At 44.0% G+C, this 144,179-nt stretch overlaps 2 long non-coding RNA genes across 4 annotated transcripts; both read right to left on the reverse strand.

The window, feature by feature from the left end:
• Positions 1 to 7,430: 7,430 nt before the first annotated feature.
• On the reverse strand, positions 7,431 to 83,893 carry LOC132244230 (uncharacterized). 3 transcript variants are annotated; one of them, XR_009455812.1, is made up of 6 exons: positions 83,844 to 83,893; positions 82,049 to 82,232; positions 43,699 to 43,809; positions 36,584 to 36,721; positions 35,655 to 35,791; positions 7,431 to 7,548 (listed from the first exon to the last, which is right to left on the reverse strand). It is a non-coding gene; the product is annotated as an uncharacterized LOC132244230 (long non-coding RNA). The 3 variants fall into 3 exon arrangements; XR_009455811.1 differs by lacking the exon at positions 7,431 to 7,548 and adding an exon at positions 20,459 to 22,996; XR_009455813.1 differs by lacking the exon at positions 7,431 to 7,548 and adding an exon at positions 20,462 to 20,738.
• A 180-nt stretch (positions 83,894 to 84,073) lies between these two features.
• On the reverse strand, positions 84,074 to 99,503 carry LOC132243940 (uncharacterized). The gene is made up of 3 exons (XR_009455494.1): positions 99,411 to 99,503; positions 98,582 to 98,792; positions 84,074 to 84,105 (listed from the first exon to the last, which is right to left on the reverse strand). It is a non-coding gene; the product is annotated as an uncharacterized LOC132243940 (long non-coding RNA).
• Positions 99,504 to 144,179: the final 44,676 nt, after the last annotated feature.

Consider the following 144,179-nt stretch of genomic DNA (forward strand, 5'->3'; position numbering starts at 1 on the left):
CCAGTCAGTATTTTTTGAGGCTACTTGATGTAAGACCCTTAACTGATTTTGGATTTTGCGAATGTCAGTTTCGATTCGCATGTCCTGACTGACATAGACACAACAGGTGGAGTTTATTAAGGCACATATTCCTCCCTGGGATATCAATAGGTAATCTAGGGCTATGCGGTGTTGTATAGTTATTTGTGAGATCTGGGAGATCTCTTTTTGTACAGCCTGAATTGTATCCGCAGTGGCATTTTCCATAGCTTCCATTGTGGCTGAAATGTTAATTTTGGCTAGTTCCAATTTTTTTATTCCAAGCCACAGTATGAAGGTTCTCACAAATCGATGGAACCCTGTGTTTCTGGTAGCTAAGGGGTTATGTGACGGTTGAAATTTTTTATTTGTTCTAGATATATTGTACTATACATTTCAAAACCAGGGATAACACGTCCAAGAGTGCATGCCCCCACCCAATTTTAGGGCAAGATTTTATGAGCCCTGTTTCCGCAGAGCCAGTAAAGGGCTGGGGCAGAAAAGGTATTCAAATCTCGACAGGTGTTGTGCCATATCCGGCACTTTTGATTGATATGCATCGTATAGGATGGACCATGTTTAGCTGCTATCCTGTTGGACCGAGATATATTATAAGAAGTAAAATTGGAGTCAATGTAAAATTCCAAACTGTTTGCAATGAGAGCAACATGAGGTTTCTTAGAAAAGTTGTAGACCATGAATCCTGTACAATTGAGAGAGGGTACATTACCCAACAGGATTCCACTGGTGCTACTAGGGCTATAATCTAGAGTAGTTAGGCAATGAGGGTAGTGTCCTACAGGTGTGGCTTTATTATAAGCTCCGGTGTTGTTGGATCTGTAACAGAAAGGCGCCTCTACTCTTGGGGAGATTATCCAGTTAGCAGGGGCGGCCCTCCATTCTTTAGGAGCAGACCGATGGGCAGCTAACGAGTAGTGTCTAACGAAGCCGCCGTTTATTGTTCCCCATTGTTGGAGGAATATTGGTACTCCAATCATTGGGATTTCTTGGTGTAGGTGTGCTAGGCTGTGAGAGCATATCCAACAGTAATTTTTATTTTCAGCTTGAGCCACCGTATGGAAGATCTGCAAATACAATTTTTTTTTCACCCCCCTTGGGTGATATTGAGATACCCAAGTGTGATATATAAGGATATCAGTGCCATTTTTAGATACAGGAGGGACAAAGAATCTTAACAACAAACATAACCAGCACCAGAAAGAAAAAGAACACTACCAGTCAAACCCAGGATGGCAGCCAAAGTCTTTCTTCGTCCTCTGGGCTCAAGTTACCTAAAGGACTGATAATGTCGGCTCTTGGTCTTGATCGAGGTGGTGATCTTCCGAATGGGAGCATTCACTTTCTTTGAGGTCGAAGATGATATCTTCATTCTTCAACTGATGAATCCGGCTGGGCTGAGGTGTTGGACTTAGGGGAGAGGTTACTAGCACTTGCACCCTGATGTTACTCACTTGCCTGAGTGAGGTTCTGAGGGTTTTTGTCCTTGGCCTCAGGGAAAGATCCCAACCTTGGTTGGAATACAGCTGCTTCGGGGTCCAATGGAGGTGATACCTTCTTGCAGTGCGAGGCGTGAGTCCACATTTGGTGACCTTGGCAATGAACAGCAGAATTAGTGGTCAGAAGTATCTGGAAAGGTTCTTTCCATCTGGGTTGAAGTGCATTTTTTTGTTGATAGATCTTTATGTAGATCCAATCCCCTGGTTTGAGGTTGTGACAGGGAACATCCGGTGGTTGAGGTAAGGCTTCTTTGACCTGTGAATGAACAGACCTGGCATACTTTATTAATGCCTTGCAATAATTTAGTACAGTTTTATCAGTTAATTGTAGGTCTGTTTGGTGAGGGGCAACAGGTGGTGTAGCTGGCATCCTCATGGGTCGTGCCATGAGTATTTTATAAGGGGTTAGGCCATGTTTTCTGTTAACAGTGTTTCTAATGTGTATAAGAGCAATGGGCAGTGCATCAGGCCATTTGAGGCCTATTTCAGCACAAGTCTTTGAAATGCGCGTTTTTAAATCAGAGTTTTTACGTTCTATAGCACCACTTGATTGTGGATGATAACTACAGTGTAGGTGTTGCTGTATGTTGAGTGCTTGGCAGATGTTTTTTATTATCTGTCCTGTGAAATGGGTGCCACGGTCACTATCTATTGTGAGGGGCAATCCAAATCTAGGGCTGAATTCTTTGAGCATTTTTTTTTGCTACAGTGATGGAATCAGCATGTACACATGGGTAGGCTTTCACCCATCCAGAGAACACATCAATAATAACAAGAATGTACTCATAAGAACAGCACTTAGGTAGCTGCACAAAATTAATTTGCAGATTTATAAACAGTCCCATGGAGGGGGATGGGCTGCGGGTGTCATTTTTACCCGTTGCCCAATGTTGTGAGCTAAGCAGATGGGACAGGAGCTACAGTACTGTTGTGCCATGGAAGGAAAATTGGGGGCAAACCAATTTTTTTGTACTGTAGCAATCATTTCTCCTTTGCTCGTATGGGCCACAGAGTGGGTTAAACGAGCAAGATGTGGTAAAAGCTCTCTAGGCGCCACCAGGCGGCCATCCGGGGAGCGCCAGAGAGAGTCAGGGTGCAGTGAACATCCTGTACGCAGCCAGTCATTTATTTTCTTTTTTGGGGCCTGATTTTGAAGAAGGACCAGACTTGAAAGGCTAGCCAAAGGAGACTGGTCTGCTGAAAAACAAACAAAAACAGAGTTAGGAGCCTGTGGTCCAGAAAGGGCTGCATTTCTGGCAGAACGGTCTGCCAGATCATTTTCTCGTGTGACATCATCAAAGGGTTTCTCATGAGCTTTATATTTAACAATAGCAATAGCAAGAGGCAATTGAACAGCTTTTAAGAGCACTTTTATATAACAGCCATGACTGATTTGGGTCCCTGATGAAGTGAGGAACCCTCTTTGTTTTCAGATTTGTCCAAAATCATGAACAACACCAAAAGCATACTTAGAGTCAGTATAAATGGTTGTGGTTTGATTTTTTTGCAAGAATGCAAGCACATGTTAAAGCAATGAGTTCAGCAACATGAGCAGAACGAGTTTGGGGTAAAGAATAGGCTTTCAAAACAGCATACTGAGTGCATACTGCATATCCCACAATTAATTTCCCTGCATCATTTCTAAGACAGGAATCATCAACAAACAAAACAAGGTCAGAGTTCGGGATAGGAATGTCTTTGAGGTCAGTTCGAGGGGTTAACAATTGAGTTGTGATAGACAGGCAATCATGAGGCTCACCATCAGAGGCAATAGGCAGAAGTGACGCAGGATTCAGAATTGAACAGCAATTTAAGGTTATATTTGCAGCTGACAGTAGAAGTTTCTCATATTTAGTAAGAAGGGAATTGGAAATGTGCTGAGTTTTGCCCTTGAGCAGAAGGGCCATCACAGCATGTGGAACTGCAACGGTTAAAGAGTGTCCCAAAACTAGAGACTCTGCCTTTTCAACCAACAAGGCAGCAGCTGCAACTGAACGGAGGCAAGGAGGAAGTCCCGCAGCTACGGGATCAAGGGCAGTGCTGTAATATGTAATTGGGCGATGTTTTTTACCATGCAGCTGAGTGAATACTCCTAAAGCGATTTCTTCCTGTTCATGACAAAACAAGGTAAAGAGTTTTTTTTTTTTTTATAATTAGGAAGTCCAAGAGCGGGAGCAAGAGTGAGGGCTTGCTTAAGGGCCACAAATGTTTGTTTGGCTTTAGGAGTCCAAGGGAGGGGTTCCGGGGTGGTATCATGAGTGAATGCTTGCAAGGGTTTTGTAAAAGCAGCATAACCCAGGATCCACTGTCTATAATAACCCGTTGCACCTAAGAATCCCCTCATCTGTTTTTTAGTCATAGGTTTGGGAATGTTAAGGATAGCTTCAACTCTATTAGGGGAAAGGTGTCGTTCTCCTGCTGAGATATCATGCCCTAAATAATGTATCTTAGACTTGCAGAGTTGCAATTTAGATTTTGAGGCCTTGTGGCCTTTCTGAGCTAAAGCTGTGAGGAGTGTCAAAGTATCTTGCTTACAGGCCTCCAAAGTGGGTGAGGCTAACAATAGATCATCAACGTACTGAACAAGGGTGGACCCCTCTTTGAACATGATAGGATCCAAATCTTTTTTTTTAGGATCTGGGAAAACAGGGTTGGGGACACTGTATATCCCTGAGGGAGTTTTGTCCAGGTATATTGAAATCCCTGATAAGTAAATGCAAACAGATACTGGCTATCCTTATGAACGGGGATAGAGAAAAAAGCAGAACAAAGATCCACTACTGTGGAATATGTAGCATCTGAAGGGATACAGGAAAGAATAGTGGCAGGGTTAGGGACCACGGGGAAAGCGGGTAAAACAGCGGCATTTACAGCTCGAAAAACTTGCATAAAGCGATACGTATTTTTACCAGGTTTTTTGACAGGTAGGATAGGTGTGTTGCAAGGGGAGCATATTGGGACAATAATCCCTTACTCAAGGAGTGAGGAAACGACAGGCTTGATCCCTTCCTCAGCTTCCTTTGAGATGGGGTACTGTGGGACACGAGGAAGTGGCTTGGCAGGGTTTAGGATAATACGCACTGGTTTAGCACTCAGCATGTGCCCCACCTCATTTGCATGGGTGGACCACAGCTGTGGAGGTACTCGTGCCAACAGTTCCTCTTGCAAGTAGGAAGTGTCAGGATCAGAGTACTCCTGGGTTAGCAAAGCCACAAGCTCGGTTTCCCTATGTTCCGGTACCTCAAGGTAAACACCATCTGGGCTATAATAAATCATGCATCCCATTTTACACAGCAAATCATTACCAAGAAGGTTGACAGGTGCACAGGGGCTAAGAAGAAAGGCATGATTTTTAGACAAAGGGCCAATAGAGATGGAGACAGGTTCAGAGACGGGATGTGGGATAGGTTGTCCGCCTATACCGACAGCATTTACAGTTTCAGGAGAATAAGGTAGAAAAGGAAACTCAGCAGCCTTTAGCGTGGAGCGGGACGCTCCGGTGTCGAGAAGACAGGAGACAGGTTTACCAGAAATAAGGCATTCAACAAACGGACCAGATTGGTCAGTAGCAAGCAAAGGAGCAATGATGTCACTGTTCCTCAGGCTGTCCTATTTAACACTGGGAAAATTGACAGGAAGTGGAGGTGGGGGCTGGGGTCTGGGTCCTTGGCCGGGGCGGTTGGGGCATTCTGATTTCCAATGTCCTTCTTGCTTGCAATAATGACATTGGTTCCCATAGCCTGGGTTTTGTGGGCTCAAGGATCTATCTCTTCCCCTGAATCTACCCGGGCCTCCCCTTCCCCGTCCTCGTCCCCTTCCTCTACCTGGACCCTGCAACTGAGAAATCTGTAAGGCCATTAACTTAAACTCGGCACTGTCTTTAGACCGTTCCAATTTGTTATGAAAATGGTTAGCCGCAGCAAGGACTTCGGTCAAATCTTTAGTTTTCCAGCCAATAATTACTGTTTGAATTTTCTCAGCAATTTTAGGGTTAAGTCCCTGGACGAATGCTGCCACTATTGCTAGTTTAGCATTTCCGACTGGGTTATCCATTCCTGAGTATCGTTCAAATGCCTGTTTGAGGCGTTCTAAATAGTCACTGGGGTGTTTATTTTTGTTTTGTTTACAGGTATTTATTTTGGTCCAGTCTGCCTTTTTTGGGCAAATTGTGAGAACTGCCTGAACCAAAGCATTTCTCTTGTTAATAAAGTCTTGGCCAATCCCTGGGTTTTGATCTGGCCAAGTACAGGCAGCGTACAGACGTAGCATAGTTTCCTTGGGCAAAATGGATCGCATGAGCTGATTAATGTCAGCCCATGTTGGATTATAACAATTTATAACAGTCTGCAATTCTTCCTGAAATTTTTTTGGGTCTTTCCTGATTTTTGGGAACTTTTGAGTTAAATTGTAGAGATCACCTGGAGTCCAGGGTGCATGCACAGTTACTATATTTTGTCCTTCGGTGCCAATGCCTGGCATTTGTCTTAGGGGGTAAACTTGTGCAGCTTGGGAACTCAGATTGATGGGAGATCTTTTCATGCTTATTCCCATTCTTTTAAATACACCTGTGGTGGGTTGTGACCCAGGAGTAAATTGTCACACTGGTGATGATTGAGTGGATGAGTCCGGGCTATTAAGCTCCGTGGATGGATTTATTGAAGGAGCTTCAGCTAATGGGTCACTAGCCTGGGCTGCAGCCTGATGTTGAACCGGTCGTTGCTGATGTGGGAGTCCCAGGAGAGCAGGGTTTGAACAAAGGTCAAGGATATCCTCTGCTGGCTCTGGTGGTGGGGGCGCCCTGGGCAATACTGGATACATCGGAGTGGTGGCCAGCGTGTAATTTGGGGGAGCAGCCAATTTCTCCTGAACAGCTTTTAACTGCTGTTTTAATTTTTTTTTTTTTTTTTTTGGAGAGTCTTTTAGGCTCCTAGTTTGAGATTCTGTCCGCCTTTTGGACATTTTATCATACCAATAAAAGAATGCATCCCGCTGATTTTGTGGTATTTTGGATCCACGGGACTCTAACGCCCCTCTCAAGTGCACTACTTTATCCTGATCAAATGTTCCTTCCTGTGGAAAATGCTTCACAGGATCATCCCTAGTATACCAGTTCCACTTATCCAGGTACTTGCAAGTCTCGGGAGAATAGTGTGTGTACATAAAGTACGCCGGAGTCCCCTTAGAGGGGACAGGAACTTGTTTAGACTGACTTGTTCCCATTTTTAGTCACACAGGGAGACGTAGGAGAGGCTTATTTAGGATGTCCGGGCCGCTTAGTGCCTTGCCCCGCAGTTTTTCCACTGCCCAGACAAAAGGTTTCTGACCTGACACTGGCTCATAAAATGGAAATGGGGAGGGAAACACTAAAGGGATCCTTTCACTCCTGCTTTTGGCAGAAGCTACTGGGACAAGGGGTTTGGAAAAGACAAAATCACTCAGACGCCCTGTCCACTGGGTCACGAGGTTCCAGTTGGGCCCCCTTGCTTTCAAAACTGCCCTGTTAGGCAGAATTGGGGCAGCTGAGCCCAACCGTAGTCTCAGTCCTGGTCAGTGGCTCATATTTGTAAATACACACACACATGCACATTTATTCAGTCAGCCAGACCTCCTCCCCCACATCGCCTTAGTTAATTAACTACAAGCCTGATGTGCTGTTGGATGAAGGTGCCTCAAACAGTTTCTCCCTAAATAAAACATACGTTATCAGAAACAAAATGAGATCCTTTACCAGACAGAAAATTTTAGCCAGCAGTAAGGTTCAGACTGACCTGTTTTAACAAGGTTCAGATCCAGTTACCACGGCCAAGTTGGAAGCCTACAGGCAGTCCTCCTCCGAAACCCCAATAGAGATTTTGAATTAGGTCTCTTACCTCTCAAGTTTGGCGGTTCGGGGGGGGGGGGGGGCGGCAGCCTGCGGTCCTCCTTCCTCAGCCTGTGTTCTGGATCCGAGTCATGGCACCAGGAATTGTCGTGGAAATACACGCAGCATACTTTTGGGTCAGGTCAGCGGAAACTTTTATTTAAAAGAAACTACAGCTGTAGGGGGAGTTCCAAAGTGACATGGATTTTCCAAGCACTTGGAAGGGGTCCCCCCCCCCCCCCCCGAGCAAAATCAGAAGGCTTATATACTTTTTAACAGTTGCTTACAACTCACATGATCATATAGTGAAATTAGCATGAAAAGCAGCTATAATATTACTTCATTATTTCTTTGATGTAATCAGGATGGGAACTAATGGGGGAGGTGAGGTTAGTTTACAAGCCTCCTTGCACCTGGAAATTAACTTTGTATATACTTTTTTTTTGCTACCTTCAAGGCCACGGTGAGCAAAGCAGTTGCAGAGGAGTTATAAAGAACAAACACTTGCCCTTATCTGTTCTACTGTACAGAGCCAGCAATTCTATACAGAGCGGTTATGTCACCTTATAACTAAAATAATCAAAGTTTAAGGCATTTTTTTTTTTTTTATTTCACAGGAGGGTGAGCTTGACAATAGCCTAATAACAGACTAGCTTTACTATCTTGAGGTTTTTCTATTTTTCTAAACTGTTCTTTCTCTGAGGGTACAAAACATGATGAAACCAGTCATAAAATATTCCTTTGTCCATCCATGCATTACTTTGGATTTTGTAAACAATAGGGAAATGTGTAATACCCTTAAAAGCTCTAGGACAATTACAATTTCCAACCACCAACAGCTTCACTTTTGTGTGTACCTCCTGCATTAGGACACGTAAGCACAGTTATTCAGTCTTTATTCTGCTGGAAACCAGCAGCACTAGATTCACCAGCACCAGCAAAGGTAGAATTCAGGAAACATAGGCCATCTTCATCTGTGTTGTAGATTTGGTCAAGGGATAGATCACGCTTTGCAACTCATTTGTTAAAAAAAGCCACAATATCTTTCAGCAGCTTCACGGGCAGCCAATTTTCTTTCACCAGACACATCGAGCCTTCCAATGCCATGACAAAGTTTAAAAACATATAAGCCATCCAGCCAAAAATGCATAGGGTTCAATCAAATCCATTTGCTTCTAGAAATCTTTTGCGTTTTCAACAAGCATTGGACCAGAGAAAGGGGCACCCTCTGATCATTTTAATGAAAGCCATTCATATAAAACACTATCAAGTTTCTCTAATTTAGGCTTATGTAGAGTACCACCCTTATTCAACAGCTTTATTTGTCTCAGAGTTAGAGACGAATTGGAGCAATTGTTCCTTTTGAGCCTCAATATCATATATCATTGATGATCTAACATTGAACTCTTTCATGAGAACATTATGGAAGAGCCCCATGCAGCCCTGGCCCCGATCCGCCCCACCCAGATCCAGGGGCACACGCCCCATACCCCATGCGCTCTGGGGGCACCCCCCCTGGGAAAGTGCGGCACAGCAGGGGGCAAACCACCACAGCATGGCACCATGTGCATCCCGCTGATTTCAGTGGCAGAGCAGGGGGCAAAGTGGCGTGGCATGGTGCAGCAGGGGGCAAAGCATTGTGGCTCTGTGCATGTCCCCCCGCTTTCAGCAGCACAAGAAGAGGCAATGTGTCGCAGTGTGGAATGGCAGGAGCAAAGCGGCGTGGCATAGCACCATGTGCGTTCCCACCACTTTCAGCAGCACGGCAGGGGGCAAAGCAGCATGGTGCATCGCTGTGTGTGTCCTGCCACTTCCAGCAGCATGGCAGGGGCATGGCACTGAAATTCTGGTTAATAAGGTATTGCGGTTGGTAAAGTACCAGATAACAGAGATTTTACTGTATTACAATAGGTATTTTATTATCACAAGACTTTGGTGTATAGAACTGCTATTGATTTCTTCAATGCTGCCCATTAAGTCACTTTCAGATACATTGCTAGGTTTACAAAGGTTTCTTTCAATAGAAAAACAGGAATTGCTGAGCTACATCACACCTATGGACCACATTCTAATAAACTGGGACTTTACAATGTGACACACCGAGACACCCAGTGAAGTTTCTAATGAAGTAATTACTTTCAGTAATCACTAACACGACAAAAGGTGTGGTAAATACACACACACACACACTTGGCACTATATAAAAATATATATACACATTTGGACACCTATCTTGCTTGGATCCTTTGACCCCAGCTGACTTCCTGCCCCTTGCACACAGGGCTGGACTCAATGATCTTCCAAGGCCCCTTCCAGCCCTAATTTCTATGAAATCTATGAAAAACCTCCACATTAAAATAAACATTCCTGATCAACCAGCAAAAGCCTCAAATAAGTAGAATATTTCCTTCTATAATACATTGTCTCCTGTGCAAAAAAAACTAACATGCTATTTATTGCTATTCTGGTAACATTGCTTTAGGAAAGTAGAAGGGATATCCCAAGATAAATTACATGATGTCAGAGTAATAATGTAATGAGTCTGCAAAATGTTCCTATCCGTTGACACAGCTTAAACCTAAACCATCCAAGATGAGGATTTACTGAAATTAATACCTTAAATTTACCAAAGAGCTAAATTTGTTTAGGCTTCTGATAGAATGGTCTCTGTGAGGACTCATTTATAAGGGTTTCAGCACCAACACAATTTAACCAAAAGAATGGAGATAAAAATGACTAGAAGTCAAAGCATTCCTCAACAGGCACCATCACATTTTCACAACTGGGAGGTGTATTGAACCTCACTGTTCTGGTTGTTCTGCTTGGTTTGGACAAGCAGATACCTGCTTGGGTGCCTTTATGAATGCTCTCAACCTATAGGGTTTGCATGACTACTAACTTTCTCCATCATGACGGGATTGAACTGGGACCTCCAGAGCTGAAGGCACAAGCCCCTGCAGCTTAAACTAAAGGCTTAAAGTACCATACAGCGGGAGCTATAAAGAAGTCCCATCCTGCATTGCCCAGGCAGGAAAGGAGAAGCTAATTCAATGAACAGTAAATAATATTGATATAATTTGGTCCTCTGAAGATTATCAATACTTCAGGAACTGCCCATGCAGCCAATGTACTGTGCGACTAGCAGCTTTACTCTGTTTCAACATTCATACTTTTATTTCCACCTACAAATTTGAAGCCCAAGTTTGTCGTTTGGTTAAAAGGTAGAAACGTCTCAAGTTAATGATAATTTAAAACATTGCCTGGAGAACGAGTCTTTACGAAAACTTCTCTGAAGATAAAACCCATACACTATGGAATGGAGAAATGGGAAGGGGAAGGAGGTTGATTTATGATTTATTGTTACACCTATTTTTAAGCTTTCTTCTTTAAGGGACAGAAACTTAATTTTTAGTAGCAGTGCAACTTTTCAAATAACTGAAAGGCCACCGGCCAAGACTTAAGACAACCTCTACAACACATACAAGGGTTGACAATGCTGGGAACATGCAGGAAGGTTTAAATTCTGCCTTGCAGGACCCTTTGCCTAAGGTAGAATGTTGTTCAGTAGTTTCCTACTGTTACTTTAAATTGCCAATTGCTCAAATCAAGAGTAAGACCTCATTAAGGGGGATAAGGCAAAATGCCATGTTTATCGATCACATGAAGCAGATTCATAAACTTGGACACACCAGTCATACAAACAGACATAGACAGACATACAGACAAAATCACTCCAGTAAGATGTTATAGTTACCAGCAGAAGTTACTCAATGTTAGCACTGGATGGCCATCACTCCATCACTAATTGCTAGAGATGCTTTCTACTGTTATCTTCTCCCAGAACATACCACAAGTAATCAAGATGCATTTAAAGCCACTGCAAAGCCTTCTGAAAATACAGATTTTATACTGGGGAGGGACCCCAAACCAAAACAAACCCTTCACTTAATAGGCAGATAGTTGAGATGATAAAGAACGCCATAGGATGTAGCAGACATAACCCCGAGTCTGATAACTTGTAGGGCATGCATGCCGGGCCTATCTGAACAGACTAAGTAGCTGAGTAATTTTCTGGGGCAAACACCAAAAGGTGAGCTTTCAAGAGCTGCCAACTGAATTAGTGTAACAAGTCCTATTGGCTTTCAATCTGAGTTTGAAAAGACCCCATTTTTCTTCAGTCATTATTTTTAAAAACCCGTGTTATATTATTTACATGATGAGAGGAGAGATTTCAGGTTTTATTGGGAAATAAAGACCTCAAACATAAAACACATCTTTGTAAAAAAATACCCACAATCCTGTCCACAACTTTTAGAAATATTGTTATTACTAAAATGTCAACCCAGTCCAGGGATTAGGCTACAGGATGGGGGCATTAAAGATCTGCACCACCACTGACTTGCTGGGTGACACTGGGCAAGTCATCTCACCTCTCTTCATGCTTTACCCTTCTGTACAACTGTTACAATGATACCGATTTTCTGATGAAAAACATTAGGTACTATTCTTTAAATTAATATTCATTAATACTCATACCTATACAGACATTCTAGAAATGCAGGCACCTGCCTGCAGTGGCTCAGGCTAGAAGCTGGGGGGCATTAGAGCAGCCCTTCCTTTCCTTGCACAGTGATGAGGTGAGACGGGGCATGGCCAGTCCCTGGCAGGATGCTCCGATTATGAAGGGGTTCCCCCCCGCCCCCTTGATAACATAGCATTTATTAGCTCTGTTATCAACATTTATCACCCCACTCCAATCAAAAAACAACAGCCTCTGTCATTAGTTCAGGCTCTTCTAATGGAGAGACATTACCAGCTGACCTGTTGATTAGCTCCAAAACTCCTTAAGCAGCACTGTGCTGTCTACCTCATCTTCCACAGCATGGACTGTAGCCAGCATATGGTCTGCTAGCTAAGATTGAGAGGCATCTGTGTAAGGCAGAGGGGAATGGGAAATCCCTGCTTAGCAGGGAGTGGGGAGGAGAGGGTGGGGGCAGGGGGAAGCCAGGCAGATGCCTGCAGTCTCTGCTGAGCTCCAGCCAGGGAGCAGAGGGGAGGGGCCAGCACTGCTGTGAGGCAGAGAGCCCCGCCCAGCTGAGAGAGTATACCGGGATGCTGGGGGAGTCTGGTTTAACTTAAACCAGGACAAGATCTTGGACAGACATTGCATAAACCGATTCGAGCCAAATCAGTTAAGTCTGATACGACATTCAACCAGGTTTCTCTCAGACTGGTTTCAGCCATTTTCAAACTGGCTTATGTGCACTGAACATCTGTTCTGTTACAGGTTTAAACCAGTTTCTGATCACTTAAACTGTTTTATGTCTAATATATCTGTCCCTATCCCTGTAGTTCCCAGTAGGTGCCTAGTTTTCTTTTTAGGCATCCAAAGAGCTTTGCTCAGCTGGCCACTAAATGCTTAGACTCACTTGAAAATTCTTGCCTCCATCATTAATTAGACATTTGCTATGCTTTACATGTCTTGGTGCCTGATCTGTGTCAGATCTGGGTTATGGAAACTTTCAGGAGCAACAGTTTATTCCCAGTATGCACCACAGCACATGCCCATTGGAATGAACAGAAGAGAAATAATACACCCCATTTATATCCATATCTTCACAGTCACCATCCCAGTCAAAACTTTATTTTAAATTCACCCTCAATTAAAATTTCAGCCAACCAAAACCATAAAACAATAGTTCTAAAATTAACTGAAATTAACCTGATGCTTTTATGACTTGCTGTCTGCTATTTCATAGATGTCAGCAGCATCATTAGGCTACAATTTATGAGCAATACACTGGAACACAATTAATTGACTAAATGTTAAGAGACCAAGACCATTAAATTTGTCCACATGCTGAACAGAAATACAATATCGAAGTCCCAACTTTGATATAAATAAAAGCTCAGATTACATTAAAAACTTATTCTCCTCATTGAAGCATGTGCATAGTTTCCACTGAGCTTAAGTAAACACACATATGGCTTTTTATGCTATTATGACTTATCAGTCTGATAAATGGTTATTAGGGCTGTGCAAAACTTCGGGTGCTGATTTGATTCAGAGGAGATTCAACCCAATTCGGTAGCCAAATCTCCAAATGTGAATTGAAACAGGAGACCAAAAAAATGTTTGAATCAGTTTGAAGTTCTACAAATTGATTTGGAAAAGATTCAGAGATTTGGGCAGTCCCCGCTTACTGCTGCAGGGAGCTGGACCTGGACTTTGTGCAGGTAAGTAGGGGGCACGGAAGGGGAGGCTAGATGAGGGGGGCCTAGAGAAGGGGGAAGGGGACCAGTGGGGGGATCCCCGCCAAACCTCATCCCATGCCTGCTCCCTCAGGTCCCCTGAATGCCCCCAGTCTCCATCCACTGTCCCAGCCCCGCCCCATGGCTGCCCCATCCAGCCCCAGCTCCAAGCTCTTTAAAAGAAAAAAAAAAAGCCCCCACTCACTGGCTGCTGCAGCAGCCTCGGGGCTTCTGGGGGCTGGTGGCAGAGCACCCCTCCCACGCAATGTGGGGCAGAGGTGGGCAGCAGGGATCACCCCTCCCCTCACTTGGCAGGGGCCAGTGAGGCTGGGGCTTTAAAAAAAAAAAAAAAAGAAGCAGGAGCTGGGGCAGGTGGAGCAGCCATTGTCAGGGCTAGAAGAGTGGGTGGGGGATGGGGCCTGTCCCATTTGGAGATTTGGCCAATTCGGCAGCAGCTGACTCTCCGAATCTGATCTGGCCGAATCAATTCAGGACAGTGATTTGAATCACTGAATCACTGAAACTAACCGCTATCCCCCAAATCGGCCAAATCTGAATCCGAAGTGAATAATAGCCATTTTGCACAGGCCTAACAGTTATGCACTTCTCTATCTGAACTCATGGAGATATTTCATAGATTTTATAGACATTAGGGCTGGAAGGGACCTCGGAAGATCATCGAGTCCAGCCCCCCGCCCAAAGGGCAGGAAGTCAACTGGGGTCATAGGATCCCAGCAAGATAAGCATCCAGTTTCATCTTGAAGGTGTTCAATGAAGGCACTTGAACAACCTTCGGTGGCAGGCTGTTCCAGACCTTGGGGGCTCAGACAGTAAATACATCTTCCTTATGTCCAGCCTGAAACGATCTTGTAGTAGTTTGTGACCATTCGCCCTCGTCATACCTTGGGGTGCTCTGGTGAACAAACGTTCCCCCAGATACTGTTGGTCACCCCTGATAAACTTGTAGGTGGCCATCAGATCACCCCTGAGCCTGCGCTTTTCCAGGCTAAAGAGCACCAGGGCTCTCAGCCTGTCATCGTAGGGTCTGCTTCCCTGACCTCTGATCATGTGCGTGGCTCTTCTCTGGACTCTCTCAAGCTTCTCCACATCCTTTTTGAATTGTGGAGCCCAAAACTGGACGCAGTACTCCAGCTGCGGCCTCACTAAGGCCGAGTACAGGGGGAGAATGACGTCCCGGGATTTGCTTGAGAAGCATCTATGGATGCAAGCCAGCGTTTTGGTCGCTTTACTAGCCACAGAATCGCATTGCAGGCTCATGTTCATCTTGTGGTCAATGATGACCCCCAAGTCTCTTTCTTCCATAGTGCTAGCCAACATACCACTGCCAAGCCTATAAGGATGCTGCAGGTTTGTTTTTTTTTCCCCCAAGGTGGAGAACCTTGCATTTATCGGTGTTGAACACCATCAGATTCTCATCCGCCCACTTGCTGAGCCTGTCCAGGTCAGCCTGGATCATCCGCCTGTCTTCTGGTGTGGATGCTTTGCCCCAAAGTTTGGTGTCATCGGCGAACTTGGCCAGTCTGCTTCTGACTCCAGTGTCCACATCATTAATGAAGATGTTGAACAGTATGGGTCCAAGGACAGAGCCCTGGGGGACCCCACTGGTCACAGGACACCACGATGAGTGACTTCCATCAATTACTACCCTCTGGGTCCGACCCCGGAGCCAATTTTCCAGCCAGTGGATCGTGGAGGACCCAAGGAGAAAATTGGCCAGTTTCCCCAAGAGGCGATTATGGGACACCAGATCGAAGGCTTTTTTGAAGTCAAGATATATGACATCAATCTCATCTCCCTTATCCAGGTGATAGGTCACCTGGTCGTAGAAGGAAATGAGATTGGTCAAGCAAGACCTACCCGCAACAAACCCGTGCTGGCTATCCCTTAAGATGTTGGCGTCGGCCAGTCCATTAAGGATGGCCTCCTTAATAAACTTTTCTAAGATCTTCCCCGGGATAGAAGTCAGGCAGATGGGCCTATAGTTAGCCGGATCCACTTTCCTCCCTTTCTTGAAGATAGGCACCACATTGGCCTTCTTCCAGTCTTCGGGCACTACACCAGAGTGCGAAGAGTTTTCAAAGATCTGCGCTAGAGGCTGGGCTATGATACACACCAGCTCCTTGAGTACCCTGGGGTGAAGATTGTCAGGGCCGGCTGACTTGTAGGTATCCAGCTTCTCAAGATGTTCCTTTATGAAGTCAGCATTAATGGAGGGCAGGGGATCACCCTCACCCAGACTTCCCCGCTCTGTAGCGGGCATGGGCGTCCATGGGGCTGATGAAAGACCGACGCAAAGTACCTATTTAATAGGTTGGCTTTTACCTGGGCGTCAGTTGTCAGTTGCCCCATCTGGTTCACCACGGGTCCAACGTTGCCCCTGCTTTTCCTCCAGCTCCCCACATATCTGAAAAAGGACTTTTTATTGTCCTTGATGCTCAAAGCTAGCTGGAGTTCAGTTGCAGCCTTGGCTTTCCTGGTCTGCTCCCTACAGGACCGGACCAGTGCAGAATAATCCTCCTTGGAGGTGACTCCCATCCTCCATCCTTTGTAGGCCTTCCTTTTTAGCCTCAGGAGGTCTGCTAGGTCCCTGAAGAGCCAGGGGGGCTGTTGTGCCCTCTTGCTGCCTTTCCTCCAAGATGGAATAGACTTAGTTTGGGCATTGAGGATCGCTCCCTTGAGGAGCAACCACTCTTCTTGAACTCCCCTCTCCCTGTGGTCACAGTCCCTTAGGGCCTCACTGACAAGCCTCCTGAGCTTGTCAAAGTCGGCTTTCCTGAAGTCAAGGACTTGCGTGTTGCTGACCGACTTGCCAGCTTTTCGGCGGATGGTGAAGGTGATCCGCTCGTGGTCGCTGTCACCCAGATTCCCATCGATCACTAGGTCACCGACTAGGTCATCCCCAGTAGCCAGTACCAGGTCGAGCAGCGCTTTGCCTCTCGTTGGCCCATAGACTTCTTAGGTCAGGTAGAGGTCATCCACGCACAAGAGGAAGCTCTGCGACCCCTCAGATTTTGCTGAGCAATCTTCCCATGAGATGTCTGGGTAATTGAAGTCACCCATGACAACCATGGTCCTGGAGCAAGCTGCCTCAGCCAGTTCCTGGGCAAACTCCTGGTCAAGCTCAGGACTTTGGGTGGGAGGTCTGTAATAGACTCCCACCATTGTGTCCCCTGTGCCGTGTTCCCCACGGATTTTAACCCAGAGGGTCTCCAGCCATCCACCCTGGTCTCCAATATCGGCTTGCAGGGACGCATAGCTTTCCTTAAAATAGAAAGCTACACCCCCGCCCCTTTTCTCTACACAATCCCTCCTGTACAGGGTATAGCCATCTATCCCTGTGGTCCAGTCATGGGTGGAGTCCCACCAGGTCTCCATGATCCCTGTGACATCGTAATTGTTTGCACTGAGCAGGAGAATGAGTTCCTCCTGCTTATTCCCCAGGCTCCTGGCATTAGTGTACAGGCAGGCAAGTGCCCCCTGGGGGGCTCCTTCCTTGTCCACAGATTTTACCAGGGCTGGGGCTGGGGTGGGCTCCCTTGAGTGCCGTGATCCGCTGGCTTTGCAAGGATTGCTCAGCAGGCCAGCAGTGGCAGTAGTCCCCTCGTCCCCCAACAGGCTTATTTTAAAGCCCGGTGGAGCAGGTCAGCCAGTCTGGCTGAGAAGAGCCTCCTCCCTAGGGGAGAGAGGTGGAGACCATCTCTTCCCAGCAGCTCGCCGCCTCTCTCGCCAAAGAGCGGGCTGTGGTCATGAAAGGCAAAGCCTTCCTGACGACACCAGCGCCGCAGTCTTTGTTTGACCACATAGATCCTCCTGTCCCTTCTCAGCCCATAGCCTGAGACTGGTAGGATTGATGAGAACACCACCTGTGTCCCCAGACCCTTAAGCCCCGCTCCCAAATCCCTGCAGCGCCTCATGACCTGGCTGGGAGCACTCCGAGCCGTGTCATTGGTGCCCACATGAATAAGGAGCATGGGATAGTGGTCTGTGGGTTTGAGGAGCTTGGGGATCCTCTCCACAATGTCCCGGATGCAGGCCCCTGGGAAGCAGCAGACTTTCTAAGGATTATAATGAAGCTCAGAAAAATATTTCTGATAATTTTTTAAGCCCCTGAATACCTGTTTGCAAAAACTATTTTTGAAATCAAGTCAAATTTGTTTTCACCAAAAAAGGAAGCAAACTCATAGAAAATAAAACATCAAATGAAACTGGTCAAAATGTTTCATTTGAGTCAAAGTCCTTCTCCTTCTCTGCCAATCTTCCACTTAAGCCAGGAAACAGAAAAAGAAGGGGGAAAAGAAAGAAACCAGTGCCCCTTCAGTCTTTTATGCCCTATCAGTCTTAAGCACCTGTTCTTAAAGTTTACAGAAGACTAACACTATACTTTTATCCATCATTCCTGATTAATGAAAAAAAAAAAATCTGCAATTAATCCACAGAATTTGCTGCCACAGAAAAGCACTGAGGCACGAATCTTAAGAAAGGGTCTATTTACATACAGTTACCATAATTAATGATGACCTATTTGGAAAAGATTAAACCTTGTACTTCTGGCCTTAAAGTAGTCCCAGTATCAGAAACCAGTGTAGCCTGGGTACATCCAGGGGTGTGCCCTGTCTGCAAGTGGAAGGGATGGGATGGTCAAACAAGGGTGCTGTGGGGGCTCTGCCACTGGTGAGAAGTTCCCTCCTGTCTCTATGGAGCCGGGCTGGGACAAAGCACTTAACTATATACACATTTATTACTGTTTACCAAAATCCTTAAAAAAAAAAAAAAAAGCTATTAATATACAACTAATATCAATATTTACACATTTATAAAAACACAGCTAAATATGTACAATAACCACAGGCAAATATAGCTAGGCAAATAAACACAGGTATCCACAGATAAGTTCAAGCAAGAACAATAACACAATCAAACCTCAACCTGCTGACATAACACAGGCCACATTAAAATAATGATAACATATCTATCTATCTATCTAGCAATAAAAAAAAATATAACTATTTACAAAATGGGAGATGCAATCTTCCCACCCCCGCCTTGTGATACAGACTATTGACTGTTCCCCTAGGGTGGCAACTCTGGCACCTGCTTTGGGGGAGGAGGGTCCCAGTACCTCCTCAGTCCAAGATGGGTCTACCTGGCCCCTGATCCTGCCAGATTCCCCTTTCAGGGCCTCCCCTCCTGGGGAGAAGAACCCATTCCTCAAGTACTCATGGATCTGGGTAGCAGGCTGGGAGCAATTCCCAGAGCCATGGGTGCCTTGTTGGGGCCGCTTGGGGCCCTGCCTTCTGTCCTCCACTGCAGCTCAGGCCTCTACGTGCGGGTCCCAATGCCCAGGCCTTGCCTCCTGCCTTGTGCGGGGGCTTGGGCCATCTCATGCAGGTCCTGAAATCTGGACCGCCAGACCTCCACTGCACCCCACTGGTGCCTTCTGTGTGCCTGACCTCATGCTGGGGAAGGGGGTGCAAACCCAAGTGGCATGGCACCACTCCCATGGCTTAGGGTGCCATGAACCACTGTGTGCACCAAGTCCTTGGCCACATGCTGAGGGTAGCAGACCTGAACCACCACCTGCAAATCCCAGGGTCTGGTGACCTCCATGCACCTCCAGGTGCACTGGGGTTCTCACCCACATGCCGAGGGTAGCAGACCCGAGCCGCTATGTGCAGTTCCCGGGGTCTGGTGTCCCCATGCACTGCTATGTGCACTAAGTATCCCGGGACCCAAGCTGCCTCCTGCAGCAACCAGGGTTGGCCCCATGCACCGGGCTGTGCATCATGTGGGGGGCCCCAGCAGGCTCTCCCTGCTCCCAGGGTCGAGGCTCTGGTGGTGACTCCTCCAGTAATGTCTTCAGGAGCCCAGGGCTATCACCCGCTAGGGCAGCTTTCCCCAGCTTTTCTTGGCTCCGCTGTTCTTGAGCCCCATGCTGCATCTGCCCTGCATGCTGAACATGCTCTCCTTTTGTACACTTCAGGGGCTCTGCCCCTCAAGTCCAGCAGACCTGCCGCACTGCAGTCTGCAATTAGGTCTGAGAGCTCCTCTCCCCCTCCCTTTGGGAAAAGGGAGGAGCCCGCTTTCCTCAACTTATTCCTGATTGGTGGACTGGCTTCACCAATCGGAAGTAAGCATTCTTGAGCCCCAGGACACACACAAGCTCAGTTGGGTAAGTCCATCACACCAGTATGAGAACTAAGGGGAGACATATTATTCTTTGTTTACAGCATCATGAGTATATCTACCAATGAAACCCTGGTAGAGAGTCGGGATGCTGGACTCAATTTTGAGTCCAAATCAATCAGGAATCTCCTAGGTCCCTATGATCATTTCAGACAGGTAGTGAAACTCAGAATCCAATTGCAATCAAGCTTTTAACAGGAAATGCTTTCTGGTTATAGTGATATATTAGTCTGCCAACCATGGAGAACAGTCACGAAACATTTCTCGTTTGATATTCACAAAGCAGCTGCAGTGAGGTGTTCTTCATCTGTGCAGCTCTTCCTCAGGTTGGGTACCAGAAACAGAATGAGGCAAGCAAGCACAAGAGCCTGGCCTCCGTCAGCTCCCCATGAACCATTTAGGGCCATGGTTTCAGAAGAGCTCAGCAACTATTGGCAGGTCTTTGAAGAAACTAACTGCTTATTTAAGTGTGTAAGTGGAACCTGTGATCCTTTGAAGATCTGGCCCTACATGCCAATTTACTGGATCAGCACCTAGTACAGATACCAAAAACACTCTCTAAACCCATTTACAAGTTGGGATCCATTCAGACCTCGGTTGGCTGGCAATAAGTAAAGACAGAAACAAGATATATTCCACATTTAAAGCAGAAAATGGGCCAAGCAGAAATCCTCTCTGGCTGAGGTTACTGTTCAAGGTCAGGTTCATGGCTACTTCAGAGATTAAAGACCAGGTCTGTGGAAAATCCATGCAAATAGGTTTATTGAATATAGTGAAACCAAGAAGATCACAACTGCATGAGCCGGTTTAAGGGGCATCCGTAAAGAAAGCTCTGTATACAGACACACACATCCATCCATCTAACTCCAGCAGTGCTCTGTTTCTACCTGTGGATAGTTAGGCAGAAGGCAGGTCAAGGCAGCACCTTATAGGCTCACCAATTAAAAATACAAAGCTAACTACCTCTTTTTCCTATTGGTAGGTAGATATGAAATAAAGTATCTGTGGATGGTGCTCAGGGAAATGTAGCCTAATTCCTGGGGTTTGTAGGATCACTAAAACTTGTACTGGACTGGAAAGCACAACCCTCAGGAAGTTTTCAACTGCTCCTACCCTGCCCTGGCTAAAAAGGAATGGAATTTTTCAGATTTGGTCCAGCTCTACTACAAATTAATACAAACATATGCAAAATGTTGTAAAAATAAAACTCCAAAGTAGTGATTGCTCCAGGTTCTCTTTTGTCCTCTTAGTTCTTGGGCTACTGGATTAAAGAAAGCATATACACTTTACTGTTAAGAAGGGTGTCTTCTGCAGTATATAAGCAATTGGAAATATAAACATAGCCTTCCAATCCACCCATTCATCTTTTTAATGATTCTGAACCACAACCACCCTGAGATAACATCTCGTTCTCTCTGCGTTTGAGCCACAGAAGCTCAGCAGGATCCTGAATCCTCTGGCCTTTTATTAAACTGAAGCCTGGATAGACGTGAGCACTAAAGGAAAAGGATTATAGGGGTTTATTCAGTGCTGTAAGAGAAAGAAAATCTCTGTCTCTCTGCCAGATGCATTAAACTATTGATCTCACAATTGCGTAGAATTATCATTGGCATTAAATCTATGCTAATTCAATCCCGTCCAAGGAACAGTGATTCAACCCAGAATCCTTTCCCAATGTCATTCAACAGCTCTAATTAGTTAGAGAGGTGTTCCTATTCCCCACTCATGCTATATTATGATAGGTATTATTTAAAATGTATTATTAATATTCATTCAACAAAATGAGAATAACAAGGGGGTATTTATGACATAGCTGACATGGGCTGTTTAGACATATCTGGTTACAGTTTTCTTTTTCTTACAGAAACATTAATTTCTCATGTACATCTGTTCACATTTAGCACTACTAATGGAAACAGTGCAAAAGCTAATTGGATGTTTTAATGCGAATGCTAACTGTAAACACACAATTTCACCCATCAGTTGAAATGCAAAGCTGCCTCTCTACCCCGTGTCACCTTCAATCCCTAAGATTTCTGGAAAGTAACAGTTCACTTTCACCGATTACAAACAAAAAATTATTCTTACATAGTATACAATTAGACCATGGAACATAGAGCCACAATACATCACTGGGGCAAGAGATGTTCAGCATTACCAAAGAACTGGACATTTAGATGGATGGCGTGAACATCTACAGTTAAAGCATATTTTAATTCTTAATATTGTAAATCCAATACTGTCTAGATCTTAAATTGTATATTTGATTTGTAGGTCCTCAAGGCTTTAACCTAAGGTCAGGATAATAACAGAACAGGAAATCAAGGAACAGAAAGGTGAAATGATTTGCCTGAGGAAAGTCAAGAAAGGCGGCAGGACCTAGACTAGAACCGATATCTCCAATGAGGGAAAGGAAGGGGAGAATTAAACAACTGTATCTTCATTTTTTTGGGAAGGCTATAAATCTTCATGCTACAGGGCACACGCTAAACTAAAACTGAAGCAGGCTAGGAAGAATCTCTCCCAGTGAACAGACATTTCTGTAACACGTAGCATCATATTTTACATTTTCCTCTTACGAGTCTAAGAAACAGGCAGACTAATTTAAAAAAAAAAAAAAAGTGTAGACATGCTAGTGTAGACATGCACCACAAAACTGTAAGCAAAAACAAATAAGCTAAAATGTCTTCTTTGCCTCGCCAAAGAATGTGGATGAAATCAACGAAAGTTTTCATCCATCAAATAGGATGCATCATTGTAATTTGTTTGTTTTGTTTTTGTTTTTATTTTATTAACAGGAATTCAGAATGACCAACCTTTTTTTTTTTTTTTTAAATGTGTTTTAGTTCTTCACTTTCTTTCATTGTAAAATAAGGGAAGATTGTGTTAAAAAATAATGGTATTCTAATGGAAAGCCATAACAGCAGCACAGAACGTAGGCAGGATCACAAGATCTGGATTTGTGATCTGCATTTATTGTTGTATGACTTTGGCCAAGTCACTTTTCCTTTCAAGGACCTTTCCTCTCCTGGGCTTGTTTGCCCTTATGTATACTCCATTGAGAAGGAACTTTCTATTACTATACAGTTGGACGGGATCCAGCGCAATGGGGCCTTCCTTCTCTTCCTCCTCCTTCAAGGTGCCACTGTAATATAAATAAGAATAAGGACTGGGTACTAGGTCACCACTGTGATCTGTTGTGCTGGTCAGAAAGATACCAAGTGGCCTGAAAAATCCTCCAAATGTAGTAGCTGAGGTTTCCATATCATCTTCCTTGGGTACTTTGTGGGAAGGATGCTACAGGGAGAGGGGAGCACTTATCTAACAGAACAATTCCCTTGGGGTAACTCTGACTGATAGTAGTTAGAGAAGACTGGTGACCAATCAATCCCAGGCCAGGAAAAGTGTCTGTGTGGTCATTTTGCCTCCCTCCCATTTAGTTACCCAAAGCACGATCATATTCTGGGTCACTGCTCGTATGCAAACAGCCAATAGAAAAAAAATTCTAATAGGCAGCGCTTAAGAATGTAGAGAATACCTGCCAGTTTTATTGGACCCAAAAAAGATGTTGTGCCCTCCAAAAGGCTTCCTCTGCCAGCTCTTAACAGACACAGATGAGAAAGGAGCCGCAGGACAGTTAGAAAAGTGTGCTATTTGTAACATAGCCTGAATTTTGATGCCAAAGATGAGACTTTATATTCAACTTCTACTGCTAGACAGGATGAAATGGAGCAATGGAAGATATGTTCTGTTTGTGCACGACAAATGAACAGTGACTCAAAACAACTGACATCAATGTCACATTCTCTTCGTGGCTTGTGCAGATTTCCAACAGTATACCGGGCTTCTGCATTTCTTCTACTGCATTGAATACAAGGGTCTACCACAGCTTCCCCTTTAGGAATGAACAAATACTTCCCACAAAACTCAGTTGATTTACTCAATACTGATTTAATAGAAATCAGTAGACTGAGGTACAGAGAGCCATTCAGATATTTCCGATTGGAGCTATCAAAGTTATTTCTATTAAAGAGGTTCAGCTTCCAGAGATATCTCACTTCAGGCATATGTGATTTAGGATTTTCCAGGGTAAAACTGACAGTAGGGGGGATGCCAGCAGTATACCCATGAACCATTTAGGCTCCAATTGTTAGTACTTTTAGTTAATCCGGTGGTGCTGTACTTTACCCATAGACCTTGTTTTACTCAGAGGGGGGTGAGGGTTTTACTATATACCAGTACAAATCACAGCTTTCCAAGGACAGGTTCATCCATGCAAAGAGTGCCCAGCTGAACTATAGAGGTAGAGAGAGAAAGGCAGCTCTCAGGTCTAACTCATGGCACTTCACAGCAAGTGCCATGAGTTAGACTGATCCTCGTGGTGCAAGACATTAACCCACCCTCCTGTTGGGTCAGGAGGGTGTGCAAATTGAGTTTCAAGATACAGGAAGAGAGGCTGCATCTCTGCAGCCTCTTCCCCTAGCTCTGGCTCCCCCAACCCCCACAACACCCCCAGATCCCTCTCTGTCTCAAAATCAGAGGAGAAGGCAGGGGAGGGAGGTCTGTTCTTGGGTTTTGCAAGCCATTCTAGAATGGGGGGAGGGGCTCCAATCCAGCCCCCACCCTCCAGCACCAACTGGAAAACCCCCAGAATGAGCTCCCTCACCTGACTTCCATTCTGAAAACAGCACCGAGGCTTGGGCTGGGCTGTGTCAGCTGAGCCCTGCTCCCAGTGTGCACAGACAGAAGTTAATGAATGTGCTCCACTTTGGAGCACCTTCATCTGAACCCTCACATAATGAGGGTTCAGATTGTCACAGAATCAGTCCCTTTTAAAGCTCGCTGCAGTCATGCACTTGTGTTTGGTTATGGCTGTCGAAATTTTTTTGGGGCCAGATCAGGTGAAAGTGGTCACTTCTGTCTGTGCCATAGAAGTCCTTTGCCTCAATGATGAAACAAAGCATTTTTCTCCTTAGAATGATCTTCCCCCGTGTATCCAGCAGACCTCAAGTACTGTGCCACTGTTTGGTTACACCTCAGCATTATAAAATGGTTAAACTGTTACCAAGCTTCTTATTTGTATCCCTGGTAAATGAGATGAGTCAGTGTGGAGAGACAGCAGCAAACAGCACTTCAGCATTAGAGACAACAGCATTGCTATCCTTGCAAAATTGCCCACACCATCCATACCAAGGAATGCGATTGATTTGTTAACAACAGAAACAAAGAAACACTCCCAAAGATAAAGAAGGCTGGTATCCAAAGGACTGTGCATGCTATACCAGTTATCCCAAAGAAACTGTAACCATGCTGTCAGCTTATTATGGGACACTTCTATACTCGGACAATGACAAAGCATTCACATTTCTAAATGCTGACCAGCATAAGCCATTCTGCAAAAACAACTTGTTTTGTCAGTTCAAAATGAAAACACCCAGGTCTTGTGTACACTCCACTGTCAAGATGGAGAAGTGGTCTAGCCTAGGAGAAGACAGAATTAGTATAGGGAGAAGGTTATATACACATCTTTCTGGCTCCAATATTAAAAAGACAATACGATACCACCTGTCCAATTTCCAATTTATATTCCAAATCAGAGAGAAAGAAGTTATGTATTTATGTACAGTAGCAATGGGCTCAATCTCAGTCCCTGCTGCCCAAATAGTTTTTACAGAATAGCTTGATGTATTCTGAAGACCAAAAGAAAAGTAGACTTTTTCAGAGGATGGGGTTAATCTGTGTTAGATAGGAGAGTCCTAAGTGCCTTATTTTAAGGTTTGGAAGAGGGTTTTTTTTGTAATTTAAAGAAATTTTGTAATTTCCTTTTGCTTTTGAAATTCATCCCTATGCAAGAGGCCAGAAAAGAACAAGGCACCATTTAAGCCCTCAAATTAATCCATAAACTGACCCTTAGCAGAGACGAGCAACTTCCTATGTGAAATATCCACAGCTGCATACAAATACAAGCGTTGGTGATAGCCAAGACCTTTATGCCACTATTGTGAAAAGCCATTCAATTAGAAAGGAAAAGCCATACCATTAGGATTTACTGGACTGAACTAAATACCAGAATAATGGATCACAATTACTAACAGCCAAAACAAGCCAAGACCTACCACTAACCTGATGTACGTGGATATAGGATGAAATGCATCTATACTCAAAGGGAAATCCCAAGGTCAGGTACAAATCCCGTATCATCCACAAAACACTGCCTAGGTAATTCTGCCCTTGGATCTCACACGGAACAGGACTCTGAAAGCATTTTCTCTCAACATATTCAGAAGCTATTCTACGCCCAAACACTTCACCCAGAACCTCTCCATTGCTCCTTCTCAGCCTGCTGCATATGATTAGTGTGGCCCCATCCTCCAAAAGGTGGAACTGGACCTGGTTGTCCCCTGCGCCTCATCTGCCTATACATTTTTGGAGGATCCCAGGACTCATGAATACTTAATTACAATCAGGATTAGGGGCTAATTAGCAGATGGCTCCTTTGTGTAGGGGGGCATCTGGAGTACACACACAACAAGCAGTGCTGAGCAGTGGGGTCACCATGGCTTGAAATGCTGTTGGCTCTGTGTGGCCCAGCCCAATGAGCTATATGGCAAATCATGAGCCTTTTGGCTTTGGACTACTATCAGGCATAGCTTGGGCTCTATATAAGTAGGTACAAAAGTGCTGCTTAAAGTGTGTTTATGGAGTATCTGTGCTAAAACTTGCAGCAGTTTAAAAAAAAAAAAAAAGATAAAATGCACCAATTCTGGATGAATTAAGTCTATACTGATATCAAGATCAGTTTTTCAAATTTGCTGTTCACATGGTCAGGGAGAGCAGGGTCTGACAGTAAGGAGCGGGTAAGAGGATGCAGGGGGAAGAAGTTGGAGGGGCGGGGGGGGGGGGGAGGGGGGAGGCAGAGGGCAAGAGAGCTACCTAACCCTACAGATTTATTTTTCCTGCTGTAGCAGTGGGAGGGGGACAAATTCAAAGCAAACCTTCAATAATTAGAGTCTCTACTTGGAAAATTATAACAAATTTGTACATTTTCCACATATAGACTAAGTATTGGGAGGTCATTCCATATTTGTGTAAATACAGTAAATCCAAACACACGTGGACACAAGCCAGCCTTCAGGTGATAGCAAATGGGAATAAACCCTCTCTAGGGCAAATCTGCCAAATACATTTTCCATCATAAGCTTCCCTGACTCTCTCTCTGAAACACGGCAGTGGCTAAAGTAAAACACAGCCCAGGTGACATTATTCATAAATCTGCATCAGGCTACTGTATTTTCAAGTCATGTCTGTTCGTCACCCAGAAGTTTGCAGGGAGAAGGCATCAGAGGGAAGCCTCATTGAGCACTGAGGGTCCTGCCTCTCTCAGCCCACAAGAAGATTAAAAGCACAATGTAAAACAACTGTGAATAGAGCTTCTTGTGTTCACCTTTAAAATGAATTACTAGTGCTTTTTCCTCCATCTGTGAAGCAGACCACAAGTTCTCTCAGAGGTGTTGGTCATAGTCATGTTGGTCTAAGGACACAGGCAACAAGGTTCTTTAGTTAACTCTGATATCTTTTATTAGATCAACTCAAACAGTTGGAAAACTTCTTCCTAGCAAGCTTTTGGGTTTAAATACCCCTTGTGATATCTGCACTACTAAAACCTCTCCATAAACAAGTCCTATTTTTATATAACATGGATGTACATGCATGTGTGCAGCAAAGGAGCATGACTTTGGAAACCTTTGAGCTGGTGTACACACATGGAAATACTTGCAAGTAACCCTGGGATAGTGAGGCATACTATATTTGTTCTGGCAAAGCTGCACTTGTGTGCCTTGGCAGACTTGAATAATAATTTTGCTTTGGGATCAACTCATTTTTGTATAAAAGGGCCCCATTTGCATTAAAAGTAATTTCTTATCGCACTTTAAAAAAGCCTACTCTATCCATTCATTTGAGGTTAAATTTGCAGTAAGCTGGACGACTGGAGGAGATTGCAAAACAAGAACTGGGGAATGTTGGAATTTAAAATAATCTTTTTTAAGCATTTCATATAAACATTCATTTATGGAAGTCAATGACCCGAACTGTAAGCAGTTAGAGGATAAGATCCTCTTTTTACACGTGTTATATTTACTAGGATGAGGAGAGGAGATCACAGCATTAGCAGCCAAGTGAAGGACCCTCAAACTCACCTGCTTGTATAGGATGTTTGATAGTAGTATATTATTCTACAACTAGATGTCTCTGCCTGCTGCAAATAGTTCTAGACAAAGTATGATGCCTTTTTTTTTAAAAAAAAAAAAGGCAAATAAAATACAAATTCGGGCCCGTTTTCATCACCGTTTGCAACATGTTAATAAATGCATCCTTTTTAAGAAAAGCCATGAGTTTTTAAGTTATGGCAGACAGGACAGGTCGAGGTGGCTGAAGTGCAACATTCCCTGGCATAAACCTTAATAGGTTGCTGATCTCCAAAATACAAAAGTGCCTTTCTGCAAAAGGTGCTCAGTTATTAAAGTGATATTCCAGAATAGAAACCCCCCAAGATACAGAGAATGAGGGGGGGTGGGGAAACTATTATAGATGCAGAGGTAGGGATGAACTGAAATACCAGATGCAAACATATTTGGGCTTTGGGGAACTTGAAAATCCAACTCCAAACTTTGTGGTTCTTTAATTAGAGGCAAAAGTAAGAAAACCTGCAAGAGACTGAAAGGCTTGATTTGAATTTTAGCATTCAACTTGCAGGTTCAGAGTCCGCTGAGGAGCCAAAATAAAGATGTTTTAGAAAAGCATTGCATTTCCCTCACACACTAAAATTTGCTTGTTTTTAGTGCGGACTAAAAGTGATCTCCTCCACACAACACAAGCTGAGCCCACATTACAGAGATAGGCCTGAACAGCAAACTTCAGATTTAGTCAAGAGCAGTCTTAGCAGGCTTTTAGAAAGGTCTGGATCACAATTTTTTGTTCATATCCCTCTCTACTAGTAGATTAGGAGGGATGGATTTGTAGACACACAATAGGATAGAATTAATGGTGCTAACAGGAACGTGAAGCAATGAGTTAAATGAGCTAAAACGATGCTGGAATTATTTCATTCACCACTACTAATGCTTACAAAATCATAATGCAGGAGTCTTTTGACCTTTAAAACAAATGACACAGTATTTTGCAAGCCAAGCAAAGCAGCCTCCCTAAAAATCCAGGGAAGGGAACGGCAAGTCAAGTGCTATCATTAACTGCATCTTTGTTTTCCAAAATAAACGTGCAACCTTCACCTCCGTAGCAGTGAATGGCATCACTGGGGCTGCTCATATTAAGCTGCCATCACTGCACTATCATTATGGGGCTGATAAGGAAAAAGAAACACTTTGGGATACACTAGAGGATGTGTTTATTTCCCAGTGTCTCCAAGCTGAATTATGCATGTATGGATTTTTGAGTAGGATAAGGATGGTTGGTGATACTGGAAACAACAGGGATAATAAGTGCATTGCTCTCAAGAAACCTGTTTGACACCCTAGCAGGCATCATGGATGAAATCCTCCTGGCCACTCTGAACTCAAAGCTCCCATTGATTTTTTAACTAGGCCAGACATTCAGATGCCAAAATAAGAGAAACAGCATGGAATCGATCCCGGAAAAGGAGAGGGGGGAAATTGTGAAATCTTTTCTTCTCGGGAAAGACACTTGTGGACTCTGCTGAGCTTTTTGCCCAAATGAGGAGTTCAATACTAGGACCTGCATAAAGTACAGACCAAAGTTGATCAACCAGAGTTTGGAAACAAATGCCTTAAGTCAAGAAGCAATGTTTTAGGAGTAAGGAGAGTAGCTTAATTATTCTTGCCCCAGAGGGCAAGAATCTCTACACACTGAAAATGAGCTCCAGCCCTAGATAGCTGAAAAAGAAATGGCTATGCTAAAGAATTTGGAGAAATTATATGACCATTGTTGAGAATAAATTCCCACTTAAGGTGTGCACAAATGTACACACACACACTTCACTTTTGCCAAACCTAACTGAAGTTGAATGTGGAAGAACTGAAGCTGATTCCAGCCCAATGAAACATGCAGGGAAAACAGAGTACTCAGAGTAGAACATTTTAGACTTAGGGAATAGGTGACAGTCATTTTTGTGCAGGGACTATTAGAAGCAGCAGCAGCAATGTCACCAATCCAATTTACAACCACCAATGAAGAACGCTCAGCTGAACCTACAAGATTAAAAAGATTTTTTTATTATTCTGAGCAAAAAAAGTAACAAAAAACAAAAACAAACAAAAAACACCCAGGAGTCTCCCTGCAATTGAAGTATCTGATGGAATTTAAATACAGGGAATGTTTAATGTTGCATTTAAGGAATATTGATGCTTACATAATGCATGGCAAAGTATTTAGTAATGCACCATGGTATAAACAAGCTGGGATAATGGGAACCAGTCATCCCATGCTCATTAAACTGTGTTGATCCCCAATTACTTGGGAAATGCTAGTTTAGTGCTGTGACCTTTGGTAGACATTACTGCAGCCCAAACATCTCATAGCCACAGGTGCAGGTGTGAGACGGGAGATGCATGTACAGACAGACTGAGTCTAAACTATGTACTGTGTGCATTGTTACTTATTTCCAGGACCTATCATGTGTTTTTCTCTACATGAATGCAACAAAAGCTTATATTGTATCAAAGTGCCGCAAACTAGAACGGCTGTTCCCAGTCTGGCATGCATACCACCAGTGGTACGCAAACAACCTGACTTATTATAATTATATGACAAAAATTTGCTGGTGGTACTTAAGGGTGAACTGAGAAATTTGCTGGTCATACTTAAGGTCATATCATTTTAAATTGGTGGTGCGCAATCTGTCAGAGTTTGGGAACCGCTGGACTAAAGCAGGTAGTCCTGGAGTTAGGACTTTGGAGACTTGCACTTCTATTCCAGACTGTGCCACCAACTGAGTGGCCTTAGTTGTGTTGCCTCCCTTCTCTGTGCCTCAGTTAAGAATGCAAGAGCTGCCATTTACTGGGTCATAGGTCCATCTTACCCAGTATACTCTCCCAGTCAGTGGCAGAGCGCATGCTGAAAGGGACAGTGAACAGGGTATGACCAGGGTTTTTCCCATTGTTCTTCTCTCACTTGCAGCCTCCAGCATTTAAGGTCTAGCAAGTTCTGATTCGGAGGCTGTACAAAGACATCGTAATCATTACAAATCAGCGACCACAGCGCGGTGTATTTACTATCTACAGCCAAAAATTAGGAGAGCTCCCCCAAGACAGGGCTTCAGGTCAAGGCAAAGAAACTTATGGCAAGACACAATGGCAGGAAGCATGCCCCTTATTCTCAAGGATGGATAGTTAATACAGCATGAAACTAAACAGATCAATACAAGTCAATGGAAAGACTCTTCAGTTTGAGGTGCAACCCAGAACAGTCTTCCAACGTGGTACGAACCTTCCACAGGTCCCCACACAATTCTGCCCCAAGCAATTTTGCAAAGGAGGACAGCTTACTTGGGTTAATCCCTTGTTCAACTGGACATGGTGGGCTTCATATCTTCACACACATGGCTCACATGACCATTTATCAACTGTTGTTACTTGTATTGTGGAAAGACCTAGAGACTCAAGCCCTTTTGTGCTAGGCACAAATGCCAAACAAAACAAAGATTGATTTTTCAGTGGAGAGCTTCAAAGATAACAGGTAACTGATCTGTTCGGATCAGAAATGAACTCAATCTTGTCTCTACTAATAAACAGAGCACACAGAGCTCAAGCTGCAATTAAATCCATCTCTAGTGAAATCAATGGCAATCTTCAGAGGCACAAGGACCCACATTTATGGATCTACAATTGCAGGATTGAGACCTATGTAGGCTTTATGGGACCCAAAGCATTGTAACAAAGCAGATGGATCTGTTTCTTAACTAACCCCCTACAGAATCCACGTGACTTGAAATGCTACTGCTAACTATTCTTATCACAGAATAGTGGGTACCTTGGGAAGATCTGAAGGAAGAGAGAGCTCTCGTATTATTGAAGTGTGAATTATCAGTGGGGAAAAAGCCACTGAAGGAATAAGAGGCTGTAAGACCAATAAACTATGGGCAAAAAGTTAGTGGAGTTCTCACTCCAGGCCATGAGACAAAGAGAAAGTCCAAGACGAAGTAACTGCTAAGAAATGGAATGCAGGAAAAACATTCATGGGGTTTTTTGTTTGTTTTATTTTTCCCCTTTATGAAGATGAAAAGTTTTAATTCAAAAAACAAAACAAAACAGAACGGAACTGAAGAAGCCTATGCCAGTTAAAGTAACTGATAGAAATCCGTGGTTGTTCTGAAATATTTAATACCCAGTGTTGAGTATTTTATGCAAGAAATATTTGTGCTTGTACTGGTGCTTCATTTTACTGTACAGAAACATCTTGGACCAGATTTGTCTACTGCCAGTAGAGGCCTCTTAAATGAGGCCTTGATGATCATGCTCCATAGAAGTTAGTGGGATTTTCACTACCTTCCTGGGTAAGTGCAGATGTCACACTTAAATCAACCTAGCCCTCGTTAGGTCAATCTAACTGTTGATCTTTACAGACATTCAGGGAGGTTAGTTCTGGCAAAAAATGGCCAGACAGATCTTAATTAGTTCACCCAAGGCAGCAAATTATGTCAGATCAGGAATGGTTTAAGCCCAATTTGCTGAACATCTGCACAAGTTCAGAGCACAGCCCTGAGGCTGGGAAAGCCCAGCCACTAGCCCCAGATCTGAGGCCATACTCCTTTGATCCTCATAACCCTGACTGGGCTATTTTCACCCCCAGATTCCCCCACTCCTAGATGGGCAACAGCAAACCCACCAAACCCTACTCCATACAGATCCACCAGCACCTCCAATGATCCCACCAACCCCAAATTACTTACGTTGGGGTTCCCAACATATCTCCCAGCACTGGTGAACATGTGCACAAGCTACACCTGAACTACAGTCATGCAGCTTCAATTAAGTCACATTATCATGGATCAGGTATGGCTAATATCTGCACGTACTATATGTGACTAGCTTTTTAAAAGAGATTCGCTCGTTAGCAAATCTGTCTATCATTGTCACAATGAGTGGTTGGGTGCTGACTGCTTGGGAAAGTAGATTCCCAAATGTGGGCTCTGGGAAACTGAGAAGATGACTGTAGGATCCCTTAAAAATCTGGGCCACAAAAGGCAAGAGGTAACAGGTAAGGCATGACATCTGGATCTAGTTCTAAAGTCCTTTACACCTTTAGGAAGCTTGGATAAAAGGTATGGTTCAAGACGCACTTGGAACAATGGCCGAAACGCAGTGTTACATTTTCCTGTCCTATCTTTTGTTGAAGAAGGAAACGTTAAGTTACAGAAATGGGATTGGGACAACCAATGAGCTCTGCTTTAGCATATTTTTACAGCAAGTTGTAGCTTGTAATGGTCTATCAACATTAAGCAAGATTGCATCATTTCTGGATTGGGGCTCCCATGTTCAGACCAGGCATTTACTCTGCCACAGGGTCATTGCATGCCCTTGCACATTCTGCACCTCCCATTTCCAATCCCACCTAGCCCCAGTCCAGCTCCTACTGGAGTAAATGGGAAATAACCAAAATTGTCAGTGCAGTCCATACCCGGTCCTAACACCGGACTTGGAGTAGGACTAACAGGCTTCATTACCAAAACTAATGATGAGTGTGGAAGAGGGGCGCGATGAAGAAACCTCTGGAGGCCTCTTCCAGTGACACTTTTCCATGATCCTATTGGAAATTCTCAAGCAAAACCTGCCTGTAAATACAGAAACATTCTTCATCAACAGTAGAGCCCTTGGATGGATAAACAGGGATGGCCTTGTACCAGATAGCTCGAATGGCAAGATAGATGTGTTATTTTGCCTTGGTAGTGCTGGGAGTGATTCTTCAGTGACCTGATGAAAAATGTTTTGCATTGAAAAACGTGTCTAACTTTACTGGACCAACTGCATGGCTGGGATAAAGATCACTCTAAAAACCCTTGCCTCTTGCATTATTCTGCCTTCTAATTTGTACGCTGCATACTTTTGCTGTACTTGCTGTCCGAGCATGTAATAGGGTTTTATCTAACCTCGAAATCACTATACAACCAAACTGTCTAAGAACCAAGATGCAAATCACAAACTGAAATCTCTAATTGTTCATATCCAAGCAGTACAAAGCCCAGCTGGCTCCCATGCCACAGTTAGCTTGTATTTGTAGCTAGTATTGAAGTACTCTTCTTCAACTTCTTGTTTTCCAGTATATAAAAAAAAAAATCCTTACACCACTGTTCTCCCCTCCCTTGCCAACCTCATCACCAGAAGCAAACTTCCTCAAGCCCAAAACACACCAAAAGGATCCAGACCGTGCCAGGACAAAAAAATGCAAAACCTGCCAACATAACTCCACCACCCCCACTATTACTACACCCCACAACAGACCCATCAGCATCGCAGGATCTTACAACTGCGCCTCCAGAAATGTAATATACCTCATCCAATGCACCAAATGCCCTGATGGAAGGTATGTAGGAGAGACCAGACAACAACTGCACACCAGAATGAATGCACACCGGAAATCTATCAAAGACAGAAATACCCAATTACCGGTGGGGGCACATTTCTTACAGGACGGCCACTCTCTCAGTCCTGATCCTCAAGGGAAACTTACACAACACTGCCCAGAGATCAGCCTATGAGCTCCATTTCATCAACCTCCTGGATACTAGAGATCATGGACTAAACATAGACATTGGATTTTTGATACTTTATAATCTGCCTGGCAACTGACTCCCCAGCCCCTGGCTTCTTTAGTTTTCTTTCCATCCAGGAAGAGCACACACCGACTGCTTCAGCTTCCTTAGCCTGATGAAGGGTTTTTGAACCCGAAAGCTTGCTTAATAACTATTCTCCAACTATTTGGGTTGGTCTAATTAAAAGATATCAAATTCACCCAAGGAACCTTGTCTCCCCTTTTTAAGGCACTTGTCGAAATGCTTCCTAAATTCCTCTAGCTTAATTTTAATTTCCACTTCAAGAATTACCTTTTGGGGCAAGTACTTTGCACATCCTCCAAGTTGAAAGTTTTCCCTCCTCTTAAACTTTAACCATGCATAAAATGTGCAGCAGCACACAACACAGAAACAGCTGCTTTGCTGCTCTGCTTATCAAGTTGCATTGCTTTTGCTGCTTGTTGGCACAAGGGACTCGGCACGGTCAGTTGACACTAGGGTAAGCACCACACCACCTCGTTTAGTCACAATTTCTAGTCCAGGATGACAAGATAAATCTTTGTTACAGTGAAACAAGAGATCAAAGCAGTAAAAGGCAGCAGTGAAAGTTTGCTATTCTTATCAACACTAACTATAAAAGGTGGAAGGCCAATTCCTTCTTACATCTGTGTAAATCCATAATAATTCCAGGGTACTGGTCTCAAGCTGGAGTTACACCTAATTTAACAGGAGTACAGATGAGGACAGATGTGGCCCAACAGGCAGCCTTCAGAACAGGAGATCTTTTCAGAAGCAGTGTTGCATTAACATGCAGGATTACCATGCATACACATACACATAAACAACATATTCACAAAACCCAACACCTTAATTCTATACAAAACATAAAGAGCTTTGGTTGTCAGGCCCAAACATTCATCTTTTGTGTTGCAAAGCACATTTCTTTTACATTAGAAATTTCATTCAGCTCTAACTATTTCACTTTGGGGAGGTGTGCAAAGGGATATTTGTCCCAGGAAACAGCCAATTGGTTTCTGCTTACCTGATATTGGAGCACCATTTCTAATCCCTTTCTGGATCACAAGTTCTGTCCCACTCTGGCTTGCAACACCGAGCTGAATATCCAAATTCAAAGTCAGTCTGGCGTTTACAGCCTTTGCGCTTCCAGTTGCAGTAAGTCTGGAAACACACAAACCACAACTTCCCTATTAATTTGCATTAAGATATCCAGCACTCAGGATCTCTCTGTTCTGTGGAAATGCTTTTCCTTCTCTTGACCAGTCACCTTTACCCAGGATCAGTTATTAGATTTTTCCTTTTTCCAGACATTTCCTCAGGCATGAATCAGGGGATCGGATGAGTTTGCAAGCATGCATTACATCGCCATTCTAATAGTGGAGTAAGAGTTTGCTACTAAAATTGGGAATTACTTTCTTGAAATGGTTTGTGCTAAGAGTGTCTCACTATTCTCTGCAACATTGGGCTTGACCCTGAACTGACTTCCATGCATAGAGATGTTTGCAGCATTGCTAGCATGGATGGTTCAAACTTATAAGATTTACAAATTACTTGTTTTTGTTTTTTTTCATTGGCCTCCAGTTTTTTTCAGCTGATAGGGTACATGTGGGTCATATTGTCAGCTTTTCTTAACAAAACCCAGGAAGGGTGTTCTCCCATACAAACATGATTCCAGGCATCCTGGCTTTAAAGGAACATGACAGTTCACCAGGGATCCTAGTTTTCTGTTTAGTGCAGAAAAATGCAGATTTTCTCATTTTAAGGGCAGGACCTGGCAAAGCAGGGTGAGGAAGCCCAGTGAGCCCCATGCCACCATGGTGAGGCACCCCCTGCCTGCCTGGCAGCAGCAGGGGTGGCACCACGGAGTTTTGTCCCCCACTGCTGCCAGGTGGGCAGGGAGCACCTTGCCAGAACCTTGCAAATATTCAGTGTTATTCATGTGTACGCACATACCTTTCCTGCAGCAACACTCAAAGGAAGATGGTCTTCTGGAAGAAGCAGAAGAGAACTGAATTCCATGTATTTGGGGATCTGTTAATCTCCTAAATCAAGAATTGCCCAAATGGAGGCCTCTTGTGTAGAATCAGCATCCTGTCATTAGAGAAGGAAAAGAAAAAAAACAACATCAGTATTCCATCTCTCTCTCTCCCTCTCTCTGTGAAGAATTACATGGCAATAAATTCTTCTCCTATTGTGTCTGCACACTGAAGAGGAAGAAACAAACTGCAGCTCATGTCAGAAAACAACAGTCTCAGTTTAAAATATACCAATCCTAGCACCATATAGGCAGGTAAAATATTTTTATTTGTCAGTAAGTTATTTTCTTTAAAACAGATGCATGGGAAAATGTGCTTTGGGGAGAGAATTGGCAAAAAGTGAAGAAGGTCCAAAAATCAATAGAAAACAATAAGATAGCGTGGCATTTAGTATTAAGTGCAAAGAAAAGTACACTTTATCCAGTGTGCCACTGTCAAACTGAAAGGTAGAAAAGGATAGCAAAAGGAGCAAGAAAGACAAATTTGACTTTCATTAGATTAAAAATTTAGCTATATTAGTCTAAACCTGGAGTACTGACTGTATCCATTTACAGACCAGGTAGTTACGTACTATGTATGTTTAAATACCCAAGTAGGTGTGGTTGCTTAATCTCAAAACATGCAATCTTGTGACAACAGACTTTCAAAATTGGCTAATTAGAAAGGTAACTGAAAAGGCTGCAGAGTTAGCATCATCAGTGGTATTTCTGCTTCCAATCAAGGGGGTGAGAATAAGAGGAAAAAGTAAGACATCACTCCTTACTAATAAACATCAAAACACAGGAAAATATTTTTGGTGAATACTTTGCCAAAAACAGGCAGTTTTGGGATAGAGCAAAACTTTTTGTGAATTGGGGTCATATCAGGTTACTAGTTTTGGACACAAAAAAGGAGCGTGTGGGTGGGGGGGATTTTGAAAATGTAAAAATAATGTTTCACTGTTGTTGCAACACAATGTTTCAACTTCCCTTTTGAAATGTATTTTTTTTTTGTCTCAAAGTAAAAAAGAAACCTTGAGTCAACTCAAAACAAAGCTCTATTATTTAGACATCTCTGTTGATCATCTGCAGCTCCATTGCCTTCAAAGGAAGTAGAGGCCATAAGTCCAACCAAATTGAGTTTAAGAAAAGTTATTAGCCAAAACTCATGCCCAATCAGGGACTCCTCATTTATAAAAAGCTAACCTTTCTGTACGTGGCTTGGAGTCACTGAGAGGCTAGTAAGAAACAGTTTACAATCCAATTCTTTTATGTGGCCAGAAACATTTATATAGTAGGATTAAAATGAATGTTTTAAACTGATGAAACATCTTCAGAAAGAAGTGTAAATGACAAGAGAGAAATTAAACCTCAAGCCTAGAAATCTCCTGTATACTCCCCCCCCCCCTCCCCCCTCACTGTATCCTATTAATTTTTTAAACTAGAGTAAAGGTGAACTTACTCTGTTTTGGCAATGCTGATTTGCAAACTCTTCTGAGAGAACAGTCTAAGGAGACAAGTAGGAAAGAAAAAAATCCCTGCCATATGGGATTTGGGGCGATGGGATGCTGTCTGATATTTAATATAAATCCATAACAAATGCAACTCCATTCACTCACCAGTTGCAATGGTTTCAACATTGTCAATGGTATTTTCAAGATCTCTTAACAAATGGGCTATACATTCTGAACTGTCACACGCTGGTATTAACATGTTCTGAACACTATCAGTAGGAAAGTTTCCTTCAATATTATTAAATCCACCAGATTGACCAATTAATATTTTTTTACAGCCCTTAAGGTCTTGACTCCACATAGAAACGGAATTGGTTTAATTTAAATCATTTTGGCTAGGGACAGACATTACACATAAACCAATTTAAGTGATCACAAACTGGTTTAAACCTCTAACAGAACAGATGTTTAATGCACATAAACCAGTTTCAAAATGGCCAAAACCAGTTTGAGATAAACCTTGGTGAATGTAGTGTCAGACTAAACTGATTTGGCTCAAACCGGGTTCATGCAATGTCTGTCTCAGATCCCTTGCTGGAATGGGTAAAATGACAGAGGCTAGCTGCTCTGGAAGTGTCAGTCAGCAGAGTTCTAAGTTGAGCCAGGAAGAAAAATTTCCTCAGAACCATTTTTGATTGAAAATGTCCTATGATTATGAGAAAACAGATTGGTTTCATGAAGTTTTATCAAATGTGACAAAACTCCTCTTTGAAAAATATGTTGATATATTTTATAACATCTCCTTTAAATATTTTTAGACAAAATATTTGTTCACATGAGAACTCTTTGAAATGTTTCTATTAAAAATGTTGAAACTAAAATGAAATGCATATACTGTAATAAAATGATGCATTTTAATTGAACCCTTATTTTTTTGGAATTTTGTCACGAGAAACCGTTCATAAAAGCTTTTTATTTACCCTGACTTAGGATAAAAGATCTGTTTTCTGAACATCTCATTTGTTGAGTTTACCAACTTGATTGATAATAATAGAAAATCAGATCTGCACTTGTATTTTTAATCTTAATTAAAATGTGGACAGAAAGTTAGCATTCCTTTCAGCATTCCAGTAAGTATGGTTAATAGGCAACATTTAAATCTTGTTTGGCAGTGTCTGTGGTCTTTGATAATGAAGGACCGCTTTAGAGAAGTGCCCAGCCAGGAATTGATAACAGTGTTCATCTCCTCTAACTCAGTGTTCACCAGCTCATTAAGGAAACAACACAGGGACACTACCAGCTACCTGTTGATTCTCCCTTTGTCCGGTCTGCCACAGCATGCACCACAGCCAGCATGTGGTCTGCAAACTAATGCTGTGTGCTTGTGTAAGCAATGGCAGAATCCCTGCTTAGCAGGAAGTGGAAAAGGGGAAGCCAGACAGATGCCTGTAGTCTGTGCCAAGGTCCAATCAGGAAGCAGAGGGGAAGGGCCCCAACCTCTGCAGCAGAGAGCCCCGCCTAGCCCAGAGAGCATGGCAGGATGCTGGGGGTGTCTGATTTACCTTAAACCAGCAAGGAGTCTGGGACAGACATTCCATGAACCAGTTTGATCCAAATCTGTTAAGTCTGGTGTAATGTCTGTCCCTAGCCTTACAGCCTTGAATATAACATGAATGCCTGGACAAAATTGTTTAAAACAAATGACAACATACACAGGACATTTATTCTCCTCTCTCCCCATCCATTTACTTGAAGGGAATGTGGCCTTGTTCTTGGCGTTTTGATGTTGTAGTGGAAATGGAATTTGTGGCAAATCTGCTTAACAGCAATAAATAGAGATTGTTTTTCTTCCCTTTGTGTAAGCATATATGCTGGCTCTGTGACATCAGTGTAGCAGGCTGTGAATGAAGCATGACATAAAAAAAATCCTTGCCCATAGCACAGAGAGAATACAGAGAGTGTCCTTTCATTTATTATATTGCAACATAATGTTATGTGCTATATAGAGACAAAGAAGCCATTAGGACTTTGAAACCTTCCACATCACATACACCTTCCCCTTTGTATGATTTCCTTCACTACATCTACCCCTTTATCCATCACTAGTTTGAAGTATTAGAAGGTAAACTTGAGCCATTTTCAAGTAATCTACTCCCTCCCTTTAAACACAAGGGGGGCCCTATTCAGGGTTTACACTGATGTAAACCCTTTATTTCTGTTGAGTTATTCTCATTTCTTTCCCCCTGCCACACCCCCGCCCCCCAGTATAAACAACAGGAGAATCAAGTCCAAGCCCAAAGATTTATATGAAACCTTATATATGAGTCTATATAGAGAGGCAGGTGTGTAATATATAATACATACACAAAAGGCGCAAGTGTTTAGCCTTTGCATATTTTTTGTTCCTTTTTCTACTTCACTTTCTGAGACTTGATACTGTGCCTTGAAACTGTTGCATCTCAACTCAAGATAGAACCAAGTAAAATGAGTAAAAAAAAAAAAAAAAAAAAAATCTCTCTAATCACTCTCCAAGTGTTCCAAGCATGGAAAAAAAAGTTCTAGTCACAGCATTTTTTAAACCAAATAAAATCTATGGTTGTCTTTTTTAACAGAAGAACCTAAATAAAGATGAAGTCTGTTTCCTGTTTCAAAAGAGCTCTTCCTAAACACCTACATAAAGTAGGAATAATACAATACAATGGCCTTTCTTTGTTCAAACTTCAACCAAGGTTCACAGTGGGAAAAAGAGTTTGCTTAGCAAGAGCGCAGATGATGGAGAGGATTGCTACTCCCCCTTAGTTATTCCTTACTCTCCCTGCTCCTGGAGACTAGGTTCGAGTTGTCAATCATGAGTAGTTACCTAACTGAGCTCCCAAGTCACAGGTGGCTGCTCTCCTCTCCAGTCCCAGCAGCAGCAAAGGTCATTTCTAGCTGCCCAAAACTGTTTCAACAGAAGCTTCACACCTTCACTGCACCAGGCAGAAAGCAAGATCCTGCCAGCGTGATACCGGCAAGGAAATGTGCAACGGAGGACTACAAATAACCCGGTATTACTCATGCAATAGCCTGATTGCATTATGATGGCAGACAGTACTACCTGCAGCTGTCAACACAACGCTGGGTGGTGGGAAATAACTTAGCAACCTCTATGGTGCCAACAGCTTTGGAGACAAAGCAACTTTGGGGGGAGGTACGAGTCTTTATCCCTGGTGGAGGAAACGCTACCGAATGGCAGATGCCATGGCAGAATGGACTGGGCTCTCCAGCATTCATTGGCAACCAGTCCAAGAGTGCAGCCCCAAAAGGCAGATGGAGCTAAGAACTCCTTCGCACCAGCAGCTCCTGCAGTCAAGCTGGCTCCAAATGTACTAGTCTCTACCTTTCCTTTGGGATTAGCCAGCCAGCCTGAGAGGGGGTCATTGATTGGGCAGTTCAAGCGCCTCCATATAAACTGCCCAGGGACACAAGAGCCATAACTGAGTGTACATTCAGCAGGACAATGCAAAGACTAAATGCCTTGGATGCCCCTGCCCCATTAGTGGTGAAATCAACTTATCCCAGAATTCTGTGCAGTGATGAGCATCTCTTACAAATTCAGGATTCAGACTGCTGCGCTGATGCAACGAGCTATAAAGGAGCACGCCTGGTTTTAAATATTAATTGCTTTGATAAACAGAGAGCAAACTGACCACGAGATGAAGGATGAATATGCAACAAAACAAACCAAGGCCTAACAAAACAAGGAATCAAGCATATGGGCTCCCCACTCTGCCTAGAAGACATTGTTCAGCCTTTTTAACATAATTCAATTTATTGGTGCCCTAAAGCATATCCATCTGAACAACGAGCTTTATGCCCATTACTGGAGATGTGCAGTAACTGGGATATTTCTGCTTAGGGGGTATTTTTTTTAAAAGAGGTTTCTATTCTGAACTGGAATTAAAACAAAGCATCTTTTGAACTGAACGTTTTCATTCGGAGTCAACTGAAATGTTCCTTCACAATTCAAGTTTGTTTTCCATTACAGCTTACATTTAAAAAAAAAAAAAAAAAATTCTACATGAAGAGTTGAAAAGGTTGGATCCAAATGTTTCAATATTAAATGCCTTGTTCTGGGTTCTTTTAGATAAAGTTTCACTGAGAGGGAAAATTTTTATTTCTACAAAACGTTTTTCAAAGGAAAAAGCATTGCATCCGATCATTTTAAAGTACCCTTACTTCTAACGTGCTTCTTACACGGTGTTCTAATGCTTAATTCATGTAGAGTTTTAAGGCCTTTTAACACGATAGGGTTTTTCCATTGTCATTCAATATTATCAAAGTCTTGTCTGGAATAATGTTTGAACATGTCCCGCAGTGAAAGAATTCTTTTTTCAAGTTAGGGCTCTTGACTTCGACTTTCTTTCACCAAAGGAATGTGCAACTCAGTGCTGCCTTAACTTGCTTTCCTATGTATAAAAGCTTTAACTTCTTGCAACCTAAAGAAGAAGAGAAAAAGGCAAGGAAAAGAAAGGGGAAATGTTGGACCCTGGTCCTGGAAGAAATTTCAACCCATAGGACATGAGTGTGAGTGTGAAGGGAGATTTACAAGTTCCATCCCAACACAAGTAGGATTCTGTTTGCCAAGGTTAGCTGACAAGCACAAAAATGGAGCAGCAATCAATTTTTCTCTAAGATGGTTGACTGTGCCTTTGAGATGATAGAACTTGTTTTATCATCCAACTTTTAAAATATCTACACAGAGCAAGACATGCTCTTAACCTATAAAATAATACTGAGTTTGAAATTTTAAGATACACACAGACTATAATATATATAAATAAAATTGAAATGAAAATAAAGCAAGTGTTTGGCTAAACATTTTTTTCCAAAGAGGCCATGCTGCCTAGAAGAAGTTAGATTGAAATATTCCAAGCCTCTTTACTCTTGCAAATAAACATTGAAAAATGGAGACCACTGCTTGCACGACTAGTCTAACTAATGTGATAACCATTGATTGAAATCAGAGGAATAGTGCCCAGACATATTTTATATCAGGTGACTGACTGGTGCTATCTCTGTATAGGGCAGGGGTCTCTGTGTGTATAAAATTGAGATTCGGACCAATTGGCAGCCTGATGAAACAAGCCTGGGAATTTTTCCACTGGTTTCAATTATTTCTACCTGAAATCTTGGCCTCATAGAAGACAAAGTCAAAACTAGCATGGATTTGACTGCAACCAGGATTTCATCCTTTGGATAAGTTTCCTAGAAGTAAAATGACAGCCTTAAAATATCCTCAAAGCTTTCAGCAGAGGTTTTTCTTCAAAATATACCACTTGACAACTTTTTGGTAGCCATGGGTATAGTTTTGTGGTATAATTTTATTCCCATTAACCATAAGAAAAAAAATACAACAAATAAAACTATACCAAAGAGCAGGGGTGTGCGAAGCAGGCAATATTTGATTCGGATTCAGCTGGATTTAGGGGACAGTGATTTTGTGTTTCAGATCACTGTCCCGATTTGATTCGGCTGAAGCTAAATCTGAAGATTCAATTCTGATTCAGAGAATCATCGATTTGGACATAGACACAGCTTTATATGCTTTTTCTACATACCTTGAGGTCCCAGGCACAACTCGTGAACGCTGAGCTGGTGGGGTGGATGGGGCGTCTCACAGGAGCATGGGGGGGCTCTCCAGTGTGCTCGGTGGCAGACCCAGAAGTGGACTGCAAAAAGTATAACAAAATGCATAGTATCTTCAATGCCTTGTTTCTCTATTATTGTTCAAAATATTCACTAGCACAAGAAATTTACCCTGTGGGCAGGCAAGAGTTCAAGAAGGCACCACTTAAGAGAAGTAACAGAAACTAAGGGAAAAATTACAGGACTACAGAGGCCTCATGTATATTCTCAGCTCTGCTACTGACCCACCGGGTCAACTGAGCCAAGTTATTTCATTTCTCTCGGCTTCAGTTTCCCCAGCTATAACAAAGAAAAAGATTGCGACTCCCTTTGTAAAATGGAAAAGTGCTATATAAAAAGGTAGGGATCATGATAAAGCGCTACTTATTCTAAGACCTATCATCATGGCCTTCTGCACATAAGTGAACCAAGCCCTGATGAGTTCACCACCTGCATTCCCTCTGGTTTGTTCTTCATTTTTCATATTTCCCAAAGAATAACAGTCCAGTGAAAATAATGGATGAGAGGAAAGTGTCACATTCCTTAGCAGTCCTAGAGTCTATATTCTCCTCTCTATATTTTAGCTGTTCATTTTTATTAACACTGTCCAAATACAGCTTTCCTTTTTTCCTCCAAATACAGTTTTGGGATATGTGAACTATTTTGTCACTACTAAGTATATAGTACAAGGACCAACCTACTCCCTGTTGCTTCTCATGTTCAGTGACCTAAAAGCAATGAAAAACTGTTTCTGATTATTTTAACTGTAGCAACATAGCTAAAATTGGATTATACTGGCTCCCAAAAAAGTGATACCTGGTATCGGCCTCCAGTGAAGCTATTCATAAGTTTTTGTACTTTCAGGAACAGGGCTTAAAACCAAATATATGCACATATAATTTAAATAGACTGCAATCATAACCTCATGTACAAATGGTATGTTAGGAGCAACCAACAGATCACACCAAGGTGGGGGGAGCAGTAGATATGCTGGAGGGTAGGGCTAGGATTAAGAGAAACCTCAGCAAACTGGAGGATTGGACCAAAAGAAATCTCATGAGGTTCAACAAGGACAAGTGCAAAGTCCTGCACTTAGGACAGAACAGTCCCATGCTCCGGAACAGGTTGGGGACTGACTGGCTGGGCAGCAGCTCTGCAGAAAAGGACCTGGGGGTTACAACGGACAAGAAGCTGAATATGAGCCAGAAAGTGTGCCTTAGTTGCCAAGAAGGCTAATGGCACACACAGATGCATTGGTAGAAGTGCTGCCAGCAGATTGAGGGAAGTGATTCTTCCCTCTATTCAGCACTGGTGAGGTCACATCTGGAGTAGCGGGTCCAGTTTTGCTCCCATCCCCCAGCTACAGAAAGGATGTGGAACAACTGGAGAGCGCCCCACAGAGGGTAATGAAAAGAGTTAGGGGGCTGGGGCACATCACTTATAGGGAGAGGCTCAGGGAACTGGTCTTATTTCATCTGGAGAAGGGCAGAGTGAGAGGAGATTGGATAGCAGCCTTCAACTCCCAGAAGGGCGGTTGCAAAGAGGATGGAGCTGGATTGTACTCAGCAGGGGCAGATGACAGAACAAGGAGCAATGGTTTCAAGTTGCGACAAGGGAATTTGAGGTCATATATTAGGAAAAACTCTTTCCCAAGGAGGGTAGTAAAGCACTGGAACAGGCTACCCAGAGATGTTGTGAACTCTGCATCCTGGGAGGTTTTTAAGACAGGGCTAGAAAAAAAGATGGGTAGGATGATTTAGTTGGGGCTAAATAAATAAGTTTTGAGTAAGGGGTTGAACTAAATGACCTCTTGAGGTCCCTCTCAACCCTAATTTTCTATCATTCTATCAAAAGGCTGGGAAAGAAGCTAACTGGGTCATGCATTCAACGCAAACAGATAGACAATGTGCACAGTACATCTACTCCATGTATGCCTGTGTATGTGATGTATTCACATCAGTGTTTCAAAATTAGGCACCTCCTACACTCCATACTTTGGTACAGATCTTCTAAAATTTCACAGCATTCTCATTTAAGCATCAAGCAGCTCTACTTTGGGCAACTAAATAAGATGCATTTGCTTTGCAAAAAAAACCAACAAAAAACAAACACTCAGCATATAAGCTTCCTTAAAAAACAAAAGGGTCTACTGGAAGGGGACACAGATCTGACGGTCTGTTTTTTCCCATTATTTTGTTGTCAACTCATGGATTTTGGAGTGATGTGCTGATACTCTTTATATCACTGGCCTTCAGACCTCACCAGACAGAAATCATTAAGCAAACACTGCATTTAGCAACCAAATCATTCTGTACCCAATTAAATACTTACTCAAGCTGTAAGTTGAATAAGCATCTCCTTTATAGAAAAGCTCCACTGAATTGCATAAGCTTATAATCTAAATGTCCTGTGAAGTGAGATCTTCATTCCCTGACTTTTCTTCACCCCTTAAAAAGGATGGCATGGGTTCATCCTAAGAGAGGTGCATGGATGTCCTCCAAGCGTCTACCTCAAATGCTCCAGCATAAACCTCAGGAGAGGAGTCTTCAGCGGGCCAGACAGCAGAGATTTCAGGCAGCCATGAGGACTGAAGGGCAGCTCATGGAGACAACTCTTAGATGGGCTCTGTCATCTGCACTGGTGTCTCTCTTGGCCCATAAGGAAGCCCAAGATCAGAAAAGCACAGCGATTGCTCTACATCACCACAGACCCTGGTTTGCCCTTGGTTATGTGCTTTATGCTACCTTTCTAAGTGGTACAGCACTGAATCAAACTCCTGGGCTCAGAGGGAACAAAGTTGGTGAATGGCTTTGTAGGCTTCAAGAACAGAATACACCATATGCTATTACAATCTACAGGGTGGCTCCAAAACCCATTTAAAAAGGTGGGAGTAAGGAAAAGATTATATTCTAGAGGGTATTCCCAATTAGGGTTGAATCTGAAAGTTGAACACATGAGCGCCATGCAGTTTGGACAACCATGATCATACTAGAATTTTATTTGGTCTTTTAAAATGATCTCTAACAGGAAAGCAATTTTGGCTAGTTCCACCAGTAGTCAATAAAGAAAGGTTTTACTGTGCTATTGAAGGAGAACAATAGAAACTTTCATCACCATTATGTATAAGCAAACAGACCACGTATGCTGCATAAGCTATCAGAAAGTGAAGGACATAACTTGAAACAGTAAGGCTAGCGCAAACTAGAATAAACTGGCTTTTATCAGCTCTAAGTTACTGAGTAAGCAAAATTTAAATTAGCAGCAAGTGGCGATTGTTGATTGGTGAAGCTGTTGCTGTGATCATATCGTCATGTTTCCCATATAATGCTTTGTGTAATTCAAGAAGTGCAACAGGCAATCTCCCTGCGGGGCAGTTTGTTCAGAATGCATTCTTTAATAAATCAAGTCTTTAGACTTATGTTGTGGTTCGTCTGAGCCACCACCCAACAAACCTGGGGACTTAGATTTTCCCCCAACACTATAAACAATGCTGAAAAAACATTTCTACTTAAAATCAGCCACTGCCCACACTGCGATTCCTGGACTATTTGCTGGGACAAAAGCCATCACAAGCAACAAAGAACGATAAGGAATTGAACTTGATCGATTGTGCACATTATAAGAATGAGAGGATGATTTGGTAGCTGAAGCTGTGCATTTGGGCCCACAATAGCTGGGCTCATTTCCTAATCCAGCCACTGACCTCCTGTTTTACTGAACCAATCTATTTCACCCCAGATGCAAATTATCTTACCAACATACCTCACCTTTGGTGCACTGTTAGCCTCAAATACGATTACTAATAAGCTTAATGTTAAACACATGCTTAAACAACTTTCTAAATTGAGGTCCTTAAGTGCTCCATGCCTCAGTTTCCCATGGTTGATGCAAAAAGCCACCCTGCTGTGTGCGCACTCTGTATGAACTAACTGCTTCCCTGCAATGCTAAGTGAACACCCTGAGCTGCTCTCTCTCATGGACATGCTCATTACCCCATGCTCAGGGCCACTCAGAAGAGGCTTAGCTGCCTCATTTCCAGCACTTGGCATGTGTGGGTGGGGGGCTTCATGCTTTCCATGCATGCTCCTCAAAAACTAACAGCATGGAAATAAATCAGGCATATCCTGTGCCTATTGTGGCCCCAGTCAGGAAAGCTCAAATGCACACATGATTTCACTGGTGCTACTTATCCCATTGATCCCGATACTACTCACAACCAAGCATATGCATAATTCATTGGAGGATCTGTGCAAGAAAAGACCTGTGTCTAAGACTCTTAGATGTTAACGCTACACCTCCAAGATAATAGAGACCAAAGATTTTTTACACAATCATTTTGGCCTCAGCCCCATGACTTACAGTTGAAATACAGGGCCAAAGGTCTGCTTCTTTCCAAGACCTGAAGAAGGGTGATTTGTGCCCAAAAGGTTGTCACATCTCTCTGCCAGCTACACAGATGGCTTAATAAAAGATACCACAATTCAGACATTTCCTGGACCGTAATAGCTACACTAAGACTCCAGCCCTATTAGTTGTACTATAGAATTTATTTCCCCAAGGTGTGCAGTCTTGATTTGAAAACAGCAACTGGTGAAGAACACACTGCACCTCCAGGTGAATGGCAACCTAGCAACTTCAATAAAAACCCATTATTTCTCATCTTGAACCTATATTTCTTGCTCAGTAAAAAGCAATCTGTTTTCAGGAAACCCACAAAGACACTTATGGAACACAGTCAATTCACCTCTTAAGGTTTTCTCCAGAAAACTAAACAGACTGAACTTCTTCTGTCAGTCATTAGTTTGGAAGATTTCCCAGATCTCAAATCACTCTTAATTTTTTCTTCTGTCTTTTCCAGCATTTCAATATAGACAACAGAACTGGACATTTTATTCTAGCAGTGGGCTTGCCTAAATTGTATACTATGTCCATGCACCTGCTTATCTTCTTAGGAAAATATCTGGAGAACAGGAAGCATCTCTTACTATAGGTTTGGACAATGTGTCTTGACCTCACCCGGGTCCTCCAGATGCTAGTGTGCTAAGTCACATAATATGAGGAGTCACCCAAGGTAGCTGATCACCTGAATTAAGACAGAGGTCATTTCTGCATAGCTCTTGAGGAAGCAGAATTTGAATTAAAATTTTGAACTGAGATGAATAAATTGCAACTTTGAGAGAAAGCACCAGGTATAAAACACTCCTGAAGGATACGAAGATCCCACAGGCATTCAGAAACCAAGCCTATTTGCAGCATTCTATCATCTTAAAATAATGTCAAATACCAGTTCCAGCTACAAAAAGGGCTTAAAATAGATGGGACGTTTTGTATTTCCCTGGTGCTGAAAAAGAAGATGAAAGTAAAGGTCTGAACTCATGGAAACTGGATGCCAAAGTTTTTAATGGGTCGTCTTATTATTATTGCAAACAGCAACTTCAATGATCAAGCTAGGAAAAAATAAGAGCAGGTATTTCTGCAAAGTGAGAGTGAGTAACTAGCACTTTGAATAGAATTGTAAATAGTTTCTACAATGCATTTATAACCATGTCAACAATAAACCCACACACTCAGAAAGATCTAGGCTTCAATTTGGGATTCCTATCTGCAAAATCTTAATGCAACAAATATCTAAAACAAGTGCATATGTTGCATTGTCTTTTCCTGAGTTGAAAGGGAACCTCTCTAGCTGTACTCACTATTATTATCTGCATAAGTAACATTTCCAGAGTCATTTAAACCAGCCGTGAACAGACACATTTAGACCCCTAATATGCTTGTCTGCTTATTTTGAGGTCTGATATGAAGATTTGGAATGGCAATACTGAAAATAACAGTGAACATCATAACAAGCCCCTGGAAAGAAATGGCCTTCCGAATGATTTTTTCTTAGCCACACAGCATAGAATATTTCCCAGTGGTAGTGGATATTCAGAGACAAGAATAGGACTTGATTGGTTCTTTCCTTCAGCATAAGAACTTATGCAGCACATAGAACAGGAGTCTAAAACAAGGAATTACCAAGAGCATTTTGCTTTCCTTGGACCTCAACAACAGCTCAATGCCTTTGAAAATGAAAGCACTGTAAGAACCGGTTCTAAAGCTCATTAAAGTCAGTGACAAGACTCCGTCCAGTGACTTAAGTAGGCTTTGAATACACCCCTTTTCTAGGACTACACCTACTGTAGAATGTGGAGTATGATCCAGATGTACACGATAAGCAGAGTCAGTGGTACAGCATTTGGAAGGGAGTCCTGGTGTTATTTGAAAGTCTGGATCTACAGTATGCACATAACAGGCACTACAGAAGCTGGGACGAACAGAAACCTGGGCACAGAACCACATATCTGCAAGTGCAAAAACATGCCAGACAAACTGGAAACCATTCCAGAAAGTCAGTCCCTGTACATCATATTTCTAACCCCACTTGGTAGCATTATGCATAGTGTCATTAAGACAGCAGGCAGTAAAGCAGACTTCCTGCTATACTGAAGCAGTGCTAACAGCTGCCAACTTAAGTAAGTCCTAGGGACACTTTCTCTAATGGAGGAATCAGAAGCAGGACTCCAATGAGCCCCTGGAGGGGCTGGAAGTGTGTCTGAGGCTGCCAATTCAGACTTGAAAAATCAATTGTAGAAGACCTTTCCTGGCACCTGCTCAATTTTTCCTCTCTTTTTTACTGGTGAAAATAAGGAACAACGTTTTCAACTAGAGAAGCAAGATTGAGGAACACAGAATGCATCATAAATGTATTTGGAACAAAGACACCTTAACCAAACACCCAAATACATTTTCTCTGCATGTTGGAAATTAATGGTCCACCAGCTGGGGAGTAGACAGGACATAGGCAGAGCCCTGACTTGACACAGTCGGGTTTTTGGAAGTCAGTTCTTGGAAGGACATTCCAGTTGGACTTCCCTCTACTTCCCCAGGAAGGGATGGAAACAGGTACATCTTTGAGAACCTATTCCTGAGGCACTTTTGTCTCACCCTAGCACAGAGCATGGATATGTATATCAAAACAATTTTAAGGCTTTATGTGAGGAAGATGTTTTTTGTTTTTTTTTCAAATGTTATTTTTTCTGAAAATGGTAGGTCCACTGCCAATGAAACTGGAAGTCTTCCATTTACCATCCACTGGCTTCCAAATCTCCCTCTCTCGCCAGCAAAAAGACTTGGAACTGATCTTCAGCAGCCTAACTGGGTGAGGTCCAGTTTTAGCTTCAGCATTTCTGTTCCCAACCAAAAGTGTTCACATCAGACCCTCTGAAGTCAAAAGAGTTATGTACCTGTTCGTCTGAACTAAGAACCTGACAGGTCATCTTTGACTCCTCCTGGAATGGTTAGGACATAGAGCTGCATGTAATGACTATAACAACAAGCTGGAAGCCATTTAAACATTATAGGTAAAGTCCTAGGCCGCTCAAGTCAGTAAGGCTGAAATTTTACCCCATATGACAGCATCTGCAGAAACAAAAATGAACCCAGTGGAAGCATCTCTGGGATATGCTTGTAAACCCCTCAGACCAGTTTTACTTCAGGTGACACCTGAATCAACAGCTACAGATGAGTAACACCAGTAACACCACCAGTAAATTGAAATGCCAGAAACCAACAACAAACTTCCATCTACTTCTACTTCCCAGACAACAACATTTTCCTCACCTATTGCTTAGTTTTATTTTATGACCATTTGGGGTATGAATGTGTTTACCACAACTAGGTCCCCAAAATCCACAGCCTATAAATGCAATTGCTCTCTGTAATTCTCTCTATATAAAAGCCTTCATCTGTCTGTCTGTCCATCTCTCCATAATGCTTTATTCGCACTCAGATTGGTTGTCTGAAACAACCAATCAGAGAGCTCCAAGAGTGTTCTGGACAGGAGGTGGCGATGGCAGCATGCTGCCATGATAGCGGTGACAAAGCAGACAGAGCTGGGGGTGAGGCCAGTGGTACTGGCCTTGTCCCTCCCCCAGCCCTGCTCCTTGGAGATGGTGGGGTAATGAGGTGCTGGCAGTGCAGTGCTCCCCCACTCTGGCCTTGCCGCCACCACCACCGAGCCCCGACAAAAGCTGGCAGACAAAGGGGGAGGTGGTGGGGAGGGTAGAAGGGAAGCAGGAAGCAGGGGGCACAGTGGCAGCGCCCCACAACACACTGCTGCTGCAGGAGGTTGCAAATTATGCTGGAGAGATCCCAGGAAGACAGCTACACCCCCTGCTACAGAAGAAGCCAAAAATCCCCACAGTTCATCCCAGTCTCACCATGGGGTGAAATTCCATCCTGATCCCAAATATAGTAGTTGGTCTGACCCCGAGTAAAGAGGCAAGACCCTCTATCCAGGAACCTCTTGGTTTAAGTCCTGCTAGAAGCCTTGCCACACCCCAGTACAAATCCCCTGCCTTGGTTGCAGCCAACAACCAGTGAGATGGGGACTGCTGCCTCGAGTTGGGGGAGGGAGGGGCACCAGTCAGCGACAGTAGGGGGGGTGTCCCGGCATCTGATTGCACTGGTGGGGGCTGACTGCACTGATTGGAGGGAGTGGGGGGGCGTGTTCCCCTGAAGCCAATCTCACTCACCACGGTCCTGCAGACACTTCCAGAAGCAATGGAGCCACTTTTGCTGCCAGCCCTATTCCCCCTGGCTGGTGCTCACAGGGGGTGCACAAGCTCTCCCACCTGCCCCCCCCCCCACCCATTGCCTAAACAAGGACTGTGGCCCAACACCTTGCATCAGCGTTGTGAGGGGGTACAGTCTAGACAAGCCTAATATTATTTGACCTGTTTACTTCTAAAAGTAATAGACTAAATAAATCTCATTTATGTCACGTCAGCAATTCCCAACAGGGTGTTAGCAGCCTTGGACACTCGATTTGTGCACCAGGTAGAATAAAGCACAACAGCATGGGAGCCCATCCACTCACAAGGAGATGACTATTTCACTTTAAATCCAAAAGCAAGGAAATCTGATCAAAACAAAAGTGGTTGCTCTGAATACCAAGGAAACCATGAAATATGAAGATGCAATAGGTTAGTGATGGAAGAACAGGTATGGACTGATTTCTAGGATGTATGATATTCCTGCAATTAAACTAAGCTATAGCCTAACTTTGTAGGAACAGCACTGGTACCTTTGGCAGGTTATACACAATGTATAGCATCAACCTGTTCTTCGAGAAGCTCATTGAAAGCATCTCATTGCTACATGGGAGCTGAAAGGTCCTCCTCAACAGGTCCCTGCAGGCCACTGTTCCAGTGAAAGCCACCGTCAGCCCATTGGAAGTGATTTGTACTGGTGTATGGAGGAAGCCAACACATTCTCTCTAAGTCAGCTCTACCTAAGAGAAACATTGGATAAATTGGCCATTATGGGGAATGGAAAATAATGACAGTTTTTAATAGCATGATCCTGAAGCAATTGCACAGGTTAGGTTTTAGGAACATAGGACTGGAAATGACCTGCTGGATCACTGGGCTGTATGCCCTACTATCGCAAGCAACCCCATCACGTAATCCTGTTAATTAAATGACTAAGCTCTATCTTTAAATCATTACTTTTTTTGCCCTCATGTATGTAACCCGACTTGGCAAGAATCATAGGCTCTTAGGAAATGAGGGTTGGAAGGGACCTCAGGAGGTCACATCTAGTCCAACCTCCAGCTCAGAGCAGGACCAGCCCCAACTACATCATCCCAGCCAGGGCTTTGTCTGGCTGGGTTTCAAAAACCTCCCAGGATGGAGATCCCATCACCTCTCTGCGTGACCTGTTCCAGTGTTTTACTACCCTCCTAGTGAGACAATTCTTCCCAATATCCAACCTAAACTTCCCTTGCTACAACTGGAGCCCATTGCTCCTTGTTCCCTCATCTGCCACCACTGAGAACAGTCCAGCTCCATCCCATTTTGAACCTCCCTTCAGGTAGTTGAAGGCTGCTATTAAACCCCCCTCAGTCTTCTCTTCTCCAGACTGAATAAGCCCAGGTCCCTCAGCCTCTCCTCACAAGTCATGTCCCCCAGCCCCTGAACCATTTTTGTTGCCTAAGGTGCCCACATTGTTTCTACAGTGGAGGGCCCAAAACAGAACACACTACTCCAAATGTGGCCTCACCAGTGCTGAATAGAGGGGAATAATCACTTCCCTTGACCTACTGGCAATGGTCCTACCAATGCAGCCCGGTATGCCATTCCCTTTCTTAGCAACAAGAGCACACTGCTGGCTCATATTCAGCTTATTGTCCACTGTAACCCCCAGGTCTTTTTCTGCAGACCTGCAGCCCCCAGTGCTGGTGCATGGGATTATTCCATCCTAAATGCAAGACTTTGCACTTGTCCTTGTTGAACCTCATGAGATTTCTTTTGGCCCAGCCCTCCAATTTGTCTAGATGCCTTAACCAGCCATTAAATGCCCTATGTGACATTGAAACAGTCAATTTGTCTTTGCCCCAGCTCCCCATCTGCAAAAAGATGATCATACTTCCATTATGCCCTTCTTTATTCTCTTCAGATTATTACTCACCATCAAGGGACACAGAATGAAGCGTGAGCTCCCATCTCAGCTGGAGTTTGAGTACTACTGTAAAATAAATACCTAGATTGAGTGTGCTTTGGGGCACAATCTGACTTTGGACAGCATTTAACACACAGGATGCACATTTCCACAGGGGTGTGCATGGAGTGGATTGTGATTCTGCCCCAGGCCCCAACCCCATGCTTTTGCCACTCCACAATCCTAGGGTCTCCGCGGAGATTGGCTGGGACCCAACGTGAGCACAGTGCATGGACAAGCGGACAGGATGGGGACACACAGGGAGTTTTGTTGAACTGCTGTGCGGCGGGAACAGGGTGAAGGGGGTGGGGTGCTGACCCACCTCACACCAGCTCAACAAAACTGCTTATACGGCCCACAAGGCCAAATAATTGCCTCCCCCTGAGATAGAGAAAGGGGGAAGAGGCTCATTTCCATAGACCCCAATACTGCAAAAATTTTATCACGTGCTTAACTTATTGCATTCTGGCTATCTCCACTAATGCAAAATCTAGACAGAACTTCCTTTATGTACCCTCAGTCCAGGGGGCATCTTTCACCATGCAAACTTCCCGCACACCTTTGGCCCTTAACAGCAACAAGAAAAGTCTACTAGAAGTATGAGCCCAAGCTCTCAACATTTCATAGATTTCATAGACATTAGGGCTGGAAGGGACCTCGGAAGATCATCAAGTCCAGCCCCCTGCCCAAAGGGCAGGAAGTCAGCTGGGGTCACAGGATCCCAGCAAGATAAGAATCCAGTTTGGTCTTGAAGGTGTTCAATGTAGGTGCTTGAACCACCTCCGGTGGCAGGCTGTTCCAGACCTTGGGGGCTCGCACAGTAAAGAAATTCTTCCTTATGTCCAGCCTGAAACGGTCTTGTAGTAGTTTATGACCATTCGACCTAGTCGTCATCCCTTGGGGTGCTCTGGTGAACAAACGTTCCCCCAGATACTGGTGGTTACCCCTGATAAACTTGTAGGTGGCCATCAGATCACCCCTGAGCCTGCGTTTTTCCAGGCTAAAGAGCCCCAGGACTCTCAGCCTGTCATAATAGAGTCTGCTTCCCTGACCTCTGATCATGTGCGTGGCTCTTCTCTGCACTCTCTCAAGCTTCTCCGCATCCTTTTTGAATTGTGCAGCCCAAAACAACGCAGTACTCCAGCTGCGGCCTCACCAAAGCCGAGTACAAGGGGAGAATGATGTCCCAGGATTTGCTTGAGAAGCATCTATGGATGCAAGCCAGTGTTTTCGTCACTTTACTAGCCACAGCATCGCATTGCAGGCTCATGTTCATCTTGTGGTCAATGATGACCCCCAAGTCTTTCTTACATAGGGCTAGCCAGCGTAGAACTGCCGAGCCTATAAGGATGCTGCAGGTTTTTCTTCCCAAGGTGGAGAACCTTGCATTTATGGGCATTGAACACCATCAGATTCTCATCCGCCCACTTGCTGAGCCTGTCCAGGTCAGCCTGGATCATCCGCCTGTCTTCTGGTGTGGATGCTTTGCCCCAACGTTTGGTGTCATCGGCGAACTTGGCCAGTCCGCTTCTGACTCCAGTGTCCACATCATTAATGAAGATGTTGAACAGTATGGGTCCAAGGACAGAGCCCTGGGGGGACTCCGCTGGTCACAGGACACCACGATGAGCGACTTCCGTCAATTACTACCCTCTGGGTCCGACCATGGAGACAATTTTCCAGCCAGTAAAACATTGTAAAATGTGGTACAGCTTTTAAATCCTCAGAAGGTTTTTTGTGCGTTTTACCACAGAACACAGCTTTAACTCATGGAGACGACAGCAAAATTGCTTTTGCTTTTTAAAAAATTGGGGCCTCGTACACTACAGAGTTGAGGGCAAGAGATCATTTTTGCAGCAGCAGGGCTTGCAAGACAACTGTAGACATGCAGGAGACAATAAACACAGTTAACTCTCCCAGCTCCCAGTTCCTGAAGATCATAGGCTTGGAAAGGAAATATTATTAAAACAAACAAACAAACAAACAAACAAACAAACAAACAAAAGACCTTGGTCTGGGAGTGTGTTTTACTAAATATCCCACACATTTTATTTTAAGCTTCTGTAAATACAGAGGAAAATGGTACATTATATATAGGAAGCAGGAGAGATATTAAAAAGTGTCAGTGCTCCCAACTTTAGCTTTAGCCACAATAGAAGAAATACAGACTTGCTGACCAACAGGTTTAGAAGTGAACAAATCCTTTATATGACTGGTACAGATCGGTGTGACCTAGCTGCTGGCTGGTAGAACAGATTTCATGGTCCAGGATTCATAACAATGCTTTCACCAGAGAGTTTCCCCTCCAAAAAACATTTTTATACTTGATATTTAGGCAGCACATTTTCTGACAAGGCATCCCAACTGGCCAGATCCCAAAGCTAGCCTAACTCCCTGCTAGTGATACCAGTTTTCACCAGATGAGGACCTGACCCACAAGTGTACACCAATGCACAGCTCACCCCATAAATACAGGCGGTGCATAAGTGGTGTCTCTTTCTACCTATATAACATACTATTTCCTCATCCTCTGGCAGAATATTAATTGTCTATATGCCAACTTACATCTATATATATCCCTTGCATTACTGACACTTGCAGAATGAACATAAAATATCGGGTGTTCTCATTCACTTTGCACCAGTATAAATGACAATACGAGGTAAATGAGAGTCTGGTAGCCCATGAAAGACATTAGGAAAAAATCTCTCACTAGGAAGGTAGTAAAGCATTGGAACAAGTTAACTTGGAGAAGTTGTGGCATCTCCATCCTTGGAGGTTTTGAAGCCCCAGGCAGACAAAGCCCTGCCTGAGATGATCTAATTGGGGATGGTCCTGCTTTAAGCAGGGGATTGGACAAGGTCCCTTCCAACTCTAATTTTCTATGCTTCAGAGGAAACTCCTACGTGGAAAAACGTTATTGGAAATGCAAGGTTCATCCCTGAGCCAGGAACTTAGTTGTTATGATTATAGTATTATTTTTATTATTATTATTACAGCTATGACTAAGAAGGAGGCAGCTTTGTGCCAGATACTATACAAATAACATAATATGCAACAGTTGGTAGAAAATTTACAGGCCAAATAGACACAGCTGACACAACACAAGTGGGGAATGAGAGGGGAAGTGAGTTTCCCAACACCATCATGAAACTAAACAGCAGGGCTCAAGTAAGAACCGAGTCTCCAGACCTGCAGCCCCATGTGCTGTTCACCGCACTATGCTGCTCTCTCAACACCAACAGAGTAGGAATCCATTTAGCTGAGGGTGCCCATTTTGTTGGCTAGCTCCATCTGCCTAGGCATTTATATCATGCTCACCACCCCGGTTACCTATGCGTCTGTTCCAGGAAATCATTCTGAGCACTGCTGTATCCACCTAGTCAATTATTTTAGGAGTGGTTAGAGATTTTCACTCTTACAGAAGTAGTTTCTTGGCAACTAATAGAGCTCAGAGGAGACAACCCTTCTGATTAGAGCACAGATCTTCTTACCTACACCTCTGAACCTTTTTATGTTTGGTTGGATGTTCTGCAGACTTTCTGGGGGGGGGGGGGGGGGAAAATCCCAACTTTAATCAACTGGAAAGCTAATGTTGAGTCCAACTGCCACCTTGCTTCACAAAAAGAAACTGGGAAACATGCATTAGGCAGCATGATTGCGATGTTCCCTTGTCCTGCATATGCAGCCTCCATGCAGAGTGTTTGTAAAGGTTTATCAGCCCTTTTTATGCACTTGGCACTGCCCACTGTGGAAGGCCAAGGCTCCTCAGGACTTTCTCTTTTGGGGGAACTAAGAAACTTCAGCTCTATACAGCTTCCAGGGACTAAGCATTCCTCAGCTTGTAAGAGGCACTCAGCACTTGCTATGATAGATCCCATACACCTCAACTTCATATCGCGCAGAAGTGCCACGTGAGAACCAGCACATTGCTGCCATGGTTCCAGGAATAGAGAAACATTCAGCTTGTTGCATAGCAATTGTTTTAAGGCTCCCCTCAGACCCCGATCAAAACTGTGACGCAAATCAGGCAACTTCACCCATCTGCAGATTAAAGGGCAAAAGGAACCACTGAATCAATCATCACCATGATCTCCATGTAATACAGAGATGACATTTTATTTAGTTTATTTACCCCTGAACTGTGTCCAAGTACTCATCTTTGGCTTGAATGCTCTAACAAGTTAACTGCATTCCCCACTCTTTGACTGGAGCTCCCAGGAAACCTGTGCACCAGCTCTCAGAATTGCTGGCGTGGATCAGTACATGCAGCTCCCCGAGACCTAAATTCAAGACTTGAAGGCTGAAATTGCCAAGGTTGGGCCATCAACTTACTACAAAGGAAAGGTTAACTGTGTTTCTAAAATCACATAGGCAACTCTGATGATTACAGCCAAGACACACTCAATAGTATCGCACATAAGGAACCATTTATGAAAATAAATATGAAAAATAAGACTCCGAGATGCGTCTCTCTCTGTTATTCTGGAAATATTTAGCACCTCATTGACAAACAGAATCAGACACTTATGCTGTTTAAAGAAATGTTGCAAACAAGCTCACAACACAGGTTATTGCAGTAAACTCACAGAGGAATGATGGTTCAAAGGTTACGAGGCCTTTCCAGGAGAAGCAGGTCAATTCCTCAAGGAGCTGCAAACAGGACAAGAACTGCTTACAGACTTGAAATTATACGTGGTAGGCAGCAAACACCAGGTGCCAGGTGAGTCCCTGAAATCAGGAGCTGCATATGCAGGTGTTCCCCATGCTGCTACTTTGCAGCACAGGGGTTTTTTTAACCCCAGGAGATCCCTGGGTCAAAAAAACCCATGCTAAAAAAAAAGCCAGGTGGCACATGTGGCAGCAGTCAATAATGATACACCAACTCAAGAAGGATGGAAAGCCCATAATGACTGAATGTGGTGGTGACTATTAAGGTATGAGAAAGGCAAAGGCAATCACTGCAGCTCATACTGAGAATACCAGGAGATCAAGGCACTGATCCAGCAAAGCATATCAGCATGTTGCCATGCTTCTTTGTGAAAACAGCCCTTTGCTTGCTCCAATGCTAGTAGCAAGTAGGACAGACTGATAACATCATTCAAATGAGAAGTATCTGGTGGTAGATTAGAGACACACTAAGGTGATTAAAACCATTGAATTGGCCTTTACAACCCTGCATGAGTTAATGAGGGCCTGTCTGCACTGGCCCCATGCCATGTCTACAAGTGCTGCCAAGAATCATATGCCACCACCTGGCTCCTGCTTTGTATGTGCCAAATCACAGAAAGGAGGCAACGGAGTGACCTTAGAATAGTGCTCGGCACCGCTCTTGATTTCTCTGCCATGGACATGCTTATTGGCACTCTCTAATCGTGATGCTAGCTACTACTTTAGTTCAGTTCTGGAATTACGTGAAAGTTGAGCACATACAAAAGTGGGAAGGGCAAGCTTCACAGCAGTGGTACTAAATGAAGAATGGAAATAATGTACACATGCCTTAAGGGCCTGAACCCACATTTAAAGCTTCCTAGACTACAGAAAAAAACATAAGTTGTGAGAAAAAAAGATCTAAATTTTAACCTAAATTTAATGTGGGTTATTCTCATATATTTGCTTTTGGTTAGGATCCCTTATGATTTAAGTTTTCAATGTTTTTATTGCCATAATGAGGATCAGAAACTTATGCTATTTTAAAGTAAAAGATTAACGCTCACTTCAATCACAAAAGAACCATAAAATAACACGACACAGTTAAATAAATAAATGGAAAGACAAATAAAGAAATTATGCAGCCAGATCTCACCTCCTCTTGTTTCCTTTCAACCGTTAAAATACTTGTCTTTTTAAACAATGGGTTCTTCAAAATACCAAAGGACTTCCACACAGAGACAATACTAAACACTAAAATTCAGCAATACTAAACAGTGCAATACTGCAACACTGCAATACTAAACACTAACATTCTGCGATATTAAATTCAAAATAAGACAGATACTCAAAAATCAATTAGAAAGAAGAGCTATGACACTGGGCCAAAGCAGAAGAAATTCATGTTTTGGAAACAAAACAAGTGTTTACAGATGTAGGTAAGAGATTCACATGAAACTGGTAGGCTATCACAGTTTGCCGGCACCAGCCACTTCATAATTGCTACTAGATGTTTAATCAGTGTTCCACTGCCATTGGCAGAGGGTAACTTTATCTATGTCCTTGTCAAACTGAGGATAGAAAAGAGAGATGTACATCATATAGACTTTATTTTCTCCTTCAAGAATTTATGTACCATTACTTTCCATTATATTTTTTTCAGCTTAACATTTAAATGATGTGGAATCAGTGATCACTAAATAAGCCCACTTTTTATAGATTCATAGATGTTAGGGTCAGAAGGGACCTCAATAGATCATCGAGTCCGACCCCTTGCATAGGCAGGAAAGAGTGCTGGGTCTAGATGACCCCAGCTAGATGCTCATCTAACCTCCTCTTGAAGACAACATTATCTAACCTCCTCTTATGCTACAAGGCTAAGGTCTTTGACATACAGGTGCTGTTAAATATATGCCAAATCATTGATAAATGATTACATTTATGCCCTGACTTCTAATTAAACATTTGAAGTCGGCAGCTGCTGAACCGCATTTCCAAACCAGTAACAGATTCTAATGTCAGTACATGTCATTAGATACAATGAGACTAGATCTTCAAAACACAAGGAGTCAAATATGCCAGTATTCAGATAGATACTTAGTGCGATCAGACCTTTGCATACACATAATGACATTCTTGGAAAATGTATGGGATGATAAATGAAAAGAAACGTCTCTCAGTAAATGCTTCTTATCCATCCCTGACACATGACTGAAGCTCTTCAAGCCTGAAAGGTAGCAAATTCAAACTCGCCAGGAAATTCTTTTTTATCCTCTCTCATTTGTCCCATTGAACTCATGGTGACAACAGCTCTCAAAGGTGGAGGGCCAGATTTTTAAACAATTAAGTTGCTAAAAATGCAGACAGGCACTGAAATACCATTTTCAAAGAAAAAAAAATGTGGAAGGAATATAAAGCTCTCACGCATCAGGATATAATTCTAAAACATTTGAGGTGGGATTAAGAGAAAACTTTTATAGAAAGAGGAGACCAGCGTACTTCGTAGAAAGGGAGTCTACAGATGGGCTGCAGGACACAGACCGACCCTAGGAATGATCTGGATAGCCAGTGTCAGTGTGTGTGACTTAGTGTCACCATACAGGCCAATTCTTGGCCTAGGAATGGAGAAATGAAGGCATCACAGGGAACTGAAAGCATGGAAAAGGGGAAAAAATAATATCATAACTAGATATGGCAGAAAGGACTCTTTCCAAGAAGAAGAAATATTTTCTAGGGAAGCCTTCCAGAGCCCCTCATCTAGCTGATGAAAACTTTCACAAGAATGCAACTGTTCAGTTAAACGAAGGCTTAAATGTCTTTCTGAATCAGAGCCTCACATGATCCCAATGCTCCTTTATCTGATGAGAAATTTAAATCTCACAACATCCTGTAAGGTAACAACGTGTGATAATCATCCTCTGTTGATGGGAAACTAACACCACTCTGCATGTTATTCAAGGCAGAAGGCACAGCAGAAGGGCTCCTTATAGCTTAAGTCATTCAGAGAGGCACAAGCTATTGTAGGCTAGTCTGCTTCCTGTGAATGGACTTGCAGAGAGGGTGGGGACTACTAAACAGAAAAAGATAAGGTCATTTGTAGACCACCACTGATCCTCTGGATCACGGTGTATGCCCAAGAGGTCATCAGGTGACAGATGAATCCACTTGCACCCAGTCTTGCAACCATCTCACCAAGACATTTCTAAGGGAGGTGGTGCTGTCCCCTTCCATGGAGGTATTTAAAAGGAGATTGGACAGACACCTGTCTGGAGTCATGTGACCCCAGCACTCAATCCTTCCCAGGGCAGGGGGTCGGACTCAATGATCAAACACGTCCCTTCCAAACTTAACAACTATGAAACTATGAACTATGAGACCTAAGGCATACACCTAGATCAGAGTATGGAGGAGTGGAGGCTGCTCAAAATCTACCACCTCTGCGTTAGACCACTGAGATGGAATCCAAAGGCCAGACCAAGTCCAGGCATTCAGTGCCGATGGCTGTAGCTTCTGCCAGGGAGCAACAGATCAGACCTGCTGCTGACTGCCTAACCCCTCAGCAAGGTTATGTTTTTGTTAGGGTGAGGTCCTGTAGCCTTTCTCCAACCAAGGAGTACCCACAAGGCCTCAGGGGCTAGGGTTTTGAGATGCCCTATATTTGCCTTCCTCTGGAGGTTGGAACATTGTGGTATTTTATAGGAGCTACCCCACCACACGTGATCCCATCATGTTGCCATCAGGCCCTCCACTTGGATGTAGATTATCATCACACCCAAGATGGGGAAAGAGGGGAGGAAAGCAGGGGCTCTGTTGAGAGATGACGGTGAGTTGAAAGGATCAAAGGATAAACAAAGGAGTTAACCCTGTTGGGGAAAACTTGTCCCCGGGTTCTTTAGGCGGAGGCTCAGACGAACAACAACATAAGTTTAAAGACTTGATTTATTAAAGAATGCATTCTGAACAGACAACTGCCCCGAGAGGAAACACTCTGTTGTTCTACTTCGCACAGCTTGATTATATAGCAAGTATGATAAAGGAAGTATGACATCATATGCATAGTAACAGATACATCAATCTATTTAATAGCCACACTCTTTCTATACTAGTATCCTGTTTTTACTAAACTAGAATTGTTCCAATTTGTGCTTAGCCTAGTAGTTTGGGGTCATGCCCTTTGACGTCCTCATAGCTTAAGTTGTGTATGTGACCTGCTCGTTTACACATAATGGTGATTGACTCCGTTCTGTTCCCCTTCATTCCCCCCTTTGAGCCTTCAAAAGAAGGATCACTCTATTTCTATCTGGCACAGGTCTGTCCATAGTTTCTCCTGTTCTATCTCATTTTCCTTAAATTCTACCATCATTTGTTTTACTCTTTCTTTTGATATTGTTGAGATAATTTGCTCAGTCTTCTTTACACATAATTTTATGCAACATAAAATTAGTTGTGCTATTACATATAAACTTAAACCTAAAATTAAAATCATGCATATTGCAGACATCATCTTCCCTAGCAGCCCTTTAAACAATCCTGTAGGATCTAACCAAGCAAACCAATCTGCCGAAGAATCTTTAGGAACAAAGGCTACTTCAGCAGCCTTGACAGCGTGAGCCAAGGCATCATTCACTTGCTCTTCTACTAAGTTAAAAGTACTATTTACATAGGTACAACATTCCTGCCCTATTACAGCACAGGCACCCCCTTCAGATGCTAATTTGTAATCAACAGCCAATCAGTTTTGTATAACCATCTTTTGTAGATTGTCCTGGTTTTGTGCTACAGTCTTTATGGCATTTCCTAAACTGGTTATGGCAGTTTCAGTTTCTAGGGCTAATACTTCAACCACCGCTTGTAATCGCAGGGTGTATCTTCCCAAACAGGAAATGGCGGGGCCAGTTATAAGCGGAATTATCCCCACTACTGAAAATCCGATCAGCTTTCCTACTGTTAAGGGATTCTTATATGTCTCTAAAGTAGCTCAAGCAGTTTGTTCTTGACTTGACTGGTTAGGGATTTCCCTCTGATTTCTGAGGCGACCTTAGGGTAAGTACTTGGTTATTCTTACTGCTAGAGTTAACCAAGCTAAATAGCAAGACCGAAACCAGCCAGGTGGTAGCTGGTGGTAAGCTTTTGTACCACATACCCAATAGGTTCCCTTTGAGGCCATCCAGCTGGATGAGGTTTTTTTTGTTTTTTTTTTTTTTTTTATTTTCATTATACTCGTCATTGCAAAGAAAGTTAGACATGTGATGACTCCAGCCCCCCACAGGACTAGATCTACCCCAAACATTTGTTGTTGGTATGGGTGTGCCATTTTTATGACAATGTCCTCCTATTAGAGAGCAATCCCACACAGTAATATTTGGTAGCTGTATTTATTTACAGGTTATTGAGCCACCAGTGGTTGATTGATCATATGGGTTATACCAACTTTTGAAACTTTTGTACCATGTTCGGTCTTTGATGCGATTATTCATCCATACTCCATTACCCATATCATAATGGTTACAGTTACTATGCCCCACAGAATAATTTCACTGTTGGGAGTAGTTGCATACCCAACACATTTCTCCCTGTTGAGGTGTCACCTTAAGGTACTTGGCATCACTCCAGGTGGCATTGTTTGGGTCTGCCCACCGCACAGTTAAATTTAGAAGGGTTAAAGGTTGCGGTATCATTAGAAATCCTTCGTCATTCGTTCTGGGGATAAGTCCACAGACCCAACAGTCAGAAACATTTAAGGCCAAAGTAACCCTTTTCAGGAACTGTAAATACACATTTGCATTTGCCATAGCTAGTACCACTAACATTAACATCAAAAGCTTCATTATGTTGAATTCTTGTTGGCAAGTATTGTTTGGTTTGCCTCTGCAGGCAATTATTCTGGATTACATTGTCACTTGCTTCACAGTATGGAAGATTTCTTTTACTGAAAGCATTGTATTTGTTTTTGTTTTTTTTTTCCCCGGACAGAGGTTGTAGGTATGAGGGGGCTCAACCCAGTGAGCTGCTTCAGCGCTTACATCGGGGAGACCTTCTTCCTCATCAAATCCAGTTCCTGTTGGAGTGGGATTTAAATCCAGCTGGGTCAATTTGTTCTACTTCTTTTGGCAGAAGGTTCTTCTGGTTCTTTTGGTTAAGGTTCTTCTGCAATGAAATGCATGAATCCAGGCAGACTTTCCAGCTATACTAACCTTTACAGCCGTATTGGTGGTTAGTAAGACTTGATAAGGTCCATTCCATCTAGGCTGCAAACAGTTTATTTATTTTTTTTCTGGTGAAATCCTTTTACAAGGATCCAGTCTCCAGGAGTTAGAGAATGGCAAGGAACATCAGTAGGCATGGGTAAGGCTGCACTGACCTGTGGGAACAAAGCCTTAGCAGTTTTCATGAGTCCTCTGCAATAATTTAACACATTCTCATGGCCTTCCAACAGGCTTGCTGCTTTTTGTTCATTGATAGGGTTTAGGCCTACATTCATCGGTCTACCAAACAAAATTTCATACGGCATCAACCCATGTTTTCTATTTGGCATGTTGCTGAGGTGCATCAGTGTAATTGGCAGAATGTCAGGCCAAGAAAGTCCAGTTTCCTTACTAAGTTTAGGTAATTTGGATTTAATATCTCGGTTAAGATATTATACCTTTCCTGAGCTTGCTGGGTGATAAGGTGTATGGAATTTCCATGTAAACCCCAATGCCTTACTTAATACTTTCTGAATTTGCAAGATAAAATGTGGCCCTTGATCTGAGTCTACCATGAGGGGTATGCCAAATCTTGGAATTAGTTCAGTCATTGATTTCTTTGCTACAGAGACTGCGTCTGCCCTTCTGGTAGGGTAGGCTTCTATCCATCCACTGAAATGGAATATTACAACCAGGACATGCTTAAACCCTTTGCTAGGTGGGATATCAATGAAATCTATCTGCAAGTTCTGAAATGGTCCATAGGACCATGGAGTAGCACTGGCCTGGGCATGTGTTGGTTTACTAATTGCATGTTGTAGGCATATAGCACAGGTTTCTGATACCATTCATTCAGAAACAAAAAAGGTGAGTTCTCAACTACCCCCCTTTTCCACGCATGTCCCATTTCATGGGACAGATGGGCAAGCTGAGGGACAAGGGTTTTTGGGGCAATAATCCGCCCATCTGGAGACTTCCATAGGGTATCAGAATGTAAAGTACAGCCTGCCGCAAGCCACGCATGCTTTTTGGGTTCTGGAGCTGCATCTTGGAGGAGAGAGATATTAGATAGTGAAAGATTAAGAGTTGCACATAAGGAGATAACAAGTGGGGTGCCTTCGAGGGTGACACACTGTGAGTGCTGATCCTCACAAGCATTTCCTTGGCTTATTGGATCAAAGCCTTTTGTATGAGCTTTGCAGTATATAACAGAAATCTGTTTAGGGAGTAAAATAGCATCTAACAAGGCGTTAATTAATGGAGCATGAGAAATTGAAGACCCTGCAGAGGGAAGGAATCCATGATGCTTCCAAATCTAACCTGTGGAATGGCACACTTTAAAGGCATAGTGAGAATTAGTGTAAATATTAGCAGACTTACTTTTAGCTAGAATACAAGCACGGGTTAAGGCTATTAGTTCAGCAGGTTGTGCACTACGGATACCAGGGAGACTGTGAGCTTCAATGACTGCATGTGGTGAACATATGGTGAATCCCACATGAAGTTGCCCAGTCGCGTCTCTTTTGCATGAGCCGTCGATGAAAAAAATACAAATCAGGGTTAACTAGAGGTGTGAGATCTGGATGTGGGGTAGATAAAAGAGAAGCAGGATTTAAAACATTACAACGAACAATAGTAACATTATCGGTAGCTAAAATAGCACACTCATAAGAAGATAACCTTTGAGAGGACAAGTGTTGAGTTTTTCCATGGTTTAACAAGGCAGATACAGCATGGGGAACACCAAAGGTAAGGGGAGATCCTAACACTATAGCTGCTGACCTGTCTAAAAGCCATGCAGTGGCAGCTACAGCATGCAGGCAGGGTGGAAATCCTTGTGCAACAGGTTCAAGCAAGGAAGAAAAATAAGCATTTGGTTTGTGAAAAGAACCAAAAGTTTGAGTCAGAACTCTAGAAGCAACACTTTCTCTTTCATGACAGTACAAAGTAAAGGGCTCATCATAGTCAGGGCGTCCCAATGCTGGTGCAGAGGCTAGGGCTGCCTTTAAAATCAACAAAAGCTTGTTCGTGGTGTTCGGTCCACAGGAGAGGGTTATCAGCAGAATCTTCTCTAGTAAGCTCGTTTAAGGGTTTTGCCAGTAAGGAAAAGTTGTGTATCCATTGTTGACAATATGAAGCAGAGCCTAGAACCCTCTGAGTTGTTTCTTGGTAGTAGGTTTGGGGAGAGAAATAACGGCAGAAATGCGATCTGTGGTTAAATGTCTATGCCCCTTGGAGATTTTGTGCCCCAAATATATAACTTTTGGCTGGCAAAACTGAAACTTAGCTTTGTAAGCTTTATGACCTTGTTGCGCTAAACGTTTTAGAAGGTGAATTGTATCTGTAAGACAGGCAATTTCAGTTTCTGAAGCAATCATAAGATCATCTATATACTGAATGAGTACTGAGTTACAAGGTAACGTGATAGTATCTAAATCTTTCTTTAGCATTTGAGAAAATATGGAAGAGCTTTCAGTAAACCCTTGAGGCAATCGTGTCCATGTATATTGCCTTCCTTTGTAAGTAAACGCAAACAGAAGTTGGGATTTAGGGTGTATTGGGATAGAGAATAAAGCAGAACATAAATCAACAACAGATAGGAAAGCAGCAGAGACAGGAATCATACTGAGGATAGTAGAAGGGAAGAGAAGGAATAACAAATCAATTAATTTTTCTTAAATCTTGTACAAAGCGATAAACAGGTTTTCCGTGCTTGTCTAATTTTCCGGGTTTCTTTACAGGTAGGATAGGGGTGTTACAGGGAGAGTGAATTGGAATTAAAACACCCTGTTGCAACAGTGAATCTAGGACCAGGAGGGGCAATGCCTTCCTCAGCTTCTTGGAAAAGGGAATACTGATCTACAGCAGGAAAAGGTTTCAATGTATTATAAGTCGATTGAATTGGCTCAATGTTCAAGAGCTTCCCCATTTCATTGAGGTGGGAAGCCCACAAAGACTCTGGGACATCCGAAAGAGATGGAAAGTTGGAAGAGTCACCGTGTATTTGGTTATTCTCAGGGTCTGTAGAGAACAAGAGCATTAAATTTTGGGTCTGATCAGAGGGCAGATCTAAATACACACCCTCAGGGGAACAGTAGATTGTGGCACCCAATTTACACAAGAAATCTCTTCCTAATAGATTTACTGGAGCAGTAGGACTTAACAAGAAAGCATGGTCAGCAGACAATGGCCCAATTTTGACTGTAGCTGGACTAGCATATTTATGTGGAATGATTTGTGCCCTACTCCAATTGCATTGACTGTTTCATTGGTGGGTATTAGTCTTCCAGCTTTTTCAGATTTTATAGTAGACATAGAGGCCCCTGTATCTATGAGGAAACTATGAGATTTGTCATTAACAGTCACAGTTATACTGGCATCTTTAGAGGTTTTGATGAGAGAATGTAATGCAGCACATTCCGGAGACACAGAGGCCATGCTGAATCATCATTGGGTTGGGCTTGAGGGGCAGGAAACAGTTGGGCAGTTGTGCTGAGGCCAGTTTGGGCAATTCGTTTTCCAGTGTCCCTTTAGTTTACAGTAATTACAAACATCATCAGGACGCAGTCCACATTGGAAACGCAGCTGAAAAGGAGGTACATTTGGTCTTGAGTTAACTTGTGAATGAGGGTTTTGATTGGACGCTGGGGCCCCAGGATAAAAGTTTTTGCGAGGTTAGAAGTATGTGCGAGGACCAGTATGCTGTTTTTGTTCTAAGTCTTGGATTTGCAAAGCCATAAGGCTAGTTTTAAGTTCTTTTCTTTTGTCCTTTTCTGCCTGCTGTTGTTCCCATAAATCTACACAAGCCTGAACAATGTCAGCCATGGGTTTACCCTTCCAGCCCAGGACTAATTGCTGTAGTTTATCTTGTAGCTTTGGCTGTAAATTCTTTACGTAAGTGGTAACTATTAACCCTCACATATTGTCTGCACCAGGATCGATGCCAGTATGTCTTTGAATTGCTGCACAAAGTCGATTTTGAAAATCGACTGGATGCTTGTCAGGATTTTGTTTGCAATTTTCTACCTTTGTCCAATCTACATGATTCTGAGCTACTCTGGTAATGGCGTTTAACAGAGTGGCCCTTGCATTTTGCAAATCTTGCAATCCCCGATTGTTCTCATAGTTGTAATCATTTCGTGGCCATGGAGTGCCGTTCAGTACGTTTCAGGTTTCAGCAATAAGAAGCCGCTTTTGCTCTGGGTTTAAGAGACTGTTTAGGAGCCAATCAACATCTGACAGTGAGATTATAGACATTAAAAACCTGTTGCAACTTTTCTCTAAAGTCTGAGGGACTTTTTTCTCAGTTTTGGAAAGGTATTACAAAAGGTGGTGATATCATTAGTAGTCCAAGGAACATGAACAATAATCCTTTGGCCACCGTGCATTTGAGGTGGGTATTGTCGCAATGAGCAGAGAACAGTTGATTTAAAATATTGAGGGTCTCTGAAGGTGGTTACAATCAACCTTCCTCCCTCTTGGGCATATAGGATTATTACAGTCTGCCCATTTGGACCCCTTTCGATATTTTTTATGTCATATAATGGTCTTAATTCAGACTTTAAATTTTTCTTAACATCATGGACAGCGGGCAGGTCATCCTCATCTGAACTTGAGTCAGTAGAAGGCGGGGGAGAGAGGGGAGCGGTTGGTGTTTTAGCAGAAATTTTGTCTGGCGCTGCTTTCAGAGGTAATGGACCCCTCTGCAGGAACTGGAGGTGGAGGAGCTTGACTGGGTACCCAGGAGTCTAGCTAATCTTCTGTGTCTTCCTGAGTGGTGGTAGCATTGGGTGCCAGAATACTGGGGTACAGTTTTTTTTTTTAATAGGTAGGAGGATCAGGTGGGGGAGCACTAGGGCTGGATTTCACCTCTTTTAAAGTAGCCAATTGTTTTTTCAATTTTTCGTTTGAATCTCTGAGACTAGCCTCAATTGAGTTTTGTTTTCTTTTAGAAGCTTCATTATCCCATAGGTACCAATACTCCATTTGCTTTGGCTTGGGTATTTCTAAGAATCCCCTCAGGTAATCTAATTTGTCAGGGTCAAAGCTTCCTTCATCAAGGAACTGTAACTCGGGGTTTTCATAGGTATACCCATTCCAAGCATGTGCCAACTTAACTAAGTGCTTTTGCTTCTTCGAACCCAATTGAGTTCCATAAGTCTTACACATATAACCCAAGGGTGTTTTTGGGTTTGGGCAAGAGGATCCCTGACCCATTTCTTTTGTCTTCAGTTAAGGAAGAGAATGGGAACTTAAATATAATAGTTCTAACCAAGGGTAGTACACAAAGCGGCATTTTACGTTTACCCACTGATTAGTCAGACAGCCCATTCGTGAATGAGAAGAAAGGAAAGGGAGGGGAACCTGTCTGCTGGATCACAAGGTTTGAGCTGAGCCCCCTTGCTTTCAAGTCTGCTTTGCGGGCAGCCTTGGGGCAACTAGACTCAGCCTTAGTCTCAGATCTGGTCAGCGGCTCATTATTATTTTAAGGGATAGCTCTGAGTCACGGGGTTCAAGAAAATTTTCTTTAGTCCCAGCCTTGGTCAGCGAGGGTATGGATAATGTTCATAGTACTTTCAAGGTTTCAATATCCCTTAGTCTATAGTAATCTAATATAAACCCAGTTCCCCACTACACTTGTAGAAAGTTAACAAGTTTGTCAAATCAAATTTTAGCCTCAGGCCAGGGATGGCTAAAGCCAGTAGGCAAAGGGATAGGCAGAGAAGAATCTGGGTGTCCCCAGACCAAGTCAGAGCAGTCTACCTGTCAGGGATCCCATATATTCAGTTTCAGATAAAGTATCCTGTTACAAATTTCAGTCAGTCAGATAAAGCAAGTCTTAAACTCTACATTAATAACGTAGGGAGCACTTACCTCTGAGAGACATAACTCATCCAGGCTAGGGAGCACTGAGACCCGTTAAGTGAGATTTTTCAATTAGGATCTCTTACCTCTGTGTCTGGCAGCACGGGTGTCAGCTGTGTCCCCAGACTGTTCAAGCCGTCAGCTCGGTGTTCCGCTGCTTCCCACTGCTCACACCAGAAAACTGTTGGGGAAAACTTGTCCCCGGGTTCGTTAGGCGGAGGCTCAGACGAACAACAACATAAGTTTAAAGACTTGATTTATTAAAGAATGCATTCTGAACAGACAACTGCCCCGAGAGGAAACTCTCTGTTGTTCTACTTTGCACAGCTTGATTATATAGCAAGTGTGATACAGGAAGTATGACATCATATGCATAGTAACAGATACATCAATCTATTTAATAGCCACACTCTTTCTATACTAGTATCCTGTTTTTACTAAACTAGAATTGTTCCAATTTGTGCTTAGCCTAGCAGTTTGGGGTCATGCCCTTTGACGTCCTCATAGCTTAAGCTGTGTACATGACCTGCTCACTTACACATAATGGCGATTGACTCCGTTCTGTTCCCCTTCAACCCATTGAGAGATAATAGGGGTTATAAAAGCAATGCCAGTTAATGGGATAAGAATCCATAACCTCTGTTGAGACTATACTTATCACTATTCAGTTTGATTTGTTGTTCCACAATTTCATAGATTGGTTGCTTTTTAAAGTGTTGTTGTTGAAGAGCAGCTACTCTAATGTCACTAACTGAATTTCCAGAAATGTTTTCTGCCATAGGCTTTTGTGTCTTTCTAAAAGTGATGTCAGCTTGGTGTTCATTCAGTCTTTCATACAGAAACTGCCCCTTGCCTTCTGTCTGATCCCAAGAGATTACTGTTGTATCCAAAAATCACAAAGAGAGTAAGTGTATACAGAATTTTTTAATTGTGATCATCAACAAATGGTACTCTCTTTCCTACACTAAGATTTCAACTTTTGCCAATAAATTCTAACATCTGAAAAATGTAAGGCCAAAAAAAAAAAAAAAAAAAAAATGAAAAAATGACTTCTAGGTATTTTCTTCTCTTGCCAATGAACAAAAAGCATTTTTGAATAATGAAAAGACTCTCCATGAGAATTTTAGTTTAATCCAAAGCCTAGCTTTCTCTTTGAAAGGCTTTTTTTAGAGTATTTTCAGCTAGCCTGATCCATGATCAGCTGCTTTAACTACAAGTTTATTTTTCCATGCTTGAACCTTGGATAACTATGCCTGAATGCTTTCACATGGCAATAAATTCTGCTAGCAGAACGCAGAACATTATAACAATCAAAAGATGGATCAAAGATACCACAGAGACCTTCTGAAAAGATATATGCATGCATTCCAATTAAAACTTAGGTTTTGCTATACTAATTGTTCTCATTATGTTAACATAATTGCTGCCATTTTTACATAATCTTGCAGTTCTTATCAAAAAGAGGAACAAAACTTAGCTTACATACGATAGGCTACGTTTTCAAGGCAGAAAGCAGGAGATACAGTTCATTTGTGAACAAGTTGTGCTATAAATATATGCGGTAATGCCATTCATTAAATCCTCACTAAGTTTGGGAAGCCAGCCTTTTAAATCATAATTAGACAATACCAAAAAAACAACCCCTGCCCTGGTCTGTCAAGTATGTGACTTCTGTTGAGACATGATCAATTTTGTACTATACAATTGCTAGTGCATTAATAATCGGATAGTTTGCTTAATAGGATGTTGTTTATTATTGATAGAATTACTAACAGTTACAAGGCTTGGAGAGAAAGTAGTAGTTAATGATCCCTTGCTTTTTAAAAATTAATATACATAAAATCATGCAATTTATCAACTTCCTTATTGCACCCCTTTTTTGTCCTCTCTCCCCATCTCCTTTAGTTTACTGTGTTCTTTCTCTACCTGCCTTCTTTGTCATATCATTGATGGTAATGTTACTTGTACCCATAGTGGAGTTATGTGGGTTTTTGAAATAGCACTACTACTACATATTTTTGTCCTACTAAACTGTCTATAGATTAGGGCCAGATTTATGAAGGCATTTAGATGCAGATAACGTCCTACTGGGATTTGCAAAAATGCCTGAGCAGGACAGGAAGCTCCCCCATTGAAATTATGTGCACTTGTAAATGCCACTGGATGTCTATCAGCATCTGGAGACACCTATTTGAAGGTCTGGCCTCTGGCTTTTCAATAGCATTTTTCATCCATAGATCTTGATGTGCTTTATAATGGAAAATAAGCATTGGCCTCTCCATTTTAGATATGGATGCAGGTATAGAGAGGGGAAATTTTGTGTCCAAATTCACACACACGGGTTGGTGGGCACAGCTGGGAACATAAACCAAATATCCTGACTCTTCTCTTATGGCATAGACAGGTGTAATGTTTGTAGCACTTCGTGTTTTAGAAGTAATCTAAGAAGGGAGAGACGGGCTATACACAATAGGACAGTGATAGAAATAAGCCAGAAGTGTGGCAATTATCATCTTGGAGTAAGTAAAAATAATTCTTACATGCTTCATTGTGAAGTGCTGCATTCACCGCATTAGTACTGACTCCTAGAATATGCTTACACTAATACTACGTAGTGTCTGTCTGTGACATACTAATAAAACAACCCCAACAGAGCACTATGCCTCAGAGCACCAACAGGTTCACAGTTTCTGTCCAGTTCTCAGGACGCAGGCATCCACTACAAAATTTACTATGATCATCCACTACAACATTCACTACCAAACTCACTACCCATGGTGAGCACTTACTGGGAAACTTTCATTCCTCCCCTACTCCACAGGACAGAAGTACCATAGATGGAGATCTGTGGATCCTTGTGGCCCCTTTTCTGGTTCCAGCACAGTCAAGACTTTGAGACAGAGGATTAGACATTCTTAGACAAAACCTACGTGGACAAAGTTACTCTTGGAGTATGCACAGAGTTAATGCCATACTTTAGAAAGCAGGTGAGGGTAGGGGGTGGCAGGATGCATTTTTGTGGGATTTTTTCAGCGAGTACATTTCATCTCTGAGAAATAGGCAGCGGCTCAAGCACAATACATTCTTGTAGAAAGTCTGAATCTGTTTCAGCTGAGACCTTCCTAGTCACCTCAGTGGGAATCTCCTACTTTGGGGAGCTGGACTCAGGAATATGGAATCTGTTTGCACACTGATATAAATACGATTGATATAAGCTATGAATTTCAGGGGTGGGCAAAAATATGACGCATGCACCATATCCAGCCTGCCAATTGATTTTATCCAGCCTACAAGCAGGAATCCAGGTGGTGGCATCACACGGCAGGTCCTGGGCAAGCTGTGCTTGGGCCCCGTACTGTGCTGGCAGGCAGTGCCCAGGGCCTGCAAGACTGGATTTCATCTCCCAGAAGTAGCCCTGCAAACCCACACAGCACCAGCAGGGGCTGGAGCCCAAGAACACAAGAACAGCTTCTCCAGGGATTGCTTTTACCCAAAACCCACCATGGCCCCAACAGAGTCTGGAGTTGGAGCCTAAGCCTGAAGATGGTTCATCCAGCTTCTACCTGGGGTGAAGTCTGGCTGTGGGCCTCCACGCTGTCCCATCCCACCCTGCCACACAGCCACGGGGTTGGGATGTGTGTGCATGTGCATGCACTCCAAGGACCCTTATGTCAAGGTAGAGGCCTGTGACCAGACTCCATCCCCTGTGGGCAGAGGCTGAATGAACTGTGATTAGGCTTGGGCTCCAGCTTTGGTCTCTCTTCAACAACATGGGGATGCTGGGTGGAAGCAGTCCCACCTGCCCACCTGGCTCTGGCTTTATATCGCAGCCCATGTTGTGAAGTCACGTAGCACCTCTCCCCCAATGCTGGCAGCCACCTGGGCCATCTACCAGGGGTAGCAGGTAACTGCCAGGTGCCCCAATTGGTGCAGGGGAGCAGATATCCCTGAACCACAGCCGGTGCCAGGGGAAGAGGCCCCACACTCACTTGCCTGGCCCGGCCCGGCCTGACTCGGCTCGGTTGTACATTTGTGCTGTGGATGCAGCCAGCAAGTGCTGGCTCCCAGCTCTGGGATAGGGGCTTGGGGGTCCTACAGCCCTGAGTGGGCTCCTGCTCCCGCTCCCACTAGCCCTGGCTCAGCTGCAGGGAATTCTTGTGTGCATGGGTGCATAGGCTTTTGCACATGCATACATGTGCAAATGTGTGTGACCCTCAACAGCTCATCAAAACTGGTTAAGTAGCCCTCCAGTACAAATAATTGTGTCCCCGCCCAGATTTGACATACTCCTTCCTCACAGGTACCCTGAAGGTTGCTCCTTGAATCAGACTGCTGGTCTCAGTGCTAAAAACAACTGCTTGTAAAGCATGCAATAATATGTGACCTAGCGTTAGGGAGCTAGGGTCACTTGGGTGCTAAGGCACACAGTGAATAGCCCAGAGGTTACAAGTTTGAAGACATAGCAAAAGTACTTCTGGGGCAGCTTGTCAGATTCCCATGAATTTGCAAATTCTACTAAATATCTTGTCGCAAGGACATGAAAAAAAGAATGGATTAGGGCAAGTTATGTGAATTTGTATCACCACAACAATACCAGTGCATTGCATTAACCCAGGAGATGCACACTCCCATCAGAGGAAATGCCCTGTTGGACCTGGTCCTGGCCACAGGCACTGATCTGGTAAGGGGGCTCCAGGTCCTGGACCACCTGGGTGATAGCGATCATCGCTTGCTAGAATTCATCATCCAGCACAGGGTGTCAAGGGCCTGCAGCAAGGCGGTAGCCCTAGACTTCAAGAGGGCCAACTTCAATGAGTTGAGGAGATTGGTGGGAGAGGCGCTAGGGTTCTCAAGGGCAGAGGAACTCAGTGCCCAAGATGAGTGGTCGTTCCTTAAGGAGATGATACTCAGGGCCCAAGGGGTGACAATCCCAACAAGAAGCAAGGGGGGGTAAGAGTGCCCAAAAGCCTCCCTGGCTCACTAAGGACATCTGGGAGTGCCTGGTTGCCAAAAAGGCAGCATACACCCAGTGGAAGGGGGGGGCTATCTCCAAAGAAGAGTATACCTCCACTGCTTGGGCCTGTAGGGGGGGCTGTTACGAAAGCCAAGGCAGACATAGAGCTAGGACTAGTGTCCAAGATCAAAGATAATAAAAAGTCCTTTTTCAAATATATAGGGAGAATGAAGAAGGCACCGGGAAATGTGGGGCCCCTGCAAGATACGCTGAGCAATCTGGTGGTTGCGCCAGAGGAGAAGACAGACCTCTTTAACAAATTATTCACCTCTGTTTTCTTGGGCAGGGACCAGGACTCCCCCCACCGTCTTTCAAGATGGACTCGAGGGGAACGCATCAAGACCTAAGGTTGAGGAGGACTGGGTTAGAGTGTTTCTGGAGGGGTTGGACATGTTCAAATCAGCAGGTCCAGATGCTCTTCACCCCAGGGTCTTGAGGGAGCTAGCAGGGGATATTGCTGGGCCCTTGGCACAGCTTTACGAGCACTCATGGTGCTCAGGTCAGGTACCAGATGATTGGAAGATAGCCAATGTGGTCCCCATTTTTAAAAAGGGGAGGAGGGAGGACCCGGGCAACTACAGGTCTGTCAGTCTTACCTCAATGGGGGGGAAACTCTTTGAGAAGATCATCAAGGAGCACAACTGTGATGGGCTGGCATCAGGGATGATGCTCAGGGGCAACCAGCACAGTTTCATTAGGGTAAGGTCATGCCAGACCAACCTGATTGCCTTTCATGATCAGGTCACAAAAGCATTGGATGCAGGTGTCGCTGTGGATGTAGTCTTTCTGGACTTCAGCAAGGCCTTTGACACTGTCTCCCACCCCATCCTCATTAAAAAAAAAAAAAAATAAAAAACTAAGCAACTGTGGCATCAATGCCTACACAGTCAGCCAGGAGTAATCATCACAAACTCCTAGAAGACTGTTTCAGGTCAACATTAGGAAAATCTTCTTCACAGCTAGTGTCCAGACTGTGGCGTAAGCTCCCTCCAGAGGTGGTGCAATCACCTTCCCTGGAAATCTTCAAGAGGAAACTAGACGGTCACCTAGCTGGGGTCACCTGGCCTTAGTTATCTTTCCTGCCTTGTGCAGGGGGGCTGGAAACAATGATCCTTTCCAGCCTGACAATCTGTGAATATTTATCTTTTGCTTCCTCGTATTGTTGCTGGGGCTCATGAAACATCAATAAGGCAACCAATGATATATTGGGTCTATCAGTGAGAAAAAAAGGACAGCAGTGCTATCCTTTTTTTTTTTTTTTTTTCCCCCCCCCCTCACTAATATATTTACTCTATTCTTTACTTGTACTACTACTGCTAGTGTCAATTGTGGGGTCAGCACAAGTGAAGAATGGCTGTATGGGTAAGAAGCCAGATTCACACCAATATTTTGGGCCCTACAAATGCAGACATGTGCTACGTGACATTCACAAAACCTACTAAGCATGCCTGGTGCACAGCTCTTATGGATTTTCTTGATGCTCTACAAATCCCATTGGGTACCTTCCTTGCCAGTCTTCATGCTACCTGCTATTTATCAAGAGATCAGCTGCTCACTCTTCTCGGCCCATGATACCAGCCTCCATTGCATACTTGCTATTTTTTCAAATAAGAATCTTCTTGCTTTGGCCCATGTCCCTTAGGCAGACAAGGGGCTTTCCATAAACACCTACAACACTGGACCTGTTCTTTTCCTTTAAATCTCTCCTTTGGTATAACTCCCACTCACACAGCTAGGCCAAAGGTAGGAAGAGACAGCTGTTTACTATGGTCACCAATTTGTTGGTAATGTTTCGTCGTTTCCTTCTCCTATTATGTAGAGTGAAAGCACATCTAACCATCTCATACAGCCATTTTACAGGCATTCCCAGTGAAATGGGCATGACTGCATGCAGCAGATTTATTAGGTTTCTTTAAGAAAGCACCTTGAAGTCTCTGTGGACAAATGTTTGGGAAAGATTAAATGACAGTGGCCAGATCTTTAGCTGGTGTAAATCAGCACAAGAGCATGGAAGTCCAAGACAATCTAACACCAACTGAGCTTCTTGTGCAGTGACAGAAATATTTGGTAGCATGGGCCATGTATTTCTACTAAGCAGGAAGGCAGAACTTGTGACTATTTTAATGGGGGAATGGTTAGACAGGGAACTGTGGGCCCTCTGAGCAGCTTGCTTTCAGTAAGGCAAGTATCTTGATTCCCTAGTTGCACTCCTATATTGCCTCGAAAATGCAAAGACAGCAAAAAAGAGAGAGAGGGTCACATATTTAGCAAATTACAGTAATTCCCCAATGATAAGAAAGCAGCTTGTCTGTCACTGGGCTCTTTTGGTGTTAGATTTTGAGATGCATTATCTTTGCAGAAAATAAAATGCAAATAAAAACTGAGGGGAAAGAGAGGCCCTGGAAACAACAGAAAGTAAATCTCACAGGGTGACAAAATTATCCAAAATAGAAAAAAAAGTGGAGTGCCTGGTATTCTCTTGACAATGAAGTCATTCATGTGCCTCCAGTACAAAGCACAGGGGGATGGATACCCTTTCAAAGGGACAGAGGAAACATTTGATTGCATTCATCCTTAGAAAGCTCTGAAATCGCTTCTCCCCACTTTGTTTCCTTCCCAGATAGATGCCCCAAGTGCCAGAACCCATGGTCACAAAGCCCTGACAGAAGAGTAACTTGCTGTGTAGACTGTTTGTGAGTGAATGAAAGTTTTTGGAGAGTATATTGTGAATTGTAACAAACAAGATATTGCAAGTGGGTTGCACAGAACTGCTAACATGGCACCAGATCCAGATCCCTACCTATCACAGGGTTTCAATCTAATTCAGTGGAATTGACCCTGTGACCAATTCTCTGCTCTCTCTGGGACAGAGAGAGGAAAAAAAAATCCAGGGAAAGAGAAATGCTAAGGCTTTGGCATCCTTGGTTAACACAGCACTTCAGCACACCAGGTAGATTGGTTTTCTACTGACACTCTCTTAGATATTTGCAATAGATTCCTTTGAACTTATTTCAGTATAATAAGGGGGAAGGAATACATTTAAACCCAATCATACCATATACCACATAGGGAACAGGAGAATGTTTCTCCTTTTTCTCTAAGCCCAGATCCAACAAAGCACATTTTTAACTTAAAGCCCAGGAGCCATCCCACTGAACTCAAGGGGACTATACTCAAATATTTCAAAGTTAAGCTTGTGCTTATGTGTTTGCTAGAGTGTGCAAACCCCTCTCTTTCTCTCTGCCTTCCCATTTTATCTTCTAAAAGGACCCATACACACAGGAAGCTGCAGGGAATTCAATTAATCTCTTTTGTGATTAATGAAGAGACAATTCTTCCTGCAGTCCTAGCAAAAATGACTCCCTTACTTTGATTGTAAGCTTTTTGGGGCATTGTGTTGTTTTGTGTTTGCATAGCAAAAACAACAACAAAAATAATAGAATGAATTTCTGGTGCAAAATTGTGCATCCAAGGTGCTCTGTGGATACAAGTATGTGATTAAAACCAAGGTTTGATTACCCAACCAACCCTGTCAAGTCCAATCAACTTGAACTAGCAGTAATTGTAAGTCTTGAACACCCAGGTAAAAGGTTTTATTGGACTTAGGCAAGCAATTCCAACAGACATTCAGAACCAGCTCTAGACTTTTTAATATGCTCCACTCATTGTAAAAAGGTTATTCATCCTGGAGATTTTATCACTTGAGACCTGCTCCCCGAGGTTGTGCAACACAGTGCACATCCTACAGGTCTCTCTCATCTATTTCTTTCAGGGCATAAAGAAGACAAATGTATAGGATGAAAGGACAAGAAAGAGCCAAAAGAATACCTGTAAAATGAGCCTTGTGCTAAAAGGTAAAAAGTCTTTTCTATTGTACTGACAAAAATAAGACTTATCTTAAAAAAAAAAAAAAGTGTATGGCATGTGCCACGTTGATTTAGACTTGAGGAATGTCATGAACTCACTAAATGTGGTGCTGTGCAAGACAAGAATTGCCAGGTTGTGGGCATCTATTAGCTTTCCCACATTGCACTATCATGATGAAGATCAGCAGCTGTGGTAGGGTAGCATGTGTACATTTTTCCGCGTTATTTTTAGCTGCGAGCCACTTATGCCACATATTGTATTCTGACAAGGTGTAATGCAACCAGACATGTCTTACAAACTCAGGAATAGAAATCAGGGTCTAAAAAGGACTAGCATAAATTGTGAAAGCTTTTCGGGAGCCAAGATCTCATCAGCAGAACAGCAGTTCTCTCTATGATAGAGTCCAGTTTTGGCCAATACAGGCAAGGCGGCATAACCATTTTACAAATGAGCACCTTATAATGCAGCAAAAAAAAATCAGCCCACAGATACACCCGTGCTCCAGCTTTAAGGAGCTCCAATCCCAATTCCTCTCATTTCAATCAGATAAAAAGTTGGAACGAGTCCTACTCTCTTGTCACATCAGGTTTGCATCAACGCATGTAATTCTACTGAACACCATTTAAGTTTATACTGGTGAGGTGAGAGGAAAATCAAGTCCAATATCTTCTAAGACACAACTAGATTTACAAATCTGGGGAGAACATACGCATTTCCCTAGAGGAACTGAGTTTCAAGGTCTGGCATGTTGCTGGAGAGAGGCCTGCTTCCTCTGCAATACAATTTGTACTAAAGGACCATTAATAACAACAAGGAAAACAAACATACAAAAATACTATTATAGTTTTTTCAAAAAACAACAATAATTAGCTTATTTCAGAAATCCACAACCTTCTCATTCTTGAATTCAGCCTGTCTTTGCTTCTGACTATAGACACATTTTATGGGACACAAACTGGCCCAGCTCTGCTGGCATCCACTGAAGCCGAATGGCACGGCTTCATTAAAACCATTTTATACCCCGCTGAAAATCAGGCCTGTATCTCTATCCATCTATCAGTGGTGTTTCTGAGCCACGGCAGCCCTCACCATTATATGAATACATCCAGAAATTAAGGTTCAGTTTGAGATCCCCCTAGCGACCTCTGCTCCTCAGCCTCTCCCTATCTTTGGCGGTTTGGGAATATATTTGGCGTAATTTAAAAAGCATCATCCCATTCATTGGACAAAATCCTGCATATTATGCAGATTCCTAGATGATAATACGTTAGCACACTTTAGTGACTGAGACCGATTTTAAATTACATAGCCCACTGCTGTACATTTAACATTTTGAGGCAAACACTGCCAATAAAGACTGAAAAGTCCAAATCAAACAATAAGCTCCTCAGTAGCCTTTCCCCTCAACTACAAACAGTAAATCATTTCATGTTAGTAGTTTTAAGCCATAAAAATGCAAATAAGGCATTCTGTGCTGAAACTTGATGGCTATTGAGAACTATACCTCCGTGAAACTTAATTTGTAAAGAACATGGATTGCCAAGAGGGCTTGCAATATAAAAATAGACAACAGTAAGTAATTTAGCAGCTTATTGGTAGTCTTGCATCTTCAATCTAACTGGAGCTTGCTTTTTTTTTTTTTTCCCCTCAATGTGTGGCACCCAAGACAGGAAGCTATTTGCAGGAAATTGAAGTGCAAGTGGAAGTGCTGTTGCAATACATCTCAGGAGTTCAACTATGGTATACTTTAATCTTTATTTTTCATTTGTTTTAACATTTATTACAGCAGGGTGTGATCAGGCATTAGGAAGGCAACATTTAGTATTTTCCAAGAACCTAAGCAAACCTGAGCAAAGAGCACTTGCACTGCAATAATCCCCAATAATACCTTTGGCAATTCTGAGATACACTGGAAATGATCACTCTCTGTTCACATACAACGTCAGAAACAAAAAGAGCTTCAGCACGTCCTTATCACTGGGAGATGGGTCACCGAGTCCTGGAAGCAGCACTACCACAACCTATTTTTATGATGTTTAATCGGGCTCCCAATTTTCACAACGTAAATAAACATTTACACTGATGCAAAGTTAACAGGGATCATTTGAAGCTGCTGGATGATAGTAATTAAAACACTGAGATCCCAGAACCAGAACTTACCCAGAATAGAGGCGGTTTCAGGTATTCTTCAATCCACTGAGCCCAGGGCCACAAACCGGTGATAAAAGTAGTATTAGCTTGTAGACACCTCCCTCTTCCCACAAGATTTTGCTGTTCTCACTGAAGTAGGTGGTGTGGCTTCTTTGGGAAGCGATGGCAGAGAGTGTTCCTTCTTATCCTCCATCTTCAGGAAAGAAATTAAAACAGTGCTATTGAGAGCTTATGTGGTCTTATCCAGCTCTCTTCCATTAAAGCCTGTCAGTCAATCACACTTCTTGCGCTATCCAGGTCAATTAGATGTTGACATGATTTTCTGTAAGAGAACTCAGTCTCTTGGGAGAAAAAAAACTATGTTTTGTTTCCCGATGATCAGGATCCAGTGTTTTGTACTGCATGCTCTTCCGAGCAAAAACTGCAATTGAAATCCTGGTTAAAAAAAGAATCCTCTCAAGCTGGGATGGTTAAGATACATCAACTTCTGCAACTCATGCCATGCAAGGGAATGATGGGACAGCCCAAATGACCACGTGACTGGGACAGGTGTCACCACAAGCCCACAGTAAGGCTCCGTCTTGTACTTCTGGATCTGTGCTGGGATGCATTAACTGCTCAGTCTCGGTGTCACGGCGGGGTCCTTCAGGAGGGCCGTGATCTCCTCAAGGCCCTCTCTCCGTGCTAATTCAGCCCAAGGGCACCCTCCATGACTTTGCTCTTAAGGAAAATGTAATAGGGAGGCTGCCTTGCGTCTCCTCGGGCACGTAAACTCCTGGACCCCTCATAGGTCTCCCCGTACGATGGGTGCTACTCAAGCACCCTAGCCTTGTGGGCTACGCATGGCTCCTACCACCCCTAATACCACTCCCCAAGCCTCGCTGATGTACCTGACTTTGGTGTGTTCTTCTCTATGTAGCCTGCCCCCTCTCTGGGGTCTTCTCTCACAAGGCACTCCCTTCTTCGGGGGTCGCCGTGCCCTCCTTGGGCTTCCTAAAATGCTGCCCCCCTTCTCTGGGGCCTTCTCTAACACTGCCCCTCTTCTCTGGGGCCTCTTCTAAAAGTGTTGTCCCACTCAGGGACCTTTGTCCACTTTGGGACTCTTACCTCAAGCCTCCGGTCTTTCAGGCCCACCGCGCTGCTTCCCCTCCTGCAGGACGCTGTGCTGCTATCCCCTTTCCTTGGGGACCACCGCAGCACCCTGTCCTTCTCTTGGGGCGCTGTGCTGCTAACCCTTTCTGTCTGGGTCCACCACAGCACCCTGCCCCTGTCCTGGGTTATTCCCTGTAGCGCTAGCCGATTCCCGGGCTCGCTACGCCCGTCCTGGGCTCCTCACATATTGCCCCTCTCGGGCTCCTCACATATTGCCCCTCTCGGGCTCCTTGTGCCCACCTTGGGCTTCTTAGTAGTGCCGCCCCCTCTTTGGGGCTCACTGTGCCCACTCTGGGCTCCCTAATAAAATCATCCCTCTCTCTGGGACCTGTTGTGCCCACACTGGGCCTTCTCAAAACGCCCCTCTCTGGGGCTGGGGTCTATGCACCCTGCACACAACCCGGGGTCTCAGTTCCCCACCCACAACCCAATGCTTGCACTCAATTGCGCCTCCACTGGCGCGCAAGCTGCGCCTTCCCTGGCGCTAGGGCACCCCGCCTCTATGGGGTCCCTATGAGGCCTCCTCCAACCCCTACAGCCTCACTCAAGCCTCCGGGGTAAAATACACAAACGCAAACTCAAGCCGCCTGGCTATAACTAAACTCAAAGCCCTATGGCTCCAACAACATTGCTCAATATCAGCGGTACTTACTGCTAGGCTCCTCTCCGCATCCTCACTCCTGGGGCTCCTGCCTCCCTGGCAGGCAACTGCCAGCTTGGCCTTGACTCTTAGCTTTATAGGAGCCAGGCCCTGCCCCCTACAGGCACCTGATTCTTATTAGTCGCCCTGGCAACCCGCAGCTGTACTCATTATGGCTGCTGGGGCTTTTCCCCAGCAGCTTTCCCCTCTCTAGGAGTGGGGCAGCGAGGTGCGCCGCGACACTCGGTTACATAAAGCAGATTGTTCATAACACCTAAGAATAAAATCAGAGAACTTTTTCACCCATCAATTCAAAATTCAAATGAATCACCACTAAAAAAGTGCGAAGTGTTTTAGACAGTTAATGCACCAAATAAATGCATCGACAACTGCTTATTAGCCTCAGTGCCTTTTAAAATAGAAGGCAGATAAAGAACAGCAGGCTAAATGCTTTGGCAGTCCGATGCATTCCAGCTCAGAACTAATTAGCTGGTGTCAAGATGCAACCAGAGTTTTTTGTTAGGAATTATTAAAACAGTAGTTCTTCCCGGCACGTCTAGATGTATTGAAAGAGCCATGGATATTCATAAAGCGACTTCTGAAATGTCATGTTTCTACATTCTTATTTACTAACTGCTTCCATAGCTATCAAAACTAGGAATGCCAGTCTTGGCAGTTTTCCCCTAAAACAGCAGGCTCCCATCCATAAGACCTTCTTTCGCCATCAGAGCAACACCAACCTGCTTTTGCCACTGCAGACAGGCAACTAGAAAGTCTGCATAGAATATAGCCATACTTTCTGCTGGTTGCCATGACCCTAATAAAAGCCAGTGCCTCCCAGGGTGCATCTCATACCCTCCTCAGACAGCTGCTGCACTGAAACCATCCAGAAGTGCTACAAGTGGAGATGCACGCTGGAGTCTTCCCTTTGATAGCTGCTGTCTGCCAGCAGCAGGTTTATAGGGTAGACAACCACTTTGAAGAACAGTCACTGCTGTCACTTCCTCTCACGGTCACTGCTGTCACTTCCTCTCACGGTCACTGCTGCTTTTGTTGCTTTCAGCTACTGGCGCTAACCCTCCAACACACATGCAGTGATACACTCAGGGGCAACCCAGATCCTAACCTTTATATTTACAATAAGTCACAGGGAGAATCCTGATTAATCTACCTGGTTTCATTTTGACTCAGGCCATACTGTCCAACTGCTTGCCTTGGCAGTAGTTCTTTACTGTTTCTCTAGTAAGGAGAAAAGTTGTTGTAAAAGAAGAGGGGAAAACCGTTCTCCCTTTCTACAGAGGGCAGGACGTGAAGCCACAGCTTTAAATTACAGCAAAGCTATTTAGCACAGCTGAACACTGTTAAGGCAGTGGAACTGACTACCTGGGGAAGTTGGGTAAACCGTTTCATTGGAAGTTTTCAAGGGAAGGCTGGATAAGCATTGGTCAGAGAAGATTTAGGAGCAACACTCAGGCAGGGAGGTTGGGTCAGATAACTCCAGCCCTATTTTTCTTTTAATTGTTCCTTTCACTGAGCACAGTAGAAAACCCACTAGAGCTTTGACGAGGCCTATGACAGTCTTTGGATTGAAGACTCACTTGATGGCAGCCACTAACCACTTCCAGCATATCAGTGGTTGGTTATGGCTATCATCGAGTGATTTTATGTAAACACAATATTTGCCAGAAGTGCAAGAAATATATTTGTGGGTATGAGTCTGCCACTCTCCCATTTATAAAGGGTATTTGATGCATAGAGTACTGTGCATCAGATCTGGAATTCTCTTTTTACTTTCTGCTTATATTCGCTGAAAGTTAGGTACCATATTAAATGGTACCACAAAAAAACCAAACATTTTGTTGGGCCTTTTGCTGGTGCAGCCGCCTTACATTTATGTTAGATTACATGTATGTCTTCTGTAGGGTTTATAAAGTAATCACCAAAGATAATTAAAGCCATATTCCCCTCCATCTGATTTTAAAACTAGGTTATCATGTTGATTTAAATAACTGAAATTATGCCTGTGAACATTTAATGAAAATAATAACAGCAAGTTAGTAACAAGCAAAGACAATGTATTGCTTCATTCCTTTCTCATTTGATATTTTTTATTCCCAGTTACAAAGAACATTTCTGAAGTTGTAATTGGAGTGTGTCCCCCCTCCCCTCTCTTTTATTTTAAGATTAAAAAGAATAAGCGGCTCCGGTCATAAAACCTGAACAATCAAAATAATGCAGGATTCACAGTTTGACTCAGTAAAAACCCATAATATGCATTTAATTCCTACTTATCCTGCAGAGGATACAAGAAATACACTCTACTTTCCCTCAGTCTGAAATCTCTCCCGGTGAGGTAACCAGCATTTAAAACACTAAATCTGCCTACAGTCCCAGAAGAAATTATCATAGTTATCATAGAAATTAACGGCTGCAAGGGACCTTGAAAGACCAAAGTCCAGCCCCCTGCTCCAGGCAGGAATACTGCTGAGATCAACCGATCCCAGCAAGCCCAGTCTCCTCTTGAAGACTTGCACGGCTGGGGACGGCACCACCTCCGTGGGCAGTCTACTCCAGATTCTGGTCACTCGTACCACAAATTAGTTTTTCCTTACTGTGACGGGGTCCTTAAGGATGGCCGCGTTCTCCTAAGGCCCCTTGACTATGGCAATTTGGCCAGATGGGCACCCTCAGCTCTCTCTCGCCACACCTTTGATGAGAAACATGAAAATAGGGAGCCTGCCTTTAAGTCCTCTGGGACACGGTCTGATGGACTTACTGAACCCCGTGGGTTCCTGGACCCCTTGTTTCACAATGGGTGTTTGGGGGCACCTTAGCCTTATGGGCTGTACGCGTGGCTCCAACCACCCCTTTACCACACCCCAAGCCTCACAGATGGCACTGGCTTTGTCTTGCCTTGGCCTCCACAGCCCTGTCTCTGAGCCCTCTCTGGCACCAGGGTCTCTACTCTGTAGTGGGCCCCAATGAGGCCTCCTCCTTCCCCTACTAGCCACAGCCAATCCACCGGCCTTATAAAACTTCAAACAAAACATAAGCCCCTGGGCTATAACTTAACATAGGCTACCTACGGTGTGCTCTGCCCCGTTCCATTGCCCGGAGCAGAGGCGAGTCAGGCCTCTTTCCCTTCTCACCTCAGAGGGCTCCTTCCCCCTCAGCTGCCGGCAGAGACCTGCCTCCCTTTGTGTCAGCCTGGGGTTACCTGGGCCCATGCCCCACCCCTCCCGCCAGCCAACCAGGTGCAGGTGCGGACTAATTCCTGCCTTAGCCGGTTGCCATGGCAACCTGCCCCTGGGCTCCCACCTGGCTCTTTGGGCTCTCCCCAGGCAGGTCCTGCTCTTCTAGGAGCAGGCACCTGAGTGCCCTGTGACACTCACATCCAACCTGAAACCACCATCTACCAGTCTATGGCCATTGGTCCTTGTCCTCTCTGGGGGTACCCTGCTGATCAGTTTTCCTCCCAGCTCCCAAGATTCACCCCTTACATACTTATAATCAGCTGCCAAGTCCCTCCTCCTTCAGTCTTCTCTGCCCCAGGCTGAACAGTCCCAGAGCCAAAGGCATGGTTGCATTACAGCTACTATAATGCATAAGAGGCAGTGAGGTATACAGCATGAAACAAAGTTCAGTCTTCTGGGATGTATTTTCTGACTCTGCCAATGACTCACAGTACAACTGCCTCTCACTCACCAATCTGCAGTACCCTGCCCCCCTGGGCCATGATGGTGCCCTTCACTCTTCACCCACAGCCCCCCATTTCCTGTCCCTGCTGGTGCCCATCACTCCTGACAGCCATCAGAGGGCTTAAAAAGAGTGGGAACGTGACCGGGGAAACCCAGATATATGGTAACCCTATCTTGGTGGCACATACACACTTGAGCACAAGCATTAGACAGACAGACAGATTAACATCAATTCTCATATTGTAAATGGCTTAACAGAAGCAATAGTGCTAGGTTTGTTACAAACAGGGAATTAAATGATGCTCTTTGCTTAGAATCTGTGCACAGGACAAGATGATGACAGGAAGATATAGATGGGAGAATAAAAGGCAACACTGAGACCATATTGGACAGAACAATAGACAGCACAGTCCAAACACAAGATGCCTAAATCGTTATCAAGCTGGTTGTAGGCACTGCAGCGAAATAATTATTAATTATAACTCTGGGTACTCATGGGCAACCAAAACACTCTTCTCTTTGTCTTTACAACATTAGATAAATCATTCCTCATGTTCAAACTTCTCTGACCCCCTAAAAACAAAGTCAACTTCCATCATTGGTTAGTAAGAAAAAAACATAACCCAAGAACAACCATTACATTGGTTACCATTGTGAAACTCTCAGAACTTATGCTATATCCAAATATAGGGCTTTTGGGGGGAAAGGTATATACATCCATGTAAGAAAATCTGTTCAGTAACAGAAGCACATTAAATGAATGAGGATTCTTATGCTTGCTAAACTTGGAGATTTATCTGAGTTTTCTCAAGAAGAGTTAATTATGCACAAATAAAGTATGGATGCTTCCAGTCACATTCAGCATCTATTCATCTATCATAGCCAAGGAAGCACATTCAGATCTGCACATCTTCTGCTCCCTTAAAATACAAATCAGGCAATTGCTTCTGTTCCAGCTGTTGAGGCATTTAATACGTCTTTACATGATCTTCACACAAAACAATGATTGCTCTGTTTCCCAACAGTGACAGAGCCACCAGGTTTGAACAGGGAACATAAGTGTTGAATTGAGTGCCCTCAGGACTTTTTCACCATGAGCACCAATTCTAGTCTTGTGTGACACGTGCCATTGCCTTGTGCAGTGTTTCAAGGAAAGCACTGACTTTCAGTGGGGAAGAAGAGCTATTATTTTTTTTCCTGTTGGTTTTCTATTAGTAGCAAGATCTACTTGCTTCTGCTCCATTCAAAGACATTAAGGAAATAATTAATTGGAACATGCTTTGCTCACTTGATTGTCCATCTCTGTAGGCCACATTTAAAGGTTGATTGTCAAGTGCCAGAAAATTTAAGGATTTGTATGAAGATTTGCAAAAGATTATTTACATAATCTGTTCCTTGGAGCGGACACAGAGAGACTACTTCAGTGATTGTAAATCACCACAGCTTCACTGAAGTTGTGGGGAGCAGTAGGGGATGGGGCTGACTTATAACATCTGAAGATCTGGTCCTCCTTTGAGGAGGAGCCAGGATGCTACAAATGCTTACAAGTAATAATCAACTTCTTTCTATCTGCAAACCCCCAATTTAATCTTCCTTCTTTGTTCCCAACAAATAACTTCAAATTATGTTTTTATCTTTTCCAACCCATGTTTCTTTCTGTGGTGGTGGTGAGCAGGGGGGAGATAGGGGAGGGAAGGTATGTGTTTGTACATACGTAGAAACAAATATATGAATAGTCTTATATCAGCACACATGGGGAACAGGCTGTTTTCCCCAATGTATGCCATATGTTTAGCAGAGTCCTCATCGACCTACTTATATTCAACAGATGTGAGAATCAAGGTCTCTGCTCTCGTTCAAATCAACAGGATCTGGTGCTGTCACAATGGCTTTCCAGGGTTGCAAGATGGCGAGGTCAGAGACTCAAGAGACTTGAATTATACTCCTGGATGTACACTGATTTGTTGGGCAACCTGCAGCTAGACCACCCTGTCTTGAAAAAGTATGTGCAAAACACTAACCTCGTTGGTAAAGCACGGATAGATGAAAAGATCCGTGCACTCCCATTAGAACAAGCGCGAGTCTGATCCAGTATGGATAGTCATATGTTCCTGTGTGCTTGGGGGAAGTGAAGAGCAACAAGAGGTAAAATTAAGGTTGCTGCAGCCATAGCATCAGTTATAATGTACCTAGCGTTTATTCACTTCGTAAAAATACATAGCAGCACTAATTGCTATAAAATATTAAATGGAACAGTTTCCATTTAATCTCATCAAGGTCAAGTAAAATTTCCACGCAATATAATTTTTTCTACAAACTAAACTGAAGCGCTATAAATTGCCAATTTAAAAAAAAAAAGTTAAACCCATGGACCAAATAATAAACTCTTGTATACAAATCAAAACTAAAGCTGACCAGATGCTACTAGCCTCAGGGAAGCATGCACACATACTATTTGTTTCAGAAGAAGTATTAAAAGGGAATTACAATTATTCACAGGCTCTGATGCTTGCAGTGTGTTGCTACTATGCGTCTGTTGCATTGCATCAGCATCCCGAACTGAGCCACGTACCCTTAGGGGAGCTTGTGACGAAAGGGTTTAGTAAATGGGCAAATGACTGATTCTCATGCAGGCCACCATCAGGCCCCCAGTCCATTCTGTGAACAATGTTGAGCTGAGGCAATCACCCAAACTTCTCAGTAGAGAAATTATGGTGCACTTCCGACGTTGTGACTGCAGAAACAAACAGCTGTATCTAGAAAATTGCTGTGGATAACAATGTTTTGTGTCACCAATCAATGTCGACTTTGAGAATGGGGCAAATGGGTCGATATAGCCTCACAATGGGGCATGTGGCCCACTGTTTTCCGCCAGGCAGAAGCCAAACTGCTAGCAGCTAGGGCAGACTTCTGATGGGCAACGTAGTCCAATATGTCAAGAGCCACTTAAGCACCAGGAGTATTACATGCTATTTCTGACTCCACTACATACAGACTTTGGGCAAGTCCTGTCATCTCCATGTGCTTTCATCCCTTGTCTCTCCCTGTAGAACATGTCCCAAAATGAGGTCACATAAGAGACTTATATCCTGGCATTTCCTAATATTTACATGCTTGACTGTGCAACCATAATAACCTCTGTGTGAGAATGTGCACACACGCTCAAACATATGGGCATGTCTGTGTCCAAGAGAAAGACCACCAATGCAACATGGGATATCCAAACTCTAAACCTTCTTAGCTTTGTCATTCTGAAATCACTCCCCTTCGGGCCTGCCTTTTATACCAGAGCAGATTTCTGTCCCCACATGACCTGTCTATGAATAAATCATGGGAGCAGATTCATGTCTAATCATCCCAGGGTATTATTGCTCTTTTGTAAAATGATCTGCAATTACAAAATGCTCTTTAATATAATATAACCTCATGTTTTAATGAGTCTTTATTGATAAAGGAGTTTTGTTTTATTGGTTTTCTTGCACTGAAATGCAGCTCTACTGCCATACCGCTGCAGCTTGCACTTGGAGACACATCACAATTAAAAGGCTCTGCTCCTTGAGGACCCGTTTCAAGCCCATTTTAGTGAAGGGAAAGGCTCCCACTGACTCAATTGACTTTTGACGTAGCATCTGAATTTTGGCTGTAAGGAGATCACTACCAGGGGCAGCTTTATGGGTTTGTGTGCAACATACAGTCAACTTGGGCTCCCACCTAGGATTTTACCTTAACCTATCCTTGCCATCTGCAGAAGAAAAAAAAAATATATATATATTTTTTTTTTTGATGGTGCTTTATGTACACCTTAGCTAGCACAGCAGGGAACCTAAGCTAACATGTTTGCTAAGGCTGGAAATACAGAAACAGTGAGGACAGTGCAGCAGTGGAAATGTTCCTAGCCAAGTAAGGCTAAATTGGTTGAACTGTAATAAACAATCTAGCCATGATACAAAGCAACCAAATTCTTTCACACTACTGCATAACCATCCCCAGGCCCCTTTGATAGTGTCTTCTTCATGATCCCTAAAACAACAGTATTGCCCTCTATCCCTGTGAAAAAGAGATCCCTTTGCATGGCAACTTCAGCCTGGAGTGGTAGATTTAACTCTTGCCAAAAGTTCAGTCCATTTAATTAGTAGCTAATCATACTCAGGACCAAAAAAGACCTACTCTTGCTGGAAAAAGACAGTCTTTAGAGAAGTGTTGCAAACTCTACTGTATGTGCCTTTTAAACTATGCTATAGAAAGCACTTGGGCATGTTTCTGATTTAAATTGACAGAAGGATGGAGTAGATTGTCCTTTTCCATCTCTTACAACTGCCTTTCCCATTACGTTAAGTGCATAAAATTAACAATAAAAACACAATTGCCAACTAGAAAGACATTAGTCAATTGTTCTAATTAATACCTGATAGGCTAATGGTAATTAATTGGCAACGGATTATACAGCTCTTAGGTGTCAAGTCAGTTACTAAATGCTGCATTTAATGAATGAAAAAGGAGTGATTTGTACCTCTATAGCTGATAGTGTGGTAAATTGGTTACATATTAATTGGATTGTTTTAACTTTGGAGAAGTTGTCAAATGTTCAGCTAATGGTGCCATGCAGTGCCAAGTGAATTCACATCACCTTCCACTCTCATCACAGCCTTCGAACTGCATGGCAGACTATTTTCCCATCCAGAAAAAAAAGCTTTTGTCAACTTGGAGGGGAAATAAAGTGCTCCGAACTTCATCAGGAAGAACCCCAGACCTTTCAAGTGTCTTCAGGAAAAGCTAGAAAGAGATAGCCTCACTGACACTAGAAGAAGAAGCTGCTTAATGATTAAAGGTGCTCAGCTGGGAGGTAGGAAACTAAAAATCCTGAAGGAGGAGGAACAAGCACTTGAACATTGGTCTCCAGGAGCTGATCCCTGGACAAACCCGGAGCAAGTGCCCTTGTCACGGATCCCAAAGAGCTGCGCATCTAGAGTCAACTCAAACCAAAGTTGGCAAAAAGGTAGGGCTGTTCTCTCCTTTTTAGCCATTGGGAACCTACAGCAAGAGAGACATGAAGACTGAGCTCTCCCAAGTCATTGATTCTCCTCATTTCTAACTAAGATCAGTGAAAACTACCTGTGCTCAACACTTGGAAAAAAAATCAAGTCACAAGTGACAGTCAAACAGCTTATGGCAGAGCAAGAAACTTAATCTCTTTCTCTTGATGCCCAAAAGCAGTGCCAGACCAATAAAACCACCATCCTTCCTTTCTCTTGGCCATAAAAGAAAGCTATTCCAGGGGGCATCTGAGCAATATGATCTGTCTCCTGTAAAGGTAAAGGAGTTTACAATATAAAGCGGCTAAACCTGTGGGTGCACAAGAAATGGTTCATTAAGTGCCAATAATTTAAAAGACCAAATGTTTTGTTCTTAAAGAAAACAGAAACCAAGAAAACCCCAAAAAGTAATTTTGTTATATGGCCTTTCATGATCACACAGTGGGTCTGGCCTACAAATCAGACTATTCTTCACTTCAGCATGGATCTGGTATTATTCTACATCCCTAGGAAATAATGCAATCATGTAAAAATAAAAATGTAAATATGAAAATGTATTTAAAAATGTGTTGGGAATTAGATTCCAAAATTTTTTTAAATATTTAAAAATTCTGCCAAGAAATGCTGGGATTATGAATGGGAATTTCTCAAAAAAAATCAATTTTATAGCAAATTACAAGAATATTTGTTTTTATGCAGAATGAAAACAAATTTCAAAACACCATAACTTCTTCCGAAACCAACTCTGTGATTTCGAAAACCTAACCTATTTTGTCTCAGGTAAGAGACATCACACCTAGAATTAGAGGCAGTGAAGTATCAGTTATAAAATTGGTCAAAAAATATCTGACAAAATATTTTTCCATCATAAAATGTCATGTCATTGAAATAAAAGCTTTCTGCAAGAATGTGTCAGTTTTGACAACATTTCATTTAAGAACTTGTAAGGAGGTTTGATGATGCCAACATGTCCCACTTCCGCATTATCAGACTGGAGTGTTTCCATTTCTTGTTCTGAAATGGCTTTTCACTCCCTGCCATGCTCTTCCCCTACACAAACTATAATTTGGTCTCCTAAATAAGGAGTCTGATTTTCCAAGTACTCAGCAGTTCCCATTGACATAAATGTGTTTGCCATTTTTGAAAATCAGAATGAGGACAAGTGAGCCAAAGACAAATCTGTTACTACAAACACTAGACATAAAGGAGTGCAAGCTGGGAAAGAGTTAAGGCACAGATTTTCTGACTTCCCTGCAGCCATGTTGTCCCTAAGCCTAACTCCATTTCCATTAAGAAATACAATCCCCCTTTAATTCAACTACTGATTATCATCTGAAAAATTCACTAGACTAGCACTGGCTTCACTTTATGGCTGTGTTATCAATGTTTTGGATGAACGAAGGCAAGATGCTTCACTTGTCCATGCCTTGGCTCCTCACCTTTGCCCCTTCTCCCTTACTTGTTCAATTCAGGTTGATGCCTATAACATGAATTTATTCTTAAGGAAGTTTGCATGTGGCACTCAGCAACAGGTGGGGCCACGGTGTCAGTTGGGATAACCACACAGTACCATCAAACAAATGGTCACACCTTCATTAGAAAACAAGAAAGCAGCAAAAACCCTGGGGATTTTAAACGAGCCACTGTGATGCACAGCTAACTTTAAAAAGCAGCAGATTTTGTCTGTAATTTTCTTCTTGTCTAGGCCAAGTTCAAGCAGACTGTAAAACTTGTATCTCTTTCTGTGTGTGTCTATTGAAAAAAAAAAAAAAATCTGATCATAGTTAAGGGATTTCCTCCTGCAGATTGGGGGGGAAACCTACCTGATCTTGAACTCTGTTGAAATAAAAAATAAAAAATAATATTTTTTTGCTCCTGGGTCTGGGAAGAGATTAGCTCAACTCAGTGGAGAGTTTTGTGGGGGGGGGGGGGGGGGAATATCACATTTAAGCATTAAAATATGTTCCTTTTCTTTTTGGATCACAAAGTCTGTCTTGCCTATTGACTGGTCCTGCTCCTTGTTGCAACCAGTGACTGCCACATAAAATACCAATGGCTCCCAAGAAGTCCTATACATCTTCTCAGATCCAAGCAGATGCAGCAAATAAAGAGTGGCGTTGAATGCTAACATACAAACATAGCTGTACACTGTCTTTCAAAGTGGATGCTTTCATTCTTGGAGAAATGGCAGACTGGTTATACTAAATGGTCCGGGGATCTGATAACTTGTAGAAGATGTGGGGCAGACAAAACAGAAAGCGCCTGCCTGGCTGAATTACCCGTGTGTTTCACTCCTAGATCTGAGTGTAAATTTTTCAGCAGAAATGTTCATGCCTTTTCCAGCTTTTCAGTGTGTGTGTGTGTGGGGGGGGGGGGGGGGGGGGGAAAAATGGTTTTTGTCCCTACCCCTTTCCTCTTCTACAATTCCCCCACCCTATTTCCCTCTCTCTATTTAGAGAGTGGAAAAGGATTTTTTTTTTTTTAAATGCACAATTTGTTAAAAGTTAACACTTCTAAGTTTCAAGAAAGGTTAATCCACTGTAGTTAATAACCAGATCATGAACAACTCCATGCTGACAAATCACAGGACTACTTAATTTCTTCTTGACCAGGTTGAATTTTTTGTCAAAGTTTGTAATTTCACATTTTCCCTCCCGCCCTGAAAATGCAATGACAACTTTCCAAGAAAATATCAACCTATCTGACAGTTAGCTTGCATCTTTGGCTCCTCTTCTGGTGCTGACAAGGGAAGCATTTAAAGCCAAACGTTTTCTCATTCCTGCTAGATAGACCTATGCACCTTGTGGAAAGTAGATTTAAAGAAACTAATTCCTTTTGCATAAACACTAAAATTACATTGTTCATCAAGAAGCCTGCTGTATTCCCATAAAACCAGCTCAGCAATTTTAAAAACCCCTAGAGAAAATGCCAGCATTCAATGAAAAAATAAAATAATGTCCGCAAATCATTATTTTCAAACAACCGTGTGCCTTCAGTAACCCAGCATATTTATCAATTTTATAACCCATGTCAGTATTAACAAATGTCAACCTCAGTATGACATCAACAATTTTCAAGGGAAAGGGACATGTGCAGGAGAAAGGACTTGCTGCTGGAGTGACATGAAATGTATCTACTGGCTTTATTTTCCCCCCAATGCTGGGGAAAAAAAGAAAAAAAAATATTCTAAGTAAAATGCTGGATGAAACATTCACTGTGATGAATCATAGCTGAGGATTAGGAAAAAGAAAAAAAAATCATAAAGTGGATGGAAATGGCTTTGCAAATTCAAGGTTGCTCTGGAATATGTTTTCACATTGGTAATTTTTTCACTGGAAGACTGCTTCACACATGGCCACCATCTGTTCTTATCTCCTCAAGACTTTGCTAAAGGAAGGACTGAACCCCCCGGTCTTGCAGACCTCCAAAATGAACCTCAGTCTATCACTGGAAATGTGTCCAGCTGCACAAACACAACTGCTGGGCCTTATAGTTTCATAGTTTCCAGGGTCGGAAGGGTCCTGAGCAGATCATTAAGTCCCACCCCCTGCCATGGGCAGGAAAGGATGCTGGGGTCAAACGACCCCAGCTAGGTGGCTGTCTAGCCTCCTTTTGAAGACCCCCAGGGTAGAGGCGAGCACCCCTTCCCTTGGAAGTTGGTTCCAGCTCCTTGAAAGCAGGAGTCTGAAAACTACTGTTCATGTAGCTACAGTTTGCAAACAGGCATGATGCATCAAATGCACTGGCAACACCAACCAACAACCACATCTGCTAACTGCACATCTGGCCTGGCTGCTTTGGGGGCTAGGGTCTGCAGCTACATCTTAATTTGCACTCGCGTGAAAAATTTCACAAGGAAAAATCAAGGCAGAAGTATTTAGAGAAGAATACATGTTAAGTGTATCTGACAGGAAGATAAATGCTTTGCACAGTCCTTGGCCTTATCAAAGCCTGGATATGATGTTCAATGCCAATCCAAAAATGTTGAATTCCAATTCCCAGGAGTTTTAAGGTGAGTCTCAAGATGTCCCACCATGCTTAGTCCTTGATTCAGCAAAGTGCTTAAATGCGAGTGTGTACTTAGCAGGCGTTGCTAATTTATGGCTTTAAAAAAGAGCCCGGGTTAGAGCCTGTCAGAATATTTAATGAAATACAGCTTTGCCTGACTAGAAAAAAAGGCTATGCAAGTGAAGTTGTGACTGAAGCATAGACAGAGTTACAGAGACAGGGATAGTTTTATATCTAGATCGCTGAAGGACCACTACTAGATAAATGGTATCTTTGACCTTCAGCATGAACTAGCTAGAGGAGTATATGTCCTCAATATATTTGAATACATTTGTCTTCAGCATACTGGAGACACATTGCTGCTTACTCCCTTTTGACAGGGATTCTTTAAGAACCCATAATAATGATGGTGGTAATACTAACCCTGTCCTGACAAGTAAAAATCAATAGGAAGTTAACTATAAAGTGCGTTTTTAAAATAAAGTTGATTCTTACTTTTGTTGCTCCTAAGATTGAGAGCAACTACATATAATATCTCAAGACTGAAGAAAAAGAAAAACCCCACAATAATTTTACATAGCCCTAAACAAGGAGCTTTAAACTTGCTCTGCATCCTTCAGCAGCTGTTGCTGTCTGGCAGTCATCCATACCAGTAGCTCAGGTGACTGTCACATGGTGACAGCCCTTAAATGAAACTTCCAAGTGATCCTTGAGACACCCGGCTCCTGTCCTTTAGCCCCAAATCATGCTTTGAGCACAGATCTTAATTCATCACGCCCCACGAAGATGCTGCAATGATTCTTTTGCTGATCTTTACAGTGGGGATTTGTCTAGTTCAACATCCTGGCTGGACGCTGACAATTAATAAGCAATGATTTATTTCTGACAGTGATGAATTTTATGGGGAGATTATAACATTTTCCAGACTGATCTTCTAGTTTCTCTCCCTATACCTTGGACCCACATTCATAATTACTGCAGGTGCTCACTTAAGCCCTGCCAGTAAGTTTAAACTAATGATAGGCTGATGGCATCACAAGCCTGATCCATTAGCTCCCAATTTCCATGCACCCACTACATAAGGGGTATTCTGATCACCTGTGGGTTCATTTAAAAGGATACCGTGCACAAAACATCACATATGCCATGAGGCCATACTCAAAGCTTACTCAAAACTTTACTGAAGGTCACTACTCAACAAACCAACCAAACAAACACAAAACTAATTCTGAAACCTCTGCATCTCACCCCTTCCTGCTGGACCTGTTGCACTTGGTACGTGTATATTATTTGGTCACATCTCTTACCGTAACGAGCATGAGAGACCACAATACCCTATGGGAACATGAAGCAGTTGATTGACAGCTCCCAAAATACATGACAAGGGCTTTGAGAATCAAAGAATTCATTTTTAGAGTTCAGTCTCCCACCCCCCACAAAATGACAAACTTTGTCACAGAAAGGAAACTATTTTCCAGCCAGTTCTGTAAATCACCACGCTCCCCTCATTTTGCCGCCTCAAATAAGCAACCAGTTTTAACTGCTGTGCATTGATCTAGTGCACATCTAGTCCATTATCTCTTAGCTGCTCATTTATGGATGAAAATATTTTAAGGCCCCTCTTCCTCCTCTCCACCCCCACTCCCAACCCTCAAAAAACTAACAAACGCATAATAAACTTTGCTCGTGGTCCAACTGCAAGACTGAGTGTGAGGTTTACAAGGTAAATTCTTTAAAAACCATAGGATTTTTATGGAAACTTGGACACAACCTTTGCTAATGTGAATGGTACTGCTACTCTTTTCAAGAAGAGGTAGCACCGATCTAGTAAGACTGTGTGAAGTTTTGGGTGCGGATTCAATTCGGAGGAGATTTGGCCCAATTCCTGGAAGTCCTGGAATCCGAAAGATTTCCTTAGGGGCTCAGATAGCTACCACAAGACTAGTGCTGTTTTAAGCAGCACCTTAAAATGCAAGATGCAAAAAGGAGGTGGGATGACCCCTGTGCTCACCATTCATTACATGTTGAAGTGCTGTGCTGTAGCTGGGGGACACAAAGAACAGGGAAATGAGATCTGCGTGGAGATTGCCCACAGTGGGTTTTGCAGCAGGGTCTCTGTGCCTCCATTTAGGTTTTTCATTGTCCTTCTTAAGGGTCCAGTTATACATAGAGATTTGTACAGGAAAGCAAGGATTTGAAAAATCAACTTCATGGCTTGAAAGCTGCTTGTTTTTTGGGAAAAAAAAAAAAAACAGTCATTCAACAAAACACACTAAGAGTTTTACACGTTCTGCTGTGAACATAAAGCCTTCCCCAATAAAGCGGTCAATATACTCATAGCCGAATAGTTTGCCTTCTATTGTATCTTAAGATTTTCAAAGTAGCAGATTCTCCACTTCAGAAAAACCAACACTTCACAGTCACTCGTGCACACGTTTATCTTGAATTCAGTCATGCAGAGGATCTGAAAGTGTTTGCAAAATTGGGCCTAAGGCTCACTAGTGAACTCAGAGGGGGAAAAAAATTATTATCCTGGTGTCAGATCTCTCCCTCAAGGCTTGGTGAACCTCAGGAGACCCACATTGCTATGGCAGAGAAGGGGAAGTGTGCACATCTTGTACTAGATCACCAGCCCCAGATCCTGATTACATTCAGCAGACTAAATATTGAGCATGTGAATATATATATATTTTAAATCAAGGTATTCTTTTATTGTTGCAGTCTCTAAGAAACCCAGAGACCCAAGTCTGTCAAGTTAAGGAATTTCAGTCACTATCCACAGGGCTTGCAGCCTGATCTCATGCTATCAGGTACTGAAGCTAAAATTGCAATCTACCCACCTGGTAATATTAAATTGGATAAACTTCCACTGCAGGCAGCTTAATATACAGCTTGAAGGTGACAACGACTAGTCACAACACATACAAAAACAACAACCTGTAGGGAGAATTTGTTTAAAAGATGAAAATCTCCTTCCCAGCCTTTCCCCTCCCATCTGAGACTGTATAGGCAAATCTGAAATCCACCACATTTAACTAGGTTATTTTTAATCATCATCTTTGTTTGGCTCCCTTTTCCAATCTGACCTGGAAAATAGCAAGCAAGGTTTGACAGCCTGTACCAGTATAAGAGGACCAAGTGAAATGGTTTCACGGGGCACTCCAGATTGCTATATACCCTGGCTGGCTCTTCCATGAAATGTCCAGGAGAATCACAGTTATCAAATCTCTCAGGGGGCCTTGCCAAAACAGCACTGGTTAGGGAATAAAGCTACCACAAAGTGATGTCAAGACTTCCAATCTCTCTGTTGAGGTTAATATGGCCAGAACAAGGTTACTTTAAACTTACTTGCAAAAAGCAATTTCCCATTTTCTTTCCCCTTTGTTTTCCAACAGGTTCTACTGTTACAAAAGCATCTCTACTTAACACACAGCATCAATGATTAATGCGTGGTAACCAGGTTTCATGCACAGCAGAAATGATGGATATAGAGTGGTAGCTTGCTTAATATAGTGCTAATACATCATGTTAAAGGTGGACTGTTGTGCCACATCAAAACAGAGAAAAGAAAGCATTTCTATAGAAGTGAATTTACTGGGCTGGTGTTTCTTGGCTTCCCTCATTGACCATGGGGGAGATTTAGAAATAATTTGATCAGGGTTGTGACTGAAGTGGTAGGACTGTCCCATTGCCCAACCCCATTTCCAGATAAAGCAACCAGCCAGGGAAATACAGGCCAATTCTTCTTGATTCATTCGTGATTGTGTCAGCAGCCTGGAGGTCCAGAATGAGCAGAGGAAGAGCCATAGGAAGAATACTTGAGTTGAATTTTATTCTGCTTCAAGAGGCTTTGCAAATAATAAGCAAGAAGGGGAGAGGTAAAGCATCTACCCAGGGAGGCTGCTTCCTGTTTTCCCAAAACTTGAAACCTGCGTGGATTTACCTGTGCACAAAGTGGGGGTAAAATGCTCCCCTTCTGATCAGGTACTATTTACCTCTTCTATTAGATGCAAGGGGCTATGTCACCCATCACTGACCATGACATAAATGCCACATGGGCCTGGGACCGCAGTGGTTTGATACTGGGGTGTTTCATAAGCACGCCTTTTCAGTGGTGTGCATGGACACAGAAGGCGGCAGATGGCCAGGAATCAAACACCCTCATTGTGCAATAAAGCAGGGTAAAAATATTGACAGAGGGCACTAAGGAAGAGCCAAGCATGACTACCAGCCCATCACTGAAGGCAGGGTAGCTCTTCTCTAGAAACTTTTGGCACAGTTACCTCCCACTGAGATACAGCCAGGCTCAGGGCAATTCTGTGATAGTGTAGGGTAACACCACCAAAGCGCAGGCATGAAAGGAAGACCCTAATGCAATAAAAGTGGGGGGAGGATTGATTCAAGGGGAAAGTGAAGTGCCAGACCCCTAAATTAATATTCTTCCCCTTCTTAGAAGGGCCCAGCACTTCTAGGAACTGATCCTTCAAGGTGCCCGTCTTTCTCACTAAGCAGCACAGGACAGATCCTGCATCCACCACTCCCATTGGCCCTAGCATGTACTATAAGCAGGCTAACACTTTGCGCGAGTCACTCATCGAAATGTAAAATCAGTCCCAGCTAGCTAAAAAATCCCATCCAAGGATTTGCTCACATCTAAGATGGAACATGCCTGCCTTCCACGAAATAACCACCAGGCCAGTGGTGAGGGCATTTATCTATGTTGTAAGAGAATTCAGTTCAAGTCTCTAGCCTAAATCAGGTGCAGAAGAGCTTGAACCCTGATCTGTTGGCTCTTGGGCGATTCTCCAAACCACCTGGCTGTTGTGTCAGGAACATGTCAGTCTTACTCTCCTGTAACATGGGCTCATGTAAACATTTTCTGCCACAATTGGTGTGTGTGTTCCTGCAAAAAATTCTCTTTTAATGAACTGGAATTTATTCCTGAAAACAATCTTTCCAAAATCCCTAACTAGCTCCAATGATCACCCAGCTGAAGTCAGACATGATTAGTTTGTGGCTTCTTTCAGCCTTCAACTGAGCATGCCTACATCTGTTCTTGTTGTTGATGTTTTTTAAACACATCCATATTAGTGATGGGACTAGGGCAAATCTGTGGACAGCAGGAAAACAAATGTCAAGTAAATGTGCACTTCTATAAAAATCTTTTAAAGCCATCATCAAAATAATATGCTCTATTACTTATATCCAAAGTTCCAAATCCATATTTCATGCAACTTCCAATTACTCTTCTAACACAGTATTTATTAATTTAAAAGCAGTGATATGTTTTTATCATCGATTTTGACTAAAACAGATGGCTAGCAGAGTTGTCATTCCCAATAACAGATTAACTCTTTGCAGGCTTCTCATTCTTTTGAGGCTGTTTAGAGATTTCCTATTAGGCCTGTGTGAATAGGGAACTATTCGATTCGGATTCAGCCAGTTTGGATGCCAGAGGTTCAATTCAGATATCTGAATTGTTCTTCCAATTTGATTTGGCCACATCGCTTTGGAAGATCCAGACACGATTTGGAGATTTGGCCATAGAGTATAATGGGGAATCAATGAAACGACTATAACTCCATTGTCTTTTAGCAGATTTAGATGAAACCTGCCAAGAAGGTAGACTATTCTGGGAGCATGAGGCATTCCAAGCTTCAAGGTGATAGGTGCAGGCGTTTATGGGAAACTGCACCTCAAATTACTGAAAGCAAAAGTCATGTCTGTCTGTGTGTTAAGCCACAGTGCGGTGAAAACTGCAGGGATGGTAGCTCTTCCTTAGGCCACAAAGCCTGCCAAGTTTCAAGGAGATCAGTGCAGGGGAAGATAGGCTCTGGGGCCCTGCACCTTTGGCCACAAGCAGGCAAAACTCATGACATGGGTGCTGTCTCCCAGTCTCTCAGTCCTGATCCTCAACAGGAATTTACAACCCACTTTTCACAGACAGCCCTATGAGCTTCACTTCATCAAGCTCCTAGATATAGAAACTCATGGACTGGATTTATGACACACTACAACCTGCCTGACATGCGACTTCCCAGGTACCTCCCTACTTTTACCTGCTACATACCCCTTCCCCTACCCCAGCCTCTCTCTCAATCCTGACACCTCCATTTCCATTCTCTCTGACTGGCTTCCTTGCCTGCATTGCGTGCCAGCCTCTGGCTTCTTTGCTATTCTTTCTGTCCAGGAAGAGCATACATATACGTGCACACCCCCCCCCCCCCCACACACACACACACACACACACACACACACACCCCCAACCAACTGGATGCTTTCTCAGTCTGACGAAGGGTTTTTAAACCCGAAAGCTTGCAAAGAACAATTTATCCAACTCTTCAGTTAGTCTAATAAAAGATATCAGATTGACCCTAAGAAACTTCTCTGCGCAACATCGTTACACTGACATGGCTACAACCAGGCCCCTTCACACACACAAGTGACACAAGTTTTACTTTCAGCAGTTTGAGGTGCAGGTTCACAGAAAACCCTGCACCACTGCCTGAAACCTGGCAGGCCTCATGGCCGCACAAGCGGCGATACATGTGGCAAGACAGGGCGGCCATGTAATGACCTGCTCTCAGAGCTGGACGTGGTTGCTTAGCTTCTCACCCAGAAGCAGGGGAAAAACATCTCCCTGCTGAGCTCCTGTGCCCGAAAGAACTTGGAGCCATAAGGGCTGGGGCTATATGGGGAGGAGGAGGCCCCACATCATCCTCGTACCACCTAAAACTGCACCCTGCGAGGGTAGGGAGGTCTGGATGGGACCACTGGTGGCATGGCAGCCTTAGAAAGTGCCAGGACCGTGAACATCCCTGGTGAAAGGCAGGTAGGAGAAGGAGGCACCTGATATCCTCCAGCCACCGCACAGTCTTGGCTGTGGAAAGCCCAGACCTGTAAGATCTAGGAGAAGCCTGAGGCTTACTGGTTGCAGTGGAGTTGTGAGGGTGAGGACAGGGGCTACCAGCCCTGCAATTTTCACCCTGCTGCACCTGAACACACACACACACACACACACACACACACACACACTTTTTCTTGTCAGCATCTTGAGGTGCAGTTTCCCAGAAACCCCTACACCTATCTCCTAGAAACCTGGAAGGCCTCATGCCCTCAGAAAGGGCTACCATCCCTGCTGTTTTCATCCAAATCTGACAAAAAAAATTACCAAGCTACAGATATTTCAGTGATTCCCCGTTATAGTCTATGGGCAAATCTGTGAATCTGCACTGAATCGTCCAAAACTGATTTGCCCGAATCGATTTGGAACAGTGATCTGAATCAAATCACTGTCCTCTGAATTGGCCGAATCCAAATTGAATACTTCTCTGTTTGCACAGGCCTACTCCCCAGTTGTATTTTTCTTTTGGCCTCTGTTTATACCATTAGCTGTTTGCAAGTGTTTACAGGGAACATTATTCGTATCACAGCTTGTGTGAACTTTGCAGTGGGGGGTATTTTTTTCTCCATCATTTCCACAGAGAGGACATTTGTGATCTAAAAGTAAAGTAGCAGGGTCCTTGCTCGATTCTTCCGCCCTTTATTTACATGCAGGAATACTTTGAACTGCAAACGCTCTTACTCATTTTAATGGGACTGCTCGTTGAGTAAGGAACTACCAAGCGTTGAGGTGGAAGAACAGAAACAGCCTGTTAGGCCCAGGGCAAATTGGTCCAACCAACATTTTAAGGGTGAGAAACTGCTGAAAAGGATTTGAGTGTTATATTAAATCCTACTTATGAATTCAGGATATATTTTGATCATGAGCATCCAGAGGTCAAGGTGAAGTCCTCCCTCCTGTTCCCATGTGCGTCTATACATCTAAATAGATAAGCAAGAAATGACCCAACCCTTCTCCCTCAATTCCCTGTGAATAAAAATCAGTTATTTACAGCCTCACAGGATTTAGAAGCATCCTTAACTACTACTGAGCTGATGAAAACAAAGACAAAGATTTAGAAAAGCCAAATGCCCAAGCTATTTTTGGTCAAAAATGTTAAGGTATTTTTTTTTTTTTTAAACTTAAAAAAATGACCAATTTCATCCAACTCCAACTTGAGCAGCACACATTTCTTTATCAAAACTAACCCAACAGTGCACACGATACCACCTGGAACAGTTTTGAATGACATTTTATGTAACAGTAAGGTGCTCTAGTGACTCGGTTTGGATCCTGTAGACCTCCTGACACAAAAGTTCCTCTGCTAGAATCCAGTGACAAGGATTGGACAGCAGATGACTTTGCAGTTTCCAACATCTGATCCAGTGCCTATTGCAAAGGCTCTAGCTAACTGGAATAGGCACTGGTTTGTTCCCCAAATGAATACTGACATCATCTTACCTTTCCACTGCTTTCCAAGTGAGGCTTAAAAAATGCAGCACTGGAAGTGCAGTTCCCCTTGTTCCCCACCGTAAAAAAAAAAAAAAAAAAAAAAAGCGGTAGGGCTTCACCAGGATAACCCTCTATAATTACTGCATGTAGCAGTGTTGAAATACATGAATTGTGTTGATAGATTGTCACTTCAATTAGTTCACTGGTTGATTTTGCATAATTACAATAGTTTCTCACTTGATCATTTTCTCTAGTTTGCAGTCTGAATTATATAAATTAGATTGAAAAGCAGGAGCCACAGGCTAGTCAAAGCTTAATTCTCCACGGGCATGCACATAGTATGGGCATTCAAATCACTGACAAATAAGCTTGCAACATTACAACATCAAAACAGTAGCATGATGTACTCCATTTGATGTGACTTTAAAAAAAAATAGACAAAGTACTCGTCAGAGAATCTGGACTCCAGAATCTACCGCTGGATTCCAGGTACATGCCAGGATTAGCCAGACTGGTCAATGCTCTAAAGCAAGAAGGTGTTTAGTATCCTCAATCATTTTCATTACACAAAAAAACCTCAGCACTAAGCACATATAATGACTTTTGTCACCTATCACATAGATGTCCAGAATCTATGCTTTATATGTAACAGAACATAGATTCTGCCTATTGTAAGAAGTAATGGAAGCACTTTGATTGATACAGTTTGCAAAACCTCTTTGTCACAAGTGAGTGTCTAGACTCGGAGCTAGTTTCCTGCTTTGCCAGCAAGCCCCATAGAAAGGGGATCCACGCTATGCAGAAGGAACACAGGGGGGAACCATGCCCCAGACAGACACCACTACATACTTACCTCCCTAATGATGGAAAGCAGAAGCCTGACACAACTAAGTACCTCTCTTGACTCACCTAAGGGAATAGATAGCAATCTGCTACTATCCCATATTAACTTAATTAAACCTAGGAGCTTGGCAGAACTCCTGCTTCATGGGAAATAAACAGTTGCAAAATTATTATTTTTTTTGTTCCTAACTGGAAGAGAAAATTGAAATTCAACCTTTTCCAGAAAAAAAAAAAAAATATTGGGGGAAGGAAATCACAGACAGGAAATAAAGCAATGATTATTTTGAGATCCCCAAACAGTCATTCTAAATATTGCCTTATACTGTTTGAGAAAAAGAAAGACCTTTTGTTTTCAAATACATTTTTTCTTTTGGAAAACAGAAGTGTTACTTCTTTACAATGTTTTGAAAGGGACTTCTTCAATTTTTCTAAACAAAAAAAATGTATCAAAAGCAAGATCCTGCAGCAGAAAATTAAAAAATTATATTAATGGGCATTTTTGACAGAAAAAGTTTCTGTCAAAAACGTTAAATGCTCGATTTAATTTGCAGGATACACATTTGATAGTAGTAATTGTTATGGAAAGACAGATTCTGTTAGCACTGGAGGACATTTTATTCTTCACAAGTAAGTTACCTTAAGCAGAAATAAGTTAGGTGCTTAAGTAGAGAAACACTTCAAAAAGAAGAAAAAAAAAAAAAAAAAAACAAAAAACACACTTTATGAACTTCTTTAAAAAGTTTACTGTAAACAATGCAAAAACAAAAATAACTAAAAATTAGCAGTAGAAGACTGCCATATATAAAGCTTTGCTATATGCTTCAACATTGGCAAGTCTTATGGACCGATTTCCTTCTTAAAAGGGAGCCTGATTCTCCTTTCACTTAAAAGGGCACAAATCAGGAAAAATTACACTGAAAATGAGCGAGTTGCATTGGCATGAAAGAGTGGAAATCAAAAGTGGGGTGCTTTTCAAAGAAACCCAAACAAAACTTAAGTGATGTGGTAGGTCCCTCAAGACTGAATCACTGCTTCATGGATGGACTCATCAGAAAAAAAGCCACACAGCCCTCTGTGTTCTGGGTTAGGTTATATTTCATTAGGCTTACATTACCTGCCCGGGACACCTACCAAGGGGCAACATATCCCACCCATGAGTCTTCTGGATTTGTTCGCAGGGTCACAGGTGCCAGGAAGAAAGGCTTCTATTAACAGCACTTGGAATAGCATAGTAACTGTCTGCTCATTAGCAATCAGGCACATCTTCAACCCAAGAGTGTGTTTTTTTATTACTGTTATGTGCTGCTTTACATCTCAAGGCCTCCCTTTAACTTGGCATCTGTGAAGATTCAAATCCAGAATTTTTTTTTTGGTTGGGTTTTGGTGTTCAAGCTGGCTGGTACTGAAACCACCTCCTGGCTTTGCTTCGTGTGCAAATATACATCATTTTCAACCCCACCAAAAATGGTACAGAAGAAACCTGGGCTTGATCCTGACCATGACCTTACATTGAATAAACTAATTAAATGGTAAGAAGTGACCTGTGCTACAGGGTTCATGCTTTTTACTAAGAGAAAGTTCCTTTTCTCTCTGCAAGACAGGTGTAGGTTTTGCTTTGGGAGGCCTGAAAATACTGGGTCATGGCAATGAACCAGGCCCTAGAGTGGCAGTGGCATAATTTAACTCCTTATTTTGATCTACACTCAAATAGACCAGTTGAGACTCTGACCCGATGAACTGGAAATGCATTTAGGATGTTTATCATTATTGCTTGTATTTTTATATTGCAAGTAAAATTGTCAGAAGTACCCAAAGTTAGTTAGCAACTCAAACACCACTTGAAGAAAACACAATGAACAAAGAAGTCTCCACCTCCCCAAAAACACAAACCTAACAATGAAGCATCAAAGTCACTTCAGCATTTCTAACTTTCTCATTTGCACAGTTTCACATTAATAATGTTCCTGTTAACAAAATGCTTTTGGCATCCAAGCTGCACATTTCTGAAGAGAGCTCCTGACAAGAAGCTGCATTTTTCAAGCAGAATCTGCACCCTCAACCTTTGGGCCCACAATTACAGCTCATCTATTTATGTCATAGGCATTCAAGGTTCTTTGGCTGAATCTGGTATCTTTTATTAGACCAACTTAAATAGTTGGAAAAAAAAAATCCCTCAAGTATTCAAGTTGGTCTAATAAAAGATAATCAGATTCACCCAAAGCACCTTGTCTGCCTCGGTCCTTAGAGGCACAGGGCTACAACCTACATCCCTATTAATGCCAAGTAATTGTCAGGCTTGTAGTTAGCAGACATGAACCTTGGCTACCCAAGGGTGGATGCTTGCTTATTTCTTCTTGTCTGTTGAGGGGCTGTCACCAAATACTCTGACAGTCAGAGAAGAGCAACTGTAGAAGTCTCCCAAACTATCCATCTCATCCAAAACTTTACGAACAGGCTTATATCCACTCAGAAAAATGCCCCACTGCTCAAACAATTTCATCCCAACACTAATAGGTATTTTTTTTTTCCCCAAAAAGAGAGAGACATGGAAAAAAAACAACACAAAAACCAAAAATTAAGAAGTCCACATTGTGCAGCCCGGGAGCAGTCCAAGGCCCTTTTTTCATGCGGCAGGCTGCGGCCAGCAGCCCAGACACGCCAGTTCAGGGAAGGCAGGCAGCACGCTAGAATTAGGCACAGACACTTAATGGTTGTTTAAGATTGTTTACTTACACCGTAGATGGCCGCAGTGCAGGCTGGAAAGCTTCCAGGAATACTTCGCTTAAGTCCTAGTTTAAGGACGCGGACAGAGCTCTGGATTCACTCACACAAAGTTTGCTAGGCTCCGTGGAACTTGTGCACACAGGGAAAGGGTACATCAAGGATTTCGCTCAGCAACAGGGAGAGGTGAGAGGCGGATCAGACCCCTGATGCCTTCTTGATATTCAGGCTGGGTCCAATAGGCTCCACAGCACTTAGAAATCATCACAAGACATGAAGTTTCCTCCTCCTAATGTTCACAAAGTCCTCCAACTTAGGCAGAAACCACTCAAGCCTCTTATACGGCTAGCAAGCCAATCGCTAGCCACCACGCAGGAATAATTTAGAACTGGCCAATAGTGGGGCACAAATTTAAATACAAATGGAGGGAACTCCTTGCAACGTGCATTTCTGTGCTGCAACAAAGAAATGCACCCTGCAAAGAAAGCTACAAATGGCAGGAAAATAATTTAGCAGTGCCGAAGCACACACAAACAAAAAATCACACCCTTGGGTTGCGACACAAATAAGCCTTTACTTCACCACAGACATGCAGGAACCCAAACACCCTTTGGCAGCCTTTAATCAAGGCCAGAACCAGTCTCAGCTGTGGTGGGTTCAGTTCCAAGGCTCTGCTTTAACCCTTTCCTTTTCTCCTAGGGACAGGATCCTTTAGGGCCATGTCACTGCCAGCAACTCCAACAGGAAATAAGCAACACAAACTGTTCTCCAGGGAAAGTGGATGAACAGAAATCAAGAACGGAAATACCGTGGTGTGAAAGGATGTTCTGGAATCACAGATACACAACAAAGGCTGTGTGTTCACAAAACACACACACAACACCACCCCTGCTTCTGTTTTCAAACTCACAAAACATTTTGGAAAACAGGCAGGGACCCTAATTAGGCCTTTGTCTAGGAACAGCATTTCTAAATATTGCACGCTATTTTGAAGTAATACTGGGGATGCACTTATGAAACAAACTGATTTTGGGGCAGCATCTGTTGGGGATAATAGCTTTATTATAATAAAACAATGTTGGTGTCTTCTAGATTTACTTCCTCCCAATTCAGCAGATATATTTTGTTCACAAAATAAGAGAAGTTACATAAAAGAGGCAGATGAAGTTACTGACATACTGCAAGACAATGTTTGTTAGCAGGGGGCTGTAAGACCTGCTTTCAGGTGGCTTGTATTTGCTGCTCTACATTTGCAAAAATGATAAGCAGTGCTTCTTCATATTTACTTCTGGAGCTAGGTATTCATGTCATAGGAACTCAAGCTCAGGAGTAGGGCAGACACCTTGCCAATGTGCTTCCCACAGGTCTGCCAAAAACCCTAACTGAATCACATACTCTTTGAAAGGACTCAATCTCTTAACTAAGTATCAGGCTTTAAACTTCTTTTTTGACAGACCATCTGCAGACACTTCCTTAGCCTGATAAAGGTATTTATACCTGAAAGCTGGCAAAGAAGATTTTTTTTCCAACTATTTGAGTTGGTCTGATAATAGATATCAGATTCACCCAAAGAACCTTGTCTGCCTATGTCCTTAGACCAATACAGCTACCATCTGCACCCCTGAGGCTTTCACCTTGGCAGCCATTGTCCGAGTACTGAGGAAGACATCCTTGTGCAACAGGGGGAGTGTCACTGGGGCCTTGATGGTCCTAGAAATGTATGAGGCGAGAAGGGGTGGGAGAGCTGTGACATCTGCAGCTGGACCAACTGTACAGCTGGTAGAGATGTTGGACAAGGTTTCCATGGCCTTCTCCAAATGTGGGCTCAGTATGGAGAAGGGGACTTTGGACCTGAAAGCTTGGCCAACAGGCCCCCAAGCACACAACAAAGGAAAGGAAAAGTATCCCTAATACTAATAATACTAATAATATTAATAACAGCAGATGCTAAACTATACTGTGTTTACACAATCCTGCATAACTTAGAGCCCTGGGCTTTCTGAATGTCTGTACCACACAGGATTTGAAGCGCCATTCACTGAGGTGCCAAAGCCTGGTTGTGAGACATTGTGGCATTCAGTGAATGCCCCCCACATCATACTAGGGACACTAGCACTCCCCTGGCCCCTAGGGCTCCTGCGAGAATCAATGCACCACAAGTTATGGGCATGGGGGAGATGGAGCTGAGAGCCGGGCACAGGAGAAGAGAGGGACAGTGCAAGCCCAAGAGCCCCTGTCCTGCCTGCACCTGAGGCAGGGCCCTATTTGAGTCCCTGGCCAGAGCTGGCTTGGGGAAAGCTCAGGGGTAAGAGCCCCGCACTGGCTCTGTGCAGGGCAGTAGCTCAGGGGACAGGAGCAGGGGTGCTACCTTTTGCAGGAGCGTGAATGCAAGCAAGCAGCTCCTGGTGCAGGCAGGAAGGAGGCAGCAGCCGTGAAGAGAGCACAACCAGTGTTGCCAGCTGTACAATAATTGTCATATATGCATGGTAATTTCCACCTTTGTGTGATGTACCAGCAATACTAGTAAAAGTGCTCAAAATGTATGATAATTTGTGAGGCAGATCATTAGGGCAGCATACGCAAAACCAAAGTCCCCCTCAGGATGTCTTAACTGGCTTTTGGGTTTGCTGTTAACACTTTCTTGTGACTGCTTGCCACAAAGTAAAGTAATGCTTCAACTCTGAGGACCCAGTTCTCACCCATTCACTGGCAATATACAGTAAATAGGAAACAGGCTTATTTGTATATTTATTTGCATATTTTCAGTGTACAATAGTTTTTCAGCAAAGATGATAATTTTGAGCTTCTAATATGATCATTTTATATTTAAGACATGGCAATGCTAATCCCAGCAGGGGCTAGAGGCTGTGCAATGCCCAGTGTGGGGGCACTGTGCTTTCAGGGCACGGCTTTGGCACCAGCAGTGACTGGGGTGGGGTGGGGGACATCAAAAGCAGCTGGAGGAGAAGAGGGACTGTAGGGCTACAGACACCTAAAGACATCCCATTTGGTGCCTCCAAGAGGCAGGCAGGATAAAAGCAATATACTGTAAGGAAAGATGGACTGAGGAGTCTCTCCATGCCATTTCTTCCTCTGGAATAAGGTGGGGAGGCTCATTATACATTCTGCCTCTGTGGCTCTGTAGAAATGAAAATGCTAATTAGTTTTCTTGAAGTTTGATTGAAAATTAATAGGACTTCACTAGAGATTTGTTGAATGGGACCAGAGTTAAAATTACTTTTGATTCCAGTCAGGCTCAAAATCAAGAGCAGGGAATTTGAAGACAGTGGCTCAATGCTTTTTCAAATGCAGGGGATACAGACTTGTCTGTTGGTATCACCACAAAGATGAGTCCTTACTTTAAAAAGCAGGGCGGGGGCAGGTTTGGGTGAATGGCAGAGCAGGGAGACTCAGAGCAACACTCCAAGAAGCATATGACCTTTTCTTTTCTTCCGATGTCTGTGTAATGCAAAGTGATAGACTGGATACTTGTCACTCCCTGAGTGAAGGGCACTTCTTACCCCATTGCCGGGAGTCTCTTTCTATCTCAGAGCACTTAAAGTATGCCAAATCGGTCTGTGCTTTCCTGAGCTAGGACTAAACGGTCACTGGCAACCCCATCAGAAACCTACAGTCCTTTGGGAGCGTTTCATAACCGTGAATCAGCCACAGTAAGTGTTCATCAGCTCATCTAAAAGCATCCCTGAGGGGGGCCCTGCAAGGTCTGAAACTAGGGCTGGAACTGGGGGGGGGGGGCAAGTATACCCTCGCTCCCCCCAGCAGGGCTGGGTTGCCATGGAGACCGGCCCCAGCAGCGCTGGCAGCACCAGCCTCTTCCTGGTCGGGGGGCAGGTCAGGGGGACCTGTGATGAGTGGGTGGTGGCAGCGGCACTGGAAGGAGTGGCTATTGGGAATTTTGGGGTGGCTATAGCCCCCGCAAGCCCCTCCCCAGTGCTTCTCCTCCTGGCAGGACTTGGAGCTGCTCTGGGGCCGGGCTGGGATCTTGTGGCAGTGACAGCCAGGGCAGAGCTGTGATCTGCAGCCTGCGTGTCCTGGGCAGGGGTGTGCAGACAGTGGCCCATGGCTCTGCCCTGGCTCCGGGCCATGCTGTCACCACCACAGCATCCCAGCCCAGCCCTGCAGCAGCTCCCCCATTCTGCCACCCGCCATGCCAGAGCCACAGAGGCCAGTCTCTACAGAAACCCTGCCCTCCTGCTATCACAGCACAGCTGCTGCTGGGGTCTCCATGGAAACTGGCCCCAGCCACACAGGCAGGGGCTTCTGGGAAATGGAGTCTGGCCACCAGCCAGATCCACTGTTTTGCCCACCCCTTATTTAAGGTCTAGGAAGCTTTGATTCGGAGGCTAGTAGTATATGGCTCTCCACCCTTCAATGCAAATGTGACAGGTGGGCGGGACCGGAAGTCCTGCCCCCTTCGCTCCACCCCCTTTCCTCTTTTATGGTGTGTGAAGTCATCAGCCATACCCCCTGACCCTGGTCATGTGGTGCATGACATCAGCAACTCCGCCCCTGACCCCGGTCATGTGGTGCGTGACATCAGCAACTCCACCCCTGACCCCAATCACATGGTGCGTGACACCAACACCACATGGTTCATGACATCAGAAGGACAACCCAGGCAGACCCTCAAAGCCCAACCCCTCATGCTGCAAGATCTGCCCTAGATCACATGGTGCTGTTATGGCCTATCAGGTCCCTGACCACTAAACAGAAGTTGAGAATTTGGAAGATGGTGTCTTTGTGCTGTGGTTTAAATTTGTCCACAAGTGTTTGAACACACCACACGGGTGTTAGCGTGGGGGTAAGTGTAGGGGGGAACGGTTAACAGACATGTCTACACAGGAGGCTATGTTAAAGGAAGTTTATTACTCTCCTGGTGAAGCTGGCAGTTTTGGTGGGGTAAACGCGTTTTTTGAAGCTATCAAAAGGCAGAATAAGTTCCTGAACAGAAGTGGGGTGACCGCCTGGCTTTCAGACCAGGATGCTTATTCCCTGCACAAACCGGCAAGAAGACATTTTAAAAGAAACAAGACTGTTGTTTCAGATATTGATGCACAATGGCAGGCAGATTTGGTGGATATGCAGCAGTTTTCTAAACACAACAGAGGGGTTAAGTTCATCTTAACAGCGATAGACATATTATTAAAGTATGCATGGGCCGTTGGTCTAAAAGACAAGTCAGGTGGTGAAATAGCTCAAGCCTTTAAAACCATTTTTACAGAGGGCCGTGTACCTCAAAAATTACAGACTGATCAGGGAAAAGAATTTTTAAATAAGTCTTTAAGTAAGCTGTTAAAACAGTATAATGTTCACCATTTTGTGACAAATAGTGAAGTGAAAGTGGCGGTGGTAGAGAGGTTTAACAGAACATTAAAATCAAAGCTGTGGAGGTATTTTACAGCCCACAACACCTTTCGCTACATTGATGTGTTACCAGAGTTTATAAAGAGCTACAACCACAGTTTTCACAGAACTATTCGCACCAAGCCTGTTGACGTGAACTTCTCAAACTCTCCACGGGTGTGGAAAGCCGTGTACGGGGACTATTTCAAAATAAAACCAGCAGCACCCGTGTTTAGAAAAGGAGACCACGTGAGGGTGTCTAGAGCCAAAGGGCGGTTTGAAAAAGATTATGAAAAAACATTCACCGATGAGATTTTCATAGTGGATGAAGTCCTTAGATGTGTGCAGATGCCTGTATACCGCCTAAAAGATTACGAAGATGAACCTATTGAGGGTTCTTTCTACCCTGAAGAACTACAAAAAGTGAATCCCAAACAGGACAGAGTTTACAGGGTTGAAAAAGTTCTAGCAACGAAAGGAAAAGGAAGAAAGAAGCAGTTGTTGGTAAAATGGTTGGGGTGGCCATCTAATTTTAACAGTTGGGTGGAAGCCTCCCAAGTCTGTAACATATAGGGGTACCTCAGTCAGAAGGTCGAGATGTGTGATGGTGACTTTTACATTACTTTACCCAGCAACGCTTGCTCCAGCATTTTTCCACAGAACACCAGCTCAAACTACCATACAACTGGTTAAACCTCTGGATCTGTTGGGGAACTGGGAGATAGGGTTAGGAGAAATACAATACCCACACAGCTGGAACAACATCAACGAAGACACCCCTTTCAAAATTATTTCTGGGACTAAAAAATGGGGGTACAGCCTGTCTCGGGGGTATTATACTTCCATCACAGAGTTACTGGATCTTATAAACAATACAATCACCAACAACCCTACTCCGCCCGAATTAGTTATGCACTATGACCAAGCGTTCGGGAAAGTGAGACTTAAAGCCAAAGATAACTCTTATGGTTTTTATACACATGGTGAGCTAGCATATATTTTGGGAATGCTACCCGGAGTCTCTGTTAAAAAAACACACTTCCCAGCTGATATTACCGGAGGATTCAATTCGCTGTATGTCTACACAGACATTGTGGAACATCAGTTTGTCAGGGAGTTTTCGGTACCTTTGCTACGTTGTGTCCCGGTCCGTGGAAGCAACAACGAGTTTGTCACCATCACGTATGACAACCCGCATTATGTCCCCATCAGTCAACATCACATCGACACAATCAGCATTGAAATAAAGACGGATCAGAACAAACACGTCTCATTTTGCTTTGGTAAGGTGATCGTTAAGCTTCACCTACGCCCCCGGAAGACTTTGAGATTTTAAAATAAGTAAAAGTACAATGGTAATGGTGAAAAACTATGGGGACCCTAATTTGTACAGAAATTATTATAAAGCCCAGGCTGGGTATGGCCTTCCTGGATATCATGGGTTACCCGTGATGTATGGGGCTGGTGTGGGAGGTATATTTCGCAGCCTCTTTAGAAAAGCCGTTCCACTTTTGAGAAGGGGTCTGGAGATTATAAAACCCCACGCTAAAAATGCGGCACAAAACATAGCCAAAGATGTGATCGGTCATGTCTCCCCAGCTGTCCTAGATAAAGTGGTCAAGCTGGCAAAGCAGGAGGGGTCTGGCCTCATGTATATTCAAAGAAAGAGCCTTAATAGAAAGAGAGACGTGCCGGACTCTGGACGTGCAGGACCTCCACGACCCCTTAAAAAGAAGAGGGTAAGTCGACTGGGAAGCCAGACACAAAAAACCAAGAAGCAGCCTGGGAGAAAGAAGGGGCGCTCTCCTGGAGGAAACAGAAATATATTTTAACCGCCATGGCCTTTGTTCACTGCGGGTCTGAAGAATGTGCCAAATCCGAACTGGATGTGTTTCAAATAGCCCCAACGCAGACCTGCATAGAGAAAAGCCTGTATGTTGAGATCCCCCCACTCTTGGCTATTACAGAGTCCAGCCCCCTTGACTTTTTCATAGCTGGGAATGGTGAAGTTTACATGGATTTGAACAACACGCTGCTGTACCTTTGCTGCAAGATTGTAAAAGGTGATGGAATGGATCTTGATGCCAGGGCTGCAGTGGGTCTGGTGAATTACCCGCTAGCCTCTGTCTTCAGTCAGCTGGATGTCACTCTGGGAGACCGTCTCATAAGCCAGAGCAACAACTGTTACCCTTACCGAGCCTTCATCGAATCAGTTCTGAACTACAGCGATGACACCCTCGCCACCCAATTTTCTGCCGGCCTGTTTTACAAAGATACCCCCGGGCATCATGAATCAGTTGCAAGGGATGGCCATAATCAGGGGTTTCGAAGACGGGCAAATGTGACAGACTGGAGCAAAAAGATAGAGCTGCTTGGTCATCTCCATAGCGATTTGTTTTTTCAAGAAAAACTGTTGCTGAACGGCGTGGATGTGAAAATTAAGCTGACACGTAGCAAAGATGCCTTCTGCTTGATGGGCAATGCAGCAGCTGGCCAATGTAAACTAAAAATAACATCTGCCTCAATCTTTGGGAAAAAAAGTGAAGGTAGCTCCGGGTGTCCGATTGGGCCACGCGGAAGCCTTGCTTACGGCCAACGCTAAATACCCCATAGACCGCGTGGGTATGAAAGTGTTTAGCATTCCTGCCGGCAGCTGAGTCAGCAACCAGGAGAATCTGTTTCTGGGACAGTTACCCAAACTCATCATCATCGGGTTCGTGGATAACGATGCCTTTAGTGGGAATTATGCTAAGAACCCCTTTAATTTTAAACATTACGATATTAATCTTGTGGCCTTCTACGTTGATGGAGAACAAACCCCAACAAAACCCCTACAACCAGATTTTGAAAACGGTACCTGCGTGAGAGAATACATGCAGCTGGTACAGACAGCCAGTAAACATACGAAAGACCGGGCCCTGATCATCAACCGTGAGGAGTTTGCTCTGGGGTACACCTTATTTGCCTTTGACCTGTCTCCTGACCAGGAGTGTGCTGATTCATTATTCCTGATTAAAACCGGGAATCTGAGAGCAGAAATACGCTTTGCTGCGGCTTTGCCCACCACGGTTAACATGATCGTGTATGGGGTCTTTGACAACATCATAGAAATAAATCAGAGAAGAAACTTCCTGTTTGACTATATGTGAAGATGGACACTGAACAAATCATCAGGGTTTTATCCTCAGACCCTTATGCCAAAGACACTTTCTTAGATGTTTTCCCCAGCGACTGGCTTCCTAAGACTCAGCAGTCTAAAAGGCCCCTGAGCTTAGTAGTCAACATGCACCCACATAATCAACCCGGAGAACACTGGTTGGCTCTTTATTTGGAGGATCGGAACAGCAGAGAATTTTTTGACTCGTACGGTCACCCCCCAAACAGCACTCTTTTTCCTCAAAGCATTATGTTGTTTTTAAACAAGAATGTCACCGGCACTGTTTTTCAAACGAAACAGTTACAAGACCCCCAGCCTGTCACCTGCGGATACCATTGTGTGTTTTTCCTACACCACCGTAGCAAGGGGCTGTCGTTTGAACAGATTTTAAAATTGTATTATTCTGACGATTTAGCACAAAATGATAGGGTGGTGATGTATTTTGTAAAAAGTAAATATGAAAATTGTTGTGTGGCTGGGCCTGCTCAAAACATGTTTCAACGTGCCCAGACATGTATTTCTTGCAATGACTTTCACGAATGCTTTGTCTAAATAAGACACTCAGCTGATGCTGTGTAAATAAAGCTGTTGTTGTTTAAATGTGTGTGTGTGTGTGTGTGTGTGTGTGCTTTCATTCAAAAAAATCCTCTATAGACAAAAATTTATAGCAGTAGAGAATAGTTTATTTCAAAGTGTAAAACTTTACAGGGAGAGCCAGTGGGTTTTAGAGACCATTTTTTCGCTTCATAGGTGGCGTTGTTGGTGTTTCTTGGTCTGAGGCAGATGCTTTCAGACGTTCCAGATGATCACGATTCACAACGTTGCCCATAACAGGACCTCCACCTGACACAGGAGGTGCATGGTCCCACTAGGGGGAATGCCATACTGGATCTGGTATTGGCAACGGGAGATGACATGATAGGGGACCTCCAGATCGGTAGCTATCTGGGAGACAGTGATCACCTTATAATAGAATTCAACATAAGACGGCGAGTGGGTAAGGTAACTAGTAGGGTAAAAGTACTAGACTTTAGGAAAGCTGATCTCATTGCACTCAGGCGATTAGTCAAGGAAGCACTGCAGAGTAGGAGTTTTGATGGGATGGGAGCCCAAGAAGGGTGGCTGTGCCTAAAGGAAACGATCCTTTGGGCACAAAGCAAGACGATCCCCGAGCGAGGCAAAAGAGGGAAAGGGGCCAGGAGGCTTCCATGGCTGACCAGAGAAATCCAGGGCAGCCTAAGGGCCAAAAGGGGAGCACATAAAAAGTGGAAACAGGGTGAGATCACTAAAGATGAATATACCTCCTCTGCTCATGCTTGTAGGGAGGCAGTTAGGCAGGCCAAAGCTACCATGGAGCTGAGGATGGCAACCCAAGTAAAGGACAACAAGAAAATGTTTTTAGATATATAGGGAGTAAAAGGAAGGCCCAGGGAGGAATAGGACCCCTGCTAAATGGGCAGAAGCAATTGGTGACAGACAGGGGGGACAAGGCTGAACTCCTCAACGAGTTCTTTGCCTCAGTGTTCCTAAGTGAGGGGCACGACAAGTCTCTCACTGGGGTTGTAGAGAGGCAGCAGCAAGGCGCCAGACTTCCATGCGTAGATCCTGAGGTGGTGCAGAGTCACTTGGAAGAACTGGATGCCTTTAAGTTGGCAGGCCCGGATGAGCTCCATCCGAGGGTGCTGAAGGCACTGGCCGACGTCATTGCAGAGCCACTGGCGGGAATATTCGAACGCTCGTGGCGCACAGGCCAAGTCCCGGAGGACTGGAAAAGGGCTAACGTGGTCCCCATTTTCAAAAAGGGGAGGAAGGAGGACCCGAACAACTATAGGCCGGTCAGTCTCACCTCCATCCTTGATAAAGTATTTGAAAAAATTATCAAGGCTCACATTTGTGAGAGCCCGGCAGGACAAATTATGCTGAGGGGAAACCAGCATGGGTTTGTGGCGGGCAGATCGTGCCTGACCAAACTAGTCTCTTTCTATGACCAGGTTACGAAACGCCTGGACACAGGAGGAGGGGTGGTTGTCGTATACTTGGACTTCAGGAAGGCCTTCGATACGGTATCCCACCCCATACTGGTGAACAAGTTAAGAGGCTGTGATGTGGATGACTGCGCAGTCCGGTGGGTGGCGAATTGGCTAGAGGGACGCACCCACAGAGTCATGGTAGATGGGTCGGTCTCGACCTGGAAGGGTGTGGGCAGTGGGGTCCCGCAGGGTTCGGTCCTTGGACCGATACTCTTTAATGTCTTCATCAGCGACTTGGACGTGGGAGTGAAATGTACTCTGTCCAAGTTTGCAGATGATACAAAGCTATGGGGAGATGTAGACATGCCGGAGGTCAGGGAACAGCTGCAGGTAGACCTGGATAGGCTGGACAAGCGGGCAGAAAACAACAGGATGCAGTTCAACAAGGAGAAATGCAAAGTGCTGCACCTAGGGAGGAAAAATGTCCAGCACATCTACAGCCTAGGGAATGACCTGCTGGGTGGCACAGAGGTGGAAAGGGATCTTGGAGTCCTAGTGGAATCCAAGTTGAACATGAGCCGGCAGTGTGACGAAGCCATCAGAAAAGCCAATGGCACTTTATCGTGCATCAGCAGATGAATGACAAATAGGTCCAGGGAGGTGATACTTCCCCTCTATCGGGCGCTGGTCAGGCCGCAGTTGGAGTACTGCGTGCAATTCTGGGCTCCACACTTCAAGAAGGATGCGGATAACCTGGAGAGGGTACAGCGAAGGGCAACTCGTATGGTCAAGGGCCTGCAGACAAAGCCCTACGAGGAGAGACTAGAGAAACTGGACCTTTTCAGCCTCCGCAAGAGAAGGTTGAGAGGTGACCTTGTAGCTGCCTATAAGTTCATCACGGGGGCACAGAAGGGAATTGGTGAGGATTTATTCACCAAGGCGCCCCCGGGGGTTACAAGAAATAATGGCCACAAGCTAACAGAGAGCAGATTTAGACTGGACATAAGGAAGAACTTCTTCACAGTTCGAGTGGCCAAGGTCTGGAACGGGCTCCCAACGGAGGTGGTGCTCTCCCCTACCCTGGGGGTCTTCAAGAGGAGGTTAGACGAGTATCTAGCTGGGGTCATCTAGACGCAGCACTCTTTCCTGCTTATGCAGGGGGTCGGACTCGATGATCTATTGAGGTCCCTTCCGACCCTATCATCTATGAATCTATGAATCTATGAAACCTTTCCCCCAGACAGCTTGTACCCGTAGGTTTTTGGACCGGCCGACACAAACTCTGTGATGTGTTCATCTGGCGGGATTTCGCTGGTGAGCTCGCCTAAATAATCACCTAGCAGGGGATTGCAATCTCCCTCGCGGCTCACAAATATCACAGAATCTGTGTCGTGGTACAGACACCATTCTTGCAAGCTGTCTAACAGCTCGTACAACTCTAAGCATGCATAAGCGGTGGTGAAGCAGGCTATAAAGATGTTTGTGTTACCAGAGACCGTGTAACGCTCTTTGGCGTGTTTTCAAGACACGCAGGCTGCCTCATCATCAATAAAGTCGCAAGATGAAATTTCATAGGCGGGAGAGAAGAGGTATCCAAAGAGTTCTTCGGGGTCTCTAATGATACTGGTGTTGGGCAAGTTGGTTCTCTGACCGAATTTACCCCACAAGGAATTTAGAAACAATTTTGCTATTTGGCGCTTGGCAGGATTGGGTTTGATGTGCTCAGGGCGTAAGGTCACGCCTTCTTTTTGCAAGAAATTGGCCACGTATCTATCTTTTTTTTCTAGGTCGGTACACCAGGTGGGGTAGCCCGAGGCTTCCTGCTTCTGACGGAGGTGCATTTTTATGTACTCTGAAAAAAGGGTGCTAGACTTCTCAGCAAAATGCCAAACTTCATAGATTTGAGCTACTCTGTACCCCTTGGCGATAGCTTTATTCAATTCTGGTGTGCACCACGTGCCCAGGAGGGCCCTCTCTTCATCTGTGTGGTCACACTTTTGCTGTCTTGTTTCCGCGCAGAGGTGGCACAGCGTGAACATAAGTTTCCCGTTCATCCTAGTGGGTAGCACGGGGAAAAAAAGAGTTTGCGGTGGGTACAGTCTCACCCTGGCTATTCCAAAATAGCTCGACACGGGTTGGAAATTGTCATGAATGATTTCAGGGTGTCCGAGTGGGTATTCCTTCATTTTGTTTATAAAGGGGTAAAGACTGGTAAAATCGTAATAGTGTATTTGTTCGCCAGGTTTAGTTTGGTAATATAGACAGATGGCATTAGCTCTGCCCCCAAAAAGAGCATCCCTAGGCACCAGTGGAGAAGGCAGCGGGGTTCTGCTTAAAAAATCTGCCAGCTCCCCATCCGTTTCTAACAGAGCCCTTCACTCGTGCTCCCAAATGGTCCTAACTGTAAACCCTTCTCTCTTGAGATAATCGGTCTTGTGCAATACCTGATAATTCAGAAACCCGAAGGTTGTCCCTGTCAAAGGGTTCTGGTCTTTCTCATTGTAGCAAGTGACACAGCCGTGGAAAAAGCATCCGTTAAATTCAGACGCCGTAGGTTCCCCACCAATGTTGGCATAGCTGTCTAAAAAATAGGGACCTACATGAAATTCCCCACCCTGTAAGGCATGTTGAATTTGAATATTTTCTTTCTCCAATATGTACGTTAGCCATTGAATACATGGGGTTGAAAACCTCTTTTTCTGCCTGTGATAGTTGTCTGGGGGGAAAAGAGCTACGGTCTGTGGTTCCAAAAACATAATCCTGTACATGGCCATACAGACGGAGGCCAGTGTGATGTATTGAAAAGGATCTATGCAGCGTACTACATTTTGGAGTTCACCATCTACTTTCACTCGGTCTACCCACCGTGTCATTTTCATAATCTCATCCCTGTAGAGACAACAGGCCTCTTTCAAAATTTTTACATCCTGCTGGCAATAATAGGCCAGCTCCTTCTGCATGTCAAAGGTCTTATCGCGGTTATTCTGATACCATTCTAAAAACTGTCCTTTCTCACTGGACATCATATTTTCAATGCCGTAGTACTCCATCTTTGGGAGAGGTCCCACATAGTTTTGGTTTTCTGCCCCGTTAAAAAAATGTGGGAAATAACCTTTGCATCCTTCAGATCCCATCGCCTGTGGAAATCTGCTAAATTTCATAGGCAAAAAGTTTAAAGAATCTATGAAACGGATGCCTAGCCTGGTCACTTCAATGCACATGAGTTTACCGCCCTGAGTGATTAGTTTCACACCCATTTTTTCCTTCAATAACTGGCTGACAATGAAGTAACCACCGTAGCCTTTGGTGTTGTGAGCTATGAAGGTGTAGTTCTTGAACTTTTTATCCATAAAAACCTTAATTAAATCAGACAGACACTCTTCACCCTTAAACTCCCAAGTGCTTTCTGGCTTTTTGGGCTTAGCTTTACAAACCTTTTTGGGGTTTTTGCCTGCGTCTTTCTGAGGTTCTTTTTCCCCTGTCTTTAGCTCCATTGCAAAAATATAGTTGGGCACATGCATACCCATCTCCTGCACACATTCAAAATCATAAAAAATGTACCCCTCGCCTTCTTCAGGCTCTTTAATCTGGCGCATAAAGCACCAGTGTTTGTTTACATCCGTGATTTTCCCATAGCACTGTTTGCACTGTCACCCTTTGCACTCGTGCTTTTTGCCCACATAAGATTTACACTCATCGCACAGAGTTTTAGTCAGACATTCAATCCTATTTTCAGAGGCCAGGGCCACATGCTTTTCTAAGTACTCTTTGGAACGACAGAACAGTTTACAGTTAGGGCACCGCTGTGTCCTACCCACGTTTTCAGAGCAGTTTGGGCTCAGGCAAAGACAACATCGGAACCTGCACGTGTGGCTATGGCTGTACAATGTCTGACAAAGATCACAATAATTTCTCATGCCAAACACATTTCTCACATCTAAAACACCATAATAATGTTCACCATGTAGCAGACGAAAACAGGTGTCGGGGTATCTGGGCGTGTCCTGTGTTTTAAATAAACTCCACCCAGTTTTTTCCTTATGCATCACTATGTGACTGTTAACCTGCTCAAGGTCTTCAAACAAAGGTACTTCATGGAGCATAACCTTTTGATATATAGACAGTCCTAATTTCCTATGCACTTCTTTGGCACCATCTAGCAGTTCGACATCTCTGGCCCCTCTACGTTTTGTAACAGCCAATAGACTGCCTGCAAAGCACAGGTTAGTATCATAGGTATTCAAGTCTATTAAATACTTCCTCTTTTTAGTAATGATCTGGGAATAGGGGATAGAGCTTATAACTCTACGGCTCCCACCGCCCCGGCCTTTCACAACAATCACAGCCAGCCGAAATGTTGAATCGAGCAATATTTCTCTCTGGCTTTGTAACAGCTTACTGAGCCACTCTAAAAACAGCTCAGGGGTCATCCTGTTTAAATTAATAGCTCGAGAGTATAAGCAGTTTGACAAACTATCTGCCTGAATATGTAACTGGGCATAATCGTTGCCTGTGAATCTCTGGCGGAGTTCTGCTACAATTTCTTCCACCCCATGGGTTATGGCTTCGTATGCCATGTGTAAAAGCACACACTCCAGATTCACAAAACAGAACTCCTCAGTGTGCCTCATGCCTCCAAACCTGGCTACAGACCACTCTTGCCTTCTCACCCGCACCATATGTACATTCGGTAAAACATCCTCTGATGATTCAGGAGACCGGGGGGCGCTTAAGGGGTCCTCTAAACTGTCTTCTACAACATATTCGTTATTCCAACCCTCTGACCCCTCAGGTCTTGGTGATGGGAAGGTCTGGGAACATTTGAGGGACCCTCTAAGGGGCTTCCTAAACCATAGTCACCATCTCCCCTCTCTTGGTTCTGCGGGTTCTGGTGAAAGGTCCAATCTGGGTGGCTGGGGTACATTTGAGGGACCCTCTAAAGGGGTTCCTAAACCATGTTCTCCATCCCCTCTCTCTGGCTCCGGGGGTTCTGGTGAAGGGTCAGGACTGATAGGAGGAGAAGTGTTTGAGGGATCCCTAGGGGATCTCTTTTTTTTTTTCCTCAAATGGTGTTTAGCCTTCCCCACGCTCTTCTTTAACCAGGCCCTTACTTTTTTCCCCGCAAGCCACTTGCTGGTTGGCCAACCATTTTTACCCCCACATTTACCATGACTCCCCCTCTTATGATACAGACTACGCCTGCTGTCTGAATTACACAGACTACCTCCTCTCTGAGTAAAATTTACCCTTTTGCGCTGGTAGTAATCATGATCTTTCAAAGCTCTCTGCACACTCTTTCTGAGATGTATAAACCTACGTGTACCACTCCAAACCCCCTTCTTTTTTCACAATAATCATGATCTTTCAAGACAGGGTGTTTATACCCACCTTGAAAACCCACCCTCTTTTTTTTTTTTTTCACAATAATTATGATCTTTCAAAAAAGGAGAAAGACTCTCCTCTTTTTGTAAATTGTGCAAGCAATCAGTCCTGGGTTTCTTATTCACAGGGTTCAGATCACCTGTTTTGGGGGTGTGAATCCTAGTCTTTTTACATGCGAGTTTCTCAGAGGTATGTGGCTTGTTTTCCTCCGAGGAATCGTACCCTTCTGTTCTGTCCTGTCCGTCTTCTGATCCTTGGGTGTTATGATCTGCAGGCTGTGCTTTTAGAGGTCTCTGCCCAGGTCCCTGCTCTTCTTTGGGTGTGGTGCATGTGATCACTTAGGAAATATAAAATTTATATCTCAGCATTGAGAATTCACTTTCCTTACACACTGTAAATTTAAAATTTGCTGAACCCCTACACGCAGATTCTCCTCCCACAGGAAACACAAAGTTTCAGAAGCTGATTTCAGAAAAATCAGTCTTTATTTCCCTTAAAAACTTTTATAATATTTTATTAGTTTATTTTGTTAATCCTTCTTCTAAGAAGTGTTTCTTATCATATCCAGTGACCATTATGCATTGTCGACCAGAAAATAGTCTATGTATAAAGTAAAATATAACTGTATTAAAATAGTCAGCACTAAAAGACACCACCACTCCCTTTTAGTCTTAAAACATGTGGCGATCTGGACACACCAGGCCGCTTGTTTTTTTATCTTTATGATACACACCCCCGCCACCCCTATACCATACACAATCTGTGAGAATATATATTTTTAAATTCAGTCTTTATTTCCGTTAAAAACTTTTATAATATTTATTAGTTTATTTTGTTAAACTTTCTTCTAAGAAGTGTTTCTTATCATATCCAGTGACCATTATGCCTTGTCAGCCTTATCTTTACAGCAGGCCTTTTGGTAAGAGATAACTTATGGTCATCTTTTTTTATTTTTTTGAGGTCTGTTTTATCTTTGTACTGGTGAGGAGGTTTTCTGGTGTCATTAAAAAGGCTTCATCTAACTGCAAAGGAATTCAAATAAAGGACTAAGTTAGCTACTTCCAAACACACATGTGCCATGAAGTGAACCCTACCACTACCGTCACAACCCAAAGACCCCCACATTCATGCTCCAAATTTCTTACCGGTCTCTCCTCTGCAGTGACCTCTACTTCGCACGCAGGCTTAGGCACAAAGATACCATCTTCCAAAGTCTCAATATCTGCTTCGAGGTCCTGGGTGTCCTCCAATTGCCTGTTCACAGGCTCTTCCCCAACAGGGTCAGGCGTCTCAAAGAGTCTTTGGGCAAGGAGTCAGGTCTCCTCCTCAAAACTATTTCTACGGTAACGCTTTCTATAAGGCTGTCTTGGTGGAGTAGTGAGTGGGCTTACAGGCATTGTGAAAGAATCCATATCTGCCCTTGCTTGCCTTAGCACAGTCTCAGATAAACAGAGGGGTTGTTTGGGAAAGCAGATAGACCTAGTCGGTTTGCCACCTAAACCCCACCTCCCCACTGTACTCATTCCAATTGGTTCAGCATTGTTCTTGGGAGGTCTGAGGCCTCTCAAACCCCTGCCAATTGGTTAGGGCTGTTGAGGCGGGTTGTTAGAGGGGTCACATCACTACCCTACCACCCCATAGGCCACGCCTGTGCTCCAGCGTAGGGGGGTTAGAGTGGTCAGGGACCTGATAGGCTATAACAGCATCATGTGATCTAGGGCGGATCTTGCAGCATGAGGGGTTGGGCTTTGAGGGTCTGCCTGGGTTGTCCTTCTGATGTCATGAACCATGTGGTGTTGGTGTCACGCACCATGTGACTGGGGTCAGGGGCGGAGTTGCTAATGTCACGCACCATGTGACCAGGGTCAGAAGTGGAGTTGCTGATGTCATGCACCACGTGACCAGGGTCAGGGGGTGTGGCTGATGACGTCACACACCATAAAAAGGGGAAAGGGGGTGGAGCGAAGGGGGCTGGACTTCTGGTCCCGCCCACCTGTCACATTTGCATAAAGGGTGGAGAGCCATATACTACTGAGGCTGTACCCCTAACTCCCATGCTCAATAGCTAGTGACGTACCTTTCCTCCCAACATATGTCCAATCCCTTTCTGAATGTAGCTGAACTGTCAGGTGCCACCACATCTGGTGGCAATGAGGCCCACACTTTAACTGCATGCTATGCCAAAAAGAACTCACTACCTCAGCGTTTCATTTTATGACGCATAGTTTTTGTACTGTGAGAGACCGTAAATAGTGCATGACTATTTACTCTCTCTTCCCCACTTAGTATTTTGTAAACCTTTATTATATCTCCCTGAAGCACTGCTACTCTCTGTTGTTTTGTATCAAAACAATGTTCCAGCAGTCTTGAAACTTCTTTAATGCCAACCACTGATGACCTGTTGTAACCAATACAGTTCAAAATGAAATGTCCTTAAAAAACAAACAAACAAACACATTTTCCTTGAAACAATTTTAAAAAGTTTTTCCAAGTTAAATTGTCAGCCTTTGTCCACAGGGCATGTGTGTGCATGCGTGGCTGTTAAAAATTGTATTTTTTGATGAAATGTCTTACCAAAATACTTCCAACTAGTTCCTCCTGCAGCTCTGGAATCTCACTTAAAGCAGGAGTTTCTACTTAAGCTGAAGAGCTAGGTACCTTATTGAAGGAAGAACCACACACACCCCTTCCACCACTGGAAGAGGAAGTAATACTATGTTAGTATGGTGTACTGTTTGGATGATGCTCCATAAAGATCAGTGCAAGACTGGGGGCCTTGATTGTCTATCATTGTTTTTGGACCAGGAGATAATAGGTCATTTAAAAGAATCAAGGATGGCAGCTTTTGAAAACAAGTACCAACAGTTTGCAGGTGGTTTAGGCAGCTATGAAGTCTGATTTATAGTGCCTTTTAATCCTTATTTGAATTCACCTTGTGGGAATGCACGGTAATAAAACATTCTGCAATGTTACAACTGCCAAGCTGTTCAAGTTTCAAGCGCTATGTACAGAGAAATGCCATACATTCAGGTGGATTTTTCATTCATTTAGTCACACCACTATGAACCCTTTAACTATAACCTAGTTCAGTTGTGGGTTCTGTTTCTTGTTGTACATAGTTATATGTTAAATGAGAAACAAAAGCAGAAACAGATCCTTCCAAGGCTGCCATCCATCTGCTATGGCAATGCAAGTAAAAGCTAACAAAGTTTGACATATAAGTTTGAGGTGAAATTAAAGTAACAGTGTGAAGCAACAAATGGAAGCTGTTGATCACAGGATTTCCTTTAGTGTGTGCTGTAATACACACATTTACCATGGGAGATTGAGGAGTTTGCTCACTCACTGGAAGGGACAGGGGATTCACTGCCTTGCTTGAAATGCTTTATTTGAGGGGGGAGGAGGGGAGATATTGAGATTGGAGACCAGCAGATAAACTGGAAACCACAATGACAGGCACTCTTGAAAAAGTAATTATACCAAGGTGCAGAAAGAGGCTGGGCCTTGTGTTGAAGTAATGTGCAGAGGCTCAGAAGTAACATCTTCTACTCCTAGGTCTGCCACAGATTTGACATGTGACCTTGGGCAAGTCTCATCATTAATTTCTTTTTCTGGAAGTATGTGCTGATTCAGAAGTCTAAGTACTATCACAAATGAGGTTGGCACTTAGAAAGCTCAAGTGTCAGTGAAAGCCAGAACTTAATGGCTATGGGCCTGGATCACTGTAGAAAATAAGATGAGATTCTGTAGGTGCCCATGAGCAATCTGAGCTCCAGTTTCCTATACATTAAATATGGGGAGGCTATAAACATTATTTTCCTTATTGCCCATCTAGAAGGTAAATTCTTCAAGGCAGGGACTGTATCAAACTATGTGTGTATAGCTGCCTAGCACAATAAGGTCCTCATTACAGTCTGGGGCTTTAGGGACCACCATAGTAAATATGATAATTAGCACTAGTTGTCATAGCTGGTTTTGTCCTGACAATCTCAATACAGCCCCTGCTGTCTCCAAGGAAGAAGGTAAGCTGTGCCAGGAGAAATAACCCTTGCCAGGCTTTCCCTCTCCATTGCAGTTCAGTTATGCTACTGGCAGGTTGGAGTCCAAGTCCTTTCCAACCTAGTGCTGCCACTTGAAGCACCTGTGTGCCCACAGGGGACTAAGAGGTTTCCTTATTTCCTAGAGCAGAAAAGCAGCAAGGATTTTGAATTTACCAAATAGCTCACAGAGAAATGTTAACACACCTTCTGCCACCTTCCCTTCTGTAGAGTAGTAACTAGCTGCATGAAAAGACCTACCGGTTGCGTGTATCTACATTAATGTGAAGCAATAAACCCTGGAGTTTAGTGCTCCCAGACATGCTGTTTGAACGTTTGCCCAGGAGTGCAGCATGTTGAGCCAGATTAGAGGAGCCCTGGGTGGGGTTAGCCGGTAGGCTTCATTGTAAATAAAAGTTAAAAAGGTCACACATTCAGTATATCATACAAGTGGAACAAGCTGTTTCCCTGCTATTCCTCCTCCTCCCCACACCTCAAATTCCACTAGTACTAACATCATTTGTAAGGAAAGGGAAATTGGAAGGTTAAAAGAAAAGACTCTATTACGGATGCTCCACTTAAGTTAAACTGAATTATAGGTCACTTCAATTAGAGTTAATTATGTTTCAGAATATTAATTTGATCTGTAAATCCATTGCTATCAATGTCAACTTCCAGTTGAAAGTCTGGGGGGTTTCAGTCATGATGTCACTATGATGTCTTGCAGGGCATAGACTCTGAAGTAGCTGCATGGAATAGAAGACATGCAACAAACTAGAACTCCTGGTTCCAAAATGATTTGCTGGGATGGAATAGGAGGCCAATATGCAAAATCCAGGTCTGTGAAAATGTAAAGACAATGCAGTGAGGGACAGAGGCTATGGGAGACAACAGGTATGAGACAGGTACATGGCGGGGAAAGGAGGAGTGTTGACCTGGTGATAAGAAAATAGCTGGTAAAATGTAGAGCGGTTACCTGAGGTTAACCAGATAGCAAACAGGGTATAATGTGCCATAAATCCAATGTCTATATGTAGTCCACGATGTTTTGTATCCACTAAATTTATGAAGTGCAGTTTTACCCTAATTTCCATGCCTGTAATTCTTCTGGGCAAAGAGATGCTCACAGTGTTAATTACCCTTGTGTTCATTCCCGGTGGTTAAGCATTAAAAAAAAAAAAAAGGTCACTTTAAAAACCCCACTCTGTCAAGTACATGTGGGGAAAACATGTCTTTGCAAGTTTACTGAAAAACGACTGAAGACACTTGCAAGCACTGGCTCCAAACTTATTCCTGATGAACAGGCAGAAAAGACATTTTTCCTAGACTGCCTGTGAGCAGCAATTAGTGCTGAGCAATAAAAACCTCTCATCCGGTCCCTGGCAGTGCTGCTCTCACCATTACAAGAAAGGAAAAGCTCCCTCTCCCTAGGGACTATCATTTTGGTTCACATTATATGAAAATGGAGATGTAGGGAGGAAAAACAATAAAGAACAACACAAGATCAATGATTAGATGCTTTCACACACAAAATTCTTCCTTTGTTGACACAAAATTATCTCACAAGCCCCTTGCCAGATCAGCTCTTGCTCCAATTTTCTAGCAGTGCTCAGAACCCAAAGACCTGAGCTCTTCCAAAAATTGTTCCCCTTTTCTGATACATAAATGGGAGCTGAGCTCTCTGGAAACCTGCACTGAATGCATGCGTCAGCTGTCCCTCGAGGTTGAGGATGACATCCATCAGGTTTGATGGGTCCTCAGGGGACTGAGGAGCCTGATTCTAGATGCACATGTTCTTTGACAATAGGGGCATGTTGTTGCACGGGGGAGTGGGATTTGGAGTCCTGAGTTGGCCTCTTCTGCTTCCTCCACCACCACCATTCCACCTCACTATCATGTCGTTGTGCCTCAAAGTGGCAGACACCTTGGTGGACCAGGTGGTGCCATGCTGAATGGTCAGCAGCTTGCTCCTCCCAGCCATTGGTGTCTATGCCCCGGTGCTTGCGGGTAACCTTGAGTTTGTCTTTGTACTGTTTCCTTTGGCAGCCCTTTGAGCATTGGCCAATGGAGAGCTGGGAGAAGAGAATCTGGTGAGAGAGGTGGTTCTCGGACATCCAGACTCAGTGGCCTATTCATTGGAGTTGATTTCTCAAGAGCAAGGCTTTGATGCTGGTTGATGCAGCTTCATGGAGGACGCTCATGCTGGTCTGGCAGTCCTCCTGTTTGATCCCCAAGATGCAAGCACCACCGGTCAAAGCTCTCGAGGGCCTTAATGAGGTATGGGTAGATGGTCCAGGTTTCACTGCAGTAGTGGAGGGTGGTCAGCACAACAGCCTTATAAACCAGGACCTTCATCGACTTCCCAAGGTCTCTATTTTTGAAGAAAAATTGTCACAGCTTGAAGGCAGCACCACTGGAGCAGCTAACCCGGTGCTAGACTTCTTTATTGATGGTAGCCCACTGAGGGAGGTGGCTGCTGAGATATGGAAGGTGCTCCACGTACTGCAGAGCCTCCTCATCTATATAGATAGTGCAAGGGATGTTCAGCTCTCCAGAAGGCCTAGGAAGGGTTGTTGGAGAAGTTTCATCTTGGCAGCATTCAGGGACAGGCCAAATCTCTTGTACAAAGTGTTGAAGAGCTCTAGGGTCGTTTGCACATCCTGTGCAGAGTCAGCCATCAAACAGCAATCGGAAGCAAACTTAAGGTTGTGGGTGTCCTTGGTGGTGAGTTTCATTTATGCCCACAAGTGCCCAAGATGAAAAAGCTTCCCATCCAGTCGATACTGGATACGGACGCCAGATGGTAGATCATCTTGGATGAGGTGGATGATGACAGTCAGGTAGATGGTAAACAAGGTGGGGACGATCACACAACTTTGTTTGACCCCGGTCTGGATGTGGAGGGTATCAGGTTCAGATCTGAGTCAGTGGAAGATCTGAGTGGACTGAATGCATGGATCCCTACCTCATCATTCGTTCATTCTCCTTCCTTTTATTACTACTAGCAATCATAGAAACAGATGTCCCTTAAACCTGAAAAACATGATTTTCTAAGACTTAAGGGCAGTGTTGCATTTGTAAGGAACAGTTTTTAGCTTGAAAGATTAGAGGACGTTTCAGGTGGCTGCCCAGATGGAAATTAAAACTCTCCTCATGACTTTGTAAGCACTTCCTGTCTAGAACTGCTTCTCAATAAAACACACCTAAGACATCTAAGCTCTTGCTCAGCACATAATGATCTCTCTGACTACTGTTAGCCAGATACTCGTTTCTAACTTATTACTGTAAAGTGTAATAATCAGGTGGGCTACAACACAGGCAGTCAGGCTTTTACTAGACAGTGAATCAGTGATCAAAAGCCGGAGATAGAAACCAGGAGGTCTGAGGCGGGCAGAAAAGAAATCTGAGGACTTGCATTTAAGTCGGCAGACCCGGATGAGCTCCATCCCAGGGTACTGAAGGCACTGGCTGATGTCATTGCACGGCCACTGGTGGGAATATTTGAAAACTCGTGGTGCATGGGTCAGGTCCCAGAGGACTGGAAGAGGGCCAATGTGGTCCCCATTTTAAAGAAGGGAAGGAAGGAGGACACAGGCAACTATAGGTCAGCCATTCTCACCTCCATCCTTGGCAAAGTCTTTGAAAAAATTATCAAGGCTTACATTTGTGAATGCCCGGCAGGACAAATTATGCTGAGGGGAAACCAGCACAGGTTCGTAGCAGGTAGATCATGCCTGACTAACCTAGTCTCTTTTTATGACCAGGTTACAAAACGCCTGGACGCAGGAGTAGGGGTTGACGTCCTATACTTAGACTTCAGGAAGGCCTTCAATACGGTATCCCACCCCATACTGTTGAACAAGTTAAGAGGCTGTGACTTGGATGACTACACAGTCCGGTGGGTGGCGAATTGGCTAGAGGGTCACACCCAGAGAGTCGTCATGGATGAGTCGGTATCAACCTGGAAGGGTGTGGGCAGTGGGGTCCTGCAGGGCTCGGTCCTTGGACTGATAGTCTTCAATGTCCTCATCAGCGACTTGGACAGGGGATTGAAGTGTACTCTGTTCAAGTTTGCAGATGACACAAAACTGTGGGGAGAAGTGGACACGCCAGAGGGCAAGGAACAACTACAAGCAGACCTGGACAGGTTGGACAAGTTGGCAGAAAACAAAAGAATGCAATTCAACAAGGAGAAATGCAAAGTACTGCACCTAGGGAGGAAAAATGTCCGGCATACCTACTACCTAGGAAATGACCTGCTTGGTGGAACGGAAGCAGAAAGGGATCTTGGAGTCCTGGTGGACTGCAAGATGAACATGAGTCGGCAGTGTGACGAAGCCATCAAAAAGCTAATGGCGCTTTATCGTGCATCAGCAGATGCATGACGAACAGATCCAAGGAGGTGATACTTCCCCTCTATCAGGCTCTGGTCAGACCGCAGTTGGAGTACTGCGTGCAATTCTGGGCGCCACACTTCAAGAGGGATGTAGATAACCTGGGGAGGGTCCAGAGAAGGGCCACTCATATGGTTAAGGTCTTGCAGGCCAAGCCCTATGAGGAGAGACTAGAGCACCTGGACCTCTTCAGCCTCCGCAAGAGAAGGTTGAGAGGTGACCTTGTGGCTGCCTATAAGTTCATCAAGGGAATTGGTGAGGTTTTATTCACCAAGGCGCCCCTGGGGGTTACAAGAAACAATGGCCAGGGAGCCAGATTAAGACTAGATATCTAGCAGAGATGTCTAGATCAAGCTAGCAGACAGCAGATTTAGACTAGACATTAGGAAGAACTTCTTCACAGTTAGTGTGGCCAAGGTCTGGAATGGGCTCCCAAGGGAGGTGGTGCTCTCCCCTACCCTGGGGGTCTTCAAGAGGAGGTTAGATGAGTATCTAGCTGAGGTCATCTAGACCAGGCACTCTTTCCTGCTTATGCAGGGGGTTGGATTCGATGATCTATTGAGGTCCCTTCTGACCCTAACGTCTATGAATCTATCACTGGCTTTGTAAGCAACCAAACAAGGGAAGAGACTGAATCTGAGAGGCATTTTCCACTTGGCTATCGAAAATAAAAAGGAATAGTTCTCAAAGTCTCTGATAAGCTGTCGAAAGCAGGAAGTGACTTCGTGCTAGACAGATGAGGAGAACCATGTATACAGAGATGATTAGATGGACCTTAACTTGGGTTTTTAGCACAAACTTGAGCAGAAGGGGCTGGATAATCTTTGGGGGCAGCACCATGGCTCAAATACACTCCCGTGAGTCACGTTTCCTTCTGAGCATGGGAAGGGAGTGTACTTTATTCATTTGTTGCTGGCTTATACTAACAGCAAATGATGACAATACAGAGCTGTGCCCCAAGTAGGGAATTTTCTTTCCCCTTCATAGTAGCTAAGGTCAGGAGGGACCTGACCAGATCATCTACGCTGATCCCTGCCACAGGCAGGAATGAATGCTGGGTTCACAAGACCCCGGACAGGTGATCGTCCAACCTCCTCTTGAATATGCCCAAGGTAGGGGCAAGGACCATTTCCCTGGGAAGTTGGTTCCAGATTTTGGCCACCCTAACTGAAAAATATTGCCTTCTGATCTCCAACCTAAACCTATGCTCCATCAGCTTATGACCATTGTTCCCTGTCTCCCCAGGTGGTGCTGGGGAGAAAAGTGCTCTGCCTATTTGCTGTTGAACCCTCCTCATGAGCTTGTAGGCAGCCACCTGGTCCCCCCTTCAGCCTCCTTTTGCTGAGGCTGAACAGGTTAAGGTCCTTCAGTCTCTCTTCATAGGGCCTGTCCTGCCACCGACTCACCAAGTGCGTGGCCCTCTTTTGAACCCTCTCCAGGCTGGCCACATCCCTTTTGAAGTGCGGCACCCAATACTGGACTCAGTACTCCAACTGCAGCCTGACCAAAGTCACATAGAGGAGGAGGATCACCTCTCTGGACCGGCTTGAGATGCACCTTTGGAAGCATGACAAGGTCTGGCTGGCCTTGTTGGCTGTGGCCTGGCATTGGCAGCTCATGTTCATCCGGGAATCAATAACGACTCCAAGATCTCTTTCCGCCTCTGTGCTTTCAAGAGGGGAACTCCCCAGCCGGTATTTATACTGTGGATTCCTTCTCCCAAGGTGCAGCACCCTGCATTTGTCTACATTGAACCCCATCCTATTCTCATCTGCCCACTTTTGTAGTCTGTCTAAATCTAGTTGCAGCCTCTCTCTCCCTTCAAGCGTGTCCACCTCGCCCCACATCTTAGTGTCATCAGCAAACGTGGATAGCGTGCTTTCCACCCCCTCATACAAGTCGCTGATGGATATGTTAAACAGTGTGGGCCCGAGGACCGAGCTCTGGGGTACCCCACTGCTCACATCTCAACAGGTTGAGTACGACCCGTCCACCACTACTCTCTGGGTGTGCCCCATCAGCCAATTTTTTACCCATCCAACTGTGCAGGCATCAATGCCACAGTCGCTTAATTTATTGAAGAGGATGGGGTGAGAGACAGTGTCAAAGGCCTTCTTAAAGTCTAGAAAGACTACGTCCACAGTGACACCATCATCCAAGGATTTAGTTACTTGGTCATAAAAGGCAATCAGGTTGGTCTGGCAGGACCTGCCTTTGTTGAAGCCATGTTGATTGCCCCTGAGCATGATCTCCCCTGCAGGCCCCACAGATATGCTCCTTGATGATTCTCTCCAAGATCTTCCCAAGCACAGAGGTGAGGCTTACAGCCCTATAATTACTTGGGTCCTCCTTCCTCCCCTTCTTAAAAATAGGGACCACATTAGCCAGTTTCCAATCCCCCAGCACCTGGCCAGATGACCATGAATACTCATGCAGCCCTGCCAAGGGCTCCGCGATGACCCCTGCCAGCTCCCTCATACCCTTGGGTGGAGGGCATCTGGACCTGCAGATTTAAAAAAGTCTAGCCCTTCCGGAAGATCCCTAACTACATCTGCACTGACTGAAGACTTGATAGAGCTATCCACAAGATTGTCCCTACCTCTGGTAGGTGGGATGTCCCAGTCCCTGTTCAGGAAAACAGAGGCAAAGAAACTGTTAAAAAAATATCAGCTTTCTTGTCTGGTGTGGCCACCAGATTACCGTTTGTGTCTTTCAGGGGCCCTACATTTCCTGGTGCTCTCTTCTTGTTCCCAATGTACTTGAAAAAGGACTTCTCCTTGTCCTTAATTCTGGACGCTAGCGTGAGTGCCATCTTTGCCTTGGCCTTCCTAATAGCCCTCCTACACTCCTGGGCTGAGGAGGAGCACTCCTCCTTGGTGACAGTTCCTCCCTTCCACTGGTTATACACCTCCCTTTTAGTCCTAAGGCATTGCTGGATGCCCTTTCTAAGCCAAGGGGATTTCTGAGTGCTCTTACCCCACTTGCTTCTTTCAGGGAATGTTATCCTTTGGGCCTGGAGGATCGCCCCCTTAAGGTACGACCATCCCTTGTGGGCTCCCATCTCCTCTACCTTCTGGGCCCTTAGTGCCTCCCCCACTAGTCTCCTAAGCTCATTGCAGTTGGCCCTTCTGAAGTCAAGGGCTTTAGCCTTTGTGTGAGCCCTAGACGCTCTGCGTTCCATAGATTCATAGATGCTAGCTTCGGAAGGGACCTCAATAGATCATTGAGTCCGACCCCCTGCATAGGCAGGAAAGAGTGCTGGGTTTAGGTGACCCCAGCTAGATGCCTATCCAACCTCCTCTTGAAGAGCCCCAGGGTAGGGGAGAGCACTACCTCCCTTGGGAGCCCATTCCAGACTTTGGCCATTCTAACTGTGAAGAAGTTCTTCCTAATGTCTAGTCTAAATCTGCTCTCTGCTAGCTTGTGGCCATTATTTCTTGTAACTCCCCAGGGGCGCCTTGGTAAATAAAACCTCACCAATTCCCTTTTGCGCCCCTGTGATGAACTTATAGGCAGCCACAAGGTCACCTCTCAACCATCTCTTGCGGAGGCTGAAGAGGTCCAGGTGCCCCAGTCTCTCCTCATAGGGCTTGGCCTGCAAGCCCTTAACCATATGAGTGGCCCTTCTCTGGACCCTCTCCAGGTTATTCACATCCCATTTGAAGTGTGGTTCCCAAAACTGGACGCAGTATTCCAACTCGGTCTGATCAGCACCCAATAGAGGGGAAGTATCACCTCCTTGGATCTGTTCTTCATGCCGTGGATAGTGAAATCCAGCAGGTGATGATGGCTATTGACTAGGTGTTCAAGGACCTGCAGTCCCCTCACCAGGTCATCCCCCGTGGCCAGGACCAGGTCCAGCAAGGCATTACCCCAGTGGGTCTGTGCACTTCCTGGATAAGGTGAAGGTCCTATAATACAGCCAGGAACCTACGCGAGTGGCCAGACCTGGCTGTCTGCTCCTTCCACCAAATATCTGGGTAGTTTAGGTCACCCATGACAGTAGCATCCCATGACCTAACCGCCTCCATAAGCTGACTGGAGAAGTCCTAGTCTAGCTCTTCCCCCTGGTTGGGTGGTCTGTAGCAGACACCCACCCTAAGGTCCCTTTTGCCACACCCCCTTGCAGTTTGCCCCATAGCATCTCTGCCTGACCCTCCTCTAACAGGAAGCCTATCCTTGATGATACAATGTGCTCTTTGACATAGAGCACAACACCCCACCTTTCCTGTCTGTCCTGTCTCTTCTATATAGGGTGTACCCCCGAATACCCACTGCCCAGTCATAGGTAGGGTCCCACCAGGTTTCTGTGAGCCCTACTAAGTCTGGGTTCTTGCAATCAGGAGGCAAAGTTCCTCCTGCTTACACCCCATACTACAAGCATTAGTGCAGAGGCACCTGACGCCTCCTGAGGGTTCTTGTGCTTTCCTCCCACTCCCAGGACAGTTGTGGCCCCCTACTCCTCGGACATTGACACTTACCTGTACTTCCCTTCCTCTCGTCACCCTGCGTGCTGGTGAAGCATCCTCTTCACTCAAAGCAGCCCCTTCCCCCAGTGAAGCTAGTTTAAAGCCCGCCACATGAGATCAGCCAACCCAGAGGAAAAGATATGTCTTCCATTAAGGGAGAGGTGAAGCCCATCCCACCCCAGCATTCCCTCCTTACAAAAACCTGGTTTGTTGTCAAAAAACCCAAAGCCTGCCTCGTGGCACCAGCTCTGAAGCAGCTGGTTAACCATGTCAATGCAGGCCTTATGATGCCTACCCCGTCCACTTACCAGGAGAATGAAGGAAAATACCACCTGAGCTCCCATCCTCTTCAGCTGGTGTCCCAAGGCCTTGTAGTCCTCCATGATGTTATCCAGCTTGCCCTTGGATGCATCATTTGTACCCACATGGACCACAACCAGTGGATAGTAATCAGAGGGCTTGATGATTTTAGGGATGGTCTCTGTGACATTGCAAATCCTCGCTCCAGGCATGCAGCAGACCTGCCGTGACCAGGGCTCTGGGTGACAGTTTGCACCATCGGTTCAGGATGGAGTCCCAGATGACCAGAACTTTGCATCTCCTTCTTGGGCTGTGCCTCTTCTGAGCTGGTGATGTAGGTCGATTGGCTTCAATTCCTCTGGGGACCAGTTCTTCTGCCTCCTCCTCCAGGGGCCCCAGGGCAGCATACATGTTCCCAAGGGGTGCCTGGGGAGCAGGCACACCAGTTGCTCGGACTGCCCTGCCCTTGAGAGGTACCTGCTGCCACCAATTAGTTGGGCACTGTACACAAGGGGTGTCTGGTGGATTCCTGTCCCTGCAGAGAATCGAAATGTAGGTCAATTTCGTCCTCCACCACCCACCCAGATCCCCCACAGCATGCTCACCTCAGCCTGGAGCTCTGCCACCTGCCCCTCCAGAGCCTAAAGGTGCTCACAAGAGGGGCAGGTGGGGGAGTCACCAGACCTGAGTCCCACCCCCAGGCATCCCACCCGGGCACACCCACAGCTCTGGGGCAGGTGGTTGCCTGTCCCCACAAGGGCTCCATCTGGGTGGCAGCCTCAGAGGAACTCCGGAAGGGTGGCACCATGGAGGCAGGACCCCTGGCAGCACTGTAGGACCCCTGGCAGTACTGAGGTGGAGCCAGAGATATAAGAAGCCACGGATATATCAAGCCAGGGATATATAGAGTGAGACACAAATGGAGTCAGATATATAAGGAGCCAGAGATGTACAGGGACAGATAATATTAAGAGCCAGAGATATATTGGGGCAGAGATATAGTGGGAGACAGTTATATGGAGCCAGAGATATATAGACCCAGAGACATCTGGGGACAGAGAATATTAAGAGCTATATATATATTGGGGAGAGAGATATATGGGGACAGAGATATAAGGAGCCAGAAATATATAGAGCTAAAGATATAAGGAGCCAGAGATATATGGGGACAGATATTTATAGAGCCAGAGATATAAAGGAGCAAGAGATGTATGCGGCCAGAGATATACGGGGCCAGAGATATGCAGAGAGATCTATGGGGACAAAGATATATAGAGACCCAGAGATATAAGAAGCCAGATTTATATGGGTACAGATATATAATGAGCCAGAGATATAAGAAGCCAGATTTATATGGGTACAGATATATAATGAGCCAGAGATATACGAGGAGAGAGATATATGGACTCGATATATATGGGGAGAGAGATGTATACAGCCAGAGATGTATAGGAACAGAGATATATAGAGCCAGATATATATATATGGGGAGAGAAATATAAGGAGTCAGAGAAATAAGGAGCCAATAATATAAAGAGGAAGAGATATGAGAGAGAGAGAGAGACAGACATGGGGACAGAGAGAGATGGGGACAGATACATATGGGGAGAGAGGTATATAGGGACAGATATATATGGAGCCAGAGATATAAGGACCCAGAGATATGTGGAGGCAGAGATGTATGTAGCCAGAGATATATGGAGTCAGAAATATAAGAAGGCAGAGATATATGGAGCCAGAGATATATAGTGCCAGAGATATGTGGAGCCAGAGGTGTCTGAAGGCAGAGATATATGGGGACAGAGATATATGGACCTGGTATATAGAGAGCCAGAGATACATGGGGACAGAGATACAAGGAGCAAGACATGTATGGAGTCAGAAATGTATGGGGACTGACATATATAGAACCAGATATATATGTGGAGGCAGGGATATATGGAGCCAAAGATATATGGTGCCAGAAATCTATTGGGAAAAAAAGATACAGCCAGAGATGTATGGGGAGAGAGAAGTATGGGGAGAGAGATAAATACAGCCAGAAATATAAGGCGCCAGAGATATAAGTAGGCAGAGATATATAGAGCAAGAGATATACGGGGACACAGATATACGGAGCCAGACAGATTGATGGAGAGAGAAATTTATGGAACCAAAATTATACAGAGCCTGAGATATACAGAGCCTGAGGTATACAGAGCCCAAGATATATGTAGTCAGGGATAGTTAGAGGCTGATATATATTCAGCCAGACATAAATAAAAACAGAAATATATGGAGCCACAGATATATAGAGGAAGAAGTATATGTTTGCAGAAGTATATAGAGCCAGAGATATATCAAGCCTAAGATATATGAAGCCAGAAATATATGGTAGAGAGGATATGGAACCAGAGATATATAGGGGAAGAGATATATGGGGCCAGAAACATATTGAGCCAGACATATAAAGAGCCAGACGTATATAGAACCTGAAATACATACAGCCTGAGACAAATGGACCCAGAAATATATGGGGACAGAAATATAAGAAAACAGACATATCTGGAGGCAGAGATATACGGAGCCAGAAATATATGGGGAGTGAGATATAAGGAGCCAGAGATATATAGAACTTGAGGTACATGAAACCTGAAATATAATGATCTAGAGATATATGGAGCCAGAAAGATATAGAGCCAGAAATATAAGTAGCAAGTGATAATTAGAGCCAGAAATATATGAAGCGACAGATATATGGAGCCAGAAATATTGGGAGCAAGATATATAAGGAGCGAGATATATGTAGAGCTAGATATACATGGAGCCAGTGATATATGGAGCCAGAGATAGCTAGAGACTGAGATTTATTTAGCTAGAGATATATATTTCTTGGTCCATATAGAGCCACAGATGAATGGATCCAGAAATATGTAGGGCTGGAGATATCTGGCACCAGAAATATCTGGAGACAAAGACATACAGAGCCAGAGACATGATTTCAGAGATGGATGGAGCCAGAGATATATGGAGGTTGAAACCTATGGAGCCAGAGATATAAAGAGCCTGATATATATGGAGTTGGAGATATATTGAGCTAGAATTTTATGGATCCAGAGATCTATAGCACAGTATATATATTGATCTGTAGTTTTATAAGACCAAATGTATATGTAGCCAGAGATACAGAGAACCAGAGATACATGGAAGCAGGTATATATGGAGCCAGGGATATAGGGAACCAGGGATATACTGAGCCAGAAATATATAGCGTAGGACAGGCATAGATCTCTACTTTTTTGAAACTGGAGTTATATACAGCCAGAGGTATATGGAGCCAGAGGTATATAACGTGTGGGATATATAATGCCAGAGATATATGGAGTCAAATATATATGGAGCTGGAGTTGTATGGAACCTGAGATAGACAGACTCAGAGATATATAGCACAGGGCATATATAGATCGGGAGTTTTATGGAACCAGAGATTTGTGTAACCAGAGATATATAGAGCTGGAATTTTATGGAATCAGAGATATATAGAGGCAGAGATGTATATAATTATAGATACATGGTGCCAGATATACATGGTGCCAGAGATATACAGAGCTGTAATTTTATGGAGCCAGAAATATATGGAGCCATAGGTATATAGAGGCAGAAATATATAGAGCCAGAGATAGATGGAGCTAAATATATAATGAGCTGGAATTTTGTGGAGCCAGAGATATATGGAGTTGGAGATATATGGAGGTAGTGATAAATGGACTTACAGTTATATACAGCTAGAGATATAGGGTGCTAGATATATAGGGAGGTAGAAGTAAACAGACATAAAGGTATATGGAGATAGAGATATATGGAGATGTGGAGATATATACAGATAAAGATATATAGAGAGAGAGATAGGCACACTGCTGAAGAACTGTTGTTGCTTAGTGGCTTGTTATAGAAGAAAAGGGAGCTGCAGTTGTGCAGCCACATGAGCCCAGGCATGCTCTCTCACACGAGAGTCATCCTCATTTTCTGACGTACAACCAGAGCATTGCCATAACGTGGTACATACCTTTCATTACGAGGTTGGACTCCGCTGGGCGCTGTATGACTTTTGAAAGAAGCCTTGCCGTTTTCGTATGGAGAATGAAAGGTAGTAGCAAATGGAAGAGGTTCACAAACATTGAGGACATCACTGTGAAAGCAAAAAAAAAATTGAAAATTACAGCAATTACTGGCAAAGTGCAATTAAAATACTCAGGAAACACTAGAAATGTTTGCTTACCGTAGTATAAAATGACTAGCTTCCAAAAAAAATGGAACACTCTTTAAGCTATTTTTCAACCACTGTGAATTTCTGTACATCTGTTCCATAAGCACACTTGAACAGGAAACACGGGGGCGGAGGTCCCAGGAAGCTGGAGACCTGGGGTGAATTTGCACAGCTGTCTGCGAGACCAGCATCGATCCCATGACAAATGTGCACGTGGGAGACTGATCTTTCCCAAAATGGAAGTTCTCTCATCCTCTTGGGCCTTGGCACCTTCTGGGCAGAAAGCTACCTATACTTAGCCCTATCAGCTGGAACTCAGCCAAAGGCAGGGTGTATAGCTGCATTTGTACAGACTAAATTAATCCCGAAATCCATAAGCATCCATAAGGAGCAGCTTACACTATCGCATGCTGCTTTCCAGAAACCCTCTGACACTGCATTGAGTCCAGTCTGCTCCATGCAAAAAAGCCCCTCTTGTTTTCCCTTCCTACCTCAGATGAGATGCCGCCAACTTCAGCCTAACCCTGAGACCCGCCCCACCATGATAGGGAAGAAAAGGGCTAAAGCCTCCGTTCTGCACCACCCTCAGGCAGGGTGCACTCTGGGCACCACAGACACCCCCAAGCATAAAATCCCCATTGGGAGATGTCACCTCTCTACCACCAACACTTAAGCTAACTGAAAGAGCGCCAGCAGCCTCGGGCACAGCCACAGACAGGATACACCCTGAGCAATACCCTCTTGATAGAAGGGGGGGTGCAGACCAAGGTTCAAAGAAAAGGATGATACCAGAACAACTCAGGGAGAAAGGACAGGCAGCAGGTGTGGTGACACAGTGCCAGAGCAGCAGGGGAAGCCCAGAAGGAAGAGGGCTGCGAGGGAAGAGGAGGCAAGTGCCAGCAAAAATGAAATGGGGATGGCTGAAATTGGGCTGAAACTCCAGGAAGGGCCAAGGGGCAGGAGCTGAGAGCAGGGAAAAGGGGGAGAAGGTGCCAAACCAAACAGGGGAGTGAGGTAAGACAGGGGGTTTAATAAAGAGAGAACAATAAACGCGGACAGGGAGAAGTGTAGCTGCAGTAGCATCCCATTTTTCACATACGCTGAAGGCCAACACAGTCACACTTCCCTCAGCAACCTACAGCCCACCACCAGTTTCAAGCCCCAGCCCACAGCCAACCAAACTAGGGGCTGCCTCTGTGCGCATCCCAAAACCAGGCCCATGGGTTACGGGCAGTTGCCACCAACTGTGCCCGCACACCCCTTCCCAACACAACACACAGCAAATCCCATCAGGAATCCAAACTCGTGGACTCCAACCAGTACGTGTGAAGTGCACGTTGTCCATGCCAACCCCCACCCCTCATGGTGCACCAAACACGGAACGATTTGCACCTGGTCTAAGCTCCGAGATGCCGCCAAACAATCCTTGCATCCCAGTTGCATCAAACCTCTGTCCCCAGCACTGCCAGCCTTCACTCTTACTGCCATGACAAGGCCCTCCCGTGTGCACCCCACTAAGAAGGACCTCCACAGGGAGCAGTCAAACAAGCTAGCCTACGACTATACTAACTTTATCCCAACAAGCCAGGACTCCCCTGCCGTGCGGAAAACCCCACCAAGTACTAGTTAGGGGATTGCTCACAACACAACAAGACAGGGCTACAACCTGTCCCACACCCAGACCAAACAGCTGCCCCATCACCATCACCCAGCCCAACCAGCCCCACTCACTGCCATCACAAAATGTCTGCTTCAAACCAGAGATGTTCTTATCCCTTTCCAAACCCAAATATGGCACCCAATCCAGACAGGTCTCCAAGCCCTACCTCCATACAACCAATCAAGGCATTCTACCAATTAGTTGAGCTCCCCAGCAACATAGCCCCCTCACCTCACCTGAGTATCTGGCATGACCCAAGAACATGTCTCTTCCCTGAACACCAGGTTTAGACTCAATCTCCTTAGGACCCCTCTTACATCCCAAGCCCCAGAACACAGCCAACGTCACTGCCCCATCCACTTCCCAAAGTCCCCACGCTGCAGGAAAATAAGCCCCAGCACCAGACTCCCGGTGTAACTCCAGGATGGTCGCAACCAGTCAAGCCACCTCACCACTCTGAGCCCACAAAATCCAATTAACCGATGCAGAAGCCCCCAAGCTTCCTAGCCTGCTCTGAGCTCAAAAAGGCTCCAGGCTCACACACCAAAGGAGCTGAGGCTCTTCTCTCAAAGCCTCAGAGCTCCTGCCTCCGGACTCCTGAAATACAGCGCGGATACACCCTACTGCTTGAGTACTCAGCGTGCCCCAAAGTCTAGTCAGTGCCCCCACAACTACATCCCAACCCCAACAAGATGCCCCACAATCCTATGCAGGCTGCAGCCATCCCAGCC

Source organism: Alligator mississippiensis, chromosome 11 (genome assembly GCF_030867095.1).
Source record: "Alligator mississippiensis isolate rAllMis1 chromosome 11, rAllMis1, whole genome shotgun sequence".
NCBI classification, from domain to species: domain Eukaryota; kingdom Metazoa; phylum Chordata; order Crocodylia; family Alligatoridae; genus Alligator; species Alligator mississippiensis.